General features: G+C 44.5%; 1 protein-coding gene and 1 long non-coding RNA gene across 2 annotated transcripts in view; one reads left to right on the forward strand and one right to left on the reverse strand.

The window, feature by feature from the left end:
• Nucleotides 1-40,326, forward strand: part of LOC118233821 (cadherin-2-like) — a 75,325-nt gene extending 34,999 nt beyond the window's left edge. Inside the window, exons 3-16 of the mRNA XM_035429809.1 lie at nt 14,397-14,617; nt 19,097-19,258; nt 20,039-20,194; nt 21,168-21,312; nt 21,903-22,075; nt 23,679-23,816; nt 24,584-24,769; nt 25,168-25,421; nt 25,598-25,740; nt 27,430-27,663; nt 31,476-31,709; nt 32,280-32,419; nt 35,103-35,267; nt 38,792-40,326. Coding sequence (XP_035285700.1) covers nt 14,397-14,617; nt 19,097-19,258; nt 20,039-20,194; nt 21,168-21,312; nt 21,903-22,075; nt 23,679-23,816; nt 24,584-24,769; nt 25,168-25,421; nt 25,598-25,740; nt 27,430-27,663; nt 31,476-31,709; nt 32,280-32,419; nt 35,103-35,267; nt 38,792-38,998 — 2,558 coding nt within the window. The 3' untranslated portion in view covers nt 38,999-40,326. The remainder of the gene's footprint in view (nt 1-14,396; nt 14,618-19,096; nt 19,259-20,038; nt 20,195-21,167; nt 21,313-21,902; nt 22,076-23,678; nt 23,817-24,583; nt 24,770-25,167; nt 25,422-25,597; nt 25,741-27,429; nt 27,664-31,475; nt 31,710-32,279; nt 32,420-35,102; nt 35,268-38,791) is intronic.
• A 9,419-nt stretch (nt 40,327-49,745) lies between these two features.
• LOC118233822 lies at nt 49,746-114,228 on the reverse strand. The gene is made up of 3 exons (XR_004766574.1): nt 114,145-114,228; nt 110,480-110,549; nt 49,746-49,887 (listed from the first exon to the last, which is right to left on the reverse strand). It is a non-coding gene; the product is annotated as an uncharacterized LOC118233822 (long non-coding RNA).
• Between the last annotated feature and the right edge of the window lie 29,951 nt (nt 114,229-144,179).

Consider the following 144,179-nt stretch of genomic DNA (forward strand, 5'->3'; position numbering starts at 1 on the left):
AGATACATTTCCTTACCAGTTATTACACTGCGTGTAGGAGTAGCATGAATTAAGAGGCTACACATGTTGCTAAGTAGCACGAATCTTTGCAGCTGTAGACATCAATCAGTTTGTTCACTCTTCCGTGTCTCAAAAGTGACAGCGCGATGTTGGATTGCAGTTGGAGGTGTAATAACATTTGTACCGAACTCAAAGCTGTGAGCCCACCATGCTAGAACGCACGGAGAGTGTTTCCCAGATTTGACCCTCTTTTCCCCTGGATTTTAATCCCTCATCGTGGGGTGAGGGGGGGAGGGGATTAACATTTTAAGACATTTGCGCATAGTGGCCTGTTTTTAATAGATGGGTTAATCCATCCGGCCGTTTGGGGTCACCAGGCACTGATGAAGCCTGCATGTATGGACAGCCTACCCCCAGCGCACACGCTAACATTAACCCACCCCCCCCCATTCTCCCCCATCGCCCTGCCCTCTCATTCTCATCCCACGCGTGGTTGGCCGCTTTTCCTAGGAGTCTTGGGCCAGACCGATTTTTTTTTTTAAGACGTTTTCGTTTGCGCTCTGCGCATTTACGGACGAAAAAAAGAAGGTTCGCTGCCCGGCCACGACCGCGGTTTAGAGGACAGCTGTGGCTCGGGTCGTTTTCTTCCCCCCTTCCCCTGATCTGCTTTTCATTGTGCCTGAGAAAGAGAGCAGAGCAGTCCCTCAGCCCACACAGCTCCGCTGCCTAACTCTCCCCATCTCACCGTTTAACCCTTTGAAGAGCATGGTTTTTTTTACTAGAAAAAAACCTTCTAGAACTCCACTGCCTTCAGTTACCAGTAGTGATTGTGACATCAGCATTAGAATGTACAGTTAGGTACATTCTAATCACGTATTTGTAATGTGGCTCAGACTAAATCATTTCCAGCGGTGCGTTTTAAGTTAAGTTTCCCCCCCCCCCCCCCCCCAAAAAAAAGGATCACGAGAAAGCGCATTGTTTCATTTTTCCGAGGAATGTTGACGCCTGTGTGGAAGTGAGCGCCCCTAAATTCGAGAGCTCGTGGGATGATGTGAGGACTCCTCTTGTCCTGCAAGCTTAGTCATGCCACAGTGGCTCTTTGAGCCTGGAACTCTTTTTTTCTTTTCTTTTTAGAAATCTAGTCACTCGCTTGTGTAAACATCCTTGGCTGTAAAGTGTCCGACGGCTTCAGTTCTTAAGCAAAGTCAGTCGTGCAGTGCAAGCAACCCTTATGGGAAGATATGGGGCCTAGGCTTGTCCCCTGAATTACCATGCGCGTGACATCAAAGGTGGTCTGTAGCTTTAGGAAAGACGGACAGCACGCCTGGCCGTCGATGAGAAAGGGGTGTGCAGAAGTTTTTCCGGGGGACATAATGTTTGCAGGAGGAGGCGTCATTATTTCAGTTGGGGTTGTAGCAGTAGTGGTTGTAGTAGCATTAGTGGAGGTAGCAGAAGTGTCAACGTTTTGTGAAGTGTCTTAAATGCAGTGCAACCTTGGGTTTGAGTGTGCGGCTTTTTGAACAGGAACACATGATGTTGCGTGATGTTGTTGTGGTCCTTGAATTAATTGTAAGCTTGACTGACGGTTTCTTCTATTTAACAAATAATAATACGGTGAAACCATATGTATTTTGCTTTAATCATGCAGATGTAGTCCCCTGAGGAACCTTGGCTTTTACAGCTGGTTTGAAAAACGGCTTTGTTTAAAAGAAATACATATTTCATTCCTTTGTAAACTGCTAATTTATCCTCTAGAAACAACAGAAGATGTCTCATTACTGTCAGGGGGAAAAAAGGCAGATTTACTTTCCATTATCTTCCACTTCATTTACCCTCCAAAGAGGTTCTGTCTGCTTAATTTCAGCCAGGCTTTTTTCCACCAGGCTTCAGCGCTCTGAAGAATAAATTGTAATTTGGTGATATTATGCGTTTGTACAGCTTCTCCTGAAGCAGTGAGGCTAAATTGAATAAAGATTCCTTTGCTCCATTTAAAACGTTTCAATGAATCCTGTGTTTTGCTGATAATACGTAAACACGCGGTTTTAAACTTCAGGGGGTTTTTTTTTCCTCCCACTTTGAATTTTTAAAATATTCAGTCTAGTTCAGTCTATTCATATCTAGTTTTTTTTTTTTTAAAGAAAAATTGCGGGTAGCAAATTATGAGCCGTATCATGGATGCTTTGTTCTTCCACGTCACGCGTTTCCTGGAAGGTTTGTTTGGTTTTTGAAACAGATGCAGTCAGGAGGTTAAAAAGTGAAAGCTGACCAGAGGCATGTCAACTGCTGGCCCACAAGCTTTTGCATTGCCAGATTTTGACTGGACATATTGAAATAAATAAATCTACGTTCAGTTTTTGCCCTTGAAGAATGGCAAGGCCTGCCTGTTTCCCCTGTTATGCTGCACTCAAGGGATCGATTGAACCAGTTGATCACACAGTTAAATCATCTCGGCTGGTTTCTTGAATCTGCATTGGCAATTTAAATACAAAAAGAATGTTAATAGCGATTACTCAGTTGGCCGTCTCCGTTATTGAAGTAACACAATAACATTTGCAGTGCGGACTTGTGTGGAGGTTGCAGACAAACAATATTGGCATTCTGATATGTCTGGCAGAGCAGAGATGATTTGTTATGATTTTCATTAAGTCTTTTTTTTTGCTTCTCCAAATGACAGTGAATCATGGTGGTCATGATAAAGCTGTGTTTCCTAATTGAGCCACTTGTTGGGGCTTAATCGCAGTTGCTCCACAGCCTGTTCGCTTGATCTAAATGGAAATCGGGAAGATAGCCTGCTGGCCCCCGGGGATCGGGATTGCCTTCACCTGTCCATTTTAGGGGCCCCCTCCCATTCACTCCACTATTCCATCTGACACGCTAGGTATGCACTGGACATGCACAGTAACCACGGAATGGCATTACACTCAAAACTTCCTGGTGTGTGCGTGTGTGTGTAGGCATTGGGCCTGTCTGAACTTCTTCTTTCTTGTGGTTTATCTTTCTACTTCTTTCAACCACTATGCTAATACTGCATTTCTGTGATGACTACCATTTCAGTTATTACCACTGTAACAATATTCCTGAATGTGCTTTTCAAATGCTGCACGGCCATTAAGTGATTACATTATTATATTTGTTTCAGATTTTGTTTTTCAGCACATTTCCCCCACTTTATACAGTGGTAAAATGCACCTTTTAAAAGCTGCAACAGCTAGTGAAATGATCTTCTATTACCGAGGAATTACAGTTTAAGCATTTACAACAGAATTTGACGGAATATTAGTTCTGTACCATTATAACAGAATATCACATTATAGACACTTAGCAGAACCTCTTATCCAGTGTGGCTTACAAACGTGGAGAACATCAGTGTTATTCCCTGGAATGCACAAGTAATATCACCAAGGTACAGACTATGCTAATATCAAGAAAGAACAGAAGGCCCATTTATAATCGATAAGTGTACCGTTAACTGAACAAACTAACAATTAGTATTGTTTAAAAAAAGTAATTACCCCAATACAGCTAACCTAATCTTTACGCAGTTATGCTTATAACATTACTATCCCAAAAGGAAATCCTGAAATAAAGAGGATAGCTAAAGAGGATCAGGGGAGCCATCAATTAAGGATGTTATTACCATAATTAAGGGCATTCGGTAGAACCACACTTTTAAGTGCTTGAACCTGCACACGGCTCATGGTTCATTTATGACTATTATTTTTATTATTATTATTACGACTGTATGCATTAGGCCGGCAATTCTGTGTGAGCGTTTGTGTTTTGAACTTCGCAAGTTTGCTTAAAATGACCAATCACAGAACCTCTTAGCTAGAACCTGCTATAGCCACAAAGAAGGAAAATAAATGGTATTGTGGATTTTTGCATTTTCGTTCTTTTTTTGGGGGGCGGCGGGGATTTCTAAACCACAATAAGACACACTTGTATCCCCGGCCCATTGGATTGCTTCGGATTTTTGTCTGCATGACAATAATGTGCGATGTCTCCCACAGTCTGACAATGCTGCTGAGATGATGGATATCCTGTACAGGCACGATAAGGCCTAATTAGGTGCCTAAACGGCCGTTTGCAGCCTTGCTCGTAAGTCAGCCCCGTCCGAAGGGATTTGATGGATCGTGTTTATCAAAAAAAAAAAAAAAAAGAAAAAAAACAAGACTCTGAAAAAGAAGCTGGAGCACACGGGTCTGCGGGCGCGACTTTACACGCCAGTGCGGGGCTAGGCCAACTGGGAGCCATTGTCGAGCATTCCAGCTTTGTTACGGAAAGGTCTTAGAAAACAAAATGGCCGTCCTCCTGGGGGCGGTGATGGAGACTTGGGGGACCGCGGCGCTCCAAGGCGGTTTTCCATTCAGGAGAGGCACATCCAGGTGATTCGGGCAGTCCTCCGGGGCCCCGCGCTGGAACTAATTCTCCCGGCTGCCGGCTTTTGTGCGTGCCACCCCGGCGAAACCCGCGTGCGGAAACGACCCGCCTGCTCTCCCGCGTTTTTAAGGGGAAAGAGATTTGACAGAAAATTATCGGGAGCTGGGAATGAATAGCTCTGAGCTGTCATTTTCAGATCAAAGCCCGCATTACTAATCATTTGAAATTGCGTCCGTGCAGCGTAGCAACACGCCGGGCCCGATAGGGGTTGAGAAACGTACCGGAAGGGTTGTGGATCTGGTTTTGAAATGACGGATTGATGTTGGCAAGGTTAATTGCCGCCATTTGTAAGAGGGTGTTCTCTTCTCAGTGCATGATGTGGTAAATGAAGGCAGACGCCCGCACTTGTAAGAAGATGGAAATTGCCTGTTTCTTTAGTCTCTCTGGCTCTCATAAGGGCTCGGCCCCTGCTGTAAGCACATGCATTATCCTTGTTTTTCATTTTTTGAATTGTCCACCATTAATTGCGCATTGCACGTCTTCCAAATCAACTGGCAATTTTAATTGGCTATAAAATAAAACTTGGAAGAAAAGGAAGTGGTGTGTCATACCCTATCCCTGCCTTCCACACTGTTGGCTAAAAAAGTGTGACTTCGACCTTGTTGCCTATCAGTTGCTACCGTACTATGGAAGGATCACATCATATTCTTTTCAGGTCAAGTCAGAGTTCAGAGTTTGCAGTGTTTAATCTGCCTGGTCGTTAATTTCAATACAAATGTGTTTGATGTATGATGGCATACAATGAGGTGGTTTGTGACCCACCCTAACACCCATAGACAGTGGCTGAGTCAGTGAGCTAGCCTAGTCTTCTGCTACCAAAATGTCCGTTTGGATCCTGTATACAGGTGTATATGTTTGAATTTCAGTGGCACACCACACCGTGTGTCTAGGGTCTTGGAGGTTGAGTCGCTAAACCAGTTGTAGTTCCGGTGGGCATGCATTAGAGGTGCGAATGCCCCACCGTACAGTATATGGCTTTTTACTGTGAGCTGGACACTGCGTAGCTTCAGCTCGCATAGCGCAGCCAAGCAAGATGAGTTTCAGCATGAAAAGCTGCGTATTATTCAAGAATTAATTACGGGGCAGTGTGCGGGGGCCTTGCACTCTCCGGCTTTTAATAGTGCACAGATTGCTTTTTCATATGCTCTCCGGAGAGCCACCGTAGATTAGACAGATATGAGAAATGTTGGCCATTAAAACAACCAAACAGGAAATGTGCAATTAAAAGGAGATGACCTTTATCAAACAGGGTGAAAGACCACGGTCGGAAGGTAGGAGCGAGTGGGATGTTTTTGTTTTATTGTTGTGGTGATTTAAGCCCTGGAGGCGTGGCCTCTCGCCAGTCTGTGTTTGTGAAGAAGAGCAGAGTTAACACTTGCGTTCAATTGTGAGTGAAGGTTAATGACAAATTTTGATTGAATTCAGACCTTTGCGGGACTAATGTGAAATGTCCTCTACTATGTTATCTGTATGATCCCCTCTCTGTATGAGACTAAGGGCAAATTCAATCACCATTTTACCTTAGCTTTTTTAACTTACACAATTAATTGTAATTAAGTGTTTTTCTTAAGAGTTTCCTTTTCTGAAGAAGTTCTTCTTCTTATTATTATTATTACTATTCCATGTCCAGTGATAACCAACAGGAACTAGCCAAACTATGTTTTTGAAGAGCAAAAAACAAACACTAAGCATAAGTTACATACATGTGGAGTGAATCCAGGCCTAAATGTTAGGAATTCTATGGGCTGTTCTGTACCTGCACCAGGCTGGAAAATAAATAAAAACAAATAAGTAAAAAAAAAAAACCGCAGTGTGAAAATGACAGCATGGCCCCTTTTAGAGATTGTTTTCCTGGGCATTTCTTCCATCTGATGTGGTCGGCCCTGACACCCGCAGAGATGGGTTGGGTGCGGGCGAGATTAGAAAGATCCAGGCCTCCGGAGGATTCGCCCTCCCTGCGAAGCGATTCCACTCATGCGCTGCCCGGCCCGATTTATCCCCATCACTTAAGACGTAAGATTTGGGGGAGCGAGGCTCCCGACCAGGAGATAAAGTGGTGGGTGGGTGGGCTGTGGGGGGGGGGGGGGGGGGGGGGGAGAATGGCACTGTCGGTGTTTGGGAATTTGGGGAGTTTAACACTCGTTTAGCCCCTGTATCAAGCTCTGCCGTAATTGCTCACTAAATGAAATCCTCCCGGGTCTTTCTGTCGATAACAGCAGACTGTGGTAGCTTAGCGCTATCTTCCTGCAGCCCTCTGGTCTCGATCCAGTGAGAGTGTAATCCTCCACACTCCGTTCGCTTTACTGGACATCGCACAATGGCGGCCATTTCTTTCCTTCTGATCTTTGGTAGCAGAAAGACTGCTTAGAATCAGAGGTTTAAATCTGCAGGTAATATTAATTTGAAGATTTCATAGCACTGTGCCGTAGGACCTTTGTGTTAGTTTAATCATCTTTAAAGAAATGTAATTGCAGGAATTTAATCAGGCGTGTAGACACAGAAAAGACCACTTCCATCTTTTTGTTATTTTTTGACAAGAAATGTTAGGTGAAGGCTTATCATTCTAAGCTCCGGAAATGTTGTGCTTTCCAATGTGAAAATGGATAAATCAGTGTTCGGAAGTTTTATTCATGCCCCGAATTCAATCAGAAATTTTGTTTTCAGTAATAGTAACCATCTGTGGTCTGTTTGAAGTAACAGTGCCATTTTGCCTGAGAAGGAGGCCGGTGTAAGAAATAGAAGGCATAAAAGGTGTTCTTTGTTTCCCCATAGACAGAGCTGACATTTCTCTCAGGTCGATGTACGGCATTTCCCTGTTGAACCTTCAGTTTTTTGCGCATTTGCTCTCTCATATTGCCTACAAGGCTTGTTTCTGTAGTGGTTGAGCAGGAGCTGACCTACACGGTCATCTATAAACGTGTCCAAAAAGCAGTTGCGGTGTGCTGTGTCGGGTTTGAGCGGGTGCAGTTTCACTGGGTGTTGATGTAGCCAACAGAGAGACAAGAGGATTCCTTTCTTGAGATTTCTTGTGGAGAGAAGCCGCAACCATCAAAAGAAAAAGGGGGGAGGGGAGGGGAGGGGAGGGGGGCAATGGAGCAATAAGAAGATGATGCACGACCAATTCCTGGAGGCTAGCTCAGCTGGAGAAAACCCAGCATTGATCTGTGGCAGGTTGATTTAATGGAAGTCCCTGGCAGTTTGGAGATGGAAATCAAAGCCTGTGTACTCAGACGCCTGAGGGGACCCAACCTTCTTACCTCCTTAGTGTCGTCTGAAACGCTCCGGCTTCAGCAGCCACAGTCCATCTTAGGAGAGAAAATGGGCATGTGTCCACCAGTGAGAAATGATGATGACGACGACGATGATTTAAAAGTGAATATTGGCTCACTGGTACAGGGAGAGCAGGATGTCTTTCTGGTAGTCCGCTGATTTGACGCCTCGGGGGGCGGTGGGGGGGGGAGGAGGGCACGGGCCTTCTGTCAATCTCAGTACTAGTTTGCATCGTGCTCTCATACGTGTCTGGGTGATGCGTTGGTGTGTTCGTGTGAGTGCGCGTGTGAGCGTGCGTGTACTTTTTTGTGTGCTTGTTTATGCGTGTCTGCACAACGTTTGGATGCACGCCACTGGCCCGCACCTCGCGGTCTTCCTTCTTAGGGACGTGACTTTGACTTCTCGTGGAGCGGTCCTCAGTCGGAAAAGGTCCAGAAGCTTGAATCAGTGATGCTGCCCGGCGCCTTTGAAGTGGTGTGCATTAGCCTGCGTCCTCAAGGGCCTCGTCCGTCCGCGGAAGTGCCGCGGTCTCGGAGTCTCGGCCGCAGCGGTAAACGGCTTGCATTACGCTGAGAGGCCGCTGTCTAATGGCAGAAGCACCACTGCAGCGAATTCATTTCAAAAGCAACGGCTCTGAAGAAATCCGTATTGATTTTTTTTGTAATGCTTTATGTATGTATGTGTATATATATATACATAATTTTAGTTAAATTGCTGAGTAGGGAGAGCAAAGGGATCTCCGCAGAGAAATGCATAAGCTATGTAATTTGCACTTTGTTTCCTTCATTAATCATGAGGGCATAATTCCTAAATGTGTGTACAGTGCTCGCGTAGCAAGAGAAGAGCCAGGTTTCCCTGGAGGACATTGACTCAGTGGTTCTCTTCTTGATGCAGGACTGGCCAGCTATAGAACGTATTGCAGATGAACGCAATATTTTCGGTGCCGGGGCAAGGCTTGAAGTCTGGCTGCCTGCAGCGTGAAGTGCCAAAGATGATATTCTTTTTGTCATTTATGATAGTCTCCAAACACATGACGCAATAAATTCTGGAATGTGTTTTTTGAAGCCCTCGTATGCTTAATTAGTTGCCAACAAATGTCTTAGCTTAGTCAATGGTGGGTCTGCTGTCTTAGCTGTTGCTTGGTTGCTAGGCTGCTGGTAGGCCTCTGGTCTAATCGAGAGTCTCGAAGGAGAAAAAAAAAATCTAGTTAAAACCAGAGGATTTGAGCTCAAACAATCGTAACTGCAATCTTACCTGTGTTCCTGCTTTTTAAAAAAAAAAAATTGTTATGGTGTTGAGAGCGAAGTATTGCAGCGCGGAAAGTGCACACGTCTCTCCGTGCGGGGTCGTTTCTTGTGAATTCCCTTTGGCTGGGTCCTGTAATTGTCGAGCACATTCATCAAAGCGCCATTGTACCACCGGGGAGTTCTGCACGCAGATACCAGCGGGCGACATGCCTTTGACACGCCATTAGCTAACGTCGGATGGCGGCCTCACAGACCGGGAACAATTCCATTTCTCCCCCCCCCCACCCACCCCCCACCCCCCACCCCCTTCACTGTGAATATATTTGTATTTTGTGGGGGACGATGTTCTGGGGGGTTCTGGAATTTGAAGCCACAGCAATTTCAGAAAGCGTCGGTTAGATCGGCTCCTGTCTCGGTGCCTTCGCGCCGCCGGGAGGGGAAGTAAAGCGAAGGAAGTTGATATTTCCAGAGACTTGAGCTCGGTTGTTTTGTGTTTGTCGAGATTAATCGCGCCGCGAGCGGCTGCATCGGGTTATCCGTTTGAGTGGTGCGCGTGGGTTTTCAGCACACGCTCGTCAGAAATGTATTCGGCACAAACCTGGAAAGGTCTGCCTATCCGACGGACCTGAGAACTTCATTGATGGATCACCTGTATAGTCCATTTGGCTTTTTCTCAGCTGAAGTCTGGATAAAATGATACAGGCAGGGCATATCCATTTTTATTACAGAGATTGATCTTTCCCATCTAGATGTAAGGAGCAACACTTTTTCCAAGCTTTTTCACGTTATGTGGGGAGGTAGAGAAATGGCCTTTTCTGCTCTGGAGTGCTTTTCTATTTAATTTTTTGTTGTGTGTTTTTTTTTCTTACTCAAAATGTATTGAGTTTTTTTAAATTTCGACTCTCAATTAAATCCAAGTGTCACCAACAGTGACTGGTTTAGCTTTCATAAAAATGATCTCACCAAACTGTTTGTGAAGAAAGTGAAACAAAACACTATAATTGCATCGTCTAAATCAAAGTTGAGCAAAAATTGATTGACCGAAAACCAGCACAAATGTGTATTAAAATTTAAACAGCTCGCCGTGTTCCGTTTGGACCACAAATTAAACAAATCACCAACACCCCATTCCCCCTTCCCCCCCACCATGCAATTTTAGTCAGCCGCGTCACATGACCTCCCCCAACACAGACAAAGGGCACTTCAGAGGTTAGCGAAGTTTTGTGTTTGTGAGCGGGTGGGGCTTAAGCCCTGAATGAGACCACTGAATCAGAGGTAATTCTGGCTCTGGTTCGGGCATTAAATCGCCATTTGTGCTGACGGCGGTGGTTCCTGTTTTCACAGTGCTGCATTGGCTATTCTACCACCCCCCCCCCCCCCCCCCCGAACCAAAAGACCAAAAAGACCTTTATCTCCCGGACCATTACGACACGTCTAACGCACGGCGCTTTCGGGAAACCAAACGGCTCTACGACAATCGACAGAAAAATTAGATGATACGACGACAACAACAACAAAAAAATTAATTAATGAAAAAAGCTTCTGTTGTATTAATAAGGTGTAGTGTATATAGGGGGTATAAGACGCGTGTTCTCTCACTTCGAATGCACCTGTCCATGGCTGTTGGAGCTCTCTCTCTCTGCCCTTGGGGGAATATCTGTGGCCATTGTGAGTGTGCTAGGTGCCTTCGGGTCCACCGTTGGTGGAAGGACTGCAGAAACTGGGCAGTTTCAGGTGATTCTAAAGGGACGAGCGGCAAGCCAATGTCACTAAGGCAAACCATCTCGAGCTTGCTAGCGCTGTCAAATTTTTATTGACTTTTTCGCCAGATTCTAACAACTTTTAACATGGCCGAAGCCAGCCCACGCATGTCATGCAACTCCATTTATTCTTCCTGTCAGGTTTTTTTTTTCTTCTCCCCTAGAAATCTCAGACAGATGGGAGAGTTCAATCTTTTTTTTTTTAAAAAAGCTCCAGTCTTCCCCCTCCAGCAATGTAACTACTAAACCAAAAAAAAGAGAGAAAGTAAGAGAAAAAAAGAGTCTTTTTTTAGGGCAGGAGGTGGCTGTTCTCCGAGTAGCTGGCTCCAGCGCTCGTTACTGAAATATCCGGACAGCGCAGACAATGGTGGGCGGAGGATCGCACTGCAGCGACCTCTGAGCAATGCCCGGACGCGCTTAGCAACCATTATGGATGTGCTCGTAAACCATGGCTGAGGCAAAAGCCGTGGTAGTCAGGGTCTGCGTAAGAGCTGCAGCTATGAATGCGGCAGAGCCAAGAGCCAAGCCTATTCAGCGTATCACCACAAACAAAAGGGGGCAGGGAGGGTGGGGGTGGGGGGTCGTTTAAATAAATAAAACGGTACGACAAGCGTTGGACGGTGGTGTGGAGAAGAATGTGCTGTAGTACCCTCTATGGGGTTTTCCTATAAACGTTGGCATGTTTCCAGTTATCAGACTTATCCAACGTGTGGCTGCAAATTGAGTCACATATTTTGTATGAACTCATTTTGTAGTGTTTTTATGATTTGTTTTCTATTTTGAAGCTTCTTATGCAATTTCAAATAGTCTTTTCCTGGTAGATTCATGATTACAGTTCAAGGACGAGTGTGGGGTCAAATCGTTTGTCGAACTGTGAATCGCGTGTACGATTATTGCCGATGTGAAGTTGGCTACCTGTATTCGCAATGTCGGTTTGAACTGTCCCCTATTTTATTCATTCATTTGTTTTTGAATGATGTTTTGGGTACAGCTCAGAGTGCCATTGGCAGACTCATTAGAACCGACAGACAGGGCGGCGTGTACTAATTGCTATCAAACACGTCGTCCGGCTTCGTTCATCACGTGCGTCGACGGCGTGAGGGACTTGTAGCCTCAAACAGACTCCTCTTCTCCGAGCTGCGGTATCGGCATGTGGAAAATGGGATTAGACACTGACTGAATTACGGCGGCACTTTATCTCCTCCCGCTCGGAGGGGCGATGAATAATTCAGCTCATTCCCAGCGATAGCACGGGCGGATTAAACGCAGGGCCCTTTCTCCACGTTAAATAATTTCCCTCTCTCCGCGCCGTCCGCGGTGGCAGGGAAAAGCGGCAGACAGATGTGTGTTTTGTGACTCTGTATGTTAAATTATTCAAATTGCAGTCATTCACACCCATTCTATCAAAAAAAAAAAAGAAAAGAAAAAAACGGGCCCAGCGGTTGGTGGGCAGGCTTGTTAGTGTGCACTGCAGTGATATCCTCTGAGTGGTCCACAGGGATCAGGGAGGCGGAGCTATTCATTTTGAAATGCTTTTTAGTTATATTCTTGAAAAATGAGCCTGACAATCTTAACAGAGAGTGTTTTCACAGGAGCACAGTTTAAGCCTTCTCACATTCATGAAAAAGCAACTTGTTTTTTTATATATACATATTATCATGAAAGCACTGAAAATGTGTTGCTTACATAAATAAACAAACACCAAAGGCCTGTACTTAGGAGGGTTTGTAAGAGTTCACAATTGTAATGCGCTCAAATGCTTTTAAACTGTACCTTTCATCAGCGCTTTCAGCATTTCTGCCATGCACACAGCCTTCTCCATCTATTATACTGCGCCTTCTCCAACTCTGAGACACATTTTTTTATTTATTTTTTTTTTTTTTACGAAGGGAGCTTTCAAGTTTTTTTTTCTGCGGCTGTATGATAAAGCAGACTGGAAATGCATTTATGTTCACTTTGAGAGCGAGAGGCTGGCTCCCCATCTCTCTGACAACTCAGAGAATACAGCGCCCCCCCCCCCCCACCCCACCCCACACCACCCCGCACCATTCAATTTCTACAGTAGTAAAAGAAAGGAGATAAATGAAGAAAGATTGGGAGAGAAGTGAAACGTTTTAAAAAACATGTCTGAGCTCAGCTAGGTGAGATTCAGGCAGGAGCTAAATTTGACATATTCTTCCTCCTGTTCGCCTTCCCCTTCAGTATGTTTAGGAACTGCCCTCAGAACTTCTTTTCTCTCTGCATTGAACTTCTCCTGCTGTGCTTTCTTCCAGGCTAGTTTTTAGATTGTTTCCATTTTTAGAAGGGGGGGGGAGGCGGTTCTTCTGTATAGTGTTTTACTTTAACAGATGGAATCATCTCGGGCGACGACCGCACATTGAAGAAATAGTAATAAAACGTGTTTGTTTTCCCACTGACTGAGAGCTCCATCCGTCAGTCAGCAGATCCTTACTCAGCACGCAGCACTCCGGGTCAAACCTTTGATCCGGCGCTGCGCTCCGAGTCTACCCTGCATGACAAGCTTGCAGGCATCGCACCCCGCGCATACTAAATACGCAGGAAGTGCTTAAGTGTCATTTGGCATTCTGGGAAGCGGGGAGAATCAGCAGTGCGCAAGGTCACTTTGCAAACAAGGCCGGGATCGATAGCGGTGAAAAGCGTCCACGGCTGACATAAATGATGCGTCTTGGATTGGGTATCCAGCTCATGGCATCCCCTCCTTTGTCAAATCTTCACCAGGCGCTCAAGAAATATATATCGAGTGGCAATAACTCTAGAACACAAGGACACACATTTCATTTTTTACTTGTGAGAGGGGTGGGGTGAGAACAGTAAGAACTGATCAAATATATATATATTTTTTTTTGTGAGGAATTTGATGCTGACCTTCTCTGACTTGTTGTAATTCTTTTCCCCATGAATGAAATAAAAATAATTTAGCCCATGTGTCTGATGAGGCAAGGATTATTTACTCTGGGCACTGTGCTGGAGCGACTATGTAAGTGAAACAGACAGTGCTGGCACACAGACCATTACGTACATTATATTACAAACACTTAGCATACGCTCTTATCCAGGGCAACTTACAGAAGTGCAGAACATCAGTGTAACTCTCAGGAATACAAAAGAGCAATATAACCAAGACACAGAAGACCCATTTATATTCTATAAGTGCAAAGTGAACCAAACAGCCCGATAATTAGTATTGTAAACAAAAGTAAATACCACTAACCATTACACGCTATACCTATGACACACCAAAGGAAAACCAGAGAGAAATAAAGATGATAGCTAAGGAGGGTCAGAGGAGACCACTATCCTAAAAGCATTTCACAAAAGGAAAAAGGAGGTGAAATGCCATACATACTTCCTCTGGCAGATTTGAGCTTTTAGCAGTCTAAAACTCAGCGGTAGGTTGAATTTCAACATTTTCGACTGAGAGAAATGGCAAATTCAAAAATACCTTATTTTTAACTTATGACAAACAAGTCAGTAATTTGTAAAAAAAAAAAAAAAAAAAGAAGAGCAGTACTGGTTACCCCCCTTCAAACCTTACCGACTCGAGTTCTGTGAGGTGTCCATGAAATGAATGTTCTTAATCTTAAACTTAGTCTGGCAATTTCTCTTAGTTTCGTTTGTAATCAGTTCCATTTTTTGTCTTTGTCTTTCCTCCTACCAGTGAGATTCCTTGACTGTGGACAAAACAGACGGTTACGGTTCGAGATCAGTGATCCCGTCGACTTCCGAATAGAAGCTGATGGCCCGGTCTACACTATCAAGGTTTTTCAAATATCAACCAATGGGAGCACGCATCTGATGGTCAAGGCCCAAGATGTTGACTCTCAGGAGCAGTGGCAGGCGGAGGTGAAGCTATCCTCAAAGACTGGCGTAAGTCAGCAGGTAAGACCACCGCTGCTCACGGTTTGTCACCTTTCTGCCTTCGTTTGTCCCTCCACGATTTTCCAGGAAAGGCAGTTTGACTCCTTTGCATTCTCCCATTTTGTGGTGACGTACACACCCAACACTTCCTAAATTGCAGCAGGTGTTCCACGGATGGGTGCACAGGAACAGTGTGATAATTAGAACACAATGTGTTGATTCGATTTTCTGAAACCGCAACATGTACTGCACTGTGGTTTGTGGCGGGCTTGAACGGATGCAAAGTAGGTCAATGCACACAGGATTTCCTCATGTTTTATACAGCTATAGCCATCTCACTGGATGCTAGCCTCAGGCAGTGATTTAGCCCGTGTCCCTCGGTATGCAGTCAGGAGTAAACTACCCTTTTGACTTGCTGGCCTCTTGGTTTCTAGGAGTGAGAGCATGTGTCCCATGCATTAACATGAAGTAGCTCATCTCACCCACCAGCCTCTGCCTGGGTGATGCAGGGCAGCCATTTTGTGCCTTTTGCTTAGTTGACCTTTTGGTTTCGAGGAGTGTAAGCATGTGTCCCATGCATTAACATGAAGTAGCTCATCTCACCCACCAGCCTCTGTCTGGGTGATGCAGGGCAGCCATTTTGTGCCTTTTGCCTGGTTGACCTTTTGGTTTCGAGGTGTGTGTGAATGTGTCCTGTGCATTAGCATGAGGCAGCTGATCTCACCCACCAACCTCTGCCTGGGTGGTGCAGGGCAGCCATTTTGTGCCTTTTGCCTTGTTGACTTCTTAGTTTCAAGGTGTGCGCACATATGTCTCATGCATTAGCATGAGGTAGTTCATCTCACCCACTGGTATTTTGTAGCCCCAGGCATTTTGTGCCAGAGCCACTTGGCACTCACCACATGAGAGATGAAGAGGGAGGTAATTATTAACTTGGAGACGGTTTTGGGGGCCAGATTTTGAGTTTTATGAAGTGTCACAGCTAGCTTGGACCTCAGTTTTAAAGTCTCACCTGAAAGCAGACAGCTCCGACAGCACAGTATCATCATCACTGCACTTTGACTTGGACTTCCTATGCAGTGCAGAGCAAAGACCGCCTGCTGGTCCAACCACCAACACCAACTTAGTTTCCCCGGTAAGTCCCTTTCCCAGGAAGTTACATGAATTAACTGAGCCTAGTCTTGTTCCTTGTTTAGCTTCAGCCGCCAGGCAGGGGGAAGTCCCTGGGGTGGTGTTGGCTGGTGTTCGGTGTGGGGGGGGGGGGGGGGGGGGGGGGGGGGGGGGGGGGGGGAGTGCCTTTCCCTGCCTCACACCTCCACCGCAGCTGTCAATACTGTCCAGTGATTGACTGTGACAGCATTTTGTGGCTGCCTCCCTCATATTCCCATTAGCCTTCCTTCATAACAACTTCTCCTGTCAAACTGTGATAAGCAGCCTGCTGCGTTCTGTGAGGTCGACATCATCAGCAGGTCGTAATATATTCATTGGCTCCTGATGTAACTTACTGTTGCTTGCAAATCAATACAGATTAATAGGATCACAGAAACAATCGCGGGGAAATGGTGTACTGTCATGTTTCCTTTCATGACAAATGGCAAATGAGAGATTGCAAGGCTCTGGAAACCTTCCGAGAAAGGCTGATCACCTGAGCTGTGGTATTTAAAAAAAAAAGAAGTTCAGTTTGACTGTTATTTGTAACAAGCAGCCAATCCACTCGACCATAAAAGTTATGCAGTTGGGAATAACTTCCCAGAGCAGTTTAAGCATCTGCTACCATAAGCTTTTGAGCTGGTGGCAGAATCACCATCTCTGTTTTCTCATTTACTACAGTGACTTCAATGAGTATGCGACTTTTAATGATACCATTTATCACCCTGCTCATTTGTTAAAGAAGAGTCTGCCATTTGCCAAGGCAAGGCAGTACCCACATTAATAAAAGACAAGCCTGCAGGACTTTTATCATAAATATATCCAATTCTAGATACAAGGTGTAACTCAAGAACTTACTGTATATATAGAAGTACTTGTAATGCAGGCTTTTGCAATGCTCGCCAAACATCATGATGTTTTGTGGTACATGCTACAGAAAGGTTTTATTTTTTTAGCATTCACACGTCTTTTTACAGTGGTGTCATAAATCATCACAAGGAGCCTGATCACATTAGCACAATTTTGCATTGACATAATGCAAGTAGCGGGTCTTCGGGACAGCTCGAATCGATGGCGAATAACGATCCATTCATTAGGGAGCAACCTCCCCCCCACCACCACCACCAACCAACCAACCACCCTTTTCCGCCGGAAGACCACCTACCCACCAATCAGCACTGTGATCCGCCTGTGAATAATCTCACACGCTTCTCTCCATGTTGAATTAGCTTTCTATTTTTGTGTTTTTCAAGAGGTCCGTGTAAACATATGGTACTAGAAGGCATAGCTGACATATGTAGCGTCTCCGTAACGAAGTCAAACGTTTCCTCATTTACTCCTGTGACAGATTTAAACCTAAAGTTCGCTGACCTGCAGTGTTTGTTCTGCTAGGAAGAGGGAGTACACTTTCTACATACCAGTCGTGTTCCTTCAAATGACCCATCTTCGGATTTCAGATTTCGTATAAATTCATCATCGCCTTTTAATTAGTGCAGATATTCAAGAAACAATGCCTGTGCTATTTACAAAAGGCCCATTGTGTTTTTAACTCCTGGATTGGATAAGCATTTGCCTTTAACTTTGCCTGGCAACTTTTATTTACAATAAATGCTCATTTCAACTCATACATGAAGCTTGCCAAGTAATATTTAACACTTGAATGTCATTGTCAGAGTTAAGGGCAAGTGTAAGTGAGCCCAAGCTTATGCCTGCTTACACTGAGAATTGGTCCTCCCTGTGCTTATGTTATCATGCCAAATATATCTGTATTAGCACTGGAATATGTCACTGTTTACGGAATTATGATGGATTAATCTTTCTCAGCCACTTCGCATGTTCTCACTCGGTTCATATATATATATATATATATATATATATATATATATATATATATTTCCTTCCAGAAGGACAAGTAAAAAATGAATCTGATGAAAACAAAATGACTGCATATGCACCCAAAGGGTTACCCCAAACTAATTTTTGGGGGGTCACAGGGATGGGGCCAGTGTACCTCTGCTGACTAAACACAAGTAGGATTGTCAAGCATCCGCCACCTTCCAAGATGGATGCCTGTTCCCAATATGCAAGCGGTTCTTCTCCATCCATCAGCCCCGACACCGCTCCCAAATAATTATGGCATTAATCCTGACCATTTTAATAGGGTCATAAAATATCTCCCAGTTCCCGTTGCTGGTATCTGTTCCACCCACCGGGGCGAAATTGAAACACGCGAAACGAAGGAAACGGAAAACGCGATTACTGTCAAAAACACGATTAGCGTCTGCGCATTGACAAATTTTAAAGACTCAAAATGGGGGAAGGTTTCGAGTCAAGCAGGAGGTAATTAATTTCTTTCTTTGTTTTCAGACTCTGAAGTGGTTTTAATCTTCAAATGCCCTTTCACAAATCCTTACTCATTTATAAATATAGTTATTGATTTATCACTATCCCCCCCCCCCCCCCCCCAAATTGACTTGGCTTGTCAGGTCCATGGTACAGAGTGATCTTGTTGGGATATAGTCCCACCCCTTCCCACCCCCACCAAAAAAAGAAAGAAAAAAGAAAAGAAATGCAAATTTGTGTCAGCCTTTTTTCTCACAGGGCCTTTCAGTTTTAAAAGTGTGCCACCTGAGGTAAGAGGTGGGTGAAGGTATCTGCTGCGGAACGTGTTTGGCTTCATAGGTTCAGTTGGACAGGAGAAGCTCTGCAAACTGCCGCAAGATGGCTGCTTCATTGGGCAGCGAGTACAAAGGCACTGAATGCCCCCCCCCCCCCGATTTGAAGACCCATCATAACTGCCACACGCCACTACGAATTACGAGAGAAGGAAGATAATAAGCGTGGGGCATGAAATATATATTCCCTTTCGTTCTCTTTCTCTTGTAAGTCAGAGAGTTGCACTTCAGTCAGGGAAGCTGACAGGGAGCCTCAGCGAGCACTTTGTGATGCTTTGAAAAGAACAGAGGAAGCAGTCTAGAGTGTCTGGAGCCTGCTTGTTTTGTGGAGGGAAATGAAGGGAGTCGGTACACTGTGCCGGGGCTGGCGAGCGTCGGTAACCTCTCACCTGTCAAACAGAGATAAGTATGATAAACTGCGCCCAGCCACCTTGTCGAGCTACGTCGGTTCGTGGCGATGCTTCCATCACGTAGGGTTCGATGCAGTGCTCAGAGTCTGTGTCTCCCTTTTTAAAATGCTTTTTTAACTTTTCAATTCTTGCTTTTAATCCATCTCAGGTATGGTGCGTTCCAGATTCCGTTTGGTTAAAATTTCTCATAAAATGTATTAAAGGTCCCATGTTGTTTATTATTATTATTATTATTAGCTGCAGCATAACTGATTTTGTCCTTGCAGGATGGGCCAGCCACACCTCAGCAAATCCCGGAGATCCTATTTCCACGGCAACAGCAGGCTAATGGCGGCAGCTTCCTGAAACGCATGAAGAGAGACTGGGTCATCCCCCCCATCAACGTCCCCGAGAACTCCAGGGGTCCCTTCCCCCAGGAGCTCGTCAGGGTGAGGGCAGACACCGTACCCCCTTACCCCCAAAACACCTGCCCCAGCCTCTCTTTTTTCAGTACACACTGCTATAGGGCCTTGAATTCGGGGTGATGTTGCACGGGATATATGAAAAGATGCAAAAAGGCCACCCAGGGCACATCGGTTACACTGACTGTAGCAAATCCCCCAAGCTGATCCTCCCTGCTGTGTCTCATAAACATAGCCAGTCTATGCAACTGGCACTCGGTGGCATGCTAGTAAAACGGGGAGGGGGGGTACATAAGGGGGGTGGGGCATAGAGGGTTGGGGGTAAAGAGGAAAATAATATTCATTTGATTTCCTGTCTGGACGTGTTAAGTCATCGGCACCATCTGTACATATTTAATCCCTGGAATTAATGGGATATTAATGGGGTGGTTTGGCTGACGTCGACGGGAGAGAAGGCCAGAGGTCCCTGGTCTGGGAAGTGCAGAGGACTTGCACATTGAGGTTAGAATAGAGGAGGGAAAAAAATACAATTAACCTCCCAGTCTGAGGGAAAAATTCCTCTCTTTTACTATATCAGCGGGAGGCTGCTTTGCCAACAAGAGCTTGGTGCATTGTGGGACACCGGGGGTCCACCATTAATCCAGTTCGACACCAGTAATTAATTTATCTACAGGTTTCGATTTCAACCGTGTTATTCGCAAGAGGAATAAATACAGCTTGTGTTACAGTACCACCCCACACCCCTCTTTCTCCCCCCTCCTCTCCTCTCCCTCTCTCTCTCCCTCCTCTGTGATCCGTCTCTCTCAGATCCGGTCCGACCACGATAAAAGCCGCTCGCTCCGCTACAGCGTCACCGGCCCCGGGGCCGACCAGCCCCCCACCGGGATCTTCATCATTAATCCAATTTCGGGAGAAGTGTCCGTGACCAAGCCTCTGGATCGGGAGCAGATATCCAACTTTCACGTAAGAGCCAAACCCAGCCCAGCCCCCCCCCCCCCCCCCCCCCACCATAATCTTTCTCAGGGGCACACCAGTCCCTCTTGATCCACACAGGAGACGGGATGCGGAACGTGGAATGTGGAGGGGAGTGGTGGGGGGGGGGTGTGCGGTGTTGGAGGGCCAGAGATATGAGTCCGGGCCATGGGCCCACGTTTGATTGTTCATTTTCTGTTACCTCCAGTCCCCCACACCCCCCCCCGCAGTGAGAAGTAATCCTCTCCCAGCCGTGTACCGCATTCCTCCGGCTAGGCCTTTGTAGTCCGAGCGCGAGCTCCCCAAAGTGTAAAATGAGGGCCGGGACAGCCATGGCCGTGACCAGTGTGCGCCTGCCCTGCCTGCTTCTACCCCACTGTGAGAAAGGGAGAGAGAGAGCAAGAAGAAGAAAAAAAGGAGAGCTTGAAAAAAAAAAAAAAACTGATGGCTACCGGTCATAGACATGGGCATGACACGTTCATACTTGTTTTATTAAATGAGATTTGAGCATATGCTAAGCAATGTGCGTATATTTTATGGGATCCTACACAATGCATGTTGTGTGTGTACACAGTGCACATGTTGTGCTAACGATGGGCAAAAGTCAGAGTTTTTTGTTGAGCATAGACCTTGGGGGTGATGGGAGGTGGAAAGGGGGGGGGGGGTGTGAGTGAGTAAATCGAAGGCTTGTTGCAGTGTGGAGAGGAATAGAATAGAATAGAATATTGCTCTCAGAACTGTTCTTTGAAGAACCTGGGAAAGGCATGGAAGATGGTTTTTTTTTTTTTTTTTTACATTCCTTTGCTGCAAAAGCGTGAATTGGAAATAGCCGTGACACCTGCCCACAACCCCCTGTTCACAACCCCACACCTTGCATTGCACTGCTGGGAAAATGCACAAGGGTCATTTTTTCGGTACTGTTCTTCTAACCCCCCCGCCCCCCCACCCCCCTCCCTCCACACAGTTGAGGGCTCACGCGGTCGACCTGAACGGCAACCAGGTGGAGAACCCCATCGACATCGTAATCAACGTCATCGACATGAACGACAACCGGCCCGAGTTCATCCACCAGATCTGGAACGGGACGGTGCCCGAGGGGTCCAAGCCCGGTAAGGGGAACCGCCGCGCCCCCCCGATCGGTCTCACCAGCCGCCGTCTGAATAATGCTTCGCGCTTCATCTCATGCCAGTTTCCTTTGAACGGATGTTCCGGACTCTTAATTCATTACGTGTGACTGCCTGGAGCAAGCCTTACCGTTTTTAATGCTTGCGCGCCCTGTAATAAGGGTCTGTGAGTTTGGTGGCTACGGTGATTAATATAAAGTAAGTGCTAGATTTGAAGAAGAACTCAACTTTAAGGACAATGTGGTATGTGAGTGAGACTGAATATCCCCGGAAAATCAGTTTCAAATGACAAAGAGCTTTGAACCTAGCTGTGGTCCGTAGGATAAATATGTGATTCATCTTGCTCCGTCTCAACAAGTTCACGATTAGAAATGATTGAATATGCTCAGTGCATAAAAATAATGTATCACTCCAAGGAACTGCATTGTAATAATATCCATTTTGAAAGCGAATGTGGTCGCTCATATTGAACTCTTTGTGTTGTAATTGTGCAGTAGACTCTCTTTCCCATGCTCAAATGAAATTTCCCCCTGGAGGATGAATTGAGTCGTATTGTATTGTGTCGCATTGCGCAGGGACCTTCGTGATGACGGTCACATCGATGGACAAGGACGACCCCAAGACGGCCAACGGGATGCTGCGTTACAAGATCCTGTCCCAGAATCCCGACAGCCCCGCCTCCAACATGTTCACCATTAACAACCAGACAGGAGGCATCATCACCGTGGCAGCAGGGCTGGACCGAGAGGTAAAAGCCTGCAGCTATTCGCCAGTGGAATATAAGCCAAATTAAACAGGCATTCGCAGGAGCTATGGGGAAACCTGGATATTCATCCAGGTGGTCAGGAGCTTTACTACTACTATTGCTACTACTACTACTACTATTACTACTACTACTAATAATAATAATACTAATAATAATAATAATAATATCACCTCCACTACCACTGCTGCTACTATTACTATATAGGGTTATCTTTAAGGAAGGCTAATCATGTAGTGCAGTGAGATAACAGATATGGGGAGAGTGAATGAATTATAATTCCAATTATCCTGTAACTTCCTCGGTACAGAAGCCAGACCTTTGCGGTAATTGTGTAATCACTGAGGGTAGCTTTCGGTGGTAATGAGCCAGGTCCACATGCTTTCCACTGTTCATTTACAGTCGTTCTATTTATATTTGTGCCGGATCAAGATGGCCCTTTTTGCAGTTAATTTGAACGGCGCTTATTTCATTTATTTATTTATATGTTTATTTTTACATAGCAAATAAAGCAAACGAGCGGTTATTCTGCGCCTCCCTTTTCAATCTGTTTCAAAGCCAGTGAGCCGGGGTCGACTCTTCCTGATTAATGTGATCAGGTGACTTTGGTGAATGACCCGCACACTTCCACTTATGTACGCTTAAAAAACATATATGCTTGATTGGACCCCTGAATGTTGCATTTGTGCTGCTAAGACGTCAAAGCGCATCATTTAATTGGCTTTCCTTGCTTGCAGAATAGAAAAAAAGGAAGAAAAAAAAACATAAATAAATAAATTATATTAATAATGAACAAATGTTCAGGGGATGTGATATTGGGTAAGCTTCCGTTCAATATGTTTCGCCTCAGGCTGTGCGTTGTATGCGGCAACCTGTGGTGAAAGGCTATCACGTGAAAAATAAATAAAAAAAACTCATAATAATTTTCCTTGTTCTTAATTCCATAGCAACTGGTACCTTAAGAGTTTGTTGCTGGAAGGGATAGGTCAGTAAATGCAGCGTCTCTCAAAAGGCCCTGGGTTATTAAACAAACAAGAAGCCCAGAATTCCCTCGTTGTCTCCTCCTATCACCTCTGCTCATAATGGAAATTAATGAGGAAATTTACCTATTTATTTGCATGTGTTTTAAAGGCCCCAGGTAAACAGGTCCGCAATTAAAACAGCGAAGAGAAATGAGGCCTAATCCTCCACAAGATGGCCGTATTATTCATTTTAAGGGTTATTAATTTTCACCCGTGTGTCCCCTGATTGCGCATTGTTTTCTCATTGTTTTCTCACTGTTCTCTCTCTCTCTCTCTCTCTCTCTCTCGCTCTCTCTCTCTCGTATAAGGTGTGACTAAAATAAATACAGTATATTGTGTCCGACACCGCTGCGTTGTGAAATACTTATGACTCAGAGACAGATGAGAGGGGGGTCGGGAAGTCAAAGACTTGTTATGAAGACATCAACAGAAACCAGACGAGGGTCAAAGATAATGTCAGCACAAGACGCTGTGAATAAACCCGGTTAATATACAAACCTATCTGTCTCTCCGCCTCGCTCTCTCTCTCTCCCTCTCTTCTGCTATCTCTGACCCCTGCTTTTCAGAAAGTGCCACAGTACACCTTAATAATTCAGGCCACCGACATGGAGGGGAACCCGATGTACGGGCTGTCCAACACGGCGACGGCCGTCATCAAAGTCACAGACATCAACGACAACCCCCCGGAGTTCACCGCCGACACTGTGAGTAAACTTCGGCGCTTTTTGTTTTTGTTTGTTTGTTGTTGTTGTTGTTCTTTTGTTTTGTCTGGTTTTGTTTTGTTTGTTTACTGTATTTTGACTTATTCGTTCCCGCGCGAAACAAACGAAAGATAAATCCGCGTACCTTCGGAGGCTTTGCGGAGCTGCTCGGTGCGGAACTCTTGAAGACGGGATCACAGGCTGCTGTGGCGCTCCCGTCCCCGCGACTGAGCGCAATCCTGTCACTTCAAAGAGCCGGAGAGACGCGCACAGCCACCAGTGAATCCACCGATACCTTTTTTCTGGAGGATATAATTCATTGTACATCATTTGTTGTCAGCGGTTGTTCCACAGAGGAAAGTCAAAGCCTCAGTAAGGAAACGCTGTAGAATAGCAGACCTGCTAGTGGGACTGATAATAATAATAAAAAAACACACACGCACATTGTGTACATTCTGAGAACAGCTGTGCTTATTTACTGTGCATTCTGCCTGAAGTGGAGCTCAAGAGACCTAAGGGGTCAGCAGCAGGTCAAACAGAGCGTTCTGTAGCCCGCTCGCCTGCCTGCTTGCGGTTCAGTCTCGTTCAGCTCCCTCCCACTCGACTGAAGGACGGTGCTTCAGCCCTCCAAGCACAGCAGAGTGCGGCCCCTGGCACTTTCAAAGAGCCGTCGATGCGCGTGAAGACCTCGCGGCCCCTCGACCGATCTGTCGATGGGCGGACGCGAGAGAAGCTAGCCGCTAGCCCTGACTGTGTGTTTCCCTGCGCAGTTCACGGGGCAAGTGCCCGAGAACAAGGTGGGCGTGACCGTGGCCAACCTCGCCGTGACGGACAAGGACCAGCCCAACACGCCGGCCTGGAACGCCGTGTACAAGATCACCGGCGGCGACCCCACAGGCCGCTTCTCCATCCCCACCGACCCCACCACTAACGAGGGCCTCGTCACCGTCGTCAAGGTGAGGAAGCACCCTAAAAGAACCTTTACATCTGTCTTTCTACATGTGTGTGCATGTGTGTCTGTCTGTCTGTCTGTGCCTGTATGTGCATGTGTGCGCGCATGTGTGTCTGTCTGTCTGTGTGTGCCTGTATGTGCATGTGTGCGCGCATGTGTGTGTGTGCGCGTGAATGCATGTGTATGCGCATGTATCTGTATGTGTGTGTGTGTGTGTGTGTGTCTGTATGTGTGTGTACGCATGTATCAGTGTGTGTGGGTACGCATGTATCAGTATGTGTGTGTGTGTGTGTGTGTGTGCAAATGCCTCCGAGGTTCTGCTGTGAATGGGAGTCGATCTCTCCTCATCGACCAATCAGACATCACCTCACATCACCCCTCCGTTCTCTTGCCCCTCGGCAGCCAATTGACTACGAGACCAGCAGGACCTTCGTGCTCACCGTGGTGGCGGAGAACGAGGCGTCCCTGGCCAGGGGCATCCACCTTCCCCGCCAGTCCACCGCCACCGTCTCCATCAAGGTCATCGACGTCAACGAGAGCCCGTACTTCGAGCCCAACCCAAAGATGATGAAGATAGAGGAAGGCCAGCCGGCCGAGACGGTGCTGAACACCTTCACCGCCCAGGACCCGGACCGCTTCATGACTCAGACCATACGGTAAAGCCCCGCCCCTCAGTTAGAGTCCACTGGGCCTGCTTAATTCTGCCTTACGTCTGTCTGAACATCTTTATTTTTCATTTTTGAAGTCTATCTTCAATGGCAAAGCTACATGTTTTTTTTTTAATCTCCTCAGGATAATCTCATATTTTTGGCTTTTGTCTTTCGTTTTTCAGATACTCCAAACTGTCCGATCCAGCGAACTGGCTCAGAATCGACCCCGCCAACGGACAGATATCCACCATAGCCATGCTGGACAGGGAGTCGCCATACGTGAAAAACAACTACTACAACGCCACTTTCCTGGCTACAGACAACGGTGCGTGTCTGACCTGTTGTGCTTGCGTGCGCATATACCTTCAGATTTAACACATATCCTAGCCCAAGTTCACTCAGTACATACAAAGCACACGCCACATACGATTCACACAGCTGGATATTTAATTGAAGCAGCTCACGTGAAGTTCCATGCTCGGGGGGTAAAACAGCAGCAGTCAGCTTGGATTCTGCACCCTCTGAATTACACAAAACCGCCTCCTGTTTGTATTTCTGTCGCAGGGAATCAAATGGTTTTAGTTTCAAATCCCAGAAGGGACTCGGAGGGCGTCCGTTCACCGTGTAGATTGTCTAACGGTCGCTAATGGGGAGAAAAAAGATATGTTATAGTTAATAGTCTGGTGTACGGTGTGATGTGTCATTTGAGTGGTAATATGATACAGTGGTTAAACTGCAAATTAAGCGGTAGTCTGGTATACAAGTTAATGTGCATTACTGGTAACCGCAATGTCGCATGATTCTCGGATTGCGCTTTGGCACTCTATGCAAAGTGCCTTGAGTGCATATATATATATATTTACAGCTTTATGAATTGATAAATTTGGATACCAATATGAAACCCTGGCTTAATATAGTGTTAGTTAATAATAGTCATAATATAGTGGTAGCATCTTAATGGTAATATATTGATAGTACTTTAATGGTAGTCTTAATATAGTGGTAGCGTTATAATGTTAGTCATAATAGTGGGGTAGTACCTTAATGGTAGTTGTAATACAGTGGTAGTGTCTTAATGATAAACACAATGTACAAAAATGTAGTGGCAAAATGTAGTGGCAGTTCAATTCATGTTATCGTATTCCAATCATAAGCTTGCTATAGTGATAGAGTTATAGCCATGTTAATCGTAATAACAAGCGACGGGGTTGCTTTTTTTGTATCTGTGGCACTCGGGCTTGTTACAGGTCCCATGCATGTTTACATGCGCGACGCACGCCAGCTTTAGCGTAGCCAGCCGCCCTGGCTAATCGGCGCGCAGTGGATGACTGGGTCCTTTGAGCCGCGGTCGCGGGGATGAATGCACAGAGGCTCGGCCCAGACCCCTCCTGCTGCGTCTGAAGTGGCTTTAGTATTCTCTCCGTGTAGCCGCGCCGCGGAGGCAGATGCCTCTGGATTCATCCCGCCCCCCCCCCCCCCCCCCGCGCCCCCCCGCCCTCGAGATGGGCTCGTCAGATTGTGATTAGATACATCGCGTCCCTCTGATCGCTCAACTGAGCGGCCTGTTTTCGCACAGGCGCTCGCCTTTAACGCACGTCGAGCTCTGCTCCCGCAGTTATCGGGAGCCGTCGTGATGCGGAGACGTTTCTTTTGAACGTTCCCTGCTTTAAAAAATGAAACGATGCAAATCAGCCCCGACTTCAAATCACGTAAAGCAAACAACGGCGTGCAGTTATTTGCTTCTGTGCTCGTGTGTGTGTGTGTGTAAATTTAATTTGGTTGATTGCTGATCTCGCCAAACAGTCTTGTTTGTGAATCAGAACAAATATCCGCATCAGTGTTTAATTGTTAAGTCGAAGCTGAGGACAGATAAATGTTGATTCCTATTTCATTAGTGGAACAGCAGACTTAAAAGTTTTGATGGTGATTTGTCAGCTGTTTGCAAGTTTGCTTGGAGCTCTCTGCAGCAGAGGGGCTCATCTGGTCATGTGACTTGGCCCCTCCCCTTTTACAGGCGTCCCTCCAGCGAGCGGGACGGGCACTCTGCAGATCGTCCTGCTGGACCTCAACGACAACGCCCCGCACGTCTTCCCCCCGGACGTGGAAGTGTGCGAGAAGCCCGAGCCGAACGCCATCAACATCACCGCCGTCGACCACGACCTCAACCCCAACGCGGGGCCCTTCGCCTTCGAGCTGGCCCTCCGGCCCCCCGACATCCGCAAGAACTGGACCATCACCCGGCTGAGCGGTACGTAGGGATTCTCTGCGCCCCATACCGTGCGTTTTCTGGGGGGGTTGGGGGTGGGTCTATCGCCAGGAGAATGAAGAGTTTCCAGAGCGCAGGACTGCGGGCTAGGTCATGTATTAAAAGCAGCAGCCTCCCTTGTCAGTCTCGTAAACGTACAGTACTTTGAGTCTGACCAGTCTGACACTCTGTGAGATAACGCTCCCCGAGTGCAGACATTGTGCAAAGGTCAAAAACCCCATGGTCAGTAACTTCTGACAGACCGCAATCTCATGTAGGAGGAGCTCCGACTGGAGGCACCGATTCAGCCCAACACTGCAACTGACCAATAACAAAACACTATATAAAGTGGTGCACAGCCAATCGGATTCCAGGAACCTAATCGTGTTAAGTGTAACATGCCTTCACAGAGGCGGTAGAGATGCTGTCTACGGCTGAGATTATGGAATTAGAGCCTTGGGAGGGTCCAGTCTTATCTGAAAAGGGTGCAGGGTTCTGTTTCAGTCCACGACTAAGACATCTGATTCTACATATCAGGGTCCTGACTGAAGACCACGATTAGTTAATTAGTTGAGTCAGGTGTCGTAGCACAGGGCTAAAATAACGACCTGCGCCCACACTGGCCCTTTTCAGATAAGATGGGACACCCCTGCTCCAGGCTGAGGGTAACAAATGATGATCCTAAATGGGCTGAATGGGCTGTTCTCCTCATTGTCTATTTTTATGGGAGTTTTTTTTTTTTTTTACCAATGGGAGAGCAAGGCTTCATGGCCAGCCAGTGGAGGGTGGGCTCCCCCTCTGGTTCCTCCAGAGATTTATTTCCATCTGAGAGTTTTTTCTCTCCTCTGAGGGTTCTTCTCCCCACTGGGAGGATTTTTTATTTTATTTATTTATTTTTTTACCTCATGTGCTCGCTTTTTGGGTGTTCACGCCTGGTTTTTGCTCGATTTTTGCTCGGATCTTGCTCTTGCTCTCTTTTTGCTGTTTTTCTGCCACTTGGTAAAGCATCCTTGTGACAGTTTTCTGCAGGATTTGATTTGATGAAGCCCATAGCAGGAGGAGCTGGAATGTTCTGGTGGTCCCTGACTGCTGTTCACCGCTCAGCTTCGGTCTCAAGAAGGAAATGCTGTAGTGAGTTCATGCTAGCCATTCACTGTTAATACATAACAGTGACCTGCTGTCGTGCAATCAGAGACCCCCGGGGTGTTCAAGTCCAGGCCCGACACAGTACTAGATACCCTGTACCCCAGGGACGTCCAGTCTTATCCAAAAAGAGCCCATGTAGGCGCAAGATTTTGTTGTAGCCCAGAGCTAAGACACCCGATTCTGTTTATCAATATACTGGTGTGAAGACCACGATTAGTTAATTAGTTGAGTCAGATTACAGAAAGCTGTGGCTCATGCGTGTCAGCCAGTCGCTGTCAATTCATAACGGATCCACCCATTTCAGGGTTTGTGAAGCCACCCCCAGAGGAAGTTACCTCACCTGAATTGTTTCTGTAAGTTTTCAGCGCTGAAGTCGTGACAGGTATGGCGCATTAAAAACGGTAGCCTCCGCTTGAACCTGGAAGAGAGCTTCTGAAAAGCGAAATAAATCAGACTATGTATTTTTCTTCTTTTTGCGAAGACTATTCAGTGATGAATTTCTTAAAGACCTGACGTGTCACTGTTGGTAAACTGCTGTAAACCAAAGAGAATAAATATTTTGACTGGGTGACATCTGCATGGATTTTGAGAAAGGGGTGGGTGGATATTTCATGCCACTTTACTTTAAGCCGCTTTATTAAGAACTATAAGGAGATTTATAAGCTTGAAACCTAAATCCCCACTAAAATATTGCTGGAGAAAAGCATGACGATGCGATTTTCAGGTATGAATTCAAATGTGTGCACTTCTCCAAGGATAATCAGATTACCTCTTTACCGGCCTATGCGCTATTATTATTCTATGATCCTGTAACAGATAAGCACTTTTGCACATTGATTTTGTCAGTTACTTCTGAATTTCTTCACTGCTTTCTTGAGACATGTCATGAATGCCTTTTGATGATTACAAACCAATGACTTATAGAAACAGCAAACATAAAACAAAAAGTACATGTCTGTTGCACACCAGCACGCTTTTGTTTTTTTTTACACGATTTTACTCAGTGCTAATAACAGATCCTACACCACACTCAATATCGTTATTTCGTTATTTATACAGTAATAACTTATGTTATTAATTATAACAATGATTATTTTTATTGTCTTTAACCCTTGAGCGACTTGTTGTTTCAGTGCATTTGAAGCACTGTGCAGACACGCAAACGGCACACATTTAAGCAGACAAACTGAATTAATACTCACCGCTGCTCTGAACAGGGATGACTGGTGGAAGTCACCACTGCCCATGTGTGTACAAACCATATTAAGAGCAAAATGTGTGTGTGTATGTGTGTGCGTACACGCGTGTGTGCGTGTGTGTGTGTGTGTGCGTGTGTATGTGTGTGCGTGCACGTGCGTGTGTGTGTGTGTTAGTGTGTGTGTGTGTATGTGTGTGCGTGCACGTGTGTGTGTGTGTGTGTGTGTGTGTGTGTGTACAGGGCTTACCAGGAGATAGCTGTGGGGTTTTAGCTGTGCTTTAATCAAAGCGAATCAATCAGTCAGTTAAATTTAATATACTTATGGCTGCAGAGGAATCATTATGGAGTTGTTCATGTAGTGCATTATGGGTAAAGCGTGTGCTACAGCAGATGTAGCACTAATTGGCTGGAAAAAGCAGAAGAGTAGAGTAGACGGTATGAATAGACTGCAAATGACCTGAGCCCGGGTGATGGTACGAGAGCGTATTAGGATAAGAGCCAGCATGTGGCGGGCAGCGCTAGGTAGACGGTAAGAAACAGGAAAAAGCAAACGTGGATGACAGCTTATTTCACGCATGACATTATTATTGTTATTATTACACCGTCACCTGCGCGGTAACGATGGCAACGTTGAGGTGAGCGGGGGAAAATTGCGGTGAGTGCTTGGGCTCGTTGCGTCTGAACTGCCCGGGCTTCTTGTGCGTCGGGTCGCCAGACTCTACATCACAGCAGCCTCAATTAGATCAGAACACAGCGGCCAGAGAGCTTCCCCACATATCACCGCTGTCCTTAAGTCATTTCTGCGGCTCCCTGTTAAGCTCAGGGTCCAATTACAAAAGTGTTGCTCGCAGCCTATAAAGCATTTTGGCCACTGACCTTCACACGGGCAGGATCGGATTGGACTTCGCGTTTCCGGGCTCACCCTGGGCTCCACTGTTTTTTTTATTTTTTTATTTTTTGGGGGAGGGGGGGGTTGTTTTGTTTTGGTAGTTCCTCATAATCAATTAAAAAACAGTTTGGGAAGATCTTCTGCCTCTGATCTTTGGAATTCAGTCTCGACCCCGATCAGAGGGTTTCTCCTTTTAAATCTGGTCATAAGACCGATCTGTGCTTGTTCCTCTTTGTTGGAGCTTCTAGCTTATTTTCAATTAACTTAATGAAGAGAGGCTCCGACAGAGATGAAGTAAAGAGATGCCAGTCGGAGACTGACGCGTGTTGGGCACAGAAATGACGTTTCACGACCGTGAGAGAGGGGGTCCAGAAATATCATGTAGACAGATAAAAATCTGATCAAAAATCAGACAAAAGATAAAATCAATATGAAATATAAATAAACCTAGTAAATAAAGAATAAACTCGCTCTCCATCTTTCTATCATCTCTCTATCATCTCCATCTTTCTATCATCTCTCTCCATTTCCCTCTCTTTCTCTCTCTCTCCCTCTCCCTCCCCCCCCTCCCTCTCTGTGCAGGTGATTATGCCCAGTTGAGCCTGAAGCTGGCGTTTCTGGAGAGCGGCATATACGAGGTGCCCATCATCATCACCGACTCGGGGAACCTGCCCATGTCCAACACGTCCTACCTGCGGGTGAAGGTGTGCCAGTGCGACCACAACGGCGACTGCGCCGACGTGGAGCGCATCATCGCGGCGGGGCTGGGCACCGGCGCCATCATCGCCATCCTGCTCTGCATCATCATCCTCCTCAGTGAGTCCTCAAAAACTACATCACCTGTACAGCCCAGCCATAGCCCGGAAACGGTCCCCCTAAAATACAACCACACGGATCTTAGCCCAGCATAGGCCCCACATATATCTGTGTGGATCTGAGCTGAACTGTACCCCAAAAGAAATTCTGATGGGTTCCGCAAATAATAAGACATCATGCCTGGGTCTGACTTTAAGCGCTGGATCATGAGATAGAAAAAAACACAAATAGTAAAAATGTGTTTAATTAAATTTCCTGTTCTCTCTCTCTCGCCATGTTCTCTCTTTCCTTCCCCTCTCTCTGACTTGCATAAATCTCCCCCCCTGTCATTTTCTCTTATTCATTCCTATCAATCATTTTTCTCCCTTGCTCACTTCCTCCCCTCCCTCTTTTTCTTTCCCTCTCTATCACCCTCCCTCACCTTTTCTCCTCCTCTGTCATTCTCTCTTCCGTCCTCAATCCCCGCTCTTTCTCTCACGCACTCTTTTTTCACCCCCTCTCGTTCACTCTTCCCTCGCTCCCCCCCCCCCCCTCCGTTTACCCTTCCCTCCCTCCCTCCCTCCCCCCCAGTCCTGGTGCTGCTGTTCGTGGTGTGGATGAAGCGGAGGGATAAGGAGCGGCAGGCCAAGCAGCTGCTCATCGACCCCGAGGACGACGTGCGCGACAACATCCTCAAGTACGACGAGGAGGGAGGCGGAGAGGAGGACCAGGTACCCGTTCGCCCCCGCCGCCGCGTCCCCAAAACCCCGCCTCCGTCGTTACCGCCGCCCCGCGCAGCGATATCGCAAACGGGCTCTCTCTGACAACCGGGAGGGGGGGGGGGGGGGGGGGGGGGGGGTCAAACGGCCCTCCGCGCGGTCGCCGCGGCGCACCAAAACGGCGCCGTGGGCTGGTAACGTCCTGATTGGGCCGGGCGCTGAGGGGATTCGGCTCCTCCTCGGGGTAATGGGGGTGTCAGGGCTGTGGTAGGTTATTGCTCGTTCGCCGGGAGCAGGGGGCGGGGGGGGGGGGGCTCTGTCAGAAAGCGGGGGCGTTTAAAAAAACTAATCGAGTCGAGAGAAGCCGGTGACAGACATTTATCAAGCGCGTGGCGAGCACAGGAGATTTATGATCCTTAAGGAAATGACCTCTCCATTTATTTAGGAAATGACCTCTCATTTTGGACAACCGGCACTTGCCGTGTTCCAAACTGCTTTCTTATAACAGGCATTAGGTTTTTTTTTTGTTTTAAGGAGAGCACAGTCTGCCATCATTATATAGTCATACAGAGAAAGCAGAGAGGGTTATGGATAGAGATGGGGTCACAGTACAGAAAATGTCCTGGTAGGGAATCAAACCCCTGGCCAAATGGGGGGATTCGTATGTGGGAGTCGTTGAGAGTCGGCCGCTATACAGACTGCACAACGCGGTCTCCCAACATCTGGATTTTTCAGTGGGCGTGATGTGGAGAGCCCTTTCGGCCAATGGATTCCACACCACAAACGGACCACTTAATGAGGTCACACATTACCGGGGGGAACCATTATTTAAATATAATTATAAAATATAACGACCCACACAAAAAAAATACATATTCAGGTTTGGATCAGTTGCATGCACATAAGAAGTTGACCGCTGGTGTTTGTGTTTTGTACTGGTTCCAGCCGGCACCTGCTAGGAAGGGAATTCCACAGAGCTCCTATTTTTGTTTGTTTGCCTTTTTAATTGCAACCTTCAACCGATGTTTGTCCGAGGCTGTGACATTCATTAGGGAAACGTGCTTCAGCTGTTCACGGTCCAGCCAATCCTGACTTCTCAAAACCACTCGGTGGGCAGAGAATTAGTCAAAGCCTTGAGTTTTAAAAAAAACACTCTGACGAAGGTTACCACCGCAACAGTAAAGCACTGCTCTGTATGTTTAGCTCTAAATCCACTGAAAAAAAACCCAGAAAGATTTGCAGTGTGCACCGTCTACAAAAGTCGTTGGCCTGCTGTTACAAATAATCCTTGTAGCTCACAAATTCGAGGGTACAAAATTGTAATACATGCTTTGTTAGCTTCAGGTGGAAGCTATTTTGAAGGGGGGGGGGGGGGAACGATAGCTTGTGAGGGGTAGCTTTTGGTGTTTAAACTGACTGTTAATCCGTCTGAGTGCCTAAATGAAATATTATATCTGCCAAAAGCGTAAATCTGTTTAACTTCTGAGATGCGAGGAGTCTGAGGCTAGGCTCTATTTAATTAACCGGAGGAGGTACAGGCAACGTCTTGACAAGTGTTCCAGACCTATCAAAGGGCTGCTGGCGGATGAAAAACTGCCCGCTCGCTCGATCAATATGCATCTGTTCTCTGCACAGCCCCAGATACCCTTGATAAACTGCCGGAACAGGACTTCCATAAATAAAGGATAAAGTCGTGCCAGTCTGTCCCACGAGCCTCTTACGAGGCCTTTCCTATGAAACTCATGAAATAACAGTAATAATAAGAGCGTTCATTTGTTAAGCACTTTCCCCGTATTATTGCTCAGGGTTCAAACAGATACAAACACACACACACACACACACACACATCTTTACACAGTACAGGCCAAAGGTATTAGGCCACCTGTGTTTTTTTAACTGTAGGTAGAGAAGAATTCAGTTAATATATGTGCATTTATTGAATAACCTTTTTATTATTTCTACCTACAATAACACAAAAAGCCTATCGGTTGGATCCTTCTGAGTATGTACTGAACAGTGCACCTGGATATCTAAAGCATCTTTGCAATTTCTTGCTGGGAATAACCTTGCCACAAATATGTTTACTTGGCTCCACACATCTATGCCCGACTCCTTCTTCTTTGCCCTATTTCTTGCAACTTTAGTGCCTATTTTACTTATACTACAGGCTAAAAGTTTAAGGCTACCCATGTTTTTGAAAACTTAAGGTAGATAAGATTTCAGTCAATTTAACAATGTCACTGTACATGTCCTTGGTGAAAATGATTTACTGTGGTCCTCCAAGTTGCTTTCCTCACACACACTTCATCTAAGACAACTGAACTGTATGTATGGCCAATATAGTGAGAATGTTCACAGCAGCCTGTGATTTGCTCTGTCTGTTTGCACACCAAACCCCCCACCCACCCCCTTTCTGCTCCCCACCCAACATGCAGCCTGCTTTGGCCCAGTTTGACTTAAAAAAAATAAAATAAAATAAAGTGATGAGTCACAACTGAAGAATGCGCCTGTGTCCCTGGTGAAGACGCTTTTACTGCGGTCCGATACATAAGAGAGAAGCAGCACCGCGGGACGGAGATTTTCAGCAGTAAAGCAGAATAATCCCCTGGAACAAAAAGCCGGGTACACACTGGGCCTCCAGGCCCTGGAGTCGGGCACCCTGGATTTCATCAGTCCCCATCTCCCCCCCCTCCAGGATTACGACCTGAGCCAGCTCCAGCAGCCCGACACCGTGGAGCCGGACGCCATCAAGCCCGTGGGGATCCGGCGGCTGGACGAGAGGCCCATCCACCCCGAGCCCCAGTACCCCGTCCGGTCGGCCGCGCCCCACCCGGGCGACATCGGCGAGTTCATCAACGAGGTAAAGACCGCCGCACGGCCACGCGCCAGAACGGCTTCCGGAACCCTCCGCGGTCAGCGGAATGCAGAAAGAAATGTCGCTCTGAAATTCCCAAAAACTTATCGGTGGAATTAATTAAAATAAAGAATGGCAATAAATGCTGTAATTAAATTACGCTGAGACGTGACGACGGTGAAAGATCTCTGAGATTTTTAAAATTTATTTATTTTACTGTCCGACCCGCCTCCACGCAAACCTTGGGTAACAGGTACTCTGCGCGGTTCCAGTCCTTATTACGGTGTATTTCCTTAGACTGGGGAATTTAATGTCTTAATTAGAGTCGTGTTGGACTCTGCATAAATGAGGTTAGCGAGGATGACAGATAAATTAAACTGCTTAATGAATTACTTACTCGGCCTCATTGGGAAAACCAAATTATCCCTGATCTTAACCTGATCTCCACTTGCGCGTTTTCTTTACAACGTTCCCCCGGAGTTAGTCTTGCGCAGACCAGGGAATCACTTTCTTTCCTTTCTTTTTTTTTTTTTTCCTTTGTTGTTTTGTTTTTCCTCCTACCGCTGAACTGAGATTCTTTTCACAGTCCCTCTGGAAGCCGTATTGCTTCCAGCGCTTTGCGGAAAGGCTAGTGTAAGAGTACATTCTGCTGAAACAAATATACTTTTGATCGATCGATCCTAATGCACAAATTATCTCTGCTTTTACCCCGGCCATAAAAGATTAACGACAAACGGTAAGGGAGTAGATTCATCATGCATTTTTCACCAGCTCCAGCAGGCAAGATGGTCGGTTTCCTGGCTGCGAAACAGCAGTCTGACGTCTGACAGTTCTCAGAACATCTGGGCCCTTCTATTGTTTTTTTTTTTTCTTCTATGGAACCGAGGCATGCTGGGCTCCCTCTGTGGTTTTGAGTGGTGCATTTTAATATTTTCTATGGAAGTCTCGAACAGCAGCTAGAGCCAGAATGGATTTCTGCTCCTGCTGAAGAAAAGCTGCAGTATGAAATGGCGGGAGTACGAGAGGGCTCGAAAGAGTCTTAGTATTTACACAGCTTTCTCGGTGCATTCTGGGTGACTACGCAGTCGCAGTGCCCGACCCTCACCCTCACCCTCACCCTCATCTCTTTTCGGGAGGTGCGGTTACTGAAAGCGGTGGTGTGGGGCTCTTGTGAGTCGCAAGTTCTCGGTCCTTAGCGTCAGGAGCTTTATCCAGCTGCTGCTCCGCCCCTAGGACCCGTGACCCGCTGTGGAATCGCCCCCCCTCACCCCCCCCACCCCCACCCCCACCCTCAACCGTCTTACTGTAGATCCCGGCTTTGCCACTTAATTGAAAAAGGCCTCAAATCCGCTACAGAACTCAGTCTCTGAATTGGGGCGGGTTAGTCGAGGAAAATGTGTTTTTTTTTCTTTTTTCCTTTTTTCCTGAAAAAGGACAAGGCCAAGCCACCAGGGACAGTCCCAACCACCCCCCACTCCCACACTTGTACCCAAGACAAGCCCGCGCGCCGTCGCGACCCCCACCAAATGGGAGGAGACGGGGTCACTTACAGTTCTGGGTCAACAGATAGACAAATAAGTGCAAAATCTCCGCTGCCTCTTTACTCAGTGACAGCTTTGACAAAACAAACAAGATCAGCCTGGCCTTTTTCAGTGCTTGGAAAAATCCCCCCTCTCTACGTCAGTGGAATACGTCTGATTCCCGTTTATTTTCCGAGGAGCAGGTACCCAACTCTCCTCTCACACTTCACGTTTGTGTGGTATATTATGGAAATCTGAGACAAGCCCTGGTGATGGTCAGGCTCATCGGTGGACTTTAAGGTAATTTAAAAGACAGCAGCGGTGAGAGCAGCGACGGTTTCCGGTAGCGACGGCAATCCCTCTCGTTGCGGATGAAATTACTCCGGCGAACGTTTTAACGGGAGGTAACCGAGCGTAAAATAAATTCAAAAAAAACTGAGAAGGGCTTCTCCTTTAATGCGCTGGTTCTTATTACGTTTTTTTTTAAAGAGCGGGGAACGGTTATGTAACCGCCACATCTAATCAGAGAACGAAGGAATTAAAACATATTCATGCTCCGGAACAGCAGCGCAAATTGGCCTGTTGTTCCGCCTGATTGTATTTCGCCCCTCCTCGGCGGCGGCGGCGGCGAGGAGCCTATATTAAAGCTGTCTTTGTTATGTGCGCCAGGTGCGGCCCGCTCTCACCCTCAGCCGCTATAAATGGAGCTGGCCTCTTCTTCAGACGCTGGCAGCGGCTAGCCTACATCTGCCGCTAGGAAAATCAGCGGCAATCAACGGAAACTATTTTTGCCAGGGTCACATTATTCTGATGTGCGAATTCCGTTAAATGCCTGAGGTATTAGTGAGAGTTTCGGTTTATTGTGCTTATTTCGGGTGGTCTGCATTTCGTGTCTGATCGTAAATATAGCTTTTATCTTATTTATTTATTTATTTATTTTTAGTTCTCACTGTTTTCCAGGTGCTGGTGAATGATGTAATGTAATGTGTGCCACACTGGGTACAGCTACAGTACGTAGTGCTGCCAGCCACCTCGTCTGTGATTGGTTGAAATTAGTGAATCGCCGGTAATGTAGGATCAGCTCCACCCATTTTGGGGCTTGGGAAACTACATGTTGCCATCACCGAGAGGTGGAGGGAATCCACCTTTCCTCCACTTCCTGTGTAAGCGTGAGCGGCCTGCTGTTCGACCCAGGTGCGTTCGCAGCTTGGCGAACGCAAAAAAACCAAACGATCAGGAGAAGCGCGCGTCGCGCAGGCCGCCGTTTGCGAATGCGATGTTTTATTGCGCAATCACGATGGAGACGCCGTGTGCGCTGGAAACACCGTCCTTGCGATCGGCCAATAAATGTCACGTTTGGAGAGTAACAGCGGTGCGGGGGGAACTGTTTCTCCATTTTACTGTCTGTCTCATGCAATTATGCGTGATGTATGGGCTTCTGCAGCTGCTATCCGAGCAGCAACCGCTACACCATCACCCAAACCTCATATCCCATAACCCGGCAGACCGCTCGGGCAGGTTTCTCTCCAAGGGAGGAGGGGGAGGGGCTACCGCGCGATCGCACGCGGCCGTGTCCAATCGCAGCTTTGATCTGCGCCCCGTGCTCCTGGGAGTGTTGATTTGTACTCGGGATCTGTGATCGCATATGGGCATATGGTGTCAGTTGCTGGCCAAGCCTCAGGTATTTGACTGTTTTGAGGGCTGGGCTGGGATTGCGGATAAAAAAAGGGGAATCCATAACGTATGGCCCAAACAAATAATAATAATAATAATTTCAGCCAACCAGCTATCCTGCAGTGACAGATTTATGCTTTAATATCATGGTCCCTTACTCAGAAATCAAAGGTTATTTTGAAAAAACACACTGAAATGTGTTTGCTCACATGTGAAGGGGGGGATATGCAGCATTGATAATGACAGAGACTCTCTCCTCAGGGGCCAGACTGTATCTCTGAGCGGAGTGACCTTAATCCTCGCGTTTTTTTTTTTCTATTCTTTCTTCCTTCGCAGGGACTCAAGGCGGCGGACAACGACCCCACGGCCCCGCCCTACGACTCGCTGCTGGTGTTCGACTACGAGGGCAGCGGCTCCACCGCCGGCTCCCTCAGCTCGCTCAACTCGTCCAGCAGCGGCGGCGACCAGGACTACGATTACCTCAACGACTGGGGCCCGCGCTTCAAGAAGCTGGCAGACATGTACGGCGGCAGCGACGACTAAATTTAAAAAAAAATTAAAATTTAAAAAAAGGAAAGAAGAAAAAAGAGAAAAAGAGAGAGAGAGGAAAAGAAGTGGCTTCGTTTTTTTGGGTGGGGGACGACGACGAGAAAGAACACAACAACAACAACGACAAAAAAAAAAGAAGATATAAAAAATGATGCTCCCGGAGAGAGAGATCCGATGACGGCGATGGGAATATTTTTTAAAAAAAGGAGGAAATTTGAAAAAGAGGCTGGAAGCGGTCCGCTCGCGCACCCGCGTGTCAGAGGCCTCCGACGCGGCCTCTCCTGTCCGGTTTGTGGTCGAAGGGGCACATCGGGAGAAGTGACTCTTGTCTGGACGGTCGATATTTAGGGCGCTCAGTTACACTTGAATTTCACAGTACAGAAGCACTGGGAGTTTATGTGCCTTTTTGTACAACTTTGGATCTGAATGATTAGTTTTATGTTCAAGGCTTTAATGGTACTGACGTTTGGAGTGATCTCAAAACTTAAAGAGAGTATGTTAAAACTACAGTATGCTTCTACATGCTTTTTTTTTGGTTACACCATACTGCTGTTTGTTGAAAACAATTATTTAAATTACAAAAAAAAAATAAAAAAAAATGAAGGAATATTTGTTAGCTTGGACGGGATGAAACATCTGAAAACAGCAATGTACAGTTCGCTAGACTTTTAGATAGTTTTTGTTTTTCACTAAAAAATTGAAACTTATGCAGCTGGTTGCAAAGGGAGTCATACTTCATAATTTTGTAGAGGAATAAGTTTTGTTTTTCTGAAGTGGTATAGTATTTTACACAAACATATGTATTTTGTTCTAATCCATGTCCACTTTTTTTGCTTAAGTCACCCTCTGAAACTTTGATTTTCACTTCACTGTAAAGAAATTGCGTGTACATAATGTTTTTTTTTTCTTTCTTCATCGTTTTCAACGTAGTCTACAATGTGCAAAAAGTTCAGAACTTGTAAATGTATAATTTGGACTACAGGTTAAAGGTTTTTTGCATGTTTTTATCTTTTCACTATAAAAAAAGGTATTTCCAAAATTTATTTACAAAAAAGACATTGCAAAACCGGGTGACATATAAAGAGTAGAAGGTAAGAGTCTTTTGTATAAAAAAAATAAAATGTGAAAAAAAAATCTAATCAGCACAACTGTTTCAATTTGTACCAAAAAAAGGGGGGTGTTATGACACCAATGTTGCTAATAACAGCTTTAAGACTGGAAAGTTTTGTTTTTTGTCAGAAGGTTTGTGGATAATATTATGTACCAGAATACAAGTGACACATCTCTGATCCCAACCCTCCAAATAAAATGCTAATTTTGGAGCTAGTGTCCGCTTCTGCTTTGTTCTAGATCAAGGACGAGCTGAGCTTCTATAACTTACCATCAACATTTCTACCTTTCTATATACAGTATGTGCCATTGTAAAATGAGCAAGAGTAGTGTGTAGGACAGTCTGTATTTAGTTAGCTGGTTAGCATAGCTAACTTACGTTAATGCTTTAGTGATGCTGCACGCCTGCCCGTCTGGGAATGTCCTTAGCCAGGTCTGGCACTGTTGATCATGTAACTTGTATTTGATCAAATGCACGTATGTTCTCTTATGTTTCAGGCCACTCACGATAAGAGAAGACTACTAAATGAGTGTACTCTATTTCTCAGAATTCATAAATGTTCCGTTTGCTTATGTACAATGTTCATTTCGTGACATATGCAGGCTACATTCAGTTGCTATGGCAATAAACAGAAATAGTACTAAAAAGTAATCAAAAATAAAGGAAACGATTCCTTTGTCCGCACAAGACAGACGCCAAGGCCCTTGGGCAAGATCGGACCAGAAACTTCCGTTGTGTTTTAAATGGGGTCTTTTTAGCAGTGTGCGTTTTCAGACATACAAACGGCACAGCTGAGGAGACAGCTGTCCCTTTGGAATGCAGCTGCTGCCCAGAGTGAGTGAGTAATGGGGGGGGGGGGGGGGGGGTGGTGGTGGTTCCATTTATCTTTTTTTCTGGCTTTTCATATCTCCCTCCTTTCTTACTGGGGTGCTGGAATGCCTCTAATGGCGAAGGCGGTCACACTTGAGTCTAGCGAGGCGCTTCGTCTGGCCGTCTGTCTTTTTGAATTGTTCTTAACGGACGACTTTGTGGTGGAACAGGGGAAAGATCCGAGGGGAACGTGGCCTGGCACCGCGGGCATGCGTGAGACGGGACTGTGGTCCGGAGTCCCACTCTCAAATCTGCGTTCCTCCCTGAAGCCCTCTCTGACTGGCCACTCTTCATGACATCATAAAGCAGCGGTTCCCAACCCTGTTCCTGGAGATGTACCTTCCTGTAGCTTTTCATTTCAAACCATAATTTGCATTGATTCTACTAAGTAGCAGCTTAACTATATATCGAGCTGTTGAATGAGGTCTGCTTCGTTAGGGTTGGCATGAAACCTGGAGTGAAACCTACAGGACTGGGGGGGTGGGGGGGGTGGCAGGGGCTTAGTGGCCGTACAGCCAGCATTCTTACGGATTCACATCAAAATCCTCCTAAGGAGCCAAGCAGCAATAGGAGAATAAGCAGTAGTATAAGAGCCAGCGAACTCTCTGGAATTGGGGTGAGACACCAATATGACAAACCGTGACTGACATGGGATTCCTAATGAAAGAAACAAACAGAGCATACCTAGCCTGAAAATGCCTTCATGCAATGGTGGGATATGAAGGTTTCTCAAGATCAACCTTCTCAAGATTACAATCGCTGTTGCCACAATATATACCTTATTCCTGCTTCATGCAGATTATCGGTCCATAGTAATAAGTGTACATGTGTACATATACCGAAATGAGCACACACAAAAGATACCCTGAAGAGATTAGGTTTGATGAAAACAGAAAATGAGATTGGAAAAGATCCGATGAGGTGAGAAAATGCACCTTCAATCTATCCGTCTATCTGTGGTGCAGAAATGTAACATATTAAAATAGGAGAGAGAGTCATGATGTCATCGTACCAGCACAAAACAAACATAAACTCCACCAATCAGAGCATGAGGGTATCAACCAATGGAGTAGTCCCAACAGTAAATGGAGTCTTTCTGGCAACTGCTCTGGGCTGCCTGTGGGTATGAGCCAGAAGTGGGCAGGAAGTAGCAGCTAGTCAGAGGTGCCATTCTGTTGGTATGTCACACGCCAGTGTGACACCCCTGGGAGGGAGATGCGGCAGTTCTGGGTGTGGACCTTCTTTTTGCCGCATGGAGAGGGAGAGAGGGAGAGGGGGAGAGGGAGAGAGAGAGAGAGAGTGCACTCACACCAACGCAAAATCAAATAAACACCTTCACCCTTCCCCCGCACGGGTTCCAGGCAAAAACAATAAACTGAAACATCAAAATAAAACAACAAAGACAAGAGAAAGCAAAAACCGAGCGGCAGCCTTTCCGCTCGCCACTCATAGCTGACCAGATTTCGGCAGCAGTTTCTTATTTCTTCTTGTGCTCAGACAAACAAAAACTCAAAGTGCCTGTGTGTGTACTCCCGGTCTCGGCCCCAAACTGTGGAGAGGAGCACACATTCAAGCACCTGGGCTGATTAGTTAACCCAACCCAGGTGCGTGTGTTCTCTCCACCAGTAAGCATGGCCAAGATTACTCCAGTTCTCCGTCGGACCGAATGCTACCATGATTGATGAAGTTTTTTTTATTTTTCTGCTAGGAGAGTAGCATTGTGAATGTCATCCCTGTTTTATGTTCCCTGCTGTGATGCATTTGGTGCCATTGTCTAAATATCTTCTTTTTTTTCTTCAGGGCAACATTTCCTTGACTACCACTGGACAAAATGTCAAATAATTGTACTAATTTTCAGAGGAAGCCAAAAATATTCCTCTCAAAGCTCAAGTATGAATCATTTCCTGCTTTCTCTTCTTCTGCATGGAGTCAGCTGGACCTCTCTTTTTTATGTAGAATTGGTCACTTAATTAAAGGGAATGAAATTGGAGTCTGTATTCCAAAAAGTACAAAAATAAATAAATCAATGTGTAAAAACTAGACTTTATTTTTTTCTTTTTACAAAAGAATTCCTTGCAGCATTGCTATTTCCCCAATAACAGTGCAATTTCTGGGCAGACAGTGTGTTGTAGAGCATAAGACAGCCCAATTTCAACCCCCTGTGTGCACCCGGCCCACTCCACTGTGACCTCGCCTCCAAGTGACCCCCCCGCGCCATCGTGCAGGTTTTCACTTCAAACCCCCTCCGCAGCGGCACTGCCATTCTGCCTGAGAGGCTAAGCGCGGAGCCTTCTATTCGTCACAGGAGATTGACCGCAGCATTGATCCGCTGCTGCGATGCTATTGGACGGCCGCTCATTATCTCTCCCCCCCATTGGCCCCGTGAACCGGTTTAAATTATGGCAGCTGCAGGCGCACAGACCCCACCTGTGCGTCTGCGGGCATTTCACCCCTTTAACTGCATCCTTCCCAAGGGGGGGGGGGGGGGAGGGGGCGGGGAACTTCCTCCTCCCCCACCCGGCCCATTAAGGAGGACTGAAGAGGTCTACAAAGAGAGCGTCTTTAGCCCAAATGAATTCCAGCCTCAACCATGCACCCTGGTGGCGCTCGGCTTCCAGCCCTGCAGTGCGGTCTAACACCTTGTACTGCTCAGCAGCATTTTGGGCTAAGTGCTAACATGTGTTGCAGCTCACATGTGCTTGATAATTGTGTCCCCTGTAGTCACTTTTGCTTTGATTATATCAACATTTTCCCTTAACTTTGACTTACGGTATGAAGTTGTTTTTTTTTTTTTAATGCAGTCAAACCCAAACAAAATTAACCGTTCATTTTGGTGATGGCTGGACCCACTGTGATTGTGAAGACGAAGAGAATAAACTTTCGCTTTAGTGTCAAAGACATTCTAATTGAATTCAGGCCAAAGCTGAGTACAAATGTGGAGTGAATCCAGGGTATGGTCTTAATTTAAACTGAACTGTTACAATGCTGCATCTGTAGTAATAACCTTCTCTCCCATCGCCAAGAGTACGTATGAATATTACTGTATGCCTGGCAGCTAGCCTTCCTTCCATTTCCTCACGGTCTCAGTTCACCTTTATATTCCGTCCCGTATCCGTGGGCTTAGCGGTAATTTTGGCTCACCCCTCCACCCCCAACACTTCCAGAAGTCTGTCATCACATTTTAAGAGCCGTCAAGGTGATCATAAAGACACCTCTGAAACAACTTCAGCGGATAACCTGTGATTACTCCCATCGCCTAATACTCCACACTTCTCTGTACAATATATCTACTCCCAGGGCTGTTATTTGGAGAGGCTAAATGTGAAAGTATTTAGCTTTCACCCATCGCTTCAGACCCAGCCACATGCATAAACACCATGCAGTTGCCACAACCATCCGTGGATCACATAATTTGAGTCTTTTATTTTATTTTATTTTTTTTGGAGCACATTTTAATTGTACAGTATTCACCAGCAAACATAACTCCCGTTACTAACAGAAGTCATTCAGCTGTTAAGCGGTACAGTAGTTGTGATTTATGTTTGAGTATTTTCGGGGCCACAACAACATTATTGTTTAGGGCCACGAGGGCCAGCCATGGTCAATGTGGAGGCTAAATGTGAAGATATTTAGCTTTCATCCTTCACTGTAAAGTTGTGATGTACCATGACCATAAAACAAAATCGACTTTCAGAAGCTTGACATGAGAAGTGTTGTTGTGCCCAAGGGCTCAAATGAATTAAAATACAAAAAAAACAAAAAAAAAAAACAATACAAAGATCAGGTTTCATACTCTGGTTAAGCAAAGTGTTTAACCTGAATTGCTAAATACCCAGCTGTGATGTAAAATCCATGTCACCGAAGCTAAGATCCCCATTCCCACACTTAAATTGCTTTCATCCTGATTTTCCTCGCGTTTTTATGCACTCTGATCTTAAATGTTGTGTTGCTTTGATTTGAATAAATTAATTGCAGTGCAATTATATTTCGGATGTTTATTCTGTTAATGTCTTCAGAGACAAAAAATAAATAAACTCAGGAGGGATGGAGAACCCACAGGATTTATTACTGAGATATTAAGATCTCTTCTGAAAAACTAATAAAGTTTTTCTGTTGCTAAGCATCAGAGAAACCCCCTAAACCTGTGATTTAGGCCCAATTGCATCTGGGGAAATGCACCCTAAATGACTTAAGCTTCAAAATGTAAATTACCTATGTGTGTGCTGAAACATGACAGTACAGCACTCCATTTCTTAATCTCAGTGACATTTCCTCATGAAATAAATACATTTAATTTCATAACAGTATTTTAAGAAATTCAGTGATTTCCGAAATGGAATGCAGGTGACGTTTTTAAAAAGTCTAAATACTCTTCAAAGCTCAAAGTCTCAAAGTTTAGTGAAAGGTTGCTAGGCCTTAATTTATGAACCATCAGTCAAGTATAAATTGCTAGACAAAAACATGTTGTTTTACAAAAGTATACTCTTCCTCTGATAATAACAATATAAGTCGAAGTTAAAAACAGTACCAAACAGTATTAAGTCTCCACTTGTGACTTAAAAATCGTCCAAAGGCATGTAAAACATTTTTGTATTATACTGCAAATAAGCTCATCACGCTCATTTACCACTGATAGGGTGATCTCTAGTATCTGGAACAGACATTATCAGCAAGTCTAGCTCGTCCAAGTTATGGAATAGTATGCAGTAAGTTCTCTGTGGAATACGGCATGTTAACTGAACTGTCATGATAAATTATTCCAATGTCATTTCAGCAAAAAGTAGTCTTGTGGTCTTGTTCTGGAAGAAAATGATCAACAGGCAGATCAACAGTGAATGATATCTAATCTCGCATAGCCTCATGATAATTTAAAAAGATTTAAAATAATGATAATAATGTAGACACGTAATGTTGTACGTCGCTCTGGATAAGAGCGTCTGCCAAATGCCTGTAATGTAGACAGTGCTGTCACTGAGTCTCTAATTACTACTGCCTACTTCTGTCAGGCATGCTGCTCTTTTGACTTCCAAGGCTGCCTGGAGATGAGGAAATGAATGATGTCATTATCTAAATGAAGTGTAAAACAACCATAAGGTTAGCGCCCAGTGACCTTTGACCTACCTGGGAAGATGGATCGGTCGCAAGGCCTCAACTACGTGTGGGACGTTTTATGAGTTTCTCTCACAGTGACAAGCTGCTTTGTCCTGGTGATTACTCAAGTACTCTATTTTTTATTTTTTTGAGGGAGAAGCCTAAAATCTATCCTATGGCCTGTTTTTATCTATTTTGTGTATCGCTGTGCATTTCAGTTTTCATTAGGCAATAAATAAATAATTAATTAACTCATTTCAGATTCTGCGATTGCACTACTTTCTGAGCGCTTAAGAATCTCCTGGGGAGCGCTCATTTCTCTGAGTAAACAGTCCCGTCTCCACAATCAGCGTAAACACCGTCGTCCACACCGGAAGGGAACAGCAAGACATACATTTCCTTTAGAAAAAAAAAGAGCTTTACATCTGCATTGGGTGATCAGATAAATCCAGACCTGTGGAGCGGTTAATATCATGGGCAGTTCATTTTGCCGAGAGAAGGGGCCAGTCTTATCCAAGCCCCATGGCTTCTCTGCTCTTCTCTTCTCTCTTTTTTTTTTTGTGCCAAATCTAATTTAGGCGGTTAATGGAAATTAAGTCTCTGAATCACCGCTTGCTGAGTAATGCTGAAAAAGAACACAAACTGTCCCAGAAACCTGAAGGAACAGCCCAGCTCAGGGCTCTGATCCAATCCGCTGCCAGGGATTGATCTAGAACCCCGCTGTGGCATCGCACTTTAAGCAAATACCGTTCGAATCCTTATAATTGCATATTGGTTAATTGTAACTCTGCTTTATTGCAAGGTAAGCAGGTGGTTCCACTAACTTTTACATCCTTCCAGTGATATGCTAATACAGTAAATGCAAAAGTCTCAACAGTTCAACTCGGTTCATCTATGAGGAGCTGAACAAAGTCGTAATTATTATCCGGCTGAATCATAAGTACCCGCAGACATATTAAACAATGGAATTAAATCATTAATCCTTGCTGTTGGTCTCATGCTACAATAAATCATCTTGTGTAAAAATAAATAAATAAATACAATTAAGATACATTTCATTCAATAAACATAAAATGGCACAATGCCAATTTTCCCATTAAAAATGTTTTATTTTTTCTTTTTGGCTAGTTGATTGCTTGTGTGTGGCAGTCTTTTTCTTGTAATGCACACAAATGCAACACTTATGTTCAGATCATTCAGGATACCCTAAATAAACATGTTTAATTCATTCATAATAACAGTTTAAACTTGACATCTAAATATCAAGTGTATTCAATAATATTCTTAGTTTTGAGTATTTCTTACCCATAACATGCATTGCATTGTATATTTGTATTTAAAATCTGAAACCCGTTACTTGAGCAAGTTGAAAATAAACACAAGAATAAAGACATCCTACGTGTGATCGACAAAAGACCCTCTCCAGATCTGTCTTTTGTTTGCAGCCATCAAATGAAAACTTTGCCCACATGACCGCGGTGGCTCAACATCGTGAGCTGGGTCATTCCTGACAACGAGGACAAAAGAAAAACGCATTACCGAAACGTAGCGCATGTTTCAGAAGCGCAAAGGCGTAATTTGAACACGATCGCCTGTTCCCCAGTGCCCATTATATCTGTCAATATGTGGAGTTCCATCTTCAACATTAATTTGTGTCCTCCTATTGGCTCAATCATAACCTTGCCTGTAATTGGCCGTTGAAGAGGTCCTTGTTCTTTTCACCCTGGCATTATCTCATCCAGAATGAGACCCAGCTCTCCCAGGCTAATTAAATGTGCCCCCCCCCCCACCTCCTGTTATAAGAGAAAGACTGTACTGTTATGGAACATGGCGTAGTTAATTATCACAATGGCTGGTTGTATCATTGTCGGTGAAAAGCAGGGCACTGGGTCAGCTTTCCTGTTTCCTGACTCTCTCCGCTATCCTCCGATCCAGCCGTTCATTCAGATGCACAGCTTCGGGGCGTACTAGCCGTCTCGCTTCGGTAATGAATTGAAGGACGGACAAGAGAAAGAGACGAGAAAGAACAGAAGAGAAGAAAGGATCGACTGTTGGAGCTGAGCCCATTCCAGAGAGAGATGAGATATTGTCACTGTACATCACGCAATGTGCTCATTTCTCTCCCAGCCAAAACACACAGTGAGCAGTGAGCGTTTGATCCTGAGTGTGACAGATCATATATATTTGATTTCATATATAAAACAGAGATTGTATCTAATATATAATATCTGTTAAATATGTTTTATATATATATATATATATATATATACAGTGAGCTTCATAATGTTTGGAACGAAGACATATTTATTTTTCTTGATTTAGCTCTGTACTCTGTACTTAATACTGTTTGTTTTCTTAACATTACATGACATTTATTTAGCAGATGCTTTTATCCAAAGCAATGTACAAAAGCGATGCGTGTTGTTATACATTTTGGTTTCACCAAGTAGAAATTACAGAACTTTTTTTTACACATTGTCCCCTCATTTTGGGACACCATGATGCTTGAGACAAATGACATCACAGGTATTTCTAATTACTCAAGGGTGCTCAGTTGCATCCTTGGTGCAGGTATAACAGAGCATTCAGTATCTAGTCTTGATACTAGGCTTTGATTCACTATGGAGTCTGTTATTAGTGTTTGTTAACATGAGGACCAGAGCTGTACCAGTGAAACCCAAGGAAGCCATTATGAGGCTGAGAAATAAGAAGAAAAAGAAAAACAGTAAAAAGACACAGGGTAAACCTTAGGCTTACCATGAATACCCATTATACCTTCAATTGCCTTTCTGAAAGGAAATTGAATTGGTCAAACCAATTTACCATGATTTAATAAAACACAAAACCACATTTCATGCTGGCTGCAATCATCAAAGGTGTGAAACAGATTTCCACGCTTACTTGATGATGTTAAATTAGTTTTTGTCCGAAACAAACTAATCTCTCTCATAGTGGCTGGTTTCTGCAACCCATTTTCCTCTGGCTACCCTTCCATTCTCCTCTTCAGTGGATTCGAGAAGGGAGGAACTCACTGGAAATGCCTTCAGTGGCTTAACCAAAACCACACAAGTTAACAGATTCAATCAACACACAAATGCGATCGACCTCTCGGTTGGAATTTCGTTCATTGAACGTATGAATATATATTTGATTTTTCATTTATTTCTCCTTGTTGCATTTCATTTTGTACTTCCTGACTTAAAAACAACAAAAAACAAACTTTTAATAACCTTGTGGCAATTATCTATTTTTTTTTTTTTCATTTTGAGCTCAGCAGTCGCCAAATTTAAGGTGAAAACTTTCAAGCAGTCGCAATAACGCTGCATTCCGTCCCTCTGGTGCTGGACAGAATGCACAGCTGACTACAACAGTTAACCAATCGATGAGAATCCAATTCTGAGCGGCATCTCCTGCTTAGTTCTAAATCACAGCAAATGTATCCGCAGTGGTTTTGGTCCTAGAGAATGTTCTTCAGGGGGTTTTGATAAAAAATAAACCTAACCGCTGTGTAAAAGGACTCCTCCTAGCAAGGCTACGGTTGCTACATCCGCCTCCCGAGAGAACAGGGATCAGCTCATGGGGCTGCACCCGGCTGTGCAGCCCACAGATCCCAATGGGGATCGGCTCAGGGCCCTGTGGAGGTACGTACCTGTGCGTGCGGACCGGTGCGCCGCTAACCGCTAAGTGCTGCGGCCCTCAAGGCCTTGAGGGAACGGGAGGGGACGCGGTGGAGGGAAAAGAGGCGCACCTCACCTGCGGTCTGAGTTCCGCTCCAGCGCCTGCACCCTATATGACAGCCATGCCAGGATGCCTGCAGAATTAAGAAATATGTTAGTAAAACCAGGGCTGGTGTTACTATTAAATACCCACCTCCTAATGCTACTGCTATCACTACTACTACTACTAATACTACTACTACTACTGCTGCTGCTACCACTACTGCTGCTACTACTACTACTTATACTGCTACTGCTAATACTACTACTACTACTGCTACTACTACTGCTGCTACTACTACTACTACTTATACTGCTACTGCTAATACTACTACTACTACTACTACTACTACTACTACTACTGCTGCTGCTACTACTACTGCTGCTACTACTACTACTTCTACTACTGTTACTACTACTACTACTACTAGTAGTAGTACTACTATTGCTATTGCTACCACTACTATTGATACTACTACTGCTACTGCTGCTGCTGCTACTCCTACTGCTACTGCTTTTTGATTTCTATAATCAGGTTAGTTCAACCAAGGAAGGTAAGTGGTTCAGTTGACTTGAATCATGACCTGAAATAGGAGCCCAACATTATAGAGATCAGATTTGAGAAGCTGAGTCTAGACTGGAGGTTTGCATGGGCATGAAACTGAAGCCTGAACTCGGCCATGCCCAAGACCTTGAGACCCGCCCCAACCAAACCCACCTGGTACTACCATATTTGAAAACCAACCCCAACCCGAAACCGAAATCACTCACAGACGCAGTTTTACAACGCTTTGCTCGGTTGCTATGTGCTTGCGTTATAGCAATAATTACCATACTGCAATTGGCTTTATTTTATTTCCATATAGGATAGTAAACAGTAGCTACACAGCTTACCTAGGCAAGGCGGCCCATCAGCAGAACAGTGTGATAGGCTAATAACCACATGTCTTATTGCTTAATAGTGATCCAGCACTGTATACATCCAGTTTATGTAAACTGGCATACCAGACACATTTGCTTTACATATCTCGCTAGTGCCTTCACTGCCAGCAAAGTTTCTACTATTTCTTGGATGGGATCTCTGAGTTTGGTGGGATCAGCCTTCTTGCTATCATATGTCAAAATAGCATTACAAATCCTACACTATACGTGAAAGTGAGCTTTTTATCTGTTGACACAACAAGGTCATAATATATCCACAGCAAAGCTGTGGTTGAAAATGTTTTAAGAATTAGAAGGAAAAAAAAGAAGTCATATTCGGCGCACAAGATTTCTTTAAATCGAGATAAACAGTAGATGCTTCTCTGTAGATAAAGTAAGCTTAAAGTAAGCTTGAAAAGGTTTTCTCCTCGCACAAGATACAGCAATTTATTGATCCCCAAGGGAGAAACTGGATTATCAAAAAAAGTACACTTAATGAAAACTAAAAACAGCACAGTTTCCCATCTTCACAATGCCAGTACGGCTATGGATTAAGAATCTGCCGTGTACACTGAGGAAGTCATTTTTAGCATAAAGGACATGGTGTTTTGTCTGAGAACAGACTTATAATGTTTGTGTTTGTGAATCAGGCTACAGAGGGGACACACTAACATCTGGCCAAGTAAGATGATGTCTTGTAACATTAGTGTCTTGGAACCAGTCAGACAAGGACTTCAGCATGTCATCCCATAGGACGTATGCATTTACCTTGCTAACTGCATGAAAGAATTGCACCTTGTCTAGACCTTTTTTTAAATCATTATCAGTAATTATACCTTCCTGTCTTCTGTTGCAAATATTGAGTCTGGCTTCATCAGTATGGAGCTTAGTTTACTTTATTTGATATTTTTTATTGTGCATGCACAGAAAAAAACAGTACACATTTTATCAAGACTGAACTCATCTGAGCTCTGTAGTGCTGAATTAGCTTTGCTGGAGCTGATTTGACAGTAGACTTCTTGCTGTTTGCTGCACCTCACTCTGAACGTTCGTATGTAAAATGAAATGTCGTTGGGGGTTTGACACGCTCAGCTTTCTCGCGCTTTCGGAATGGGGAAGTGTAAGCAAAGCGCTTCTAATTGTGGGCTATCTGCATATCAGGAGCTGTGCTGTTACGACTGTAGCGAGAGAGGGTAGACCTGCATACAGATTAGAAAGGCTTGTGAAAAGCTCTGTTTCCCACACGACACTCGAGATAGATTGTCCTAATGATATACAATTGACCTTTATTTCACCAGCTGGCCTTGTAAATGCATGTTTATTCCGTCCCTGGGATTCAGTGTGTCAGATCGTCCAACGGACCACCTTCCCCTGTTTGATTCAAGTCTAAAAGAAAATAGCTGGATGAATTAAAACAGCTGTATAACACCATTTCTAATAGATTTCAGCATAGTAAATAGATGTGAGAAAGAATGTGTGGACTGAAAAAGAGGTGTTCACATTCTTTTTGTATAAAAAATAAACCATAGAAAATGAGTTTTAAATTTTTAGCAAGGCTTAAAAACGTATTTCTTGATACCACATTCCAGACAAAAACAGCATACAAGAACAAATTCATTTGTTTTGTCTAATTAAAATGTTCTACTCTTGCTAAAATATCAGATGACACAGGTACATTAGGCATTCGTGAGAGGCAGCATGTATGGTGCATTAAAATGAAAGTTAGCCTGAACTCCAAAATGAGAAACATTAATATGCTTGTTCTTTTATCTAACTGTGTTAATATGCAGCATTCTTTTAAAAAAAAAAATCCTCTGTGGTTATTAATTTGGTGTCTCGGCTAATCCCACCCATTGAGACCAGCACTCTGATTAGCAGAAACACAATTTAAATTTTCTCTGCTGCAGAATGAGGTGATTATTGCACCCCTGCCTGAATACATTTGTCTGTCACGTTTGCTGCATTGTGCCATACACACGTACGGAGTGGGATTATGTTTGTTTTAGCCCGACAGGACGTAATTCCACCGCTTGTAGATAAGATAGAGATGTACACTGACACACATGCCGTGATAAGTATACTCACTTTTTCATAAAACTAAATCATTTGGCATTTTAAACACATAAACACAGACACGGATGCACACAATGTTACAGGGAACGCTCTCTAAAGAGTCGAAGGCGTGACACTGCGCCGGCCAATCAGGACCGATTCCACAGTCTCTCTGAATGACCATCGCACATTCCTGATTTTAATGTTTGTTGGTGTAGCCGCTGCTGCCACTGCTGTGATGGATGACTGTCCATTATGCCCTTTGTACAGTATTAAATAACGGATCATTTGCACATTAATACAATGTGCCGCTGGCAAACAAGCACTGAGAGCTTGCTGCTGTCCAACCTTAATTAAGGTTTTTAACCGTTCCACGTCTACGCTCAAAAAGATGTGCTGGGATTTAAGAAAATGAGTTTATTTTTCCTTACACAGCCTTCCAAATTACAATTCCCATATATTAAAAAGCTTGACTGGATATTTAAGTTAAAGCGCATGTTTCTTTCCAGTCTTTTCTCCTCTAGGGGAACCAGACCACAGTTTATTTTTTGGGTTTAATGTGCATTAAATAGTTATGGATTATAACTGCAGTTCATTTTCCCCTCTTCATCCCTTTGAATAAATAGTGTTCTGGGCCCTCCCTTTTTTTCCACATCGATAATGAGTTTAGCATTCACCCAGTCCCACGTTTGATTTGGATTCACAGATATAATCTCAGCCAAAGAGAAAACCAGTGGAAATCACAGTGTACAGAGAGAATGAGTAAAAACCCTTTGGATGCGCTGTGTCTGGGAGGCGATTAGTCACCCTGGGCCTTCAAATTATTCCAGCCTCTCTCTCCTAATTGTTCTTCGCAGTTCTCTATTCAGACCTCCGAGACGCAGAGAGAGAGAGAGAGAGAGAGAGATGACTGAGTTGCGTGTGCAAACTGTTGGCAAGTTTAGATTCAGTGGATGTTTTGTTTATTTACTTTCATTTTTCTATATCTGGATATTTATGAAAGCGGCGAACGAAAGACGCGGCTCTGTCACTCTCCTCTCTGATGCCTGAAGCGATGATGTGAGAAATGCTGGAAAGCCGACAAAGGACACTGTGCTGTAGGAGGCATTGTCTTTTTTGGATGAGACGTTAGGGTGAGGACGTGAAATGACTGCGTGCTCGTTAAAGATCCATTTGGGTTTATCGCAAAGAATGTGGGGCTCTGTCGTGTCTTACCAAATCCCCCAGGCAGCTCTCTCAACCTGGCTACCATGAAGATTATTTAATTGGTGCATATATATATATATATATGTGTGTGTGTGTGTGTGGATTCTTTATACATATAATTCATGGGAGACAGTGGTTGTACTGCTGATTTATTATATAGATAATGCTTTCTTGAACTGCAATGTATATGAGGTATCTTTAATGCCTGAAGATAGATAACATATTGATGAACAAAGAAACAAACATTCCACGTAAGATAAATGTAGTAACACACGATCAAACTAAAGCACATACGCATTTTTTTTGTCTATTTTGTTACAATACCTTTCTTCCGTGGTAAATCATTTAGCTGGCAACACAGCCTCATAAGCTTCGCGAGCCAGACTTAGAGTGATTTAGGTTTAATACATCCCGGTTATCTTTATGTAAAGATTATTTGGAGGCAGGCTTAGTTCTGACGTATGTATTTGCGGGAAGAGAGTGGTGATCACACAAACGTTTCTACACAAACATTAAAGGAGAGAGATTTCATTCCTCTGAAAAGTCTGTCAGACCCGCTGTTCCTACCGCCAAGCTCAGAGAAAATAATTTCCTTGATCTCTGTTGAGCACATCCAGACTCACATTTCCCCTCCCGAGATTAGGCCCACGGTATAAATCCATTCATTTACTCGACACAAACTCACACATTTTTATGTGTTTTGTCCCTAAAAGATTAAAAAGAGAAAGGAACAAAATGCTATTTCAATATGTCGATTGAATTTATGGTTGAGTCAGTTTATCTTTTAACACAATTTACTATGAGAGATAGCCCTGATTAATCACATATTTACGTGAGTCTGGTGAATTCATGAATAACTTTGACAGTCTCTGCACCAAATAAATGCCAGTTCAACTACAAAACATCCATTACATTACAAACATCATTTTCATTTAGTAGATGCTCTCATCCGGAGCAACATTCAATATAAGCAAACAACGTGCAACCACCTCAATTATATGAATAAAGGCTAAGCATAAATATATTTCATTGGGAACATCTGGAAATCTGTACACATTCTGCTGTCTACTTTAAAGTCTTGATGCAGTTTTAAGGCACTAAACAGTCTGCCTTCACCATACATAAGTCACCTGTTCCAGGTAAGTCTCCCCACCATTTTGATTCCAAGGACACTGGTCCCAAGCTTGCAATTCCAAAAATCACAAAACACAACTTTGACGATCGAGCTTTCGGTCTGGCTGCCCCCCTGGAGAGCACTTGCCGAACACATCCTCAAGGCTAACTCGCTCTCATTGCTCAGAACTCTCCAGAAAACCCATCTATTCCCTCTTCCCTCCAGCTGTGCACGGCCCTCTGTTTTCTCCTGTCTTCTCTTCTCGTGCGTTTCCTGTTGTCTCGGCTTCTCCCTTGTACCAAATATAATGACCCTGTTGTCTCTGTCTGTACTGCTGTTTTTTGTATGCTCTGTAGTTGACTGTTTTCTTGCTTTGCGTTGGGGGGTCTGGAGAGGGTCCTGTGTAAATAAAATGCATTAGCATGGTGCTTGTCGTGCCTGTGGACCCCACCCCTCCACCTGCTCTTTCCCGGTGTTCATTTCCTCCAGGGCACAGTGGCAGAGCAAGGCCAGACAGCTCGCCGTATCCGCTATGCTAATTTAAACTCCACAGTAAAGCAGTGTTTCCCCCAGCGTCTCTATGGCACGCACCTCCCCCCCCCCCCCGCGTCTGCCTGCGACCGGGCCGCTCGAGGGGGCGCGCTAAAGTTCAAGTGGGCTTCGGTCGTCACGGCAGCGGACGTGTAGCGTCGTGACATAGCGGGGGGGAAGTGCGATTTGAGGAACTGCGGTTAAAAAAAAAAAAAGACAAAAAAAGAAGCGTGGAGAAACCGCAGCCGGCGAATCGGAATTTAAAAACAGTACAGCGTGTTAAATAATGTAATAATGACACCAGTGGCAGAGAGATCATATAGTGAAATTACATCCGCCGTCGTTTGTTTTTTCAGACATTTTCATCGCGATCCTCGCGCCAGTTGAGTTAAATTGACTAGATAGCGGTGTGGTTTTCGGCGCTGCGCGACGCGAAGCTCCGCAGCTCGTTTTCGTTTCGCCAGTTAGACGGCACGGCGAGGGAAACGGCGTGAGCTGGACTGCGTATCGGATTCTCCGTGCATTAAGCGCGCTCATAATGCAGAAAAAACACTTAATTTCATCACTGGGGCTTTGCTGTTATGCACTACGCAGGGCTAAATTATTAAGACCGCTGGCTAATGTTTCTGTGCCTGTTTGAGTATCGATTTCTCTCTTTGCCCCTATTTGCCTTCAGAATGTTATTTTTCCCTGTGGGAAATCTGGAATGTGGCATTCTTTACTTTACCGTATTATTTTACTTTATGGTTACCCACAAAGACATTTACGTGCAGAAATTCAAGGGCATCGCAATTTTAATTCTTTCAAAACAAACGACAAATGTTAAACAGACAAGGCAAACAAGAAGCATATTAAGCAGATGGTTATATCCGAAATATATACAAGGATGTTTCCAAAGCTTCTAACTCCAATTAGGTCTGAACATTGTTTAAAGCATGCAACAGACTGTTTCCTATATTAGGTTAAAGCAGCTGACCAAATATTGAAAGTTTGTTGTTTGTTAACAGGATTGGAGACCTGTTTTCTCAGTCTGGAGTTGGTCTGGAGTTTTTCTTTCTTTTTTCTCTATTTTCTTTTTTGCCGAAAGGCTAAGCAGAGGACCACCTTCAACTTGGGTTGTTTCTGACTCTCGGTGCCCCCGCCCGCCATGCGTGACCCCTCGGTCTCGCTTCGCCAACCGAGCGTTCGCTCAGTAATGCGCCTTGCCCACCGTTGCATCATGCTGAGGAAAAGGCCACTCTCTTCACACTCAGAAAAGTACCATAAAGAGTGTGCGGCCCTATACGTTTGTGTGCTCTCTGTTCCTTTCCATTTTTAAATCCAGGAGGATCGTGCACTAATAACACCCACACAGCTATTTGAAACATATTAACCTTTTAACCTCATGTTAGCTCATCCTTCATTTGAGTGTTTTGGTCGGGCATTGTGTTTTGTTGAGAATTCTCAGGGAAGATTCCGCGCAGCTATGAGGATCGTTTTCAAATTTTGGCTCGTCGGTCATTTCTTTTCCTAGCTTACCGGTATGCATATTTGGAGTCGTTAATTGCGGTACTCCACGGAGCGGGTGTCTATTTCCGTGGTAACTGCTGCCCACCCCCCTCGCCCCACCCCGGTCCCTCTCATTCGTCATGCCAGAGGGACGTGGGGGAGGACATGTCACCCTGTGAGGGATGGCTGGCACGGCCTTGTTGTTACCGGTGTCTGATTGTCATCTCCTCTCCCTCACAATCTCCTCACTGACCCGCGACGCTCAAGAAAACAAGGTGAGGGAGTCTATCTCTCTGCTTCCTACCCAGCTTCTGTGGTGTGTGTATGTGTGTGCGTGTGATTGAGTGTTGTGTGTGTGTGTGTGTGTGAGAAAGAGTGAGTGAGTGAGTGAGTGCGTGTGCGGGTGTGTGTGTGTGTGTGTGTGTGCGTGTGTGTGTTTGTGTGCGTGTGTGTGATTGAGTGTTGTGTGTGTTTGTGTGTGTGTGTGCCTGCGTGCGTGCGTGCCTGCCTGCCTGCCTGCCAGAAATCCACAAAGTCCAGAGGGGAACAGTGGTTTGATTCGTCCATGTGCCATTGATTTCCATTTTGTTGTGAGTTAACTACACTCCAGAGAGCTTCCCCACTTTATCTGCCAGCTGTGTTGTCTGCCCTCTGCGAGTTAAACTTTTCAACAGTAATCTGCACCGTGTGTTCCTTATCGTACCAACAGCCATGCATTATGCATCCACTCCTTTATTTTTAGCATGCTCGCCGCGTTTTATTCCTATTTGTCAAAGGAAATAAATTTAGCCTTTTCCACCGCCTCTCCACATCATACCAATATCTTCTTCTTTTAATCTTGTTCTCCTGTTTTCCCTGAACTTCTTTTTTTCCGAAAGCAGAAGTCTGTTTTGCGCTTGGAGAGGGTTGCAGGAATGCTGGCTTATTTTGCCAGGAGCCTGGTACGCGTTTCTTTGTCTGATGTATAATTTGCTGTATTACATTTCTGAGAAGAAGCGGCCAGGTCCTGGCAGAGTACCAGGGGTGCAGACAGAACAGTGCACAGCTTTCAAGATCACAGGCGTGTTTGAAACTGACCCTTTTTTTCCACAGACTAGGAAGCCGCGGAACATGGAACAAATCTGTCTGTCATTCTGACACATTAAAGGCTTTAAAACATTTATAACGTTAAGTTATCGCCACACTGTTGAATGGATATAGTGTTAATACTGAAGTTAAGAATTTCAGTGAAAGGTTCCCTTGTAAAAAAAAAAAAAAAAAAAAAAGATTTTCTCTTTTGTGGTCATCTTTTTCATATAATCCCTTTTCTTACTGCTACCTGTCCTGATCACAATTACTCCATTTAAGAAATGGGGCTGTCATTACAAATCCGTAAGTGCTCGTAATTAAGACCTGACAATTCAAATTGGATCACGATGTCCTTGCTGGTTTAGCCAAATCTCTGCCAGATACACTGTGAACGGTGGAAAAAAAATAAAAAAACAAAAATCCACCCTGGGGTGGGGAGTGTGTGGTGTAATGAGGTGCCTTTGCACAGTAATTCTCACATTGTCCAGAGCATGCGGGCCACTGGCTGCATTTTAAGGAGGAGAGAGGAGCGGAGGGGAGGGGCATGCTCGGGAGCCAAATTAAGTCATGCATTTCTAATGGACGGACAAAGCAGGGGTCGTTAAAAGGGTGAAAGACTGGGCATCCCCTTAGGGGCTCACTTCAGCCCCGCCCTCTCCCCCCCCCCCATCCCCCGTCCCCCCCCGTCCCCCGTCCCCGTCCCCCTCCAAGCCCGGAGTCTCATGCACAGGGGTGTGCGGAACACGGCGAGGGAAAGAGGCGGAATCCGCCATGCAGACCGAGCGGTAAATGGAATGCATGTGCAGCCGCTCGGAGCGCCGATGGCCTGAGCCTTTCTTCTTTCTTTTCTTTCTTTTTTTTATTTTCCGACACGCACCTTTTTTCCCGAAACCCCCGCATTCCCGGATCGGTACGGAACCGAATGTTTTATCTGCTCAAATCTCAAGATCGACGGGACAGCTGCTTTCAACTCCTTTTAGTCTCAGCCGGCACCTCAAAGAGAACCATCTGGAAATAGATACCATGCCATAAAAGTTGGTAATCCAGTGATGGAGACAAAAATTTTCTTTTGTAACATTGTTAAAAAAAAAAAAAAAAAAGTAGTATGCATCAGTAACACAAGTAAATGGTGTACTCAGTTGTTTTCTCTTGCATGAAAAAGAAAGCATTTTTGTACTGAGTAACTTAAGCAAATTCAGAATTTCTTTTGAACTGTCTCCAGACAAATGGCACTTGAAACATATCTGGGCTCTTGTACTGGTCTGCAGTGGCCCTTACGCGAAATCAAGTTCCCGTGGAAATGCTGAATTAAGCCAATCAAGCGAAGCCGAGCTAAAACAAGGTAACCCCCTGGAGTCGCGTTTGCCAATTACATTCTCCTAAATGAGTAAAACAAAATCCAAGTGTGAAATATGTGACATTATAAAATGCATTTGAAATAAGATCACGCATTGTGATTTGCTCTAAGGCTGTCAGTAATGGGGTTATGATAGGGAAAGAGCAGCAAGAGTACAGTACAGTTATAACACACACCAGGTGCCTGATGACCTTTGACCTCTCCCCATGCCCCTCCTTCCTGGATAGATAGTGATCGTACATAGCAGGCCCCCCAACTGCCACTCTGGCTCAGACAGTACAGCAGAGTACTTAAATCCAACAAAATAATTCAGAAACTTTACTCTGCGGAAGGAAAGTAGGGAGTGAGGAGTGCTGGTGGGGGGGGGGGGGGGGGGGGGGGGGGGGGGGTTGTTGTCAGGAAATTTGAAAGAGGGGTTGCATTTGTTTGAGGCATTCCAATGCGATGTGTTACTGGAACAAATTAAAGAGGGGGGCACGGGGGCGAGGGCAGGGGCGGCGTGTGGGAGACCTCTTGCTTTAATGTATCTTAGGAGATGAGCCAGCCATCTGAGTTCACCACTTTCCATCCACACAGGACTTTGTGTGGCACAACAAAGCCCGCTGGAATAAACAGGATCTGTCCCGTCGCTGTGTAATCACCCTGCGGGGAGCTGAGAGGCAGGAGCCGAGACACCGGTCATCACGCGCCCCGCACAGGGGCGGGCGCGAGGGCACAAAGGCTCTGAAATATTCATGAAACTTTGAGATTCATCAGGAAATGCGCTTAATTATGAATGAGGAGAAAAAGGCCGCGTTTTAATGTCATTAGTTTTTGGCTCGTGCGCGACTCTGACATTTCCGACCTTGTTTGTTGCGTTTGAATCTTAACCGGCCCGACAAAGCGGCTCCTATACACGGCTGCCTCCGCCAGCCCCCCCCCACCCCGCGCTCCCCCCCGCACCCCACCCCCCCTTCCCGTTGCCGTACCGCTGGCTTTGTTTGCGGAGCTACGCCTCCCTCCACTTAAATTTAAATGGCGGTTATCAGCGTGCGGAGTGTCAGAGATCCGGCCCGCCCCCATCGCTGTCTCCCAGTTTTGACATGCCAGGTGGTAGTTGCGTAACTAGCCAGCTTGCCCTGTGAGTACCATATGGAAGGGAGTTCATTAACTTGTCGTTTTTCGACGGCGTGAAAGTCTCTTCTCCCCACATTACGGCATCGCACCCGCACCCTCACCATCACGCGCTTCTGGAGGAGCTGCAGGAATCGCAAGGTTTCACAGCGTTCTGCAGAACATAGCGGTTAGCGCAGCGTAGCGTAGCATTGACTGTTGTCATGGTAAAACATGCAGGGCCTAATCTTTAGCTGTGCAATACTAGGCTGACCAGGCGTTCTCTTATTTCCCTGATATTTTTTCTTCTTTTTGAGACAGAAAGAAATCAATTCAGGTACGATTTTCTAAATGCTTAAAAATGCCAGGTTAGGTTTTGCTTGTTCCATAGACCACATATAAATAAGAAAATAGCCTAGTATTATGTTTATAAAGCCCACTTTATGCAAATGCATATGCAATATATGGTCACCCTACACAGTACATTAGTAGTAAAGGATAGTTTGAATGAGATGTCTTGCAAAAATAAGGTCACTTTGTTACCGTAGACACATGGTCATGATGTTAACAAACTGGGAAGGGTATGGCTTGGTGTTTTTGCAGTTGAACCTTAAAATAAATTCAATAAACAATAACATAAATTAAAGACAAAATATCTTTTGAAAATATCTTCTAAATTAATAGTATTAAATTAAATACTAATAGTATTTAATTTTACCAGTAAATTAAATATGTACATAACTGTGCCGCTGCACCCATGTTGCCTTCTGATATATTATAGCACGCGTGTAATTTATGGTTTCATGGCCTTGGGGGAGGAGCCTGAAATGACGCTGGCCGATGTCCCAGGAGAGTGGGGAGAACTCAGAAGTCACTGTCTGCTCATCGGTGCCGCTCGCCATGTGAACGCCCCCGCGGATCATGTCAGAAACGTCATGGCTGCCGGGCCCCGCCCGCCGCATCCAGACGCGGGCGTAAAAGGGCGATGCGCGCAGCGCGGTGGCACGAAGCACGGAGCACGGAGCGCGGCTCATTTGGTCCCCCCCCCCCCCCCCCCCCCCCCCCCGCGGGCCGCCGTGTTTGTTCCGAAGTGCCAGCTCGCGTCAAAACGCCCGTGACACATCCTGTCAGGCCGGCCTCTCATCGCGTCGCTGCCGTGACAGTTTCTGACGCTCGCTCGCCGTCTGACAGCACAGCCGCGGGCTCCGGGCTCGCGGACGCGTTCTCCTGCGATCCGCCGAGATTCGGCGGGTCGACTCAACGGCTCGGCGGCCGTAGCACCTGCCCTCCACCCGGAATGTCAGGGGTGCGAGCAATCACCCAAAAACGCCCAAAATTTCCCCAGTTAACTTTAATTTTAATTAATTATTATAGTATTTAATTATTAATTACCTCCCTGTAATCTCTAAATTGACTGTAAGCTAAGGGTTGTAACTAGGTAGCTGTTTCGTAGGTGACATAGTTAATGCACTCGTCTTAACTATTGCTTGTATTTTTGCATAGACTGCGTTGTTGCTGTTCTTGTTTGTGTTAATGTTAATCAGTTTAACCTACAGGGTCCAAGTTGAACTATGCGGTTGTTCCCTGCACTTGGACCGGTACTTCTCTCTGGGGTTTTCGACACACTTGTTCCTGGTTATGGTTATACACTTTGTTGTACGTCGCCCTGGATAAGAGCGTCTGCCAAATGCCTGTAATGTAATGTAATGTAATTAAAAGCCAGCTTTCTACGTTTTGAGCATGGCCATTTTAAAAAATGTATTTTAAAAAGAGACACTGGGTTTTGAGAAGTAGAACGTAATGTTCGCTGTTCTCAGACATTGAGCTCAGGAGCTACCTAAAATAACGAGAAGCTGAAGTGATAGCCATGGCCTCTCAGGGAGTAAAAAGTGTGTGCACTGCGCTTGGATGGCAGGGGCTCGGGATCAGACCGGCAGCCTATCTGGAGACCGCACACACTTCAGCTCCTTCACACCGCACCAGCAGGGCCAATCTGCTCCCCCACGCGGCTCTCCGAGCGCCTGGCCTCCGCTTCCCCCCCCCCCCCCCCCGAGAGGGTTAGCGCTCGCTGTTAAAATGTATTTCAGCGCTCCGCAGCAGGCAGAGCTGGCACCTCTTACACCCCCAAACCTGCTCCGGCACCCAGGAGTTAGTTTAAACCTGTTTGACTTTAACTCGCCGCCCCACGTGTAGTACTTCAGATTCCATGACCCCGCCGGCTTTGGTTTTACAATCACGGCTGTCTCCTCGAACCCGTGCAAGAGTAATCTCGGTGCCAGGAGAATGGATTGCATTTTACTTTGGGGGCGGGGGATTCCCCCGTTCTCCATCCCAAGGAGAGAAATAAGGAAGTAAAACACCTTTTAAATTATTGCTCGCCCATTTTAACGACACCATGAAAAATCGCACGTCACGCTAAGAGCAAAGAATTACGGCCTTATTACGTAGTGATCAGATCCAAACGGCTCAGGCTCAGCTTATTATGCCTGTTGGCATATGTGTCAGCACAGCTCGGGCGAGTGTTTTCCACTGAAAGAACGGGAATGTGCCCTTTCCGTAAATTTTCCACGTCTGTGATTCAAAATAACACCACTGACACTGTCATACCACCACACACTGGCTCCTACTATAAAATGAGGAAGCTTCCAGTGGAAAAGACATAAGGTCATGTTCTAAATATCAGGGGTTCGGTTTTCATTTTTAATTCTTTACCCTGAACCTTTAATAACATAATTGAATGAATTATTAGGATACAGGAGATCAAGAGAGAACATGTGCTAATTACTTCAGCATTCAAGCCCAGCAGACGCAGACCCTGCAGCTGTCCGCGGGCAGGGTAGGGGCAAGGTCTTGTGATGGCCAACACCGTGTCTCATACAACAATGATACGTCTAAATGCTATTAAAATTGATAATGCTATCCCGGGTGGTTTATGGAGCACATATGGAGTTTTCCATTTGGGTATATTTACAGAAGCAGTGTCAGTTTCTGATTCCTTCCTCAAGCATGTCAGCTGTGCCCCCTGTGGGAATCGAGCCCGCAACCCCATTAGCTCCACACGACTGCCTTCGCACAGAGCCCTGCACTGGAAGCCCTTGTCTCGGCGCTGCTGAGGTTCCGCAGCTCCGGTCAGGCGGTCAGCCGTAATGCTTCTCGGCAATTTGTTCTTATCACTGGACACTGTAGCGAAACTTTTTGTGAGTAGTATAAGCCCAACTTAATGAAAAGCATGGGCATGAATTGTGTTTTCTCGGGATTCTGGAGCACTGGACCGGAAAACCCCACCTGCAAGCTGGCAAACTCAGAAGAGTTATGCCCATCCGAAACCCCCCAGGGGACAAAAGCTGCTGTTGTCTGGCAGTCCGTGTCACTTAGTTGCAGATGCTCATTTTTGCATATAAGACATTACACGGAAAACCCTACAGAAGATGAATCTTTCCAGTCTGTGGTTACATTTTTCATAGTTATTTTTTTTTCACTGCCTGGAGAAGGAATAGATTGTTGGAAAAGAAAATGTCATTTTCTGTCTGTTTGAACCACCATTTGCAAATTTTGTGGCATGCCTAATCACTATGGACAGATGGTAATCAGATTCATGTTTCCAGATTCCGACACTTAAAATCTTCCACCACAGACTAAAGACCATTCTCTACAGAAAACACCTGCATGGAGAAGAGAACACTTTCTCACTGCACACTTAACCTCAAAATTAAAAAGTCCCTATTACTTACTTATCCTACACAGCACTTACCCTTTAGTACCAATTGCGTCAACAGTTGCTATTTGTCTCACACCCACAGACGCATTTGCACCATTTGTCAAGCAGCCTACTGGACCATTTTGAAACGTGTCTGATTTCATCTAGACACCTGTAAGTTCACTACATCGAGTAACGATACGGTAGAGCAGAGCCTTTTTAGTTCAAACGCAGGCCCGTCTTTCCCTGGTGGCTGTTACGCTGTTTGCGGTGTTTGCCGACCGTGTGAAATTAACGTATCCCAGTTTCCCTGGCTAAAAGCATCTGCTAAATGTTAAATGCTAAATTGTAAACTTTAACTGGTATGCATTCTGGGTTTTGCTCTGCTTTGTGTTTTAACGTAAAACACGGCAGGTGAAAAGTTGCTCATGTTAAGCACTCCCGCCCCCCCCCCCCCCCACCGAAAGACAAAGGGTCCTTTCATTCGGCCCTTGAAAACGAAAGTACTCCATTTTTTTTTCCACTTTTTAAAAAATTTGACAATAGAGGCATATTTATGTGAGAGGAGCTCAAGCGACCTCTGGGGGAAAATCTCACGGAAGCCGGATCGCGGCACCTGTCTACAACCTGCTCTCCGGCGAGGTGGCCAGGCGCCCCCGTGCCCGCGTGCGTCTCCCTCGTCCAAACAGCACTTAAAGCGGTCTGACGGAGCGCGGCGAGGCAAACGCCAGGTGCGTCGGGGCTAACGGAACGGACGATGCGTGACAGACACAGAACCTGGACCACCGGTGCTCTAGGGAAAGAGAAAAGTTTCTGAGGAACTTAACTATAATCACAGCCATTCGGTGGTTATTATTATTATTACTAGTCAACATTGATTACACATTGAAACATCATTAGATGCCAAGCCTTGCTCTTAGTAGCCAATGTGCTCATTTATCTGTCTATAAATCAATGTTAGTTGACTAGTGGTAAGAATGCTTAATTAGCTAATGAGCCATCATAGTGACTGCCTTTGCATTGTGAAGTTACAAGGGAACATGCAACTGTGAGGAGAGATCAGACATCATGTCACAGACGAGATGAATTTTAATTCAAGAGGAAGAACACATACACACACACACCTTTGTGTTTAACATGTGTGTGTATGTGTGTTGCGTGTGTGTGTGTGTGTGTGTGTGTGCACCTTGTGTATTATTTTTTTACCAATAAGAATAATGCCAAAGATGATGCAACCCAGCATTAATGCACATTCTGCTCCAGGGCAGACAGGAGAGGAAGGAGTGAGTGACAAAGACAGGGAATACAGCAGAGATGGAGAGGGGAAGAAACGAGTTTCAAACGTAACAGCTGGCCCCAGAGAGGGAGAGAGAGAGAAGAGAGAGAGAGACCGAGGAGAGAGAGAGAGAGAGAGAGAGAGGGAGAGAGAGACAGGGAGCGAGAGAGAGAGAGAGAGAGAGAGAGAGAGAGAGAGAGAGAGAGAGAGAGACAGGGAGAGAGAGAGACAGGGAGAGAGAGACAGAGAAGAGAGAGAGAGAGAGAGAGAGAGAGAGAGAGAGAGAGAGAGAAAGAGAGAGAGAAAGAGAGAGAGAGACAGGGAGAGAAAAAGGAGAAAGAGAGAGAGAGAGAGAGAGACCCCACCAAAGTTATCACCTTAATTTTAATTTTCCCTTCGTGCTGCATGGCTGCAGAAGTGTGCAGAAATCTCAGAGTGCCACAGCACAGCTCTGAAGTCACACAGCACCTCTCTCGCCCACAGTGCAGCTCTGGTGAGACTCGGGCCTCCTCCTCCCTTTGATGCTGCCCTGCATTAATAACAGTCCTCCCCACAGGTGCCATTTTAGGCTAAAGTTTGTTTGGTCCGCCTCGCAACATATTTGAAGAAGAAAAGAAAAGAAAAAAAAAAGCTTCAATCTCAGGGCCGCCGTTGATTATTTGGCGGCACGGATATCGCGGGGGGGGGAACGCGCCTTTGCTCTCCGCTCCTGGGGAGGACCTCAGACGCCTCAGACATTCCGTCAGAACATTCCAGAACCCTCAGTCCCATCTCGCGCAGAAAGGCAGAAGGGCAGGATGAAGGACGCCGGTTTTTTTCTCCGGGCTTGCTAACGCACGCCGCGGTTTAAGGCTTCCCGCGAATGGTGTGTTGGTCTCTGCAGATCCCCCTGCTGGGCACGTTCGTCACCCCTCCGATGACAGGGATCGTCACGGCGTCTCGTTGCCGACAATCAAAGCCAGAGTTCAGGGCCTCTGTTGCTGCGCATTATTTATTATGCATTTGGACAGTGCATCTACCTGAATTATTGATCTGTGGGACATTCCCGCTGGACGCATCTTTCAGTATTAGGCAAAGTCAACCTGCAGGCTGACCCATGACAGATATGACTCATAAAACAGATATTATTTTATATTCAGAGCTAATAGCCAGTGTGCAAAAAGTACAAGGTCAACCGGCTCAGAAAGCATTGTTTAAAGAAAAGGGTTGTATAATCGTGCTTCTTTTTTGTTTGTGTGTGTATGTGTGCATGTGTGTGTTTGTATGTGTGCATGTTTTGTCTGTGTGTGTGTGTGTGTGTGTGTGTGTCTTTGTGCGTGTCTGTCTGTGTGTGTGAATGTGTATGTGCATGTTTGTGTGTCTGCGCATGTGTGTGTGTCTGTCTGCGCGCGTGTCTGAATGTGTGTGTATGCATGTCTGTTTGTCTGTCTGCATGTGCATATGCGTGCGTGTGCGCACGTGTGTCTGCATGTGCATATGCGTGTGTGTGTGCATGTGCGCGCGTGTGTCTGCGTGTGCATTTGCGTATGTGTGTGTGTGTGTGTGTGTCTGTACTCAGGTATTTTATGGGATGTTTGCATCATGCTGTTGTGTTTGCCTTTTCCCCAGAGGGACAGGCCGGGCTCAGCAGGGCAGGGCTAATTAAACACCAGGCCTCCGCACAGTCTGCTGATGTCAGCGCCGTTACCATGATCACCAGCCACTCGCTATCACACAGAAAAGACCCAACTGGACAGGGAGCGCTTGTTCCCTGTCACCTGTAATATAATGCAGGAGCCGCACATGGCCAAAGCTGAAGAGACCACAGTGTGATTAGAGCATTTTGTGATGACATACCTCACCTCCGCACAGTTCCAAGCTCTGGCTCGAACACAAAGGGGCTTCAGTTCCTCCCTAACACACAAACAAACCACCGAGGTCGGCTATTGAGTTTAAATGAACACGCTGTACAAGACAACATCGCTGAGAGAGGTTTATTTTGTGTTTGTTTGACCGATGTGTGCTAGCAAAAACTAGAGATAACTTGGAACTTATTTTAACCATGAAACTCAGTATTAGGAAAAATATGGAATTGGCGTGAATATAGCCACACACACACACATGCAAACGTATGTGCACACACAGAAGCACATGCATACATACGTGCGCACACACACACATACGCACACACGAGTTGCCAGTGAATAAGACTGCTGCACAGTCAGGATAATCGCAATTATAATTGCCCCAATTAAGCGAAATAAACAAACGGCGCGCGGCGGAGGGGAGGACGGTGCTGACTGGCGCCTCGCAGCCCAGCGGAGAGGCGCGCTAACCGCGCTACGCACCAAATGAAGGGGAGCCGGGGAGCAGCTGTTGCCATGGCTGCGGGAGTGCGGAGCGTAACCGCGGGCGCGCGGTCACTCCCGTGTCCCGGGCTCCCGGCTGAGGGGGCGGAGCCACGTAAAGATGACGGATGGCGTTGATGGCGTCCGGCTAGCTGTCCGCTCACCCCCCCCCCCCCCCCCCCACCATCCAAAACACAGACCTCATGTCAAGCGGTTAAGGTCCCTCTTCAATCTTAAAAAAAATTTCAACAAACAACTGCGAGAAATATGCGATGAAGCAATGCGACTGGGCAACTCGCCAAATGTTACGAAACGACGGGCCTGTTTACGGGATAGAGGCCGCGCAGTCGTGTGACATTTCGCCGTCCTCCGCGCCCCTCAGCAGTCCCGCGACGCGGCAAGAGAGGAAGCCGAAGCCCGGCCGGCTGGGACCCGCGCGCCACTCAGAGTTCACGGGTTCAATTTTAGAAACAAATTACATGCACATCACTGGAGGGGATTCCACATCTCGGCCTAAGAAAACGCGGGCCCGTAATGAAAGCCCTCCTCTGGGGCCTGAAGGGGGGACTCGAGCACATTGGTAATTTATTCGGGAGCTCTGGCGGTGACCCCTCGCTGGATTCAGAGGAGCGCCCTCCCTAAATAGAAGTCCCCGCCGTCTTTCTCCTTCGCCGTTCATTATTCATGAGATCAAATTGCTTCTTCCTCCCGTAAGCATGGACGTGAGCTTTGAATCTTGATTCAAAGAGAGTCCACCTATTAAGCACGGACTTCCAGGACGAGGCTTTTCGAGCGCCCGGGATCTTCTTAAAGTCAGGGCCAGAGCGGTGGAGCTAAGGAGGTACGCGGCATGTGCGTTGAAAAGGAACCTCAGCACATGATTTGTGGATATGGTGTGTGTGTGTGTGTGTGTGAATGTGTGTGAGAGGATTGTGTAGCATTGTTATCCACTGTGTCCTAGTCAAAATCCCACAGAAACCAGGTCACCATTTCATCCCCCTGACATGTGATTGACGACATCACAATTTACAATGCAGCCAATTGGCAAATTCTGTGAGCCAAAGCGGCTTGCAAAAGGGCATTTCATATGCACAAGAAAACTCCACTACAGCTAGGCAAAGTTACAGTCACATAAGTAATATCACAAAGCTGCAAGCTTCAAGACCCATGAAATAAAAATGAAGTTTAGTACATTTTTTAATATATATTTTTTGAAAGAATATGAACATCGGGCTGTAGTCTGAAAAGGTGGGCTTTAGGTATTTTTTGTGGAACATAACCAGTGAATCTGTTTTCAAATCGGAGAAAGGAAGTCCTCCCATCAAAGCTCGAGGCCAGAGGGGAGCCTGTTCTATAAGGAGAGGTGTTTGAAGAGATGGGACGGCCAGTCGGAGAGCGGATGCTGAACGGACATACCTGGTTAAAGTTTGCGGCACATTCATAGCCTGTCAGACATTAACGATGACATAATACATAAACCCTTTCATCCCCTCCCCGCTTTCAGTCCTCAGGCCATCAATGGACATGAAAATTGAGTTCTCAGTTGACCGACCAGGTTAAATGAAGGTTCGAAAAAATAGAATTTACATGAGAGAGAAGACGATGTCTTCCCTTTCCACTAGATTTGCAGACGTTCTTTCCTCTGCCAAGCCATTGACTCCCTTGCTTTTCCCCGTCTCATCTTCCAACAAGGAACATTGTCCCAAAGCAGGAGAGCAGCTCTCTCCTCACTGATAACGTACCACTGCGACCCCAGAACAGGAATCCGGGCACTCTAAATGAGCTGTAGGCTAACGGAATGTCAGTGGTGCCAACCTTCCTTTTCAAATCTGCATATGCTTGCCACAAAAAAAACAAGCACACACACAGCAATTAATTTCAGAGAATGGAATTCAAGCGGTTGATGCCATACTGGTCTCTTTCAAATGCATTGAAAGCCTTCACATCGAGCATTTAATCTGAAGTGCCTCATATCGGGGGGGGGGGGGGGGGGGGGGGGGGGTTGGGGGGGAGGACACATTAAAGTCTGATTTAATTATAATTCTGTGATTATTTTTCACCTTAGAATTCCTTTCATTTCTGTTTGAAGCAAGGGTAAGGGAAAGTTCTTTAAGTGTTTTTGATATCCATTTTGGGGCCACAGTGCCTTCAGGGTTTTTGGGGTTTCCTTTCGATCAACTGCCAATTAAGGCCTTGAGAACAAGGTGTGTGCGTTCCTTAGCCAATCAATGACTCAAATGAAACACTCGGGGTGCCGAGAACACCCCAAAAACCAGCAGAGATTGTGGCCCTCCAGGGCAGGAGTTCAACATCTGCATGTTAGAGGAAGTTCCTTAAACTGTGGGGTTCTGTCTTTAGAGAGAAGCCTGGTCTTACATATAGGCTAGATGTTCATGGCAATTGCAGGAATTTAGTTACAGGCTAGGATTGAATCAATATTTGTCCTAAACTTTGACAAAGAATTAGGCCTAAATGTAAGATGTTTTTCTGAAACAGTTTGGGAAGTAAAGCAATCGTTAAAACTAACTTATCAAACTGAGATAAAAGCATTTTGTTTTCCTGTAAGTCAAATATTTTCGTGTAAGTCAAAATTAAGGGCAAATGTTGATTGCACACAGGCCATACTCTGTCTGTTCAGCCATACCCCAGGTCTGACAGTCTGCCTCACACCTGTAATTTACTTTCCGCTCGCCCGTGACACTGCGTGACCCTTTGACCCCATGAATATTCCAAAAAGAACTCATGCAAATCTGTACTTCATCAAAATAACAGTTCCACGGTCCTTCAGAGACTATTTAATTTGCATAAGAAGAAGAAGAAGAAGAAGAAGAAAAGAGACCTCATAAATCCTTAATGAGCTACAGAACTGACCATGTGGAATATTTCTGAGCTCAGTCTTCAGGGACAGAAACCTGCTGTAAGCCTACTGCCTTGACAAAGGTCAAGATTTCTGTTTTTATTATTTTTTGATGAAGATGAACATTGCTTTCCGGTCAGACCAAATAGCAATTTAATCTTTTTCCGAGAACAGCTTGGCCCACTTAAGATTCCCGCGCCTAATGCATGTTTGTTTGTTCCAACCCCCCCCCCCCCCCCCCAATCATCTTCCCTAATCTCATCATTGGATATAGACAGCTCCACATATGCCCCTCTTCCATTTGAAGTCGGGTGTCTTCACAAATCCTCCTCTTCCCGAGGAATGGGTCCTGAGGCTCGGGGTGGAATTGCTGTGGGAAGAGAGAGCGCGCGGACGCCGCGTCTGAGTGTGTGTGTGTGGACGGGTTTAATAGTGCTGTCCAGAACAGAATGAACCTGCCCGCTGTAATCTCTCTCTCGCCGCCCCGAGGGGCCGCCGCGCATCGCCGGCCGCCATTGTCTATTTCTCTGTCTCGCCGGCGCTCGTTAGACCTGACGGATGTGCGGTGCGCTATATCGGTACCGCGGTGATGAAAACGCGTCTCCTCGACGCCCGCTTTCTGGTGGAGACACCCCCCAACCCCCCCCCCCCCCCGATCCCACCCCCACAGTGTTTCTTTGAGAGGTTTCCTCACCGTAGATGACAGAAAATAAAGATGGCGAAATGCCAGGGGTGCGTATTCTCATTACATCTCGTGCTATTCTGTGGCTTTGACAGCTGGAAGGTTCATCTTATCAAATCGGACATGGGCTCAAATAATACTTGAAACAACTGAAAAAATTTTAGATGCAATTAACAGACTACTGACCACTTCTGATTATAATATTCATTATCACTTCTTAGTGATAGTGATTAGTGAGGAATGTGTCTCTGAAGAACAGTTTAATACTGTAAAAAAATTTCACAAGGAAAGGAAACGTTTTTAAGTGCTATGCGGATATATGACAGATGTGAAATAATACAGTTACACAAAGAAACAAAAGAAAACAGCAATTACATGACCTGTGACTTCATTTATCAAAGAATGGGTTGTAAAAATGGGCATGTTATCTGAAATGCATGGTTATTAATTACTTGCATAAAGCGTCAGCACCCAACACCCAATAACACTTTTAAAAATAAAGGTGAGACTAAAACATTTGCATAATGTCTGCATTAATTAAATGGTGTTGAAGCCTAACTCCTAAAACTGCATCAGGTGTACAAGTTAATTAGTACCTCTGTCTTCAGTAAGGCTATTAACAAAATAACGCATCGCAGCAAATCTAAAAATAGGTATAAATTAATATAATTTACCAAACAAAAGGATTATATTCTTATTTGAGCTCTGGGTGTAAAAAAAAAAAAGCTGTGTAGAAAATGAGAGAGGCTAAAGAGGAAAAATACTTAAGACACAGCAAATGAAGGAGGGAAAAGAAAAAAGAGAAAGGAAAGGAGGGAGGTTGGAAAGCAAGAGATTTTGAAAGGGAGACAGAGAGAGAGAGAGAGAGAGAAAGAGAGAGAGAGCATGATGGAGAAAAAGAACATTAGGTAGAGAAATATCTCTCCCTGATGTTTCAGCATGGCGTCTTGCACCATGAATGATTAAGTTGAAGAAATGTCACACTATATCTTTTTATTTATTTATTTATTATATATACACATTTATATATATATATATATACACATTTATATATATATATATACACATTTATATATATAAATATATATATATATAAAAGGTTGAAAACCTATTTTAAGGGATAAATGATGTAAAATAGACATATTTATCATAGCTGGAACCAGTGAGACTTCCTCAGAGGTATGCGGCTATCTTAAACCTGATTGATGGATCCCCAGCCGCGTGACACTGTGGCATTAATATGTACACAATTCTCCACGGAACGCTATTCATATTTAAAGGAAATGCATGTGCCCCATGGCATTCTGGGAGGAATGGTGCAGCAGCAGCTTATCCACACAAATGGTCTCACAGATGAAAAAAAGGGGGGGGGGGTGCTGTAAATAGCTTTCATTTTATTCCTCCTCAATACACCTCGCGTTTAAATTAACCCTTCGGGTTACAGCTCTGTCAATTCCTCTCATTGGTTGGGATTCTTTGCGCAATGTTTCAAAGGAAAATGCTTCTATTTACAATTCATGTGAATCCCTTTTTCGAAACCAAACCACGCAAAATTTCCATGAAAATATACATTTAAAGGGCCTGCTTTAGGACAATGCGTACACTAGAGACGTGCAATCCTGCTGAAGTGGACTCGGTTCAGACATTTAGAAGAGAGAGTATACATTAAAAAGCCATTTTGCTTGCCACTCCCGAAGATGTGAACTGTTGCCATGACTAATTCATGCAACATTTCTGCGTGTCATTCTGTTCAAATGAAGTCAACATGCCGTAGGTGAACACCAGGCCCACTGACTGCAGGCAGATGTTGCACCCGTGTGCAGTTTAGAGACCTATGATATCATATAGTGTGCAGAATACTAGACGGATCAATGGCTCAAGTGAGGGAATTAGCATGGCAGATCTGCCACAGAGTTACTATACCTCATAGATTGATATTATTGTGTTACAATGCAGTTAGGGCATAGTTAGTGTTGAGCTTTAAGACACAGATGAGAACACTGTCCCTGAGATCTATTTGTTTTGAATCTGTTTAATTTCACAATCGAATATTGTTTTTTGTGAAGTCTCTGACGATACAGCACCTTCAAATAAGGCAAAACTGTTCAAAAACATCTGACTCAATCATTTCATATGTTTTTCAAAAATGTTCTTTCTTATGTCTGTGGTTGGTAATGGAAATGACTTGAATTGTGATTAATCAGTGATTAGCTAACATGAGTGCAATCACCCAGAATTCGACAAATGCCTGCCTTCACCTTTAAATGCAAACACTCCCTTATTAGTCATTCCTTCTGACGGCCAATCAACATTCCAATATGCGGTTTGTTTAAAAAAACTACTGTTAAACATAATCATGTAGCCTTCGTCACATATCAGAATTGTGAGAAAATCTGGAAAAAAATGATCAAATCTTCCATAAAACAGTCCATTTTGTAATGCCTGAAATCAGACAGGAATTATGGGTACATCTTACATCTTACGTAGAAAAGGTTGATTTTGTCTTTGATCCTACTCTGTTAAGTTAGAATAACTGACATAGTTAATTGCAGTGATTACGGGTCTGTTCTTGTTACCAGAAAGGAGCAGGTTCTAGTTCTGTGTGAGATTATACTTGAAATCCTCCTGCATTCACGTTCTCACACATTTTTATAAACTACCATATCCAGCACTTCCAACAATGATAAATATTACAAAACAAATGTTTTCTGAAATCATTAGCATCACACTGTATTTGCACCACAAGATAAATGTGCTAAATTCAGATTAATACTGAGTGCTTTCAAAAGAATATACAGACTCACATATTTGCTGGATATTTAGCAAGATGTTTTCATAGACTGCCTCGGTAAATATGCAGCTGCTCAAACAGATAATATATAATACTCGCTGGATAAACTGTGGGCAGTTGATAAGGGAAAAATGATTCCAAACTGTTGCTGTAACACTTCTAATACATTTCAGCCAGAATAACCTGTTTCTTCTCTATGTCAGAGCACAGCCTGCAATGGAGGACACTCCCCGGAAATGAAGGACAGGCGTGCTGCCGAGGTTCTGGTGACTGGGCCTTCGTTTCATTTGAGCGCCCCAAATGCTGAAATCCAGTTTGAAATTAAAATTACAGCCCTGCTTCCTCCTTATCATGGCCGGAGGTGACTATTGTGCACGTGCCATTCAATCAATACATGCAAATGAAGGCTCTAATGTGGTGAGCATGTACAGCAAGGTCGACTGGGAATGCAGAGATGACCTGGGTAATGCTGGGAAGTGGTTAAAAATGCAAGGCCAATCAGATGTAGCGGGTTGATAAGGCAGCCAATCGCAGCCCAAGGCAGGGAGATAAAGGGACCAATGAGTCACGCTGAATGTTCTTTTTTTTTTCTCTCCACGGGGACGAAGGTGCGATGGCCCGTGGGAAAACGCACGCCCCGTCGCGAAATTTGCCCCGCCGGAAAAAAACGCCGACCTGTCATGTTTCGGCAAGCGGGGCCCGATGCAGCAGAACCCTCCCTCCGCGGGTTCGAAATCCCTGGTGGGCCAAACACCACGGCTCACTTGAGCAGCTCAATGAAAAGCAAGCTGTTTAAACAGATAGCTGTGTAATTTCACCCTGCGCAGGGGGCATCCGCCAGGCAAACACACAATGAAATGCAAAAAGTGCTGCCAGCTCCAAACTGAATTTCGGGTTTTTAACAGCGCAGAGGACTCAAGGTCACAGTGCAATCACACTTCCAGAAACTGAGGTTGAGGCTGCTGGGTGACTCAGTGTGCATTTAGTCAGGGAGGAAGTAGCAGGGATGATAAAGCATAGACAGAACGAGGCATGTGGACTGAAAACTAGATCATTTCCCAGAAACATAAAATATTAGAAAGTTAATGTTAACGGGCCATTCGTAGCTGAACTGCCTTCTTAAAACCTTTCAAAAACAATTACTTGATTTAAGATGGAAGAAAAAATATGCTTCATTATGTCTCAAAACATTCTTTTTCATAAATTTTTGTGTGGTTTATTTTTTTCCGTAAACCAAAAGGAGGGGGAAAAAAATAAGATTTTCCGACAAAAACATGAGATTGTTTTCCAGGAAAGGTTGCTGAAAATGAGTAATTTTGGGGTGAGGTTTGTGTTCTTCAAGTCATTGTTTTCCCACAGTGATACATTCCCAGAAAAGAAAAACATACATACACACAAAAACACACACACACACACACGCACAAACATGCACACATGCGCGCGCACACACACACATGCACATAAACACACACACCACACACACACACATGCACACGCACACTTTTAACCACAAATTTCTAACTCTATTAGTCTCTTTATTCACAGACGGACAAAATATGTTGAATACCACCCCCCCCACCCCAAAACCAAAAAACCATGAATTTACTGAAAAAACCTCAAAAGTCACAAGTAGCTTGTACATTTCTCTTGCTGTGGTAAATAGAAGCAAACTGTATGAGCTACAAATACACCGAAAAGAGCCACTGGAAAACAAGTCATTAAATGTGGTCTGGGGTTTCTGGAGCTCCGGAACGTTCTCTGGACTCTGGACGTCTGTCGGAGCACGGCGGAGGAGGATGTTGGGAAGGGGGAAGTGAAGCGTTGGGGCAACGCGGCCGTGCTGAGAAGCGGCCGCATCTGCAGTGAAACATTACCGCTAATGACAGGAAGTCTCCAAGCCCCTCCGAATGTGTGTGTGCGCGCGTGTCTGTGTGTGCGCGTGTGTGTGTGTGTGTGTGCCTGTGTGTGTGTGTGTGTGTGTGTGTGCACGCATGTGTGTGTGAGAGAGAGAGGCAGACAGCTGGTAGGCAGGGGGGGGGGGGAGTGAACCAGTGGGCCTATCCTTTAATCTTCAGATGACAGCAACAAACAAGCAGACTCCGATATCAAAGTGCGTGTAGGAAAAACATCCCCATCCCGTATCAGAACTTCATGAAGGACTGGGCAATGGCACCCATGCCCCCCGCCCCCATTTTCTTTTCGTTTTTTTTTTTTTTTAGGGCTGAGACGAGGAACAGAGCGGCTCAAGTCCAGCAGATGAGATTTTAAAAAGACACGGTGGTCAGAGTGCGAGACGAAGAACTAAAGATGGTGAGAGAGAGAGAGAGAGAGAGAGAGCGAGACTGAGAGAGACAGAGAGACTGGGGGAGACAGAGACAGAGACTGCGGCAGAGGCGAGTCCGTGCTCTCATGCGTTCTGCCCGAAAACGTGTCGCACGGACAAACGGAACGTGGCTCCCCGCTGTCAACAAACATACGGACCCTGGCGCAAGCACAGGCTTTTCAGTCCAGACCCTGCGTTTACACAGAGCCCGTACACCTGCGCACACAAGCAGGAATGTGCTCTCACACAACACCTTTTCAGGGGCAGGTGCTCAAAGTCAGAAAAGGGCACGCTAACCCAGAACAAACTTTTCATCACAACCAGTTATTGTACAAAATATATTTTACCTGAACGAATGGACGGAAATTGATGACAGAAATACAAATATTATCTTTTTTTTGTCAAAGGAGCACATTAGGCATTTGACGCAAATGGGTCAGTTATGGGTTCTATTGTTCAGAACCAATGTTAGTTATGGGTTCTGTTGTTTGTTGTTTTTACTGTGCATCTGTAATTATGAACACACATGGACTATCGCTGTGCTCAATACAATAGATTTGCAGTAAGTTCATTGAATTAGGAATGGTACTAAGGAATTTACTTATAACTTTTTTATGATGATGTAAATGACAGAATCCTTCACAAAACTGCACTAAGCCAGATATTCTACTTTTCTCTATACTGACACAGGTAATCATTGCCAACAGACAACAAGGTATTAAACAGGGGTGTATTACGAAATGCAGCTAACATGTTGTGTACAGATTTTTTTTTTTTTGCACCTGTCCAGAATTTTGATTTAAAGGGCAACCACGGCTGTACGAATTAAACCTGTATGACTAAGGGCTGCTGGGGGAATTCAAAATTCTCCGAGTCAGTAAGCAGAGAAATTACAACTCACGCTTCATTATAAAAAGGTATTTCCTAATATGGGCACCGCTACAGCGTGCTGTTGCTCGGATAAGGTCGTGTGTGCTTTAGGAGATGCATTATTTAAACATTGTGTGAATTTACACGTTTCTGTTGAACACTGCAGCTCTGGTGGAAAATCGTCGGTGTAAAGAGGCCTTAGGTCTGTGCAAAAAAGTCCTCTCCCTTTACCTTTGAGTTGATAACATTGTAAATTAGTGGCAGGGTATTTTTTTAAATAAAAAAGGCCAAGTCAAATTTGACCGTACTGAATTAAATGTGTATCAAAACAACAGTAGTTTAGAAAGGGCTTTAATCCTTGTAAAAACCCTCAAGTCAAAGTTTCATCAGAGATCCTCCACTGTTCCTTGCCAAGCTGCGATTTTAAGTCCTTCGGTTGATGCTTTGTGCGGCTCTCATTGTTTAAAAAATGAAATAAAAAAATAAACAAAATAAAAAAGAACATGGCTCCAGGACACAAATCATCTTGGTAATGTTAACACAACCTCCTCCAGCAAAGAAAGAACCTCCTAATGTTCTCTGGAAGAACTGATTCTCTTGTTACATGGAAACTGAATGATGTACTCCCCGCCCCCCCCCCCCCCCCCCCCACCCCCACCCCCACCCCCCAGTCCTCAGCCCGTTCCCTTCAGCAGAGTGCATTACTGAATGTACAACAAAAAAATGTAAAAACTTTCAAATGACACAATTGTTTTTGTAGCAGTGAATTAGCAAACTGACATTGTGTTTCTGTCCATTTCCTGCTTTTTAATGGTGATGTTGTGTTGGTTTACATCACTTTGACAGTAATTGCGCTGTTTCGAATACACAGATGACAGGGGGAATGTGTCTGTATACATTACCGAGAACTTTATGGTTTCCAGGAAACTCTTCTCAAATTCATCTGACAGCTTTTCAGTAATGCTATGTAAAACCATTCCTAAATATACCATTAAATACCACATATTTGCCTTCAGAAAACAACTACTGGGAATATATACTTAGAAAAATAAACATTTGAAAAAATTATGTCATTAAAACTTTTGACCATTGTACAAAATCACAAAACCTATTATGTACAAAAAAATAATAATTAAATTAAATTAAATTAAATTAAATGAAATCTGGTTAAACAATTTCTATTCCTGCTTTGACAATGATCCACAAATTTGAATGTACTCAGAGCCAAAACTTTGGAAGCATAATATGCAATATTTACAGTACATTTGAGACTTGGCAAATCACTAAAAAAAATCATCTTCATGATGTTAGCATTACCCACTCAAATGTTTTGGCACACTTCAGAAGGAATTTGTGCTCTCATTTAAGAACTGGGCTTTTGAACAAAAGGTTGTTTGTAACACAATAATCTTTGTCAGCTGTCCATGCAAGGATGCCTGTTAAACAAGTATATAGAACTCAACCCTCACACGATACGACCAGGACCAAGTTGGCTTTCATGTCACCTCTATCGCATGCACCTACATTACTGCCGAAGCCTTGGAAAAGCCTTCCACCTCCATAAACAAAGTTTTCAGAAACAGCAGTAAAACAATTCGACAAAGAATTCTCGATCAGTCACATGGGGTTTTTGAAATAACATTATTATATGTGGTGTTCCGAGACATTCACGGGCATGTGATGCTATACAGAACTGGATGAGAACATGGAGGAAAAATGCGAACATACAAGGCTTTTGTATGACGCTGACCATCGGGTTTACACAGAGCAGGAGCGTGCCCAGCGATCGGCAGAACGAGAGGCAAGAGGAGAGCGCGTAACGCGCGAAGCTGCTCGCAGGAGAGCCGGGCACAACCGCGCGAACAACAACGCTGACCAGGAAACGTCAAACACGATCAGGCGCGAGAGAGCTCCATTCAGCCCGACTCCGCGGGAGTCCTTCGCACCGACGCCAGGGAACGCGACCGAGGGGAGAAAAACATCCTTCTCAAAAGGACAGACCTCGGACGAACCCTTCATCCCGCTCCGGCGGCCGAGCTCCCACTGCACCCACCTGTCTGAGCCTTTGTGTATCCGCCATGTTTCACCTAGAGCGACCAACCCCCCCGCTAGTGCACTGAGGTGATCAGGAATAGATCCTCCTCCGGATCAATTATCTCAGTCACTGCTCTCCACGCTATGCACGGGCCTGCATGACCTAAACTACAGGCCGATCCATTACTGCATTTCTTCTTGCCAACTTCTGCTCTTAATTATTTAATTGGCTCAGTGATATCTCATATAAGCACCAGCTGCAGCTGCAGAGAGTGAGTATATCTTAAATATTTTACTGAAGTTTATAGAGCCGTCAGAAAACTAAAATACAGGTGACTGGTTATAAGAAGAATCGGTTTGCAGACCAGCTCTCCAGTACAGAAGTTGCACACCAATGTCCTAAACTGCAGGCCACTGTGGGACAGTGGTGCGCAAGGAGGGAAGTATCTGTTTTTATATTTCTGCTCTTAATTACCGAATTAGCCCGGTAACTCATTTACGTGATCTAACATTTTTGATTTCTAACATTTCTTTATAAGATCATGAATCTGAGTTGGAGACTGTTCTTGTGTCTCAATAGAAAATTTCACTGGTCCAAATGAGGGCTGTCCAAGGAAAGCTGCGGTTTCCAGTTCACTTGTGTCTTCCTTTCAATCAGCAGCCAAATAAGGCCTCAATGACTTAAATGAATCACTCCTGCTGATACTGGGCACACCAAAAGCTGGCAGACACTACGGCCCTGCAGGACTTTGGGGAGTTTGACCGCCCTGGTCTAAAATATGATCAAAACAGCATTGGTTTAGACCAAGGTGTCCAGTGTACTCCAAAAAAAAAGCGGGTTCAGGTTTTTGTTTTAGCACTCTGACAAGATAAGACTGGACACCCCCAGTGTATACATATAATTAGCTAATTGAGGTGGGCTAATTGCTGGAAACCTCCACACTGGCTCTCCAGGAACACAGTTTCCAAACTGCAGGTGTAGGGCTTCGCATGGGTATCAAAGCAAATGAGGGAAGTCAACAAGAAGCTTGTAAAGATGATAAATTACGTACCTTCTACTGACATACAAATTAGAAACTGCATCAGCATCCTAAAAAAAAAAAATCCAATGTGGTTGCCCTAAATTCTTTCAGTTTTTACAATATATACTATATACATTTTTACACAGTATACACCACTACATGCATAAACTTAGTTGTAATAAGTGAAAACTACTGTGAACCCACACACACGCACACATGCAAGAGAAAAAGTAGATAAATATGAATTTTCTTTTCCTGTAAGCGGCCTGTGAGACAGAAAAGGTCTGCTTGCTTGGTCAGCATTATGTGCTTGGCCAGCTAGGAACTCCCAAGCTCGAGATCGAGTCCATATTTCCCAAAAGTTGTGAAATTCCCACTGCCGAGCCGGTTTCCCAGAAGACGCCTGGATCTTGGCGAACGCTCCGCTTCATCCAGTTCAGGCCAGTAAGCAAGCAGATTAATTAACACCCTCCGCCTCCCATTCCCCGTCTCAGAGTTTTAATCAGTGCAGGTCCAGCGCGCCGTGTAGCAGGCATCCATTTCCTACACGTCACGGTCGGAGCGCAGGTTACAGTTTGGCTGCCATTTATAATTCTCAAATCATTTTGCGCAAACGAACGACTGATCACACTCAGCCTACTCACCCTCCACATTCAGTCATCGTTCCCCCTAAGCTTTGACCCTTTCCCCCCCACACAAACACAAGCCTGGGTTCAGTCAACATTTCAAGATCAACTAAACAGTGTTTTTTTTTTTTTTTCTTAAAAACTCCCAGTGAAAAAAATTTTGAACAGTGAAAGTGCTTACTTTTATTTTAAAGACCATATATTGATTTAACAGAGGGCACTGTTTAATGCGATCACTTTATCCAAAAATGAAGGACAAAAACTTTTTAATAAGTTTATAAGTTTGATCAAAAGTTGATTATACAAATGTGAAAAAATAAATAAACGCACAGACTGCATATTAGTTGGTAAGATGGTCTGTGAGGGAATTTGATTAGTTTTTTATGCTCAGTTGACATTTTGTGCTGTTCAGCCTTTTTATACTGTAATTTCATGTCTTGTTAGGTTAGATAAAATGAATTTGCTGTATTTGCTGCAAGTATTCAATAAATTATGAAAGGTTATCTGTTGATGAAAGGAAATTGCCCAGAGGCCGGTGTATGTCATTGGAGTTTGTCAGCACAAGGACCAGAGTTGTGCCAATGAAAGTCAAGGAAGCCATTATGAGGCTGAGAAATAATAATAAAAAATAAATAAAATAGTCAGAGATATCGGCCACACCTTAGGCTGGTCAAAATCAACAGTTCGGAGCATCATTAATAAGAAAGAATGCACTGAAGAGCTCAGTAATCGCAGAGGGGCTGGTAAGCAAAGCAAGACCTCTACCTCTGGACCGTAACAAGGTTCTGTTTTCCCTACCGATCGCACTGATTTAACATGGACATGACAATGAGAGGGCCAGTGATTATCCAACCCCTCAATCCACCCAGACACACACAAAAACAACAGATCATTTTGAAATGTTGTGAACAAACATTGCTGTTATTAATTATACCAACAAAAAATATTGTTGCCGCGTGTTCTTGACGTCTGTGGCAGCCATTTCAGTTTGCCGTGGCCTTCTGTTCCAGACTGTCAGCAACTGTTCATATTTGTGCTGTGAAGGAAAAAAGTTTGAATTCGTTTGTGGAACTTGGCTGACATTTGCCAAAATTCACCTTTTTGATATGAAAGCTATTTTGTTCTGCAATTCAAAAGACAAAGGCGCTCATTGAATAGTGAAACTGAACCTGTTTAGTTCATGTGTGTAGTTTTCGCTGATACATGTGGTCATTCATTAATTGATGTGGACGTTTGTTAATTCGTGTGCGTTTTCACCAGTCAATGTGTTCTCTTGTTATTTAGATTGCGGCAAGAAATGGGTTCCATATGTTGAACACATTTCAGTTTAAGTTCATTGAACGCGACGACGCCGAATGAAAAATGAGAGCGCGTAGCGCTCCGCTTGTGACCCAGGAACTGACATACAGCAGCCCTTAAAGTTCGGAAACCCAAATAAGACCGCTGCCCCTTAACCTCCCCCCCATCCCCCAACACCCCATGCCTCCGAGGTGTCTCTCTCTCTCTCTCTCTCTCTCTCTCTCTCTCTCTCTGTCTCACTCCCGTCGCGGCCCCAGAGTAAATAAACGTCTGGGCGAGGAGACGCGGGAGAGAGAGAGCACCTGTCAGGGAGTAAACGCGAAGCAGACGCGGCGCTGAGGGCCCGGTGCGCGGGAGGAGCCCGGGCGCGGGACCGTCAGGAAGATTTACGACTCGCTTAATCTCCGCGCCGCTACCGGAGGTCGGGACTGAAAGCGCTCGTGACTGCCGTCAAGTCTCGAGCAGCGCTCCTCTCCCAGCGATCTGAAGGACATCGGCCCGGCTTTTTCTCAGGCGCTGTTCGCCTTGAAACGGTGGCACGAGTTTATTCAAAGGTGTAGACTCTACCATTTATCTGATCTTTTAAAAAAAGTTTTACATTAAATCTCGTGTTAGTTCCCCTTATTTTAGCGATCAGTGCTCACTCTGCAAGCTGTATGTGGGGTGGGGAAGACACCTGGATTTTTTGTTTTGCGAAGCTGAAAACAAATTTTGATTGAAGCCAGACCATCAGCCCTGTTTATGCTGTTCCACTGTAGAGCAGGAACAGGGCTGGATAGCTTGGTTTACATTCTGGGGAGGGTTTTATTTCAAGAGTTTTACAAGCCTTTAAACCTGACATATTTTCTGCTTTAACAGATAAGGTGCTGTTAACTTGTAAGATCATTAAGCATCTGTTTCATGATTGTTGTTTTTATTGCGCAGTGCTGTTTTATGCCTTTTGGTCAGGCCTCCCTTGAAAGTTTTTTCATCTCAGTGGGTCTGGATGGCTAGCTATTATACAACCTTACTCATAAAAGGGAATAAATACTGTACTGTACTGTCTGAAAACATGGAACAGTTCCATACTTGGTACCTAGTCATCCAGGTTGGTACCCTGATTAGAATTTCTTGCCCCCCTAGAAGCAGACACAGGCAGGTCGGGCAGACAGCAGGTGTCCTTCAGTGACACCGGTGGCTTCCCTGGAGTTCAGAGTCAGCGAAGGAACCCGCACACTGTTACCTAACACGTGGTCAAACGTGCCCGTGTTAGTGGAAGACCATCTTGCTGAGAGGCGACCGTGCTACACGCTGCACCACCCCTCCGTGCCACGCCTGGCTAAAGAACGCTCGAGTAAAACAAAGTCTGCAGTGGAGAAGGGTGGCAGAGGTTTCCCTCTGATTCCTGTGTGCACTAAGGCTGAGCTCAACTGCAAACGTCCGCGGCCATTGTGCAAATCGAGCGTAAGTGCGGCTCGGAGAGCGAAGAGAGACCATGCCCTCCACCTTCACCCGCCTCAGCGGTGCAAAGTGCAGGCAGATCTTTTTATTGTCGAAGCAGCGGAGTTATTTTACCTTTAACCAGGTAGGTCTGACCGAGAGCTAAATCCTCTTTTGTAGTGCTGACCTGGGGAATCAAACTGGGGAGGGAATACAAGGTGCTGTGAAGCCTATCAGATGGGGGGGGGCGCAGCAGTAGAGCCAGTTTTTTTTTGTGGAAACTTGACCAGGACTTCTGGGTTAATACCTACAATATCTGCAGGATCAGAAAACTTCAAAGCAATTTTGCTTCGCCCTTGCCTTGTGTGTGATTCTCCTCTGATCAGGAAGGGCTCTCCAAGGTATTACTGTAGTTTGGGCTGAACGAATAGGAAGAACTGGATTTGATTCAGACATGGAAACTGTGCTTCACATTGAAGACTTAAGGCAAAAAGTTTCCATTTACCAATTTTTGCAGCCACGTTCAGCGGTATTGTTTTCAATTGGGGAAAAACTGTCTGTGTAAAGAAACACAAAAGGCAATATTAAGTTCTGGTGATATCTCAAAGCTTGAAACAACCTCATAGTCTAGTTCTAACAAGGTCTATATTGCCAGACACCTTGATGAAGTTCATATGCATCAATGTTACAAATCTGCATGTGATATAGCTTAAACTTTTTAAAAACTTTTTTCTGATTAATTTTGCTGAATCCAGACACAGGTGTGTTTGTTTGAGAATTGACGAACAAAGGAGCCGGCACTAAAGATTTGGTGCAGTGAACAAGCTGGAAAAAAAAAAAAGAAAGAAAAATCAATTTCATCCCTTAAGTACGACCAGATTTAGTTTTCGGTGAGTCCCAGAGGAAAATGGCATTTGCTGATACAAATGTGGCTATTCCAAATACTCTGTCTGCTGAAAAAGTCGGGAAGCGATCGATCGATTGGGGCTCTGACGGCCCGGCCGCTCTCTGGAAAACGCCGCTGCTCCGCGTGCTCGGCATGGAAATGCGCGCCCGTGCCTTTGAGCTTCCAGCACCTGCAGACGCACAAACAGGCCAGCGGGCCTCCAGCGAATCGCTCTCATTTCCAGCCTCCGCACGACGGCGTAAACAAGAGCGCTGCACCTGCCTTAAGGCAAGCGAGCATGCAGATCTCAGACCCGCGCCTTCCGCGCGCGCTCCAGCCGCCAGTCAGAGGGACACCTGCCTTAAGGCAAGCGTGCATGCAGATCTCAGACCCGCGTCTTCTGCGCGCTCCAGCCGCCAGTCAGAGGGACACCTGCCTTAAGGCAAGCGTGCATGCAGATCTCAGACCCGCGCCTTCTGCGCGCGCTCCAGCCGCCAGTCACAGGGACACCTGCCTTAAGGCAAGCGTGCATGCAGATCTCAGACCCGCGCCTTCTGCGCGCGCTCCAGCCGCCAGTCACAGGGACACCTGCCTTAAGGCAAGCGTGCATGCAGATCTCAGACCCGCGCCTTCTGCGTGCGCTCCAGCCGCCAGTCACAGGGACACCTGCCTTAAGGCAAGCGTGCATGCAGATCTCAGACCCGCGCCTTCCGCGCGCTCCAGCCGCCAGTCAGAGGGAAACGCAGCCGGTCAGACCCAGAGGAGGCGAATGCAATTTGTGGGGGGGAAAAAAAAATAACGACATGTAACAAAAGGTAGGACTTAAAAGGTGTGGTTGGCTGAAAACTTTTGCAGCCATTTTTGAATGGGTCTCTACGAAAGACACAGAACACACACAGCGCACTGGTTAAACAATTGAATCCATCTGGATGCTCCGAGACTACTTTGAATTCCCAAAATATGCCGTTCGGTCCATGGAGTGCTCCACCGAGGGTACTTAACAGACCATATTTTTGTATACTCTTAATTAATTTAGCCAGTTGTTTGCAGACCACCTGGCAGCCAGCCCTGCGCTATAAAACATTTTGAAACGGGGAAAACGGGACGTGCTGAATATTCGCCGACATCGTATGCTACCGAATCCCAAAAAAAAAGTTCAGCGCAGCAGACATGTCCAGACACCATGAAATTAAATCATGTCCGTCAACTGGCTGCTCCACCCACACGCTGATATATGGCTGTGAGGTCAACTGTGATTGTGTTCAACAAAATCTCACAGATTAACCTGGTTATTCAGCAGTGTGGTAAATATGGGACACAAGTGCCTTTGTGCCAAATCAGAGCAAACGGGATGATTTGATTATGGCGAGATTACAAACACCGTTGATGAACGAAGCATTAAATGAACGACAGAAAACGTACATCTACTGAATAAATGACTGCTTGGGAGGTCACCCGTCATCGGTGTGACTGTCCGGCAGTTGAACTCACACAGACCCCACACAGTACTTCCCAGTAGAGTAGGTGTTAAGGGGCCCTGTGTGAACCACTCAGAAATATTTTATAGCCCCGAATAAATCCTAAAAATGTTCTTATTTAACACTGACATAAACACGTGTCATCGTGAACTTTTTCCCCACTAAAGAAAACGGATTATCTGGAAGTGAAATATTCTTCAAAATGATTTGGGTTGAATCACATTTAACACAATCTGTTATGGTTAAAATGGTCTTTTTTTCTTTTTCTTTTCTTTTTTGAGCACTTTCTTACCACGCCTTCGTGATTTCATTAAAATACGCAAAATAAAAACAGAAGATAAATGGAAGATAACCGTAGCTGGTCAGGACAGTAGTGTTTCATCAATCCATCCCTCGATGGACTCCTGCCATTTCCCGCGATAAAACATGGAGCGTTAAAAGTGACAGAATGCTTTTCCGGCATCATCGGACGCCTCTGCTGAAGAAAAAAAGAAATGTCTGATTGGATCCAGCTGGAGAGATGAGTAATTAACACAAACACATTTGCATTTTACGGTTTCCTATCAATTATCTGTGTGCGGTGCGTACCGGAACCCCAACGCGGTGAACAGGACAGGCATCGAAGCCCGGGTTTCAGCAGAGCCTTTGGCATGACCCACCGAAACTTCCTGTTAGTTTCACCCTGGTATTAAACACGCGCGCGCGCACACACACAAACAAAATACATTCGACAGAACTGCATGAGTACAACTAATAAAAAGAGAAAAACCAACAACAACAGCTTTATGCTTTTGATCAAAGCGCTAGTGCTGGTTTAATCCGGTGATTCAGGCAAGGAAGCTATCATTGGGACGTTCAAACCTGGAGGCGGCTGTGTCCTTGTCTTTGAGTAATATTTTAAGCAAGCCGTGCATTATTTATGTTTTTCCCTTAGTTTCAGTGACCGCTGTACAATGATGATATGTGAGTGTGATCAAATAAAATACTTTTTTTCAAATAACGACTGCAGGCAGCGCCCTTTCTTTTGAACGTGTGATGCAACGCTAAGGGATATTAATAAGGCACACATGTTCACATCCATAATGTGCACTGCTCTTTAAGATCTGTGTATTCTGCACAAATACTGCTTCACTGAGCAGAACAGATGACCACACTCAATGTTCATATGTACTGTATTCATTAACATTCATGAGACAAACGCGACTGCATTAATAGTAATTTATCTAAAGCCATTATCGGTTATGACTGAAATAATTAACTTCAGAACATAATGTGTCTTTATGGTTCTGCGCATGCTCAACGACCAGAATCAATGACCAGAATTGATCACAATTAAATGCGGGTTTGTTTCCAGTTTGGGGCATTTGGCAATCAAAATAAACTTGCCAAGAAAGAACATTACATTTTTTACATTACAGGCATTTAGCAGACGCTCTTATCCAGAGCGACTTACACAACTTTTTTACATAGCATTTTACATTGTATCCATTTATACAGCTGGATATATACTGAAGCAATTTCGGTTAAGTACCTTACTCAAGGGTACAACGGCAGTGTCCTACCCGGGAATCGAACCTGCGACCTTTCGGTTACAAGTCCAGTTCCTTACCCACTGTGCTACACTCCATCCTACATGACACCCTTTAAGGTGTAAGATCACAAGTATGTGATTAGAATGTTCTTAACTGAACATTCTAATGCTGATGTATCACTACTGGTAAGTGAAAGAAATGGAATTTTACAACCCTTAGAATTTTGAAAAATAAAAAAACTACTCTTCTTAAGAACACATATTGATTGTCCCCACAATTTAAACTTGACTTTCCCTGTAACGACAGAATTTAGTATAGTTATGTATCCATCCATATAGCTACACACTGTAGCAGCTCCCAAGATAGGACTTGAACCTGTAACCCTCAGGTGAAAGCATTGGTTCCTTAACCAGTACGTTAAGTGTCTGCCTGGGAAACCACTCAGACGGCTTGTAAAGTCTAAAGAATACTACCACCACCACTAAAACACACATCAAGATGTCATTTTGAAGCCCATTTTAGTAAAAAAGGACACAGTGCCTCCCATATCATTTTATAGCACTCACTCCAACACTTTATTGGAATATTTACACCCAGGGAACTGTTTTTCAATTACCTGAATGATATATTGAGCGGAACAGGGTAACAGGGATATAAAGCACAAAATTATTGGTTACAATCTGGGAGGGTGGCCAGCGGATCCATCAAATGCAATTATGCAGAAACAAGAAAATAATTTTCCCATTGTACGGCACACGGCGCTCATCTCTTTTGGCATCTCCTACCCCCGGTCTCCAGATTAATGCCGTTGCACGGAAAAGCATCTGGGTGTGAATGCTTGAGAAAAAAAAAGACTGAAAATGGTACAGGTTGAAAATGAGCTCTTTTTTATTTTGCCGGCTGCCATGTCCTCATTTTTCTGTGTGTGATTTTCATTTTATTTTTCCCACTGTGTGCTGTACTAAGGCAGCAGACATTTTTGTTGAGCACCGAGAAACCGAATGTGGGGTGCTGTAATGACTAGACTAATAAGAATTCATCACCAATCAGATTTGAGATTCTGCAGACTAGGGCTGCCCAAACCTGTTACGGAAGGTCTACTGTCCTATCTTCACTCCAAACCACACAGAGCACTCCTCATTCAACAGAGAGAGATCTCACTGAGCAGATAATTAGTAGAATCAGGTGTGCCTAATTACAGACCTGCAAACACATCAGGCGTAAAGGATGTGACAAAATCTGTTGAGAAACATCTTGATTCAATAATCAAATTGTATTTATGCATTTCATATATAGGCATTAAAAATTTTTGGTCGTTATCACAAAGATCAATAATGGACTGGGGACAACAATTACAAAAAGTTGGGAGACAGGAAGAAAGCTGAGAGAAGGAAAAAGCACACAGAGGGTTGAACTAGGGAGGCTTTTTTTGGCAGTGCACTCTTTCCGTGACATGTTTCAGTCTGACCCTCTTCTCTTTCTCAGCTGCAGCCTTCTTGCTCTCGTAAGGAAACAACCATATTTAGTGGAAAATAAATGCATAGCCGGAGTTCTAGCTAATGTTGCAAATGTTATCTAGCTAGGTAGCTAGTTTTCATTTGATCTGTCATTGACACACCAAGCTAGCTAACCTTTGTTTTTTTTTGTTGTAATTTAGCTTGACTAACAAACTACGCACATTTTAATTTTCAGATAGAACACTTCACTACAGTCTCATTAGGTAGTGTACATTTATTCATATTTTCCACACATTCTCATTCTACACATTCACTTTGTACGGTAGCAGCAACAAAGTAAAGTCACAACAAGAAACCGAACGCTAATGTTAGCAGGGCGTCTTCCTCTGAAGAAGTGTCTGCCACGCAACAAGTTCAGGAACAGAGCAAACCAGGAACCCCTGCTGTAGACCCTTTCAGTGGAACCCAACGAATCGCTGCTTCCAAATTAGAACTCCACAGGGAACACATTTATAGTCCTCCCTGGACCATCTGGCCAAAGATATTTCGCACTGGAGTGCTCAAGGTCCACAAGATGGCCGCTCAAACAGCAATCAGAAGCTGCGCAGTCTTGCCGTTAGGACCCCATAGCCTGTAAGAGCGGGATACGGTATAATCTGTGCCCCTCACAGCACTGAGTGCTGGGTACAGCAGCCTGGCTCACCAACATTCATTTCGACCCATAAAGAAGGCCAGCTTATCTCAGGGGATTTGTTGTGCATGGTGGAACTGTGCAGCCGTCTGACAAAAGTTTCCATTTTTTGATTCCGTGCGTCCCGTACGCCGTTGAAGTTCTCCTCCCGTACAGTGGATTCTGCCACACTTTATTTTCCTCCATTGATAACCGTTATTTCCAGTAAACTTTGCCGCCCGCAAAATCTCTGGTCTGAGAGGACCTTTAACCATCTGGCCCACACCCAGACGATGCAGTCCATCAACAAGGGCATGGGGGAAACCTAAGTAAGACCGATGAGAGGCCTTCCGTCCACACACACACACACACACACACACACAGAAGAGTTCAGAACGAATCCATCACCGTGTTCACAAACGGTTTTCCCGGCGTCACCAGACTGACCCGAATCCCGACAGGTTTTTTTTTTCCACGCATTAATAACTCACCGCGCGAGGAGACTGTGTTCAGTTGTCGGCTCGAAGGAATTTAATTTGAGGCAATTTCCACCTGTGCCCCTGTGTTTCTGTTGACAGAACGTTGCTGTCACGTCGGCGCGAGCAACCGCTGATAAACAGCAATATTGGCGATATATATCAGGTTCCTCCGGAGCTAATAAAGCGTGGGCGGCGACGTGGCACCAATTACAAAGAGATTATCCGCCGTGGCGTTCTCCGCGTCGCCCGCAACCAAAACACACCTGCCGTTTGGAAATTACGATAAATGCAGTCAATTATCGCTGCTTGATCTCCAGAGGCAATAACCAGTGATTCACTTACTGCCACAGACAATGACGATTTACCAGATGCTCTGGCGCGAGTCGCGCAGTTTGGAAAAAATTTATGGGGGGGGAAAAAGGAACCCGCGTTCGAAATCCTACCGCGCTGGATTTTTTTGGGAACGGTGCGAAGTGCACACTGCGTAGCGCGAAGTGCACTGTGCAGGAATTTTAATCAGGCTGCTCAAGGGTTCATTCCTCTGAGGTGACTGTAAAGACTAAAATGGAAATTACAGTGTAAATATCAAAGCTACACGCGCTGTTAAGGGTCGGTTCATAAGGCACTTGCGAAACGAGCGAGAACGGGTGGTTTCTTTATTGGATAATACCGCAGGATATTCAGGAGAGCTAAATTCCTCTCAGCATGAGGTGCTCAAATGAGGAAGTTTAAATATCATGCATTCATAAAGTCTTTGCCCTTTCAGGTCAGAGCTCCTGGAGGGCTGCTGCTCTGCTGATTTTTTGCTTTTATTTTAAAATCAACAGCAAGTGCAGATCAAAGAAACCAGGTACCGTAATGGTGTAGTGAACTCCTTTAAGAACATCAGTTAAGTACTAGGTAACACTGAACGCCAGTACACCCAGAGTCTCATCATGACAACGGCTGGGAACTCCTGTTTTAGGTTGTGCATCCTTTTGGATGTCTCCTCACAGATCATACTTTTGCTCTGACATCAGGGGTGCAGAGTCCTGGCCTATGCCCCCATCCCTCCTGTACACCCCCCACACCCGTCCCATGCCCCCACCCATGTAGTACACCCTCACCTATGGCCACACCTAAGCCATTCTTTGTTCTGAGGCTCTTGAATGATCTCCACTGGAATCACTGGATTCGTAGGAGCGTTTATGTGGGGGATACTACAGTTCACAAATCCTAAGAAACGCTTCTGTTTCAGGCCATTTACAGATGGGTGTCACACAGACATAACGTCGGTGGTGTTCATTCGCGGTGGTGTTCTTGTCCAGACACTTGGTATGAAGTATGAATTACCACAGATGGCCGTCCACCTCTCAGGACACACCGTGACATTTCCGTGCAGGCAGAGTCCCTGAATAAATCGGGAATTTCGGTGTCTATAAATCCCCAATCACAGACGTGGCACGTAAGCGTGTAGAAGTTCCTGTTCACCTTCACGGAGAACAGAGCGCTATTGAGCTAGCACCTTCACGGAGAACAGAGCGCTATCAAGCTAGCCATTTTACGGGGTACAGAGCACTGACAGAGCACTGAAGAGAGCGCTGAAAAGAGCTCTGAACAGAGCGCTATCGAGCTAGCCCCTTCACGGAGAACACAGCGCTATCGAGCTAGCCCCTTCACGGAGAACACAGCGGTGAACAGAGCACTGAAAAGAGCGCTATCGAACTAGCACCTTCATGGAGAACAGAGCGCTATCGAGCTAGCCCCTTTACGGTGAACAGAGCGCTATCGAGCTAGCCCCTTTACGGTGAACAGAGCGCTGAGCAGAGCACTGAACAGAGCGCTATCGAGCTAGCCCCGCTACAGTGAACAGAGTGCTGAGCAGAGCACTGTCGAGCCTCATCACAGAGCTGTTCCCACAGGGCCCAGCTGCAACGCAGCGGGTCTCCTGCCGAGGGAGGGGCCACCGCGGGTGGGCATGTTCGGCATGCGCTGCAAAAGCAATTTATGGCGAGGCCTTTGTCTATGGGGGGTGGGGGGGGGAAGACGGGGGGAGGGGGGGTAGCACCGCTGGAGGGTTCGTACCGCAATCCGGCACCCACTTATCTCCGGCGCACAGGTGTGAACTCGTCCCTGCCACTCAAAGCCGTGTGCAGGAAGGGATAAACCCACGATAATATAACCCCTACCAGCATCTACAAGCGGGAGGTGTCGAAGAAAAAAAAAATTCTCTTCCGCAATCAAGTGGTCAGCTTTTCAATTTGGAGCTAAATTAGCCCCCTCCGATCGGCAGGGAGAATCTAAGCCCTCTTTATCCGTTGTCACAGGCAAGGATTTTATTATTAACCAGAGTGTCGCATTCTCTGTCTGCCCTAATTCCCTCTGTGGAAGAGAGCAGGGTGGGATGAATTAGTTTGTTGGAGGTTACATTTTTAAAAAAGTAAAAAAAAAACTGCAGCTAAGGCTGACGGATACAGAACGGTGGATTTTGGTCTCGTCAGGTCATTTGAGAATGTTAGAAAATGTATAAATAAAGTAAAATTAAATATGGGGAAAAGTTTGAGTTCAAGGTCTTATCTTCGATTTTGCAGTCACCCCAATGCTTTTGTCAATGCTTCCGTTTGGGAGCTTGTCTTGTCTGTGCTTGTCTCATCCTTGTTGGCTGTGGTTGGTCTGCCTCACTGATAATAAATGGCTTTCATTAATAGTTTGTTCTCTGAACAGTAATCAGCAGTTATCACGTATAATTTAAAATGACAATAAATATCCCGCTGGGTTTAGAAAACTGCGGCACAATTTCCTGCAAGGATCGATACCAGCAGATGAAGGCAATTTTGCAGATTCCCCCTTTTTTTAAAGCATCATATTTCAATGCCGCAGAACACATTAGAATGCAGTAGATGTGAGACTATCCAATCTATTATCTATTCAAATACAGCAGAGGGACTGATCTATTAGATCCATTATCCATTAGAATGCAGTAAACGGAATCTACTGGATCCCTCATCAATGGAGGAGGGTCTATTGGATCTATCTATTAATATGCAGTAGAGGTGGCTCTGTTGGATCTATTATCTATTATAATGCAAAAGCAGGAGAAGGGAAAATTGAAGTTTGTCATTTCCATCCTGTCTTGGCAGGGCAAGTCTTTGGTAAACTTTAATTATAAGGGTTTGTTGCATCATCGTCAAATAACTTTTGCCAGCATTTCAGTGACTCAAATGACTCAAAACTTGACCAATGGTTACATTTCCTTAAAAATAGAATGTGCTGTTCGTACAAAAGGGCACTCGGCTAATCTCTGTTCTCCTCCCCCTTACATGTCCCAGTAATTAATTTACAAGACAGGCCATTGTTAATAGAATACATTAATGGCAGCAGAATCGACCTGCTGCGTTCTCCTGCTGAAGAGAGGGAAGCTGTGGATCGTAGTTTACTGGAATAACAGCCGACATCTTTGAACTTGAACAGAAACTTCTTGTGACACCTTCTATTGCGACAAAACAAAAAACAGGTGAATCCCCCTGGGAGTGAGAAACCAGATGTGATTTAACTTGTTATAAAAGGACGCAACACCTTAAACTAGAATGCTCAGAATTAAAGTAACAGGTTCACAGTATTTTGAAAGTGTTGGAAATTATTCTACTTTCATTTATTTAATTGCATACCTATAAATATACAGTGTGTGTGTGTGTTTGTGTGATTTGACATTACTGCGGGGGTAAAAACCTTTTAAAAAGTCAAACGTTTCATTGTACACACTCTGAAGACTTCTTTTCACACCGACTGCTACACCCTTTGTGTCAAACGGCTTAATCGTATTTCACTGGCCCTGCAGTAAAACATGTCTGCTCTGATAATTAAAACAAAACAGGGAAAATTTAGTGCACATATCTGGATAAATGCAACAGAATTATTACAGATACGAATCTGCAGGTAACCAGGAGTTCAATGAATAATTAATTCCAACCGCCTTTCTTGCTAATTGAATTCCGCGGCAGGGTCTTCCAGTGTCACAAGTGTGGATTCTCAGCCTCTGGGTACTCAGTGGCATAAGGGCAGCCTGGTTGTAATGAAGCTGGCTGATTTTATGAAAACCACGCTACCAGAAACGGACCTGGGCAAAGATAGTCACGGTCTGGGTATCCACAGCCACCTGTAACAAGAGCTTTGCTTGAGCATTAAGGACTGGTTTGCCCTACTGAGACGGTTCAAGGCAAAGCAGTGGTGTAAACAAACTCTTGCGTTTTACTATGTGGTGATCCATCAGCGGATCTGGAATAGCACCAGCGAGTTCCTCTGGCATTGCCCCCCTGTGACACATACCTCAGAACCGCGGACAACACGCCCAAACAGTCCAGCGGCCAATCGATCGGCCAATCGATAAAATAATCACTCTTTATTCGGTACGGCGCGCGTGAGTCACACAGCGGCCGTGTTCCGGAGGGGAATCGAGGGGTAATCGAGAGAACTTGAGCCGTGACCGCACAACAAGCCCGCGTGTGCCCGCAGCCCGGACCGGAGATTTTGGGAACGCGGACGCCGGGGTGGACATCTGCCCCCCCCGTGCGCACCTGGGGGACGCTTTGGCCTGCCGCTCCAGAGCTCATCATTATCTCCAAAAGCATCCAGAGCCGAAATACCCTTAAATGCCACTAATCATCAGGGGGGGGGGCTCCGCTCTCTGTGCTAGCGCCTCAGCGTAATTAAGCTCCCTGTGATCCAGGCGGGGCACATTTAATGTCATCTGAATGCCGGAGGAAAGGTCAGCTCTACCCCGGGCTGCGGAGTAGCCAATCCGCCGCTCCCTCAGGGCCCCACGCGTCGGGTGACCAGTTACCCCCGCCCCGAAAACGTCACCGTTTGCAAACGAACGAAAAGGTCCTTGGCCTGAATTCAATCAACGCTTGGACTAATTCTCACTCGCAGTACATGAATGTAATTATTCTCACCCACAGTTCGGCAAGATTGGCAAACACCAGAATTAACTCGCCAAACTCTGGCCAGGATTCAATCAACATTTGTATTTAAGATGGATGAGAATTCAGTGCAAATTCTATTGTGTGTATAGCCTTCACAGAAAGAGTCTGCTGAGCTCAGAGATCTACAACTTCAGCTAGCTGAACTGTGTGTGCATGCAAAGGAACATAGTTAGAATTGCATTTATTTGCAAATCAGTTACAAACAAATGTTGACTGAATCCAGAACCCAATTTGAGGAGGTAAATTTGGCGACGGCTAAACTTCTGAAATTGTTCTAGTGAAGAGAAACAAAACACCTAATTGCAATTCAAAGATAAGGACAAATGTTTATTGAATCAAAGCATTTGTTGTCTTCTCTTTGTGATAACCTGCTATGTAAAAAGAGGAGAACTGTAGGGCAGTGATTAATGTGGGGGTGGGGGGTATTAACGTCTGGCAGTTCAAACGATTCTCTCACATGAGCGTCCCATTTTTCCCCCCTTTCTGCAGTCATATCGACCGTCCTCATCTTCACAAATTTTAATCATAAAGAGAAGATTTAATTACTTAATGGAACCCAGTCTCTCTGTTGGAAATAATTAGACTGAGTAAGCGCAAGGTTCACAGAGGTAACTATGCTGCAGATGCAATCGAGTAAAGAAAAAAAAAAGGAATCAACCCCACGCGTGTGATCCTCATGTAAACTGACTCAACTCAATAATCACACAAAAACCGTTAAGAGCAAGTCCAGGACAGGCAAACTAACAGGACTCCATTGTCTCTCAGCCACACCGTCCACCAACTGATAACTTGCCACTGCTCCCAAAAAGCGAACCCACTGATAACGTATAATGCTAACTCAATGATACACCACTCATAAAAGTATGCTGAACTTTTATATATTTGGTGGTGCTTCTTCCGTGACGGGGTGTAAATAGTGAGGGGGTGTTGTTTGGGTTAGAGTTTGATTTCCAGGTGTTGGGAGTGAGTGTTGAGTAAATCTGCCTGTTGCTGTCTTAATCCTTTATTCAGGCTCATAACCCGATCCCAAATGAAACTGTTTGGTCTGCTCCATTTTTAGTGAAGTGCAATGATTCACCAGTGCTCTCCATATCAGACAAGAACTCCCACAATCCCTCTCTCTCCCTCTCGCTTTTCCCCAGTATTCTAGCCAAGAATTCAATAAAGCCACATTGTGCTTCTGTCTCTGAGAAAAGAAATTACGAAGTGACATTTTTATACTTTCTGATTTGGTTGTTTGCGGCTTACTCTACAGATTCAATTTCAACTGTCTGTCAAACTCTGTGTCACATAAATATATGTATCTCTTTGTGTATAAAATCTATTTTTCCTCCACGTGGATCTTTGTAATAGAAAAATAATACAGGCTTAAATGGCATAACAGTCCTTGGATACCATTGATTGTAGATACTGTAAAGTTGAAAGGTTGGCAACCACAAAGAAAATAACCTTTTATTCAATAAGTCCTTGAATGTGTGTGCGTTGGCAACGGGCACAGTCTGCACAGTCAATTTTCCATTTTTACAATTATTTCAAATGATTTCTTTTTGAAAGCCTCTAAATGATAGCATAGCAGCGGGCGGTGGGGGCAGACATTTCAACCTCTGGCTGTTCATCTGTGTCCCCGCAGATCTGGTAATCGAACTCAAGACTCCCAATTTCCAATCCAGTTTTGAGAAATAATGTGCTTGTTTAGGCTTTTAAATGGACATAATCGTTGCCTGCTTCATTGCCAAGTGCAACTCCTGCTCGCAACGCGATTAACGAGCGATGGGCACTCACATACACCCCCGCAGGAGAACAGGGCCATTCGGCCGGTTCCTCCACAGGGTAAGGGTGATTCCCCAAAGGCGCCATTGTGCTGGTCGATTTCACGGAGCGTACCTTTTGGATCACTCTGCCCCCCCCCCCGCTGCCCCCCACCCCACCCCCCCCACCCCCCCCCCACCAGCCCGTGATCGGCTGCCAAACCCGCTAACTCTCACTCAATGCTCTGCACAGATACTTTATCACAGCCCAGAGATCACTACTGGGCAGAGAGGAGGTGGGGGGGAAGGTACCTTCAATCGGTCACTGCTAAGCCAATACAGGCCTTCTGTCAAAACCGTATGAATGTCTCCTAGCAATGTATATTTGAATCCGAACTGAAGGTAGCTCAATGCCATATACTTGGGTAATGCCAGGTTTCCTATACAGTGCAGTGAAAAAGTATTTTACCTCCGTGATTTCCTTTCTTATTGCATATTTGTCACAGATTGGTTTCATATCTCTAGACAAAATTCTATATTAGACGAAGGGAAAGTGAGTAAACATAAAACACATTCCTTAAAATTATTATTTCATTCATTTTATGAATAGTTATTTTAAATAAGTATGACAAATATGCAATAATAGAAGAAATCAGGAAGGGGCAAATACTTATTCACAGCACTGTATATGGTTAATGCACGTTCCATTGATGGCTAACACTTTTTTTGTGCTCTTTTTAATCAGCATTTGCAACTTTACTGCATCTAATCTACAATGGAACAAGGAATAATAGAGTCATTGGAAAGTAGGGCATTTTGGGTAAAAGCCTGAGGAAATCTTCCAAATACCCCATTACAGCATCCTTTGGAGTCCTCCATTCCACTTCCTTACTTTGATCATGTAAGGAAATGCTTTTCAGCCAGGAATCAATCTTCCTCTGGCATACGAACCCCCCCCCCCCCCCCCCCCCCCAAAAAAAACCACAAAAGGAAGCGAGCGATGCAGCAAAATATTACCTTTATTTAATTATTTATGAGTCATATGGAGAGGTCAACATATGCTGAATCATCCACGCTGCGTCACTCATTTTGCTTATCGAATAGTCGGATTGGCTTACTGGAAGGAGCAGGCCGGCCTGCTGACGACCTCGGTGCGACATCTTTGTGCCTCCGTAACCCCTTCCCAAAAGATGCCACCTGGCGTAAGATGTGACACATGGAGAGATGACTCGGACAAATGACACCATTAGGTTACCCAAGAGCAAGCGGCTTTTAATAAATTGTTTTTTGAGTGGAAAAAGCACTCACAGTATGGCAGTATAGAGTGTTGCTACATTTTATAAGCAGGAACACATAGAGTTTAAAATTACTGTACATTTAAACTGCTAATTTAAAGTGGTGTAGATAAAGTACTTCTAGTTTCTCCAAGTATGGTGACTAAGCAGGGATTTTAGTTCACAATCTTCTACTTACAAGTCCAGTTCCCAAATCTGGGACTACTGATTGGTCACACCATATTCTATATTTAGGCATTTAGCAGACACACTTGTCCAGAGAGACAGACGCAGCTAACATTCTTTACACATAGCCCACTTATACAGCTGGATAGTGACTGAAGCAGTGCATGTTAAATACCATTCCCAAAGGTGACACTGCGAGTGCACAGCCTGGGAATCAAACCCACAACCTGCCAACACAACTATTTAAAACACTGACGTGGATGTCCGGTGATATAAAGCCACAGGGCCAAGGAAACAGGCTAAATAAATTAATTACAGAACAAAGAGATGTACAAAACAAGGGAGGGGTCTCAACTCATTCAAAGAGTAGGCATATACAGCTTGTGTTAAATGGGCAAATCCATGGCGATAATGTTTAAAATCCAAGCATGGGGCTCTCATGCCGAGGGATACACATTCTCAGGGTCTCTGACCCTAAAACCTGAGCCTACGTAGATCTGCCAGCCTAACACAGGCTGTTTAACCGTATGCCTCCTCAATCAAGGGTGCCTTGGAAGCACCTTCAACAGCAGGTGCTTGCTACTCCCTTCCCAAAGAGCACCTCTGCGTATCATAATTGAATGCTACTGTACAGCCCTTTCAGCACTCTGGCTGTGCTCTGTATTCAACCTGTTTTAAAAGCCCTGTTTGAAATGCGTAGCTGAACGCGGGCTTGTGAGCTCAGTGTCAGAGGTTCAGGCCGGGGGGGGGGGGCTGACAGAGAGTGCAGCGAAAGGAGCGGGGCGCGTTGAGTCACAGCAGGTGCGCCGCCAAGCCCGCGCCACAGCGGTAAGCCCGCTGAAGTGCGCGATAAGGGCGGAGTGATCCCCTCTCATCCACCTCCGCCGGGCCCAGCCCAGCCGAAGGGGGCTAAAAAAAAATTTAAAAAACAGGATGCATATCCACGGCGCGATCGAATTCTCCCAGGTAACCCGTCTCAGATAAAGACAGCCGCATTCAGTGCTGTTCTAAGCCTTTGTCATAGACTACTGTGGAGGATGAGGGAGGTTAGGGAAAAAGCTCCTGCTTAGATTTTATTTTATTTTTTAAAATTCTTTTCTAGTTCAGACCCACGCAGGCTTTCAGTGAACGGCGCTGTGATGAGCCGCCTCGTTGATAGATGGACGGATAGCGGACTGGTTTGAGGAGGTGGGGAGACTCGGACCTGGCTGTGGTCTGGGCGAGCCCGTCCGTTTCCCCGCGAAACACGGCGAGCGGAACGACGAGACGCCGCCGTCAAGAAACGCCGCCGCTGCGCCAGACGAAAGCGGCCTGAGGAAAAATGACAGTCCAATTTACCGCCAGGGTCCCCCTGTGGGACAAGACTGACATCAAGAGGGGGCTTTCCCTGCCCAGCAGGAGGTTTACGGTACAGACCCCCCCTCCCTCTGAGACAGAAGTCTGGTTTCTTTTTCTTTTTTTTGCCCGTTTAGGTGGCAGTCTTGTCACTCCACTCGATGTGGGAGTTCGGGTGTTTAGTATTCCCCGCACCTCGCCGCATATTCATGAGAGCGGCTGTGTGACAACATTAACTGGGAGGAGCAGGGAAAATAGACTCTGCCGACAGACCAAACGCCGACACTTGTCAAACGGGAACCCGTTCAAATGGCCCGCAGTTCCGCTGAGCTTCTCTAGGGGGCAGCACAACAAAACCTTCAGTAAAATCAGACCCTCCGATGCCATCTTGATTCAGGAATTCAGTACTTCTTAGTATTCTCTCAAATTTTTATAAAACATTTTTTTTTAAATCTCTCAGTTCCCATTATCCACTGATGAATGTGCCGCACGCAGTATGACTGTGGAATTGAGCGCATCGCGGTTTCAGTGGTGAATTACGCTCCACTGGCACATTTTCTGAGAATTATCACACGCCCGTGACTACATCTAAATTAAATTTGAACATTACAGGATTATTGCGAGAGAGAGCCAAACATACTCTACTGATGCAGCTAATGGATTGCACAGCATTCGGCTTTATTGCCAAAGATAAAACAATGACTTACCTCCCATGTGAAAAGCAGCTAATTTTAATTTTAATGGCGTTTTATAAATAAAACTTCACTTCACTGCTGTTTGAGAGGAATCGGAAGCTGCTGCAAAGAGATTAAAGTACGATCCAATTGATCAAATGTGAAATGACACACAATTCACAACCTTTGAGCTTCATGTAAATGTGATAACCTCCCAATGGATTTAGTGTTGTTTTCCAACCAGTTGATGTTCTTTCTAGAGATGGTTTTTGATCATTACACGTTTAAATCAGTTTCCAACCAAATAGCCAAATGAATTAGAATTTCCACCAAACTGTTAGACGCATGTATATTTCATTGTTATCATCATTGTGAGCCTTTAATTATAACATACTTTTTTTTCCTCACAAACATCCCCAGTCTGACACGCTTGAAGCCAAAAGGCAAACTAGAGTTTCATGGTCATGTAGCATTCAGAATTCGCAAATAGCTTTGATCTGTTCACATCTCATTAAGGTGTAGATCCAAGGGGCTCATTTGGGAAATAGTTTAGAATGCAAACAATGACAAACCTAGGAAAATAATGAGAATTTTCCTCAGATTGTTCTGTTCTGGAGTGGTTCTGCCTGTCTAAATATCACTTTCCTGCAGTAAACAGGACATGGGTAAAAACCTATTTGGGAAGGGACTTTTCAGAATGCTTGGCCGTGCCACTCAAAATTAATTGATTTCAACGTGTTCAGGGTCAACGTCAGTGCTCACCACTGCCTCTGTATGTTCTTTTAATTCATTTTCTTAGTCCATGCCCTCAAGTAGCGGTTAACAAACCTGCTGCACTGTAAACCAGCAGTCGACTTCCTGTGACTTGAACTGACAACCTTCTGGGTACTGAATCCAGGCTCCCCCATTGTCACACATTCTACGGAAAGCAATATACAGGCAAGCAGAAAAGAGGACAAAGCAGCTACGCTCCGAGCGTGAAGATCCCCCCGGAGAAAGAAAGCCGCAGCGTTTCGTGTGCATTCTTCTCGTTTCGCGCCAGCCGCATGACAGAAACGTCATCAACACGCCCACTCGCTCGCTGTGAATTCTCTGGACAATGACCTGCTCTATTCACACATGGGCTCAATCGGACATTACACGGACTTTGTACCAGGGAGCTGGCTCGGTAAAGTATGTTTAATGTCCGGTCCAAATGATTCGGACATTTGTGTTCTCACATACAGCTCCTCCGGGTAATGTCTAGACAGGTTCAGGGTTGCAGTGTGAAACCGGCTTTAGTCTCAGTTACTCACACATCTTTCTGCAGTGTCCAACCACTCTTTCTGTAGTCTCAGTTACACCAATCGTTGGAGTCTCAGTCTTTCCACCAACTCCTTCTAGTCTCAGTCCCTCATGCTAATCTTTCTGCAGTGTCAGTTTCTCCAGCCACTCTTTCTGCAGTCGCTGATCCCTTGCCTGCTTTGCATACTTGTTTTAATTAAAAATTAGACTCTTTAATTAGAGATGTATGCGCCTGCAAACTGGCAGGAAGGCAAAATGCTGATATCTAGAATCCACAGCTCCAGACCTAGCCTTGGGTAGAGCTACTCTCCCCCAAACCTTGCACGCTTCGAAGCACATTAGCAGTGAAGAACTTTCACACAACCAACTGAACCAGGGCCATTTACATATGCCTTTCTTTAATTAACTGTCAAGAATATATTTTTCTATTCACATGTGAGAAGGACTGCAATAGGAATTATCCAGGTGGACTTCAAACCAGAGCGAAATAATTATTTGAAATGCTTTTACCGTTTAGACACCATTTAAGATTCCTGAATATTACAGTATATTACAGAGTGCATTCAATACAGTAAGTGGTGTACAGGGTCAAAAACACTTGAACAGCCAAAAAAATAAATAAATAACTGACACTGGCAGGTACTTCACAACCCTGTGTGGCATTGGTGAGTCGTTATGCTGTGCAGGTAATAGGTTAACATGAGCAGTTAATCAACTGCAGGTGTGCCTGGTTGCCCTGAGAACCATTGTCTTAATTGGCAGCCAGGAGGGCAGAGCCAAACCGTGAGAATGTACCACCCATCTACAACCCTTAACCTGGTCTCAGAATAATACTTAGGTCAATGTGAATGAGTCCCTTTGTGTGTGTGTGTGTGTGTGAGCCTGGACAGATACCGCAGACATATTCACTCTGGATCAAATGCCACTTGATTTACGAACATCGGCGCCGGCCTCCAAAGGCATAGAAGTTAACGTCACGAGCCCGTTTCCACGGCGCAGCCTGGACCCGACGCCGAAAGCGTATCGCCTCCGTCAAGGACGCCGCAATCAGCGAGCGATTCAGACCCGCGCGCTTAATGGAGATCGCGAATCAGAAGCCGTCGCCGTCTACGTCGTCTTTAAGCGCGGAAAACAGTCCTTTTATCTGGCGCTACAAAAAAAAAAAAAGAGTAATGTAGGATGACTGCGCGCCGTTATCGCACGCCGCTACAGAAGGGCTGGCGTCCCTTTGTTTTAATTTCTCAGACGGGGCTGACAGAGTCGAGCAACGACAGTTTCGCTATCAGAAAATTCAATACATTATTCATTTATGATAAGTGCAGAGGGAAGCAGTCCTCTTTATGGAGCTCATTAAAAAGGGCTATAATTATAATGCTGATGACGGATAGAGGAAAGAACGGTGGCCCGACGCTTCTCGCACAGACAGAGTAAACAGACGCTAACTGTGACATCTCTGTAAAGACACCGAGGTGAACATCCAAATGTAAAATTAAAAAATTTAAATTAAAAAAATCAGCGACGTCGCACGGTCGTGCAGATTAAGTAGAAGTGGCTCTGTCGTCCTCGGCTGTCCTGTCAGTGCACATCCACATTAGATGACGCATCCGCCGATCTTCCCCGAGACCACTACAATTTTGTTAAATGTCAAACGATGTCTTCTAACTCACCTTAAATCACATTAAAGAGGCAGGTGTACGGAGGTGACGTCTGGGTGTGACGTCTTACGAACTTTCATTCGACCAGTGCCAACTCGGGACACGTCCCACGCGAGCAGATCCCCTCTGTCTGCCATAACATCAGGATTTTCCACCACTTGAAGGACATGCATGACCTCCAGCATTGTTATTGGGATGCCAAATGTGTGCAGTAGCTGTGGACAATCAATTTATGTAAAGCAACATAATTAACTCTTACTTTTGAGGTCATTTTGACCAGGTTGCAAAAATGCAACATTGGGGTTTAAAATGCAGGAATGACAGTCTCAGCCCTCCATTTCCCAGTTATGGTGTACTTTCCGCTCGTGTCATTATTGTGTTCAGCTGTTGATGGGTGACCAGCACACCCCTGCCACCGCTGCCCCCTTCAAAATACAGTAATGATAATAATAGACCTCAATTGTATTGTATTCATATTTATCAATACTGTATTCATATTTATTCACTTATGTACATATACCTTACTGCACTTTACTGCTTCTTTTGCACTTCTGGTTAGATGCTAACTGCATTTCGTTGTCTCAGTACGTGTACTCTGTGCAATGACAATAAAGTTGAATCTAATCTAATCTAATCTAATCTAATCAATTTCACACGAGTTCCAGTGAATATCTTATGATTGTGTCACTGTTGTGTTCAGTTGGTGGGTGACCTGTCTCTAGACCTCCCTTCCCCCCTAAAAGCCCTCCCACAATCAAGAGTCATAGTCCTGCATCCCCCACGTGCTCCAAGGAGTATCGCATAATTGTGTCACCATTCTCTCTTGAGAACAATGGCATCAAACGTGTAGACATGTGCATGCGTGCAAGGAAACAGGCACAAGGACACTGCCCAGGAAAGTCAACGTGGGGATACTGCAAACACTGCAGAACTGCATATAGAAACAGCAGCTACAAATGTGATGTCTGCCTCAGCTATACAGATCACAAGAACTGCATCTTTCTGTATCACACTGAGCAGGGAGACATGGACACACATGAAGACAAATTAGAGAATTTAAAGAACAAAATAAGAATGAAAGTTCAACATGTGTTTGCCATGTTATCATCACAACTGAACTATCAAGTTTGAGTTTTAAAACTAGCACAGTTGTGATTTGAGTATTCAAACTGGGAAGCATAATGACTATTTCAAACACTGCATGTTTACATAAATTTGCACCAAAACGTAAAAATGCTAATTTGTCAACATATTCCTCATCAGAGGCCTCCTACAACAAGGTTTTAAGAGTAAAAAAAAAAAATTCTCAAATACATCAATGTGTGGGTCTCAGAGGGTAAAATCTTGAGTGAGACACTGCCATTGAAACCTCTGTTTTAGAATACATCAAACCAAATATTTAACTGTTAACACTTCGTCCACTGATTTTCTTAATCACCTGTAGGTTTCATGATAGATGCATGTGATATTTACCTGTATCTAACAAAACAAGAACCTTAATGGTGGTCTGCACTTTCAAAGCCAATATAAAACTATTAAATTATTCAGCTTCAGTAATAGCCGTCCTGCTTAAATATTAATGGTTTCATAAAGTAATAAGAACATATCGATTTAAAGAGCAGTAAAATCTGAAACACCTTGCCTTTCTTCAAAATTAAGATGAAACACTGTGACAATGAGTGTTCTATCAGCCTATTATGCATTTTATTAATTTTTTTAACTGAAATTCATATTCGTATGTTCATTTTTTCACATTGTATTGCTTCTTAATATTCCAGCTCCTCTGCCTTCGCTGTTTCTACTCTATCAATTTAAGAACATAAACAAAAACACCAATTGCATTGATCGACACTAGGTAATTTTTGCAGATGTTTATTGCACACGTTGTCCGACTGAATGGTAGAGGAAGACATACTTTATTTACACAGTCTTTCATTCTGGTAGCCATGAAAATGCTTCATAGTAATGATTTGAAAAAATATATGTTTTAGAGACTCATGATCCCCTATAAATTAAACTGAAATGATGAAGTATTGCAGGAATCAGTTACCGTTTTTTCCATTGCATCACAAGCTTAGCAGACACTATTTGGAGAACGATTTTCGCAGGCTTGTGTTCTGATGCACGCTAGCGATTCTCATGCATTTATACAGCTGGGTCAAGCAATCCAGGTCGAACACGTGCTGTTGTTCAAGCGATACCCCTGCCCAAGAGACTCACACCTGCCCAGATCTCCATCCCCTCCGTGTACCCCTGCCTCCTCTGTCCTGTAGGTGACTTTGGAAAAGGACGCGTACGCAATGAAGTGACATTGGGAAATCAGACTAGCAGAAAAACTCCCGGGAGTTTATGCTACCGTTTTACATGCATACACATCTTTGCAGTTAACCTATGGCACGCCAGCATTCCTGTTCTGATTCCCTTCTCCCGGGTGAAAGAATTCACGTGACCTTCTTAAGATGACACACGTCCTGCAGTGCATCGCATGGCTTCTAAATGAAACGTGCACCTGCTTGCGGTAGGTCCGTTTACAACAGCCGAGGCGGCATTTCCATAAGAGTGGGGGAATAGGAGGAAAAGCTATTTCGCCGTTACGTCAGACAGCGCGGCAGGTCTGACGCGTGACAAGACGGAACACGACGGGGACTTCGGGGATCAGCTACACCCCGTCTTTCGGCGTTGGCGGCGGGAAGCGACCTTGCGCTGACTCCAGCCCCGTTTGTTTGTGTCAGTCTATTTGCAGCGTTCACTGCGCTGCCTGGCAGATGGGGATAATGTAGGCTAGCCTGACCCAGTTGCTGTTCACTTGAAAGAAACATCCCTGACTTTGCTTAATCTCAGCAGCCTACGGGGAGGAACATTTTAGGGGGAATTAGACGTCCAGTTGATGCCCAGTTGTAGATATCAAGCTTATTCACTATTTTCCATTTTCATCTTATCCCTGACAAATTTGGGAAGTATTATTATTATTATTATTATTAGTAGTAGTAGTAGTAGTAGGTCTAGTAGTAGTAGTGGTTGCAGAAGTATGTCTAGTAGTAGTAGTAGTAATAGCAAGTCTAGTAGTAGTAGGTCTAGCAGTAGTAGTACTAGTAGTAGAAGGTCTAGTAGTAGTTGGTCTAGCAGCAGCACTGAAATTTCAGTAGCCCATCTCTGAGCTGAAAGGCAGGATAAGGAGGGGGCAGCATGCATAGGTGCATAGGGTGTGTGTGTGTGAGGAGGAGGGTGTGTGTTTTGGGGATCTAGTGCCTGAAGGCTAAGGTACACTAATGACCTGCAGTTGGATAACTGTGTGCAGTACAGACACTGATGTAGTGCAGACGTAGACTCTGTGTGCAGTACTAACCATGGGAGTGTGCGGTGCAGACACTCTGAATGTGTGGCAGTACTAACACTGGGAGTGTGCAGTGTGCAGACACTCTGAATGTGTGGCAGTACTAACACTGGGAGTGTGCGGTGCAGACACTCTGAATGTGTGGCAGTACTAACACTGGGAGTGTGCAGTGTGCAGACACTCTGAATGTGTGGCAGTACTAACACTGGGAGTGTGCGGTGTGCAGACACTCTGAATGTGTGGCAGTACTAACCCTGGGAGTGTGCAGTGTGCAGACACTCTGAATGTGTGGCAGTACTAACACTGGGAGTGTGCGGTGCAGACACTCTGAATGTGTGCAGTACTAACACTGGGAGTGTGCGGTGCAGACACTCTGAATGTGTGGCAGTACTAACACTGGGTGTGTGCGGTGTGCAGACATTCTGAATGTGTGGCAGTACTAACACTGGGAGTGTGCGGTGTGCAGACATTCTGAATGTGTGGCAGTACTAACACTGGGAGTGTGCGGTGTGCAGACACTCTGAATGTGTGGCAGTACTAACACTGGGAGTGTGCGGTGTGCAGACACTCTGAATGTGTGGCAGTACTAACACTGGGAGTGTGCGGTGTGCAGACACTCTGAATGTGTGGCAGTACTAACGCTGGGAGTGTGCAGACACTCTGAATGTGTGGCAGTACTAACACTGGGAGTGTGCGGTGCAGACACTCTGAATGTGTGGCAGTACTAACACTGGGAGTGTGCAGACACTCTGAATGTGTGGCAGTACTAACGCTGGGAGTGTGCAGACACTCTGAATGTGTGGCAGTACTAACACTGAGAGTGTGCAGACACTCTGAATGTGTGGCAGTACTAACACTGGGAGTGTGCGGTGTGCAGACACTCTGAATGTGTGGCAGTACTAACGCTGGGAGTGTGCAGACACTCTGAATGTGTGGCAGTACTAACACTGGGAGTGTGCGGTGTGCAGACACTCTGAATGTGTGGCAGTACTAACACTGGGAGTGTGCGGTGTGCAGACACTCTGAATGTGTGGCAGTACTAACACTGGGAGTGTGCAGTGTGCGGTGTGCAGACACTCTGAATGTGTGGCAGTACTAACGCTGGGAGTGTGCAGACACTCTGAATGTGTGGCAGTACTAACACTGGGAGTGTGCAGACACTCTGAATGTGTGGCAGTACTAACGCTGGGAGTGTGCAGACACTCTGAATGTGTGGCAGTACTAACACTGGGAGTGTGCAGACACTCTGAATGTGTGGCAGTACTAACACTGAGAGTGTGCAGACACTCTGAATGTGTGGCAGTACTAACGCTGGGAGTGTGCGGTGCAGACACTCTGAATGTGTGGCAGTACTAACACTGGGAGTGTGCGGTGTGCAGACACTCTGAATGTGTGGCAGTACTAACACTGGGAGTGTGCGGTGTGCAGACACTCTGAATGTGTGGCAGTACTAACACTGGGAGTGTGCGGTGTGCAGACACTCTGAATGTGTGCAGTACTAACACTGGGAGTGTGCAGACACTCTGAATGTGTGGCAGTACTCCCACGGACTGTGAGCAGCACAGATGCCGGCCCTTTGAGCTTTACAGTCATTGGCAATCTGAGCGGTTCCCAGCCAAACGACCTTGAGGGGTTAGTGAGCTGTGGACTGGGAGTGCTTTATGTGAGAGAGAGGGGGAGAGAGAGGGAGAAATTAAACTCAGGATGGAAGGACTCACTTTGACTTGACCTGGCAAAGACCAATAAGCGTTGCCTGATACGCATTTCCTCCCCGATCGCTCCGGAAAATCAGCGCTGGCACCTCATCTACCGGCGGAATATTTAGAGGCCCGACCACACCGCCCCGGGGGCCGGGAAGAAGGAAGAACCAAGAAGGGTTTTCAGTGGGGGGGGTGGGTGGAGGTGGACAGGGACGGGGGGGGGCACCACAGATACCACTTGGGATGGCTGGGATGGGGGGGGGGGGGCTCATTCAGTCTGTCCTATGTGACATATTGAAGTGTGAATGAACAGCATCTGTGTTTTTGTGCTTCTTTGGTTATCTTGGGTTTGGCAGTCACACGTTGCTATCAAATGAGCGTGTGGGCAAACCAACGACACCTTTTCGTTTCTGGAAGTTACGGGCTTCAATAGTCACCTGCTAACCCCCAACAGATCCACATGTATCCAGGGCAGCGGTTTGTGTGTGTGTGTGTGTGTGTGTGTGTGTGTGTGTGTGTGTGTGCGTGCGTGTGTGTGGCTAAGCTGAAAGCCAGCTACAGTATGCTCAATTATAATTACATTTGTTTTCCACTTAACAGCATTATCAGCCTTATTAAATATGGGTTATGGTTGTTTCCCAGCAGTGGACAGAGGCGTGTTCATTACAGAACAAGTGAATAGTCGCCATGGCAAATCTGAACACGAGCAAGAATAAGGCTTTCAATTGGCTGCTTCTTTCAAATGCCTGATTGGACAGGCTTTATAAAACTCCGTTCCCTCTCGTAGGCCTCTGTGACGAACCCCAGCCGCAATGTACTGTACCCAACGTTAGATGCGGTCCTGCTACTCACCGCCAAAACTGCAGGCAACAATGTGAACCGTGCTTTGGGCGACAGGCTGTTGCTTTTAGCCTTTCTTCCCAAAAGCTTTCATTGCCCAGTTGTATGGTGTATGAATACCAAAGACATTCCCCATTAGCTTTATTTCTATTATAGTGCATGTGTGAAATATTAAGTAATGAACTGCAGAGACTTGCAGGGCTAGGCCGGATATTGACACAGCAACTAGTTAGTCATCATTAAAGTGCAATGACTGAGAAAGATAAATATGTGTTAAAAGAGAAAACTTACATCTTTGGAATAAAGAGTTTTGGGTTGTTGCTTATTCTTCCTACTTTTGTAGACATATAAGGTCTTGAGCTGTGCCCTTTTGTGATATTAAAGCTGCTCAGAATTAAAACCTCCATCACTTCAGGAATCAGGGTTCTTGGTTGATAGCCTGCCTAATTCGGTTACCCCCTTGCCTGACAAACCTTGATTGCATTACTTTCAGACAGGCATCCCTAAAGAAACAATGAATCATTCTTGGGAAACAGATTCTTACAGCTTTTAAATGCCAATTTAATATTTCACTTTAACGACGGACTGTGGGGGGAAAAAAATAACTTTTTAAAATCATAAATCAACTAACTTTTGGTCTTTGGTGTTTTCGTGAAGTTGGTGAACATACATTTGCAATGGCTAGCAAAAACAAAATGAGCCCAAGTCAGAAAGAAAGCCCGTAATACAGTCTCAGGTGGCCCTGAATACTATAAATACTGCATAATGAGATGCTCCCAATAGCCATATATCATAATAATACTTGTTATTAATGCTATACCTTTTGCATTGTTACCAGTGCGATGAGGGACCAGCAGTGGTGGCCAACTGGAGACATTTTCATCCTCAAAGATTTAAGATGCAGTAAAATGTTAATCGATCCATCCCACAATGCGGATTTTTAAATGAAATCCCAACTGTGCCAGTACCGACCGATTTTGGCCGGCAGTTTTGCAGGCTGACCCACGATGGCCTTCATCATCTCCCCCAGGAGGAAGGGATTCGGTCGGGGCTGGGGTGGTTGCTTCTCATCAGCGACCTCTACTGGTCAATTGCGCACCCACTATCTGCTTGCTCAAGCTGCAAATGAAGCATCTACTCACGATTCGGACGAGTCGTACGTCTGTCTGGGCTCTGGATAATTCATAGCAGATGTTGCAGTGAAGAGTGCACCTGGTGAGAACGACTCGGTATTAGAAACTGATCGAAAAGAGGGGAAAACAAAAACGAATGACCTCCTCTGCATTAGCAGCCCTCACGAGTGGAAGGTGGCTGTTTGAAAGAAAGAAATAAAGCACTGAAAGGCAATATGCTTCTGCATAGCATTTTTCTTTTGTGGGGGCGTCCATGCATTTATAGTTGTCTGCCTTCTAAGAGGCCAGCATGCCTATTTGTGCACTTACTCCAATTACTTTCAGTGCAATGGAATTTTGAGCAGTTTAAAATGCAATTTAATTTAATTTTTTAATTTTTTTTTGCTCAGACTCCATACGTTATCCATTTTGCCCACATTTGTCTTGTGTGTAAGTTGATCTTCCCATCTCTTTCTGTTACTCCGGGGGAATGGTGAGGTCAAGACATAGGTCAAGACATGCCCCCCCCCCCCCACCCACCCCCCACCCTGTCAACCACTGTCATGGTTTTAGCAACATGACAGAACCTTCTAGAGACCCACGAGAAAAAAACGACCACAATTTGTTGTAACTGAGGGAATAAGCGAATCTATTTTGGGACAGGAAATGGATTTACCCCCCCCCCCCCCCCCAACCCCCCAACCCCCCAAAAAAATAATAACCTTTCCACTGTTGAGCTACTACTGAGCTACTGTTGTAACAGGGGTGAATGGGGCACATCAATCCATCCTTTTTCTCTTTGATGGGAAACATGACATGTTTTTGAGCTTCCTCGCTGAAAGACCCAGCCACAGACAAACTCCCATGTGCAAACGCATTTCAGGAGCCCGAGTAAAAAACAAAAAACAAAAAAAAGAAAAGCAATAGCAATTAAACATTATGGTAATTTAAATGCAGAGATGATTGGCCGTTTGACTTAATTAGGACACTCCTAATTGCTCCAGCAGTGATGGGAACCATTTCCCATCATGTCAGGGCCAGCTGCTACTGTAGGCTGCTATTGAGAGATAAGCTGAGCCAAACAAGGCATGCTGGGACTTTTGCATTTACAGTCTGATGCAGTGCAGGTACAAATGCCATTGCTTGGAGCATTTTAACGTGCATTGCATATTGAGGCTAGAATAATAATAATAATAATAATAATACAAAAAAAAAAACATTTTCCTTCAATTTCAAAAAGAAGAAAAGATTTTTTTTCACAGTTTGGCACCTTAATTTTGGTAATTGCTATGCTTGTCAGAAGAATAAAGGGCAACACTTATTTTCAATTTTGAATCTGTTAATGAATGTAGAATTGAATCCAGTATAAAGAGTGCTAAAATAACAACATTTAGCAAAGCTAATTCCAGACTAACTAAATTCATTTTAATTAGTTTTATTGAGGAAAAAAAGGCCTTGCATTTGATGTGTCTGAAATTGGGCCTGGAGTTTGGGGCTGGAATCGCAGCTGGCCTTAAAGACAAGGTTTGTAACTCTGCCATTAGAACACTAAGGGCAAAAGAGAAAAGGAACAGTAGATTACAAAGGCAGAGATGGAAAGGTGGAGGGTTACCAGGGCAACATGAATGGGGAGAAGGTAGCTACTACACTTGAATGTCTAGTGCAGGGCTGCCCAACCCTGTTGCTGGAGATTTACCATCCTGTTGGTTTTCACTCCAACCCAATAAAAACCAAGGGAGCAAAAACAGCAACCAGGGCAATAGCTGAAATAAATAAATAAATAAATAAATAAATAAATGCATTGCAAAAAAAACAAAATCCTGAGTAAAAGTGATCTTAAAATGATGTGTCTTAAGATTCCTCGTAAAAATGTCCAGGGATTCAGAGACCCGCAGGTCCTCCGGCAGGCTGTTCCAAAGGCCAGGGCCACAGTAGCTGAAAGCTGCCTCTCCGTGCATTTTTGTTCTAGCCTTCAGAACAGTTAAGAGACCGGTGTCAGAGGACCTAGGAGTTCTGCTGGGCACATACCTAAAAAGCCTTTCAGATAAATAGGCAGTTGCATTGGCATTTAATTATTTAAAAACCAATAAAAGGATCTTAAAATCGATTCTAAAACTAACAGACAACCAGCGCAGGGTCTTTAAATGGATGTAATGGGAGTTCTCATCTGATCTTTGTCAACACACGTGCTGCTGCATTCTGCACAAGTTATATTTATTTATTTATTTATTGGTAGACCATACAGGAGGGTGTTACAGTATTCAAGCCTGCTAGAAATAAAGCCATGCATTAGCTTTTCAGTATCAGACTGAGAGACAGTCAGACTCTAGCAATGTTCCTTAAATAATAAAAAGACAATTTTATTATGACATATCTGATGTGGGCTTCAAAATTTAAGTCAATAATCACACCAAGGTTTTTAACCTGATCCTTGGTGTTGGGTGCAAGAGTTTGTAATTTTACAGACAGTTTTTCTCTCTCTCTCTGGACCTTGGCCTCAATAGCTAAAATCTCACTCTTATCTTAGTTCAACAGGAGGAAAGTTTCTGACATCCAAATATTTATGTCAAAAATACACTTCACTAAATTGTCAATGGGGCTCAAATCATCTGGGGCCCAGATCTAGAGTAACAGATTAGCAGGTAGAGGTTATAAGTTAAGGAAGGCAAAGGTCTGAAACTCCAGTCCCGGAGGTCAACAATTTCAGCTTTTTTGTGATTTTCTTTTAATCAGCAGTCAATTTAGGCCTTGAAACAAGGTGTCCAGTCTCTTTAGTCAATCAAGAGATTAAATTAAGCACTTAAGTGCAGGAACACGTCAAAAACCAGCAGACACAGTGGCCTTCCAGGATTTTAGTTGAGGTCCCTTTAGGGGTTGTATGAAATAGGTCTATATTATAATACAGTGCCAAGTCATGAGAGTCATGGTTGCATCAAGAAAGAGATCCAGAGGGACACCGAGTCATCAGATACAGGATGATACAGTGGTGGACGATGACGCCATCTGCTTCTGGACTCCAGGCCAACTTCTTGCCTTAAACACTGAGCCAACAGGATCACTTCGATGATCCGCCATTTTGGCCGACATTCTGGATAAGGACATGAGCGTCAGCTGAAGGCCGTTTATGTCCCTATGTGAAACATTTCACTGATGCACCACTACAGACTGGCGTATACAGATCCGATAGCTAATAGAGCCAATAGAATCCGTTCGAATGCTGCACTCGCAGAATGACAACACAATCTGTTGTGACATGTCTTAATGAAAGGAAGCGGGTCGTTTTCGCTGCAAAGAAAACCTAAACGCTTTTAGCTAACCATGTACGCACGCAGGCATTCGTTCTCAACTCGCTTAGCTTGCTAGTATTCCAACAAAACCCACTACCCAGCACGTTACAATACTGTTCTGTATCGCACTCTCTTTCTCAAACAAAAACAATTAATATCATTAGAAATAATTAAGCCCCGTTTAAAAAGCACAAGTAACCATTATAACAGAGTCACAACCCCTCTGGAACTTAGCAACCTAACCACGTGAAGCATATAGCCTGTGTCTAGCACACAAGATAGCTATGTTACTAACCAGTTTAGCCAACATTATTTTACAACATTCTCCTGCATAAGCATGTAAAACAGTCAACAGGAATTTTTACGCATACTAAAACTATTTAAAATGTGTACTTCATACGGTCTTACCTGCAAACAAAACATGAAAGCTTTCATATGACCATGTATGCAGGCACTCGCTTTCAACTCGCTTAGTTTGCTAGTATTCCAAAGGCTGCTACGAAGCAAGACCTCCAGTGTCTGCGAATCTTACACTGACTGGCGGCTACTGCCATCTACTGGTGTCAGCTGGTGTCGCACTAGCTAACAGAGCTAGCTAGCTAATATATATATATATATTATGGGGGGCTAGAAATAATATCATCAAAACCATCAACAGACATCACAAACTGAAACTTGCACACACACCAGCCCTTCAGGATCATTGCCAACCTGTGGTTTAAGATGCTATGGAATTATAGTGTTACAGGTCAACCTTTGTCAGAGGTGTCAAACTCCGGAAGGGATGCAGTGCCTGCACTTTTTTTTATCCATCTCCTTTCAATGCACAGGCAATATACGCCTTGGAAGCAGGGTGTGGACTCTGGCCAATCAGTGACTTAATTAATCACTCGAGTGCTGAAACATCCCGAACACCAGCAGGTGCGGCAGCCCTCCAGGACCGCAGTCTGACAAGCCTGGCCTGCGTTCTCTTTTCCAGCTCCGCTTCCTCCGTGTGCGATGAGCAACCTGCACTGAGGATGCTGCACGTTTGGCTTTGTAATCCATAACGCCGCCACCTTGCAGAACCACCCGCCGAGCGATCATTAGCAATCATCCCGTTCATTAATAATTATGAGCGACCGCGGCGTGGTGCTGATGGCCATTGACATTTATTAAGCAGGGCTCATAGTGTGTCAAATACATCAATGCTATTATTAATGCCGGTGATTAAAAATCCCTTTTTTATTCTATTTCAGACTGATTGGCTGCGGAGGTCTCAAGGAGCAGAGTCATACAAGGACAGCCTGTTTTATTTTTTTTTTATTATTGTGTTTTATTTTATTTGCTTCTTTGACAGAGGCCCCGAGCACTTTCATCTCCAAATATTTTATTCACCACAGCTGCATGGTCATAGCAGTGATTTGCCTGGGGTTTTGAGGCTGACCTTAGCCGGCCATGTGGAGACAGATGCCTTTGCCACAATGCTTTCCAGAGCAATATTCATTACTTTGATACAACGACAACGTAGCCTTGGTTTCATCATGTTTTGTTTCTGCACAACTAGACAGATCCATGCATACATTGCAATAGTACCCCGTTCAGTTCACTCCACTTCTCCAACTCAAAGTGAAAGTGTTTTGTTCGCCTGTCAGAGGCAGATTGCAGACAGGTGTGTCACTGTAACAGGCTCACCACCATTGCACATCGCCAAAGCCATTTTACTCATTTTAATTAAACTTCGACAGGAAAGTGATAATTGGTAGGAGAAGGAGCTGCTGAATCTGTGAAGTCGTAAACACATTGTTATTCAATTTACAGGGGAGGCAGCTTCATTGTGGAGGAAAAATTAAACAAGACTTATTTTTTCTGTCATCTGTAGTACTGTATTGCATGTATGTGTGTATGTGCAATCATACAACTTTTAACTGAAACTCAGTCACCGGTAGTGAAAAATAATTTTTAATGTCAAAATAAAAGATTCAGTAAAGAAAAAGTCATCAGTAAGCCCTACCTACCCTGGCATGTGCTTTTCAATAAATAAAAAAATGTTTCTAAATGAAGCCCTGTTTGTTGATCTGTACCATGCCATGTTTTTTGCCATTAACACAGTATGTGCCTTCTTGTTTAGAAGGAGAACAAATATATATTGCTTAATTAGATTTCAACACCACTGCCACACACACACACACACACACATATATGTATACACTGGTCCTTCAGCTGCAATTTACATTCTAAACAGTGACAGGTCATTCAGCCCTTCCGTTTTTTTATTTTTTATTTTTTTTTTTTTTTTTCTAAAGGCTTTGGCGATGTAGAGCTTTTATACCTGTTGAATTCAAACGAGGTTGGTGAACACTGGCCCTGCAATCTTAAAGGCTTAGAGCTGTAGCATGAGGGAGCCTTGGACAGACCACAGTGCTGAATGTGTTTCCTTCACGTCCCTCGGCCTGCACTGAGGTGCTGCACATTTAGAAATGGGATTTGCAAGTATTTATTTAAATGTGTTTTTAATTCACCCTTTTCAACCAGGCCGATAAAGAGAAATGACCAATTGCAGAAATGACCTGAGGAAATAAGTATGCATGGAGAATGCCGGGGATTATTCGGTCGGTCGAATGTAGCACAACTATTTGGTTGTCAGACGTATAGTGCCAGTATTACAGGATTTTGACCAGGGCTACTCTTTTGAAAGGTGCCATGAGCTCTTTAATGACCACAGTGTCAGGACCTCAATTTAAGATCTTAGCACCTTCTACAGCACATTGCCTCCATCACTTTACTTGTCACTGGGTTTCATTTTTTATTTAGCCCAGAGGACAGAGTGCCCCCTACTGGCCACCGGCAGTAACTAAGCTCTCCCAGTTCTGCTTGGCTTCAGCAGTTTGACATGAGTGTACAGGGTAGCATGGCTAACTGAATCTCTGCCAGAAGCACTCTATGTATTTTAGGGACAAAGGCGAGGGAAAGGCTTTTACCTTGCTAAAGGACATGGCTAATAGTTACAGTATATTTTCATGTAGAACTGCCCGGGATTCTTGTTTGTTTCTCAGCCTTTACAGCTGTTTTAGTGTCATGCATCATTGCATTGTGGAATTCATTGTGGAACTGCCCCCAGTTTTCAGAAACCCGCATTCTTCTCTACCAGCTATTCTTAAATATTTTACTGTTACTTTTTCTGTACATCACTCTTGTTGTAAAAAAATACCCATACTCAGTTATGAAGGAATTAAATTAAAGAAAATAACTTGGCAGAAAGCTGAAAAAATGGACCAAACACAAATGGGGTTGTTCATACTGTTGAGGACCTCACTGTTTTTTTGAGGCGGGGGTGAAGGCTTTTGGGGCTCAGTCTGGGCTGGCAGGTGAAATTCCCGGGGCCGGGACAAAATGATGTAATTATATAATTATATAATTCCCAGTGCCCCCCCCTCCCCCCCTCCCGTCTTCCAGGGCCCAGGACAAAATACCCTGTCCCGCCTCCCCAGCCCCCCCTGGAGGGCGGCCCTGCTCACAAAACTCTGCCAGGGGTGAAGACAAATGAGACGACAATCTAAATAAATTAGAAAGCAACATTAAGCTGCCTTACATGTCTCTCAGAAAAGTCATATCGCAAATCCACTGGGACGGGGGAAAAGTAAAATAGTGTCACGGTTACTGAAAATTAATTTTTAAATCTTTTATATGATTTGACTTCTTGTCATTTTTTTACTCTTTTTTTGCAGTCAGTATCATCACTGCCTTTGCTTCCTCACTGTCGTAGTTTGTCTTCATGACATAAGCAATTTATAGTGCCGGCAGGAAGGTGAACGTCTTTCACAAGAGCATGCCAGTTCTGATCACTCATCTTTCATTGTGTTAAAAATCTGAAAAGCACAATAAAGAACAAGAAGTAATCATAGGACAGAATATCTCACAGAAACATCATTTGAACCTGTTAAAGCAGTTAAAAGACGGAAAATAAATCCAGAAAAAAGGCTGGCTCAACTATTTTTAATTGAGATATTTATGAAAATCCACATCATTAAGTAGAAATCATTTCTAAAAGCTTGAGTTCTCTAAGAAAAACACAGAGTTCTATGGTGATGAAACACAGTCAAGAATGCACATCTACTGCTTGTACTGTTTTGGAAAGTTAAATACAATGGCTCGGAGGCAGAGAATTTCCACAGCGCTTTTTTTTCCTTGTTAGATCCAGAGACCACAGGAGGCACTGAAGCTACACTTTCGCGTCGGCGGATGAGGAGGGCAGACGATTTTTTTTTTTTTTTTTTTAAAGCCGAGAAAACGTCTGTGACACGCGCGGGACCGTCTCGTAACCGGGCGAGGGCCCGTCGGCACGGCTGTCTGCGCCCCACGGTTCTTCTATTCGGCACCGCGGTGGCCCGCCAGCGGGCAGGAGCGGCGAGGCCGCCGAAAGGAGAGTCAGCTGTTATGTGACTGCCGAAGAGTTGGTGATTGGTCTTTCGAGGCTTACCTTCCCCGCACTTCTCTGCTCCTGTGGTAAATGTGTGGGCTGCGACACAGCAAGTAACTTATGGGCAAGCACGTAAGGCACCAGCACACACTTCAAGTGTGGAGCTGCTCGCACGGTCGTGGGTGGCACAAGGATGACTCAGAAGACAAGATGTATAAAAACAAGCAAAATAATAAACCACCTGAATTTCATCGCAAGGTCTTGAGCTACGAAAAGTCTTTTTTCTAAAGCGGGTCTCAGGAGCACGGGTTCTGGAGAACCACGGTGTCTGCTGTTTTTGTTTGTTTGTTTTCACTCATGAACCCAAGGCAAGTTAAACAACATCTTTAATTGAGCAATTAAGTGCTGAGTAACACTGAAAACCAAGTAGGCCCTGCATCTCTCTGTGACCAGGCTTAGGCGCCTCTGTTTAATGCAAAATATAACATTAGCAAAACATGCAAATTATTCTGTTTAGCACTGTAAATTCATCTATGCAGGACTACATATAATATTGTATATATTAACGGATGGCTCTCCTAACCAAACCTTTTTCTCCTTTAACAAAGAAAACATTTGCCTCTCGGCTGAAACAACAGACGTGCGTAGCGTGGCGTGAATAACGGTTATTCCCAGAGCTCAACGCGGAAGACGCGTTAATGAGGCTTGACGCTGACGGAATTTGACTGTTGAGTCATCGTTTTTTGAACGCTGGGCAGAAAGCGATGCGCGCCACCTTGGCTAGGGACCCCCTCGCAGTTCGCCCGTGTCTCCGTGCGAGACGTACGCGCGGAAACAATTCCAATTTGATTTTCAGGCGCCATGATGAAACGTTGAGGAGTGCTGAATGTAAGAATGGGAGGAGGCCATTTCAGATTGGCTTTCGTTTGATGTTCGCTCCCTGTACAGTAGGTCTGCATTATTTCTTTTCCCAAGGTAGCTTACATAGCTTTTATTTTCACATGTTATCCATATGACAGGTGTGGTCTTCTAGGTAGGAGGAGAACCAAACAAGTGTGTTCCATGCAAGGTCTGAGAGTGTGTCCTCTGGCTGTAATACATGTGTCTATCTAAACAGCACTGGTAATGTTACAGATTTGTTTAACGTCAATGCAGGCTATGCCTGCACTGTGTCTGGCCCAGGGTCGTCTGTGAAGCGTATTGTGACAATTGTTTGCAAAATGTGCTATATAAATACATTTTGATTGATTTTGATTGATAGTATGGCACAGTCAATGTACTCTTAACAGTGTCTATTATAGTACAATAAATGAGTTCAAACGTATCAATGAACATGCTGTGACAAGTGAAACAGGGCCCATGTCATTTTAATTATAAACAAAACTAAATGTTGCTACTCCTGTCTGTCATATCTGTAGTTGTTTACTCAGGCCATGAAGGCTTCTGTAGACAGGTCTTAATGAAGTTTGTCCGTCAGATAAACATTTGCCACATCTCATGGGCTATATTGAAAAGCTACACATCTAAACATGTCAGAAAGGGCGATGTCAACCATGGTTGCTAATACTACAGCAGTAATGAGTTTATGAAGGTGTTGTGCCATAGAAAGCCACTTACGAGTTCACGTAAGTAATATTAAAAGACCATGAAGATTCCATACCGACTGTATTGCATTTACAAGATTTTTGCGAACGGCTATTCTTTCAGTTGCTTATAATGACAGGGAATTGATATAGCTCAATAGATGCCATCACAACAAACAATGCAGTATTCTCTAAGGTGCTCAAAAAAAGAAAAATAAATAAATAAAGCTATGTCAGTATTTCTGGCTCAAAAATAAGGCAATTTATTTCCTTCAACAACATAATTTTCACTATTCCTGTGCGGAAGCACGATATAACAAAGAAGGATGTCCAAACTAATTGCAAGAGCTTTCTGTGAACACATAGTCTGTTTTTTTTTATCCCATTACATTAACAACCTCTGACAATTAAGCGAAAAGAACCTGCGGCAGTAAACCTTTCTCTCCTGACAATGTCTCTAATGAAAATGCTTCCCTGCTTCATGATAAACACACTGTTCTCTTAATTTTTTCATGTGTTACAATCACTGTGTATAAAAAAAGTTAATACTCTTACTAAAGCCGTATCTGAATTGTTTATAGCTGTCCCACAGACTTTTAAAAAATTGATTTAATTTATGAAGATTTTAAAATATCTCTGAAACACAATGATATGATTTTTAATAAGATTTTGGCATGATATTATCTTTTAATGCTAATTAAATGTTAGCTGGGCCTTCCTGTTCATCAGTTCTGTGCGATATGTTTTTTTTGGGACGTACCAGGTTCATACTTCACCGGGCTGAAAAAGCATTGAAGTCCTTGTTATAAAAATTGGCTTCCTGTCAAAGGGGCCTATGGGGATTGGGGATTGGGGGTGGGGGAGGGATCTATTATCCTACCACGGTGTGTTGTGGTTTGTGTCCCTGAAAAATGCCCATACAAATGGAATGCTCCCCTAGGAGGAGCGATTGGCTGTCTGAGAGAGACAGCGCCGAGCTCACAATGGCACGACGCGCACCACGCTGGCTGTCCAGCAGTGCCAGGGGTGCGTCAGAACCACACAAAAAAGCCACCTCCCCCCCTGCCCGCCCGCCCGCCCGCCCGCCATCCCCACCCATTTTGGTGACTGGTGGAGTGCATTGTGTGGCCTTTTCTCCCCCTGTGTGTACAGCTCTCCGGTCTGCACGGCGGGAAACGCTCTGGAAGGCCTTCAAAGCCGGGGCCCGTTCAGGCACTGCCAAATACCTGTCATTTTAATCCTAGCCAAAACATTCCTTATATTTCCCCCTTTTTTCCATTTTTCCACTGTTTCTGCCATAACTAATTTTTGTTAACCCCCCCCCCCTCCCCATCCCTCCTCCCCCATACAACCCTTTGACAGTGAAAACACTGAAACATTCCCTTCACAAATTTTCAAAAACCACCACCATACATGGGGGGATTCCTTTGGGAGTCTGGCAACCCTACCCAGTACCCCGCATATTTGGAACGGGTTGCAAGCGCAGCAGGTTAATGTGGGAGCACGGCTGATGTGAGACGGTCGTCTGCTCTACCTTTTGTGATGTGCCCGGAGCCTGGCGTGCCATCGTCAGTGGCGGTCCGTGTCCGGTCACGAGCGTGAATAATCCTCTCGTGATAAATCGGTCCTATTGTGCGCAGAGAATGGCCGTAAATGGCCAATGAAAGCAGATCTGTCTTTTCTGAATGGACTTTGTCTCAGCGGCAGCAAATCGCCGTTTACAGAATAATTTGCCTTAGGCCAGAACCGGGGACAGTGAAGGCATAGCACATATGTGCTTTCTGTTGTTAGTCACCAAGTGATGCAGGTATAACTGTATGTCGCTCTCACAGCAGCCACGCTTCCGTTCGATTGAGGTCATCCTCGGAATTAAAAAAAAGCCATTTTTAATGCACATTCACTTAGCCGACACAAATATGCTGCCTTATGTTTAGAAGACACACCCCCAATTAAATAGAACAGAATTCTTAATTCTGCAGATGGGAGTGGTCAGAACATGCTTCATTCGTCTTAGTACGCCTTGTTGACAAGATGTTGATATGCATAGCTGCGTTGTTCCAACGTATGAAGAACGGATCGCACAGGAAATGACTGAAAATCATCACAAAGGTCTGGACTCAATTCAAATGGAGCTGCTAACAGCGGACTGTTATATCTAAAGCAATAAGGGAGCCTGAATGATGCTGAATTCTTTTGATCTAAGCGCCTCTTTGTTTAACATAAAATACACAAGCCGTCTCTTTTTATATTGACTGAAACATTCAATCTAAACTTTGAAGGAATGCACACGTCTCACGCAGACAAATATTTTCTGTAATATACTTGAATGAAAAAAAAACATCTTCATATTTGTTATGAATGCCCCAATGTAAGCGATTCATCTCAATACATGTCATCTGGTGTTTTTATTCCTACAACCAGTCGCAATATTGTGTAACCACATCATGTCTGAATTGCATTTCTTCATTTTGACACTGAAATCAAAAACCTAGCTCAATTTCAGGTTCTTAGATAGATCATAAAAAAGTATTATTGCTGAGCACTGTTTCATTTAACATCTAAGAGAATCTGTAAAAAGTAAAAAAAAATAAAATAAAAAAGCCTAGAAAATGCATTTTGAACAGAAACTTTCGTGTTTCACAGGCTGGCAGCAGTAGTGAGAGAGCAAGAAAGAGACAGAGAGAGAGACAGACAGAATGAGAGAGAGAGAGAGGGAGAGAGAGAGAGAGAGAGAGAGAGAGAGAGAGAGAGAATAATGTCTGCAATTTCAGTAATATGTGTAATGTTTCGGTATGCTATCTACAGTGTATGGTCATCCACCCTGAGTCAGGCATGACGCTCACATAGCTGTCATCAGTGGATAAACATGTTTTGCACTGTCCTCAAACTAACCAGGGTCTGCAACCATATGTTGAAATGATTACACTTTAGGTTATTTCTGGTGAAACAGTATTTTCTCCTCGGGCATAGATTACGGAATCATTACACGATTAAGCAGCAGAAACAGGAACTGATGTTTCTCACCGGCTCTTAATCACAAAATCTATATCCGAATGCCGGGAGTGTGAAGCCGTTGATGGCCGGCAATTACGTTTGATTAGGTCTGCTGAGTCAGAGCCAGCTGCAACCCCCACTCCTCTCCTTCCCCATGCCATCTTTACAACAGACTCCCAATCAAACTGGGTGCATGGTACAATCTGTACCAAGAGTCATAGCAACGCCATTATCAATAATTTGAGTCACTGTCCATCTTCCGTCATAGACCTGTACAAACTGCACACTGGCTCAACAAACTATGACCATTCCCTATTGTGAAATCTGAGCACACTAAAAATGCTGAGTGTCAATTCAACTGGTGTGTCTACTAGGGATTTCAAAAAAGTAGTCTGTCATAGTGAAATTTACTCTGTCAGATTTGACTTAACGCTGAACATTTCTTTGTGCGAGCACTTACCACCTGGGCATGTTTTCTACCCACAAATCCCTTTGTGTATCTTAGAGCACTATGTCCCTCAGCAGTGGGAGGTGCTCATGAGATCATCCCCGAGAAAATGATGTTTCATGAGAGGGCTTAAATCATCACTTCCAGCTGGCACCCCGCCTACACAGGATCATGACTCATCAAAAGAAGCCACTGAGATCCATTAGTCTGACCACTGGCTTATTTCTAAAGTCACATTCCCAGAAGCTGGGTGGACTTGTCTCACGTTACTGTCCATCTGGTCAGGCTCAGAGTGCAGAAAGGTTAGGGGCCTGACAGTACAGGTCACTTCTGATGGCTTCTGACACTTGCCTGAGACCTACTGTTGACTAGAATTTTTTATATCAAAATCACAGAGAATGCTATGCATTACAAGGCTAACGTGATTTAAATTGAACATATTTGTGAAACCGTTGGAAATGTGGGCAAATATACGCAGAGATCATATTTGGCTTGATTCAAATATTAGTTACAGGTGAATATCAATGTACATCATTTGTACAACCCCCCAACCCCCTCCCTCTTTCTCACCCTCCTTTCCTTCAGCTTTTTAACTTTCCATAAAGAAATGTCAAAGTCACCAGCTGCCATTTTAGGTAGATGAAAGTCACTTCCCCCCTTCGGCCTGGTCTGGATTAAAAATAGCCACGTGCTAAATGTGCACCTGTACGCACAAACCAATCTTTCAGTCCAAGTGACACGTCCTCAAACTTCGTTGATAAGCTTTGCTTTATTTATAGCCACCTAGTTGATGTAAATGACCGCTTTGTGCCTCGGTCTTGATTTAAAGACACAAAGGCTAATTTTTCAAGCACCGTTTGAAAAATGAACCAAGGCTTTTAGGGAAATGCTACATTAGCCCAGAGGGTGCAAACAAGTGCACACAAGTGTGTGCACAAACACACTCACAGACACAGACAGACACACACACACACAGACAGAATTTATGAGGAAAATATTGTAGGTAGCAGGCAGCTCTGTTTTTCATTAGCTATATATTTATTTTGTCTCACAGTTATAACTGTTCAGCCTGTCTGCCAACATGACGTTGGGGATGATGATGACGATGATGATGATGATGATGATGATGGCGATGATGACGATGATGATGATGATGATGACGGTGATTGCTGTTGGGACACTCTACACCTGAGATCTCAAACTCCATTCCTGGAGGGCCACTCTTTCTGGAGATCACGGCCACCACTGTGGGTCTCAAAGGCTTTCATTGGTGGCTGATAGAGATAATGAAAAAAAGAAAACTCCAGAGCAGGCTTCCAGGACTCGTGTTGTTGGTACTGTCTTGTTGGAGGTACTGTTTTTGGGATGAGATGTTAAATTAAGTAAGATTCTTACTCGTCGTGGTCTTTAGAGGTTCCACGGCACTTTTTGAAAGCTAAGATGTATACTGAGAGATATCCTGGTCAACACCACCCCCCCAATAATTTTTATTTGTTTATTATTTATTATTTTTTTTTTTTAGTGTTTTTACTTATAATCTATGGAAGGAATGGGCTGCCAGTTAGTTATAGAGCACAGCAGGTACATTCACCAATAAATCCAATAATAGTTGTAATAGTGCACCAGAAGTTTTCTAACTTTCTTTTTTCAGTTTATCTAAATGTTCTATGGGGCGAACTGTGTGTGCAGATTGTGTCTGTGTACTCTTGGTAAAAGGTTTCTGATAGTGACTCTTATCAGAAGCAAAACACCAAGCTGCACTAGGTTTCCATTTTTTCCCCAGAGCTCCAGTATCTCGTATTTTTATAAACAACTGCAGGAAACTTATTTTTTGTTTTAAATTGAATCGTTCTGAAAAAAAATTCAGTTGTGTATCAACCCACAGTTGACTGTGTTCAGATGTGACGGCCCACATAACAGAACCAAGGAAATGTTTTCTCTTTTTGACATACTGTAGCAAAGGTATATTCATGATGTATTGATGAGATGGCTACTCAGAACAGGGGAATTATTGTTCTCAGAGCCAAACTGCATAAAATTAGGTGTTAAAAAGGCATATAAATTTGGGTACTGGGTGAAAAAGCCAATCAGAACAAAGGAAAACCTTGTTCTGGGAGCCAAAGAAAGCATGGTGGAGCAGAATGGACTATGATGGTCACCACAGAATTGTCCAAAAAAACGTAAACCCTTCATGAATTCTCTCCTCTGCTTGAAATATTGCAGGCAATTGCAGAATTCCTCCGACCTTGCTGATTTTCAGCCAAGACAAGAGAAAATCTTATTACAGCTCGTTCCCAGCCCAGGAGCAAAAATTATACAAAAAAAAAAAGGAAATCACAAACAAGATGTCTTCTGTCATTAAAGGTGAAGGCCTCCCTTGAAAGGTTATTTCTGAGAGGCAAACGTAATTAAAATGTGCGATCGTGCAGGTGGAGGAGGCCTCCCTGCGACTTAGTTAAAAAGCGCGTAGGCCGTAGGTACGCTGGATAGCGCTAATGCTACCGCTAGGGCCCCGCGTCCTTCCGCCCGTCCGTCCGTCCGTCTCTCTCTCTCTCTCTCTCTCTCTCTCTCTCTCTCTCTCTCTCTCTCTCTCTCTCTCTCTCTCTTCCTCTCGAGCGCCCGCACATGCTGCTCCTCTAATAGCAGGCGCTCCGCGTTCGTTTCGCGCGCGCACGGCCTCATTTTCATTATCAGATCCGGGACGTCCCCCAGGCCGCCCCGCCACCCCGCATCGCATTAATTGGAAGTGGGGTGGGGGCGGGGGGGCTAGTGGGAGGGGGGCAGTCACATTCGGGTAAATGACAGCTGCGGATCTGGTAGAAACGTACCTTCATTTTCACCTCCGAGGCCCGGAGGACCCAGGAGATTCTTCTGGGGGCGGGAGGTGGGGGGGGGAGAGATGTGCATCACATTTTAATAACAAAACCTTGCGCTGGGAAAGAATGAGGAGGAACAAAAAGAATAACGAACGACAAATCTCATCTGAGAAAATGAGAGCGGGACCCTGGAGGAGGGGCTCTCTGCTCGAACCCCGGTTATCTCGCGTTTGGGAGAAACGCGCCGTTCCCCCTCTGATGTGTTTGAGAGTTGCGCTCAGCCCCGCTCCTCCCTCTCCCTCTTGGTTATTTGTTGTTTGATTTATTTGCCTGACAGAAGTGATTGATCAGGACTACCCTGCATCGCTCTAAACTACACAACCCTGCAGGATGACAAACCACACAGCTCTCTGAGCCGTTCAGTACAGTTCTGCAGTGTTCTGGTGAATTCCCCTTTCTTAAAAATATAGCATACACACCACTCACATTTTGTTCGTTTATTTGCATTTTTTATATAGATATATTTTTTAATATGACATTATATAATTTTATGTAACATTTTATGTTTTTTACAAGAATGTGTATCGAACAGGCATGTGCAAGTCAAATGAGGATCTTTTTTTACTTTTTAAGATTTTTTTTAATTTTTTTTTTTTTTATGACCAACCTTTCAAAAACGCTTTTCTTTATCAGGATAACTTTTGTCATCGATCATGCTTTTTATCATCCCCCCCCCCACCCACACCCCTTCATCTCTCTTTCTCTCGTTCTCTCCATCGCCCAGAGGAACCCCCTGGGCTCACAGCATGTTTGTCTGATCTGCAGGGAAGCCGAACGATGGTTAAGGGAGGAAGAGGAGGAAACATCACACTGTGGCAAAACCGCACCGCGCTGGAAGACGGTATCTCTGTCGGCCACACGCTGTCACTGCCCCGAATCAACCCACCAATCCCAGCTGCTGTTCCCAGCAAGGTTGTCCCCTGCTACTTTTAAAGGCTTTTCATTTGAATGAGCAGGAACATTCTCAAACTTAAGGTTTAATGTGTTTTATGCACAGCCCATTAGGGCTGAGTTATGTTGGAGGGTAAAAGTTTGTGAGCTGACACCCTGTCTGATTTCCTATTTTTGTTTATAATGTGAAATAAAATACTTTCTTAGGAAATGTGTCTGCATACACACCTTTGACACCTATTTTCCGTCACTGTGAAGAACATGAGCATTACATTACATCACTCAAATGAAACAACATGTGATGTATGAACAATTGACTTGCTGCTGCTGTTGGCAGAATCACTAGGATGTAGCCTACTAAATGCCATAGCCAACTGGATTTCGAAACAATGTGTTGGAGAAGTGGAGGAGAACTGGCTTGCGCCACTGGCTGCTAGGGTGGAATGTTACACTGTCAAGGCCAGGCTGTTCCTCTTGTGCCCCCTGCAGGACGCACAGCCAAACATCGCTTCTCTCAGCATGAAAATTCGGCCGCAGAAGAGAAGCGAAGGGGGCAAAATGAATTATGTTGGGTATACTGAGAAGGCCATGCCTGACATGCCTTTGAAAACTATTCTGCTCTGCTCTGAACAAAGGGGCGATTCACTGTTGAAGGCCGTGTGCTTGTAGCAATAGCGCCAGCCTTTACCCTGTTTCACGCCTATGAAAGACGTTACCAGTGCTGCACCTGCCCTGCATTTGCCCTCCGTAAAGTGAAAGCTCAACCCCTGTTCTCTTTACCCTGGTTGCGCTGACGCTTTTGAAAAAGTTATCTTGTCAAACTGATAAGAGCACCTGTCAAGGCATGTAAACGTAAATGCCTTTTTCTCCTTCGTTTGTCTCATTTGCACCCCCGCAGACTCGTACCCCACTTTTTCTACCTCCTGTAATAAGCCCGAATGCCTTCACTGAGCACACAGCCGTCGACGTCCGTCTCCCAGGCGACTCTGGGATTAGCCGCCGTGGGTGGCAGAACGTCTGGGCCGCCATGGAAACTCAAAACAATCGCGAAAGGAGGTGTACGGCCAGACCCGCACGCTCCAAGTCCCGCTTCAGCTTCCCAGAGCTTACAGTCAAGCGCAAAAATATCGGGACGGTATCAAAATTTGTCTACGTTGGATTTAAAATAAAACACTGAATGCGATGTCAGCTCTAATTTGAGGGTAAATCCATCCATACTGGGTGATCCTAGTATGAACTACAGCTCCTTTCATACACGTAGTGCCTCGTTTTAGGGGAGCAAAAGTAATTGCACACTAATTGGCTGCTCAGCTGTTTCTTGTCCAAAAACGACCAAATTTGTGCCACCGTTCCAGTATGTCTGCATTTAGCTGCGTATGAGCCGGGGATGATGCTGCCTTTCAGTTTCATCTAAATTCCGTGATTTCCCCCGTGGGCTGGAAATTGGCTGGTGGAGTCATCGCCTCTCCCCTTGCTGAGCAAATCCAATACATTTTCATGCATTACCTACTTTGTAATTCGAAAGCAAAAAACAAAAAGAAAAACCCAAATCTCATGGTTTCTGCTCCCAATTGACTTAATTGATTTCCGGCTGACATGTTATTGATGTGGACCTGTAAAACAATTTTTAACATGTTGGGGAATTTTGGAAGCCACTATCATTTTCCCTCAACATTAATATGTGTGTATGCAATATTTATATGACCGTAGATATCTGGAGTAGGTCTAAATACTTTTTCAGAGCACTTATTAAATGCCATATCTGGCAAACCTTAATAGTAATCTTTATCTCCACACTAATATTTATGCTGAAAGTAAGGGCTTTAAGATTGCTATGTGATGGGTATAAGCAGTTATTTCATTGGCAGGTCTCCTTTACTGATCAGCTATGAGCGTCAATTAGCATCACATCTTAAATACGAGGTTCTAAGAACAAGATGAAAGAACATAATTATGTTTGACAGGGTGACAGAAGCACAGTGGTTTGTGGTGTTATAGCACAACTGCAAAATCAAGCTTTTTCACTGAGAACTGTACAAATGAATGTAAGGGAACAAATGATTGTAAAGACTGGCTCGCAGCTGGCTAATTTTGGTGTTAAGCATGCACACGTTTCTGCATCCAATGTCCCATGTGCCAGTGCAGTGATGTGGACACTGTGCACAGTGGTGTTCAAATTTGCCTTGGGGCCGCTGTGGGTGCAGCCTTTTGTTGTAGCCCAGCCATAAATCATTGAACTTCTAATTAATTAATCTAATTAAGGTCTTCGATAAAGACCTTAATTGGCTAATTAGATTAATCTGATTCTTTTTTTTTTTTAGTGCTAGGCAAGAACAAGAATCTGCACCCACACTCGTGACTGGACGTTCTGATCTCAAATATCCCATGGAAATTGTCTGGGCCATTCAAAAATGCACGCAAAACAACCCTGTTCCTGAAGATCTACTGTCCAGTAGGTTTTCATTCCAACCCTAACAAAGCACACCTCATTCAGCGGCAAGTGATCTTGTTGGTGTGCCAAATTTGGGATGAAATGAAAATCTACGGGAAAAATCGATCTCAAGGAACAGAGTTGGGCATCACCGTCCTTGGTCTTGCTCTTTAATACATTTTCATCAGGTAATCGTATATTTCAGCTTCAACAGTTGAGTTTTCAGTGTAAAAAATACAGAGCTGAGTCTAAAGAATTTATTGATGCACTGAACACAATGTGGCTAAAAGCAGGTGTCAGAAACTAGTGGCACCTTGGGTTACTTACATGTAATCCTTTCACTTTATCCAAAGCCCCACTTAGTACATTCTGCCTAGCTGTCTGAAGTGGAAAGCGAAGCATTTAATCCTAAATAAGTAAGTACATAAATAAATAATAGCTTTCTGTGATTAATCTGTCACTGTTCTGCAATGAAATAACCCCTGGATACAACCAAATCACACAGACATTTTACGGGAAAGGGTGATTAATCTGAGTTGGGGTTTTTTGGAAATACATTTTTCATCGATTTCTTTTAAAAAATGGAGTAACAAAATAAGAAGTCCAAAAAGCATTTCAAAATATAACAGAAGCAAAAAATAAAGAAAAATGTGGCGAGGTGAACATAGAGACGGAAAGAAGTTTTCTGCACTGAGTTTGATTGAATGGCCTGTTCCCTAAAGATGACTTGCTGGTTTTGATTGAATCCAGGGGTCTGTCTGGCTTCCATCTGTTCTTGTCTGATTTTCCCTCCCTTTCCTGACCCTGACTGTCTCAGAGCAACTGAAAGGCTTTTACGTTTATTTAATCTTATTTTGTTGCCGGCTCTCCCCCACCATACTCCATGACTCATATGTGAGGTACATCTGCGGAGGTAGTTTTTGACCTTATTCAGAAACAGAAAATGGAAATGACACAGCGTTCCAACAGGTGAAGAGTTCTGGTGGGCCTGTAATGCACAATTCTGCCAGTGTGTCAGTTTCACTTACACCCTTAAGAGGACAAGACATGATATAAACTGCTTGGGTGTGTACTGAGTCATCACCGTTACCGCATTAAGGCATGTCTCTCCCGCAGACAAGGGTGTCTTTCAAGATTCCAGGATGTTAAGATGATTCCATCCACTTAGCCTGAGTGTTCCTGGGAGGAGGAGCATGATACTTATGTCCTTGTCATGGCTATCGCAGCCAACAGATCTGGACCTAATAAGGCATCTATGGAAAATTCCGGAACAATTCCTGGGGTGGCAGTTGCTTGACTTCCTTAAGGAACAGTTGTATCCCTCCCCAAGAATTCCTGATGCTGGTAGACTCTATGCTGTCGGGTATACGTATACATCATACTGGCCACACTTGGTGACCCAACATTTTAAGCGACTTTTCCATTTTTTCAGTCTCTGCCTATGTGGCACTATGCTTATTTTATCAAAAGGCTGCATACAAATATGTAATGAAAAGTAAGTGGCGACACATTGACCTGAGTGACAAAGATGATAAAACTGAATGACTGACAAGTTGAATAAATGTGTAATACTCTCAGACAAGGCAGTCCTGGATTTTTCTTTTTCATAGCAAAATTGTATCCTTGAGATATTATATTATTTTTAAAAAAACGGGACCATTGAGGAGCCCGTACTCTGCCGCTTCACTGACAGACAAAAATCAGGCCTCTTAAGAAATGGAAATAAGCCTCCAGTGACTGCAGTTCTCTGACCGACCTCTCCTCTTATCTGGCTGGCTGATACTCCAAGTCAAACTATTTTCAACAGGCACTCTAATTTTTTATATCTTAACTTGTGGGTCATTTACCCTTGAACAGTTCTCTTTTTCTCATTAACAATCCATTCCACTTTTTTTCTCTGCAGCTTCAGTCCCATAAGCCTGTGAAAATCATGTCTTTTTTTTCTTTTCTTTTTTTTTCCGAAGCGCAGAACGCCTGCTACGGACGTTGCATTGTCATTTCTTTTCTTTTTTTTTTTCTTAAGTGTTCTTTGCATTCCAATTACGCCTGAGCTGCAGAAGGTAAATTGCGCTCAGATATTGCAAAGGTTTCCTTCGGAGGAGTCTAGGGACTAATCTGTCTGTCTTTGTTCCGGGCTCACTGTAAATCCTTATCGGCTCGAGCGTGTTTGAAAAGAAACCCACGGCCCTATTAAACATTGAGAGCGCCGCATATAAACCAAGGGCCTTGCACATACAGAGTAGAGAACCTGTGCTGCAATGCTGTATACGTCGATGGAAAGTTCAGGAACTCGGTGAGGGTCTGCTTCAGTGGAATATCTTATCTTAAAAGCAGGCCTTTTAATCAAAGTTCGTACCTGAAGATCACTGAGTTGCTAACTTCTTTCCTGCAGTGTTTTTTTATTTTATTTTTTATGGGCTTTTGAAGAAAAAAAAAATAGTAATTACGTAAAATGTTTCCCTTGACAGTTGTTTCGAAGCAAACGCTGTGCAAGCCAGAGAGGGGGCTATCTTTAAACTGTATACTCGTAAAGCTCCAACCGTCACTGTGAAAGTTTACGCGCGCTTCAGGTGAGTGCCATAACGCTACCGCACCTCTGCTGGCTTAAGAGGCCAATGAAAAGTGGTGTGCAAAAAAGTCACGGTGCTCTGGGTCCTGTGAGGGGGATATAAACAGGGTTGCCATGCATTACGGGGAGATCTTGGAGCCAGCAGGAGTCTAAGAGCAAGATTAGCATTAAGTCCAACGCTTCCCTCTCACCCCTCTGGAGATGTGACTGGTGCATAAATTAGTCACGCTGAAATTGCCAGGATATTTACGAGATGTGTGCTTCACCAAAAGAGATCCATCAATACGCGTCCTCCCACTGCAAGTCTTCATCGGCAAGCTTTGAACTTCGCAAAGCAGAAAGTAGCTGCATGTGGGGGAAGGGGGGGGAGGAGGGGGGGGGAGTGTTCCCCAGGAGAGCTGTAAAATCTGAAATGTAGTGTATCTTCAAACCGGCACCCTTTGAGGTCTGTTGGTGTCCTCTAATCCTACCCCCCGCACCCCCCCCCACCCCCCCAACTCTTCCACAGTTCCACTAATGACCAGACAGCCCTTTTTACAGAAAAATGGTGTCGAGAGCAGGGCTTGAATCCACATGTGCTCACAGTTAATTCAGCCTTGTGCAGCACTGGGGGCCCATGTCGCCCCTTAGCTTGGAGTTGTTTCACCATTCCCTTAATGACATTCTAGTGGTTCCAAATGACTGCGGTCGTGCCAATGACCGTTACAAAGAGCACATAAATTACTATGCCATGGGAGGAAAAAACAAAACAAAACAAAAACCAAAAAATAAAACCGATCGGAACAGCACTTTCCGGACTTAAATAAGTGAACAGGTCCCCCCATGTTGTTTCTCATGAAGGCCATTGTTTCTGCAGATTGGGCCGCATTTCTGTGATGCATCGATGCTATGCCTCAGCAGGCACACCGGAGTTAGTTAAGTTGAAGTAATGATGTCACAGCCTCTGAGAACCGGGTAAACGGCCCGTTTAATTCCTACTTCCTGATTCTGACCTTTCGGTTTCCTGCTGCATGAGTTAACGAAAGAAACTGCGGACTCCAGCTGACGGAAGTGCCTGAGATTGAAGTCCAGCTGATTTTTAAAATTTATTTTTTATGTATTTGTTTACTTATTGCGGCAGACGAACCTGGCAGGGATTTTTAATTCATTCCAAGAAAATTTTCTCAGACACCCCTGCAAAGAGACGGTGAAGATGAGTAATACTGCTATTGCTGTTCATTTCACAAGTGGCGGCTACGTAGTGACCTCATTTTATAGGTAGGCATTCAACTATCATTAGTCTTTCATCACGAGACTCTCATTTTTCATTTTATCTATTGGACTCAGCACAAACTGTAGTTGAATTAAAAACAAGGGCCCTCCCCTCCTGAGTGCGATGGCATGTGTGGATTGCAAAGGTGTCGACCCGCGCAGAGGCCGATGAATGATAGGCGCTCCCTTCGACAGCGGTGATGATGAACCATCTCTCCGCCGCCATTAAACCGGAAAACTGTGACCGGCCAACTCGTAAAACAGAGATCGCCGCCCCGCGCACTCCCCGAATCTCTCCGAAAAAAATCAAAATGGATTGTTCTGCATTTCAATCACTGGAGCGAGTCATTAGTCATGGGTAATTGACGCGGTCTGTCATTGCGCAAGATCTACCGACATGGTAATTCAGATGGGTGGGGGGCGGTGGGGGGGGGGGGGGGGGCAGTGAACGGGGGACTGACGAGCAGAGGTAAGTGAAGGGAAAGTAAATATGTTGTATGTACTTCCCCCAATTCCCTATGCATGGCTGCTAATGTGTGACATTATTGATTTATATCACTGAAATAACTAAGGGGAAATGTGCATGCAAAGCATACGGTATGGTGCATTTCCTAATTAATCTATGTATAGAGCATTTCAGTGGGACCGAATGCACGGATATTTTTGGAGCCGCACGCTACAGGAAATGAGATCATATGTGAGCCACTAAATTATGAATTCTGCCCCATAGCAGGAATCGCCCTCTTACAATGAAATTTAAACAGTGAGGGCTTTAGTAAGAAGTAACTCAGTGATTAATTTTATTTTTTTAATGTCTTTAAAATAACGTCTTTATTTGGAACAGCACTGTCAAATTATTCATATCAGTACATCAGCAATCCATTTAGTCATAACACTCCTCGTGACTTGCCAAAATTTAATCAGTTTGTTTTTAAGTGATTTCTGAGGGGGGGGAAAAAAAGCCTGGCCTTCATATTTTGAGGGACTATGAAATCACCTCTTACATTCTTACACAGTCTCAATGGGGACCTGTCCTCTCTCACCCCCCTATATCTCCCCCCCCCAAAAAAAAACCGAAATGTAAATGTTGCATTCTCTTCTCACTGGTAAAATTTAAACGGCCTGTCACCCAAACAGCGGTCTAGCTGTTCGCGTGAGCGCCACTGCTGGCGTCGACAGCCTGATGTCCTGTGACAGGCGGTGTGGAATGGCTGCTGGAATCTCACGGACACGGCTTGTTTACTTCATCCGGTGATTTTATTTATTTTATCTTTTTTTTTACCTTTTTGTGTTCATGTGGGATAACTGCAAACTGCAATGGATGCTTCTTGAAGGGTCCCAATCTGCCCATCACATACAGTGAAGCATGGTACACTCTTCTGATGCGGTATTTGGCTGCTGTGTCGAAGTTTTGAATATGAGACCATTGTCTTTTTCAAGTGCTTTTTGATCCAAATATGAAAGTTGTGACATAAAGGCAATCAATTATGATTATTATGGTTATTGCTGTTTTGTTTTCATGTGTTTATTTAATTAATTCAGTTTGAATAGCTTACTCGCTACTAGACGTGCAAGTTCGTTTCTTATGCAATTATGCTCCTTCGAATTGCACTGTTACTTTTGGCTGTGTGAGAGACTGCAGCAATACCCTTTGGAAATTTGTCACTGGGGCTGTTTTTAATTTGCAGTATAAATTGATTTTTTTTTTAATTGAAACGTGCTCAACTCTAATTCTCTAATGTAGTTTCAGTGCGTGCTGGATCCTTAGTTCAATAAATGCATATTCCAATGAGAAGGACAGCACTTGCTGTCAGATCTTTAAATTTAAAGACCTGCCCGTGAGTTCTGGCCTCTCATTGGAATATAATTTGCAGGATGAAACATGTCTTGACAACAACAGTATTTTATGGTGCAGGGGGAAAAAAGTCATTACACACAGAGAGTTTGCCATATGCATAAGGCTGTATTTATGAGGTAAAATCACAAGGTGAGCCAAACCTGATTGTGCTACATGTGCTTTAAGTGCCCCTTTGAATGATTATCGCTAATTAGCCTCACAGTTACTGGCACTAATGCCCACCGGTCCTACTTTACACGAAGCGGCTCAAGGACCTGTGTAATTGCATTGTAGCTGCAATGTTATGTACAGTGTGAGATCTTTTTATGTGCGCATTATTAGACTATGGATACAACAGTAAAACTAGATTGGACCTGTAGCTTAAATTTTTCAGAACTGTCACAAGTGTAAGACCAAGTTAGCTACATGCAAACATGCAAACTCCACACAAGCCGGATTCAAACACAGAGCCTTCTTGCTGTGAGGTGACAGTGCTATATTGTAATTCTGCATTTACAGTGTACTTGCATTGTTATTACAGCTACATAATGTGAGGTAGGACCTGGCCTCATTATTAGAATTAAGTCAATATTCAGTTTACTGGAGACATCTCAGAGGCATAAATTTAATTTGTAAATTAATTACAAATAACTGTATGAAATGATTTTGTTTCTTTTCTGTTGTTTCTTTTAAAATATCATTAGCATTATTAGATATTATTTATCGGCAATCTGCAGGAATTTTACTGATCTGTAAAGGATTTCAAAGAATTATTTGAGCGAGCCAGTATATGCAACTCTAATTATTCTCACCTTTGTCCTTGCACCCTGAGTCCCTTGACCCTGCCAGGGTGAATCCGATGCAGAATTCACTCTACCGCATATATATGAGATATTATTCCTAACCTGGCTATGCCAGTAATGTGCACGCACCTGTCAGTTTGAATAAAAATCCTGAATGAGAAAGCAGGTTGGGGTCCAACCCCTGTTCGCCGTGGTACGGTAACATTGATTACCATTCTCAGCTCATTTTGTTTCTCCCGCCATGTCGTTATCCTGCAGTTTAATCCGCGCACATGTTTTCTGGTGAATAAATCATATTGTGAACCACCCCATTATCCTCTGCTGCAGGCAGGTCACCTGTGAGGTGAAGTTCAGCGTTCCGTATGCCATACATGCATACTTTTCAGAATTTCCATTTCCTCTTTAAATATTTTATATTACTTTCATTATATTATAATAAATAATTCTATATACAATGGCGTTGTTATAGAACTATGGGCTGGTCGGAGCTACCAAACTGTGTTTTTTTTTTTTTTTTTTTTTTGAGCAGAAGAACAGCACCGCAATCAACGATACTCCACCAGAAACATTCAGTTACTGTTCAACTCAAATCATGATTGGATGCATTTTTGGCCTGCTGTTGCATAGTGTGTTAGTGGCTCGAAAGATGAACCGCAGCGGTGAGATTGACACAATTTTGTTAACCTTAGAGGGCTTGGTTTCGATTATGGAGAGATTTAAAAGAGTACCGCTCTTCATTCACCAATGGCTCGACCTACAACACGACTGACAGTTAAGGCTGGCATAATAAGCGAGAATGAGAAATGGATCCAGACACTGCTGGCCACTTTCCAAAGAGTAGCTACCATTCAACAGCTGCAGCGGCAAACTGTGAGAGTGGGCCACGAATGGTGAGCCAATGGGAAAGCCATTAAAGTTGCTAAGGGCTAACAGGTTCACAAATTCCAAGGCTTTTTAGATGTGGTGCGAAAGCCATTTCTTTCTTAGCAGGAGCGCTGTTAACACCACTGATGGCCTTCATATAGAGGCTTTAAAAGATAAATTTAGTTCACCAGCTTGATGTCGAATTCAAAGCCCATTTCCCACTGTAGTTCTATTTCAAATGTCAAATGAGATTATTTCCTAAAAGTACAGCCGCGTGTGTGCGCGTTCACGTGCGCACACGCATATGCATGTGTGTATGTGCCCATGTGTGTGCATGTGTGTGCGTGTGCGTGTGTGTGTGTGTGCTACCTCATGAGAGGACTGCAGTGTCTGTTTCTTTGTGAAAGTGCAGATCCCACAAACTGACGTGAGTCATTAGATCAGTGAGCTGGCTCTCTGTCTCCCTCTCTCTGTACTCAGACCAGGCTCATAAAGCACTGTCAAAATACGTGTGTTTACTTCAATAGAAACAAATATTAGAATAATTACATTAAATGCAATGTGGAGTAAATGTAAAACAAGATGATATGTATACACAGACTGTGGGTCTCATACCTGTACCACAACATGGTGGCCTAACTGAATAAGCCATCCAGCAGCCACCTGCAGACATTTTGATGTCATTTCTGGACTTAAAAAGTTTTAAAAAATAATGATAATAATTAAACAGAAAAAAAGCCATAATACAGAAAAGAGGAGTGTAATCTCTGAGCTCATCTGTAACAAACTGAAGTGCTTGTCCTTGAAGCTTGCAGGGGGTCTGACGTTACCAGGCAACAGAGAGAGCGAGGGGGGAAGAGAGAGAATGCAAACTTGCTGTGCTGAAAAGTTGGTACAAAGTAATTAAAAGAAGGTCACAAAGGAATAGAAAGGTTTTCAGTACGTCATTACTAAAGACCACTCTGAGAGAACAGAGAGAGAGAGAGAGAGAGAGAGAAAAAAAACAGAAAAGCTTCAATCATTTAAAAAAAATAATGGAAGAGAATAAGGAGAGAACAGACTGTCCTTGGCAAAAATTGGCCAAAAATTAACCCAGAAGAAGGCGGTCATTAGGTATTATGCAAAGCAGTATATGGTATCCGATGTCCGATGTGTAAAATGACACTACGTCTTACATTTAACTGCACCTGCTCCTTTCCAGAGTGACTTACACAGCTTATATTCTTTTTTTTTTCTCATACAATCCATTTAGACAGCTGGATATGTACTGAAGCAAATCAGGTTAAGCACCTTGCTGAAGGGTTCAATGGCAGTGCCCACCTGGGAAATCAAACGTACAACCTTCGAGTTGCAAGCCCAGTCCCTCAGCCATTATGCTACACTGCTACTTAAATATTAAACTATATTTGCTATGCATGTTAACCCACGTAAGTTCAGGAAGACAAGTGATTTGGTTCTTTTAGAGGTCTGACCCAAACCTGACCCAAACCGAACAGGGGCCCGAAGGTATGCTGTGATCGGGCCGGGTATCGGGCCTGTGGTTCTTTGACATCAGCTTTTGCCCACTACAAGTGTCTAAAACACGGCTTGAACCATTTCAAACCAGCTTAGAATCCCAGATGCTTACCTTCACAAGCAGGCACTTACCTATTGTGCCGTATGGTGTTGTTGGCTTGTTATTTCAGTGATCGGGCTCTATCTGCTTTGGGTTTAAAATCTGGCTAGGGCTTGTTGGGCTGGTTTGGGCCAGGCCTTAAAGACGGAAGGCATGGGCAGGCTTTGGTCTCATCTCTAGGCCAAATTCAGGCCTCTAGGTTCCTTTACTGTGAGCCAACTCCAATTTTAATATACACATAATCAAAGTAGAGGCTCACGAAGACCAATACTTTGCCCCATCTAACAAATTTACAAAAAAATAAATAATAAAATAACATATTACTTACTGTCTCATATTACTTCACTTCCTGCTGAGCAGAGAGAAACATAACAGGAGCTACTTATGCCCCAAAAAAGTTTTTTTATTTTCACAGTGAAGCTGACCTGATGAAGATCCACGTGGATTTAAATGCTGTCAGAATAAGATATTAATAGCGTGGGAGAGCTATCATTCCTTTTATGGTACAAATGGTACCCATCGTTCCTTTGTAAGCTCTGCATCTCCTCACATCGTATTGGAGAGCCCACAGTTCCTCTGGGAGAGTTGCATTACACTACCGGATTTGTCTCGTGGTTTCAGAGTAATCAGGTACCACACTCTCTCACACTGATGCAGCTGAGACTCTCGAACCCAGAACACAGAGGGGGAGATCAAAGCAAAATGCCGGTGGTGCAATACATTTCTTACATCTCCTCACAGGATGTGGGAAAACCTAAAGATGAATACTGCATTTGGGGCATTGAGTTTCCTTTGATGGGGGGGAAAATGTGGGGGGAAAAAAATACAAGAACCGTGGAACAGCCAGACCAAGTCAATCGACTTGAGAGAGTGGTCCAAAGGAACCGCTTTAATTTTGAAATTCACTGTCCAAATCCTGGTGGAAAATGAAGGTTATTATTTTAAAATGCTCAGTATAGACAGAAAAATATTAAATCAGTCTCTCTTCAGCTGATGCTGTACTGGAACTCATAGCGGGAGCTCTCAACACCCCCACTATCAAAAAGCAATGTCAAAAGCAGATGACATAACTGACATTGAGACAGTATTACTTCCAGAAAGTTCACTTTGACATTCAGCGACCACCAGAACTTTTATAAGTACAAGTTAAGTTATGTAATCATCATGGAAGGGTTAGTGGGAAGATCGGTCACATTTTTTAAAATTTAATTAATTTTTTTATTTATATATTTTGGAATGCACATAAGAGGGAGCAATGTGACAGGATGTCAGAAAGCAGCTCAGAGTCACGTGCTCTCTGTCAACGTCCAGATGAGCATGAGCTGGAACAGCTACAACGATGCTGACCAAAGGAGAGCAGGGCTGGACCGCGCAGTGTAAAAATCCTGACGGACACGAATCGCGGAGGGAGGCTCTTCTGCATCTCTGAAGCAGCCCTTGGGGGGGGAGAAGGGGCCAGACGAGCAGCTCCGAATGCGTCCACCGTGGGGAATCCAACAAGGACACGTCTGACCTTACAGGACAGCTCTTATTTCTTGCCCCAGGGAAGTGTGGGACAGAGATGAGAGAGGCTGGACTTCCTGCCGATGTGGCCGCGCCTGTCACTGTCACACTGAGCCCAGCTGATCCAAAGCCCGCCTGTGACAATTTGACATCCAGGTGAGGCTCAAGGAATTCATGCAGGCAGCAGGATACTTCTGCTCTCCGTAATAAAACACAGTGCTCTGAAGTGCAGTGAGAAATCATGACGATTGGCTTCATTACTGAGGAAACGTAGTCATTGTTTTTGGCCCGGACAGTTTTTGGCAGTGCACCTTGAACTACAATCCTTCACACTTTTTGAATCACCATGTCAAATGGTGGCACTTTTATAACGTTTATTCACCTTCCATTAATCGAATATTTTCTTTTCTTTTTTTCCCTTGTTTTAAATGTCTCCATTGAAGCAGCGGTTTCACAGTGGAGCAATATCACCAACCCAGTCAGGTCAGAAAGGCAGGTTATCGGACGGGTCTGAGAGATTAGCCTCACCTGATGCCGGAAAGGACCTCAAAGTCCTGCCTTTTTTTTTACGGCGAGCTCCGGGTTATCCCCACGTAATCCTGCCGCGGTAAAGGAAAGGGAAAGGGCCTGACCTGGGCGCAATAAAGAAAGCTCAGGGCACTATCTGCTCTGCATCGCTGCTGAGAAAAAGCGCTAAACCAGTTTGGGCTGTGCGTAATCACGACGGGTCCTCTGAAAGCGTGATCTTAAAAAGCCCCGCTCTGAGAGCTGTTATCCTCGCTCCCTCACGACTCGTATTGTTGCGCCGCCGCGAGTGCCTGAGATTTTGACTACGCCGTAATCATGTGATCACATACTTTTCCTCAGGTTTTAAACTAAGCTAAAACATTTTTTTAAATAAAACGGATGTGCGATGCTTTTGAATTATTGGGGGGGGGGGGGGGGGGGTGACTTCACCTTGGAGTACCTTTAGCTTTCATGGACGAAAGGAACATTCTAATAGACCACCAGAATGTATCCATTAACCTCAAAAGGTTGATTTGAACTTTCCACAAGCCTACAAAATGTCCTTTTTATTGAATTGGGGAGAAAACAGCATATTCTTCACCTGAGTTCCATCCATCATCCGTCCATCCTTCCATCGATTATCTAACTCACTTATTCCTGGTAAGGATCACAGAGCGTGCTGGAGCCTATCCCAGCGTGCATTGGGCGAGAGGCAAGAATACCCCCTTCACAGGTCACCAATCCATCACAGGGCATGCACACCATTCACTCACACCTATGGACATAGTGGAACTAACCTAAAGAGGAAAGTGAATTCATCAGAACGCACAAATTCAGATTAAACCTTCAGATTAAAGTACGCTATGTGTTACCCAGATTCTGAGGTAGTCTGTTCTTAGTTTCTTTCATATCCCCTGTTGCTAAACCACCGGAAGTTCCAAAAAAAAATAAAATGAGTGTATATTTCACAGTTTACACAGTAAAATGTCCAGTGTTAATTCAACTCCGACAGAGCACATATGAGTCCACATGTGTCCCAAATGGGGACCACATGTACCCTGTAAGAATTGATTTAACACAGAACTTTTTATTGCATATACAGTACTACCAGATATTCACACCACATAAATGAAACAATGCATGAGATGGCATCTACGGATGTTCTGGCACATATTACAACCGTTTTAATTGCATACATAAATCTGTTTTAGGTAATGTTGTAAGAACGGGTGGGTCACAGAGCATACATACTCAGAGAGTTTGAGAACTTCAGATCTAATCTTAGCAAATACAGATGCTAATATGCCACATCGAACCAGTGTGCAAACAAGCTATCCTCACCTTGTTTTTCACATGCACAGTTGAATAAGAAGAGGAAGAGGGAGCCAATTAAGACATACATTACAGGGTCTGCAATCCTGTGCCATTTTTTTTTCTCTTTCCAGTTAGTGTCAAAGGAATATGCAGCCAAAGGGATTTGTTAGGCGGATATCAAAAATCTCAAAATGACACCAGAAACTTTTAACAGTTCTCATCCTTGTCCCAAAGTTATCTCTCATCAGAGTGACAGTGGAGGCAGACAAAAGCTTATTAAGTTGGAGGCCTCATGGCATTATTTAATTTTGACTGTCATACATCATCCTTTTATCTAAGAATAAAGGAGAGCGCTAGAATGTGCATAGCATAGCCTCTGCTGGAAAAGGAAATCTATAAATATATGTGAATGCTAAAAGTCTTTTGTCATTCATAACATCATACATTGAAGCTGGAAATTAATTTTTAAGGCTCTTTTAAAAAAAAAATATATATATGTAATGTAATTTTTAAAAAGTTAGGCGTCTAGGGCTTAAGTCTAGGATGTCTCACACTTCATTATCCCAAGAGCTTCCAATGGTCCGGTTGAATGGTCCTCGCCTTAAAAGACTCCCACAATCCCTTTCTCTCGTTTCTTTCATCTCTCCACTTGCTCACAAAGCAAACGCTTGGGTACAGTGCTCGCAAGAGGCACTGTACCCAAGAGATCTCTGATAGAGCGCTCCTGTTTGCATTCGCTTGCTTATATAAGACACTTGCTGAAGTCGTGGGAGAATGAGGTTGCATGAAACTAAAAATCGGTGGAGTCACCAGATGCCATCAGCCACTCAATGATCTGAGCCGCATTGATGGGAAAACTGTTCTCCACAAAATGAATTAACAAAATGAGCGATGTCTCGGTCAGCTTAACCCACTTCATAACTCATGATGTCATCTTCATGGTAATCATTGCTAAAAGACTTTCCAGCAGTCACTTCTATCCTCGTGGAAGGTTGAATTTACAGTACTACGCAGAGTGAGACAGGTATCTGTTCGGTGAGAACATTAGAAGGATGATGATGAAAACAGGCCACTCGGTCGATGTAGGCTCATAATTTAGCCTCCTGACAAGAGAGTATCAGGAATTGAAAACTTCAAGGGCCACCTCATTTTATGCATTGACAACTATTTGTATTAAAAATACTTGTTATCTGAGCAAAATCTACCTTTAGCTGTTTCCATCTTTGTGCCCTTTGTTCAGTATTCAGCCTGAAATGTCCTCACAGAATGCAAATGAGTACAATCTTCCTCTCCTCTCACCATCAAGACCATCTCTGTTGTAAATACAAAAAGAGGAGTGAATATCTCCAGCTCTGGTCTCTATCAAAGCGACAAAAGGCGATTTCTCTAATCACAAGGTCGCCATTAACAAAGTTACCTTTTTTTGTTTATGGGAAGGGCGTGTACCCACATCATCGTGCGTGCCTTCATCCCCAGCCAGTAACAGCAGATGGAAGTTTGTTTTCCAAAGGGTGCTGTTAGTGGCGATCCCGCTGCAGCGAAATGGCGGGATCGATGGTCGAGACAGGCTCCGCCTCCGATTGGCCCCCTTGGAAACGAGCAGGGAGGGAAAGGTCAGTCTTGCAGCGGGATTCTGTCCACGCTCTGTAATTGCCAGAGGAACGAAGGGGCGCATGTGCCTCTTAATTAAAGGGCAGCCGCAGCTGCTCTGCAGCGAAAACGAAAACCCCGGGGAGGGCGCTTGGATTGACGCGGTCGGAGTCTTCGCAGATCAGCCTCCTCTCGCCGGTTTGCTTGTTTGCTTGGTGAGGCCAACCATAACGTTTCACTGAGGCATACTTTTCAGATACTGAAACTGACCTTTCATAGACAAATTACAATTACAGGCACATTTTAGACGCAACTGTTTACCCAGATTATTTATTCATTTATTTAATGTTTATTTGACAGGGACAGATACATTTAAACATAGATTCTTTTCAAACAATATCAAATGCAATGTGTCACAGCATTTATAGCATATGCTAATTTCGATGCTTGTCCCTATTACAGGTCTAGGTTCAGTGTAAGCGGGTGTCACTGAAGATTGCTGTATAAGCTGGCACTAATGAATCCTGGCCTTGCTCGTGCTTGCTGTGGCCAGGAGTCTCCATAAGCTATACACAGGTGATCATAGCATACCCCCCAGGGAGGGAGAGACACAGTCAGCAGTATCTTCCTAACCTCACTGCGCATTTACACGAATACTCCACCAGCCCAAGAACGAGAAGAACGCATTCAAAATGTTTCAATCAATAAAATATTTTCATTGCTTCTTGGTTCTTCCTGCTCCGGTTGCATACACATTCCAGTTACTGGTGACGGGAGAGAAAGAGTTATAATGTAAAGGTGAGAAAAAAGCTGCGAGTTCTCCTTTTAAATATCACATTTCTAAATAAAGAAACAAGTGATATTCTGAGAATGCATGAGGTGGGACGTAGTCGAGACAGAGACAAAGAGAGATAGAGACAGAGAGAGAGAGAAATGTTGATTTAATCTTCTAGAAAATGAGCAACAGG

This window comes from Anguilla anguilla, chromosome 8 (assembly GCF_013347855.1).
Source record: "Anguilla anguilla isolate fAngAng1 chromosome 8, fAngAng1.pri, whole genome shotgun sequence".
NCBI classification, from domain to species: domain Eukaryota; kingdom Metazoa; phylum Chordata; class Actinopteri; order Anguilliformes; family Anguillidae; genus Anguilla; species Anguilla anguilla.